This window comes from Harmonia axyridis, chromosome 7 (genome assembly GCF_914767665.1).
Source record: "Harmonia axyridis chromosome 7, icHarAxyr1.1, whole genome shotgun sequence".
Classification (NCBI taxonomy): Eukaryota; Metazoa; Arthropoda; class Insecta; order Coleoptera; family Coccinellidae; genus Harmonia; species Harmonia axyridis.
The window spans coordinates 15,897,118-16,041,151 of NC_059507.1; the positions used below are offsets into that span (position 1 = coordinate 15,897,118).

The 144,034-nt window shown below is 33.9% G+C and overlaps 6 protein-coding genes and 2 long non-coding RNA genes across 12 annotated transcripts; all 8 read left to right on the plus strand.

Annotated features, from left to right (window-relative positions):
- The first annotated feature begins 14,185 nt into the window (after window positions 1–14,185).
- On the plus strand, window positions 14,186–15,304 carry LOC123685447 (protein ABHD11-like). The gene has a single exon (XM_045625149.1). It carries the CDS (start codon window positions 14,210–14,212, stop codon window positions 15,122–15,124), a length of 915 nt encoding a protein of 304 aa, XP_045481105.1. The 5' UTR covers window positions 14,186–14,209; the 3' UTR covers window positions 15,125–15,304.
- A 15,370-nt stretch (window positions 15,305–30,674) lies between these two features.
- LOC123685450 lies at window positions 30,675–31,519 on the plus strand. The gene is made up of 3 exons (XR_006748289.1): window positions 30,675–30,813; window positions 31,126–31,323; window positions 31,381–31,519. It is a non-coding gene; the product is annotated as an uncharacterized LOC123685450 (long non-coding RNA).
- A 2,666-nt stretch (window positions 31,520–34,185) lies between these two features.
- Window positions 34,186–35,177, plus strand: LOC123685449. Its single transcript, XR_006748288.1, has 4 exons — window positions 34,186–34,320; window positions 34,374–34,607; window positions 34,812–34,983; window positions 35,037–35,177. It is a non-coding gene; the product is annotated as an uncharacterized LOC123685449 (long non-coding RNA).
- Window positions 35,178–35,255: 78 nt separating this feature from the next.
- On the plus strand, window positions 35,256–81,803 carry LOC123685448 (protein tramtrack, alpha isoform-like). Of its 3 annotated transcripts, XM_045625152.1 has the most exons (4): window positions 35,256–35,852; window positions 75,735–76,573; window positions 77,153–77,934; window positions 78,603–78,741. In XM_045625152.1, exons 2-4 carry the CDS (start codon window positions 75,740–75,742, stop codon window positions 78,607–78,609), a joined length of 1,623 nt encoding a protein of 540 aa, XP_045481108.1. In that variant the 5' UTR covers window positions 35,256–35,852; window positions 75,735–75,739; the 3' UTR covers window positions 78,610–78,741. The 3 variants fall into 3 exon arrangements, with proteins under 3 accessions (XP_045481108.1, XP_045481106.1, XP_045481107.1); XM_045625150.1 differs by lacking the exon at window positions 77,153–77,934 and having other exon boundaries at window positions 78,603–81,803; XM_045625151.1 differs by lacking the exons at window positions 35,256–35,852; window positions 77,153–77,934 and adding an exon at window positions 67,784–68,002 and having other exon boundaries at window positions 78,603–81,803.
- Window positions 81,804–92,812: 11,009 nt separating this feature from the next.
- On the plus strand, window positions 92,813–103,008 carry LOC123685451. The gene is made up of 2 exons (XM_045625153.1): window positions 92,813–92,914; window positions 102,484–103,008. Exons 1-2 carry the CDS (start codon window positions 92,901–92,903, stop codon window positions 102,830–102,832), a joined length of 363 nt encoding a protein of 120 aa, XP_045481109.1. The 5' UTR covers window positions 92,813–92,900; the 3' UTR covers window positions 102,833–103,008.
- A 20,127-nt stretch (window positions 103,009–123,135) lies between these two features.
- LOC123685453 lies at window positions 123,136–124,776 on the plus strand. Its single transcript, XM_045625154.1, has 2 exons — window positions 123,136–123,520; window positions 123,978–124,776. Exons 1-2 carry the CDS (start codon window positions 123,166–123,168, stop codon window positions 124,133–124,135), a joined length of 513 nt encoding a protein of 170 aa, XP_045481110.1. The 5' UTR covers window positions 123,136–123,165; the 3' UTR covers window positions 124,136–124,776.
- Window positions 124,777–127,596: 2,820 nt separating this feature from the next.
- On the plus strand, window positions 127,597–128,606 carry LOC123685454. Its single transcript, XM_045625155.1, has one exon. It carries the CDS (start codon window positions 127,715–127,717, stop codon window positions 128,585–128,587), a length of 873 nt encoding a protein of 290 aa, XP_045481111.1. The 5' UTR covers window positions 127,597–127,714; the 3' UTR covers window positions 128,588–128,606.
- Window positions 128,607–141,006: 12,400 nt separating this feature from the next.
- Window positions 141,007–143,508, plus strand: LOC123685455 (lysoplasmalogenase-like protein TMEM86A). Of its 3 annotated transcripts, none has more exons than XM_045625159.1 (5): window positions 141,007–141,229; window positions 141,325–141,491; window positions 141,545–141,860; window positions 142,332–142,442; window positions 142,501–143,508. In XM_045625159.1, the coding sequence occupies exons 1-5, from the start codon at window positions 141,209–141,211 to the stop codon at window positions 142,585–142,587; spliced, it is 702 nt and encodes a 233-aa protein (XP_045481115.1). In that variant the 5' UTR covers window positions 141,007–141,208; the 3' UTR covers window positions 142,588–143,508. The 3 variants fall into 3 exon arrangements, with proteins under 3 accessions (XP_045481115.1, XP_045481113.1, XP_045481114.1); XM_045625157.1 differs by having other exon boundaries at window positions 141,011–141,229; window positions 141,322–141,491; XM_045625158.1 differs by having other exon boundaries at window positions 141,012–141,229; window positions 141,322–141,491; window positions 141,545–141,857.
- The last annotated feature ends 526 nt before the right edge of the window (window positions 143,509–144,034 follow it).

Sequence of the window (144,034 nt, forward strand, 5' to 3'; positions counted from 1 at the left end):
ACATTTGTTAATTTTTTAGATTTTAGTAGATTTGCCCACATTCCTTGTGAAAAAAAATCTAGGAAGTCATGGTTGGCCAAATTTCAAGGTCCGCCACTGAATCAAATATCAACAATGGCAAAAAAAAATGAAAAAATAAATATGAATTAATGAATAACCAAATGCATAACATTAAAACTATGATAATATATTCTTCAAAAAATGACCTAGTCCGAATAATAATCAGTGAAACATTTCGCTAGCGACCTTCTTTATCGACAGCCCACGTATCCAACGCATACCGCGACCGATTCACGAATTTAAATTCGTTCATTATCGCGAGTGGAACGTGACTCCAATAGGCAAAGATAAAATTAGATAATTTAGAATTGGAAACTATTCTGCATATAGTTTTAACGGGAGTAATCGCGGCCGTTGAACCTAAAAACACACTCGCTATCTTGCCGATAACGTATTTGGCCAAGTGGCAACACCGATTTTACACGAATTCTAGTCCATCCTACTCATCACAGAAAAACATAAACACACGTGGAAAAGATCCTATATCCTACGTCTATGCCATTATTTCATACAATTCCAGCAATTTATCAGTTTTGAGCCGAAAATGGTCCTAAGTCGGATTCATTGATGATGAAGTTCATTGTCAAAAGCAATTCTGTCCGGCAGACCCACCGTTAAGACTGAAACTTTTGAAAGTACCGACTTAGAGACTCCAAATTTTGCCTAATGATTTCATAGTTTCACCGACCCGAAATTGTACATAAATTCAATGAAAAAGTTCATTGTTTTGATGAATTCAATCGTTATTTTTCAATCAATGAACAAAACCATTAATACAATGAAAAGCCGTTCATGATTATGATGATTTATTTTCATTGTATCAAGGAACAATTTTCATTAAACTAATGAATGTTCATTACCACAATGTTTGGTTCATTATGCGACCAGTTGTATTTTGTAGCATTAATGTATTACTGTTCATTGAAATTGTCCTTAGCAGTTAATGTACGACTTTATACATGTGAAAAAAATGTTCTTATATCCAATGAATATTTCATGGACACAACGAACACTAAACACGAATTCAAAATCGTGAAATTGATGAACAGGAATTTATAATATCAATGAAATGGGGTAGGAATACATTGAGGAATGAAATTTCCTTATAGGTTTTAAATTATCTGTCTACATCCAAATGCAGAATTATTATCTCGATTAATTAATAATGTTAATTATTAATTAACAGGAGAACAAATAATAACTCGAAAAATAATATTATATCATTAAATCAGAATGAAACTCATAAGATAAGATATTTTGTTTTTTCAAGATGTCTCTCTATATTTCTATCTATAAAAAAGTTTGTAGCTTTCATATTTAATTTGCTCACATCTAACAGTTTTTTTCTAGAAACGAAAAACATGACAATTTTCATTTGGAATGGGACATCTTGTGTTTTCAAATTTGTGGTGTATTACTATTTCCTCGAAAGGGTTGATAACTCGTTAAAAAATCTCAAATTGTCATAAGGGTTGATTTTGAAGGTTTTGCAATTTCATTTATGAATGAAATTTTATTATATACAGGGTGTTCCTAAATTGGAGGTATAAACGAAAATGACCGATTTTTGGATCATTAAAAAAATCTGTTTCCAAATTTGTTTAAGTTTGATTTGTTTTCAAGTTTTTTCTTTATAACATCTTCCCTTTCACATAATATTCAATTTAAACTTATTGGCATAAATATTTCAATCTATTGGAAATCTACAGGGTGACATTTTTTCCGGAACAGTGCACGCTTCTTTCCTCTAGAACTTTCTTTTTTGGTGGACCACTGGCAGTTCAGAAAAATGTGAAAAACTTTGCTTTTGGCACTACACTTTTTGATATCTTGTAGTTTTTTCGTATTAGCTGCCGCTTTCGAGAAAAAAATTTCAATCAATTCTTCAGTAATCCTCAAAAATTCCAAATTATTATAAAGATCCAGTTAGTAAGCTGTGATGAATAAATGAATTATAAGTTTTGATAGTTATTTACTTAATTTGTAGCGAATATAAATAAAGATCCGGTAAACTGGTATGATTACACAAAAAAGGTTGATGTTATAGTTATAGTCAGAGCCGGCATTAGGGATGAAACAGTGAAGAGACCGTTTCAATCTCCTCTATTTGAGGGGCAGCAATTCGGCCCAGTTTGCTGTCGCCTTCTCATATTTCAATATTGATTCTCAAAAACAGCATTAGGTTGTTATTTTCCGATGGCTTTATTCAATTCAGAAACACCCTGTATAAATAAAAAATCAAAATAATAAATGTTTAACAGGGTTAAAGTGTATTTGCTCAACATTTTCCTTGCTTTTTGGAACATTAAGGCGAACCCATTTTGTAGTTGTTGTTGATCTGACATGTATGTAGATATTATGAAAAGAAGTTCAAAAAAAAGTCAAGTTTAAAAGCAAATTCAGAAAAATTTCAACAATTCAATACCAGGGATTCGTTCAGAAACTGAACCACGTATTGATGTTCACTAGGGATTCACGGCTTGGCTTGATATTTAAGCTATGTATTTAATAATCTAAGTATGTATCTAATTATAAATAGGTGTATTTTCTTGATGTGGGTTGGTTTTAAGCGCGAATTCACCTACTATCCAAAAGTGTATCTACTTTTAAAAAACCTTTAGGGTTAAATTTTGACAGCCTAGGCTGAAAAAGTAACTAATTCGTTGCATAGTGACTGGATTAGCACATTTTGTGGTGTGTATTTGCACCGAAATTCATTTTCGAATGACTAAAAAAAAAGTTTTCGAAAAAACATCTATCTACTGCACGTTTTATATTGTGGTCATATAGAGTTGTATAAGAAGAAACTCTCAAATTTCTATGTTTCCGATAGCTGACAGTTCCATCATTATGAATCGCAGATATATCAAAATTAATAATTCTATCAAGGCAACCGTGGAAATTGCCTCGATAACTAAAAAGACCTCGACAGTTGTCTGACAGTCGCCAATCCAACCGTCAGCAGTACCATCAGTCACCTGTATACGTTCAGACACATCTGCTGATTACGAAGAACCATCATCATCATCGAACGGAATGACTATAGGTTGGTTATTTACATTTCCTCGTAAACTGGGTCAAGCCTACTGCGATAATGGGCCAGGCAGAAAAATAGATTGGATTCGGGCCAGATTTCAATTAATCCTCAGCTTGATGGTGCTCCTCGATCGAACTACCTGCTCCAACAACCCTTTGTTGTGTGCGAACGAAAGGGTTGAATGAGGTCTGAAATTTGATTTGGCCCGATTGGGGAGAATATTAAGGGTCTTACATAATTTAGAAGATGCATTTGATACGGATGAATTTTATAGATAAATTCGATTTTTTTTTGGTGGTAGGTGTGTATGCTGAGAAAATCCTAGTAATTTTATACTAAGGTTTCATGTTTCTTTACGTTGATTCTGTTTCACCGAATATACAAAGTTTTGAAAAGGACGGTTGCTTTTTGGTTTAATTTTTGAAAAATTTATTACTATGATTTTTATTTATACAGGGTCTTCCTAAATTGGCAAACTCAATAATTTATGTTGTTTTTGAGAATTAAGGCTGAAATATGACAAGGCGGTCAGCAAACTGGGCCGAATTGTCGCTCCTCAAATAGAGGCGCCGGAGACGGTTGCTTCACTGTTTCACTCTTAACGCCGGCCCTGACTATAACTATAAAGCCTTACTTTTTTGATGATTATACCCGTTTATCGAATCTCTATGTAAATTGGAAAATTCTCTTCTTAATTGGAATCAGCCTGGTTTTATGTCTGTTATGTTTATGTTTTATTATTATTATTATTATCACAAATAAATTTGCCTTTCAGTGAATTTGTTATCATTTTTACTTTATCTGGTGTTGCCGGATCCTAGAGAAATGATTTGAAACTCCTTATTTTCATTTTATTGAGGTATTGTTCAGACTAATCTGAGTAAAAATTTTAGAGTCATTATTCAACTTATATAGGATTTTGTAGAATTCTTCCTGGTCCACTCTGTTTTTACTGTCCCTTTTTTTCCTAATGGGAATTAATGATTTCCCATGTCACTTTCTGTTTGTTCTCGAATTGACTTATTAGCCTTGAATATTATTTCTTCCTAGCTTCTTCCAATGACTTTATATATGTTTAAGATATTTTTTTATATAATTTCACTTCTTCACTTTCCTTTCTCACTTGAATGCGTGTTTGTAGTGCATCTAATCGGTTCTTTATTTTCTTAACTTTGGAAATTAGATGAATTCATGCTCAAAATCAACCCACTGCACCAAGAAAATACCTCTATTGAATATACAGGGTGATCAATTAGCTCACCGAAAAACTTTACCATTATGAAAGGTCATGTAATTTCAACAAAAAAAAAACATTATGGGGAACATATGTCCGATTTCGATTGTTTAAGAGAATAAATAACTTCATAAGTTTAATTGATATCTATTGATATGATTATTGATGGCAAAAAAGTATGCATAGAAACAAGCATATACACTTGTATATTAATTATCAAAATCAAATAAAAATTATTATATTTCCACTTCTCTATTATTCAGATAAAATTTATAGCTAATTTCAATCAATGAAGAAAGAAGTAGGCTATAAACATAAATAGAATCGAGAACTATCGAATTCAACATACAAATATTGTCAACAAAAACTTTTTCCCCGCTGGATGGGTGCCACAAGGATCTATTTCTGGGCTACTATTGTTCCGTTGAGTTCTTATAAATATGATGTGGTGCCCGTTGATAATAAAAAACTAAGGCTTCATTGGAAGGCGACCGACAAATGAGTCGAACATCATAACTGACAGGTTATTTGTGCCAAAGAGAATACTACTTTTTGTCCGGTGCTGTGTGACCATAACCGTGGCTCCGGTTGCACAATCGTCGTCCCTCCAAGTGCCCACTAACCGAAACATTTGCATCGAACACCCGCATGTTGCATGACAGAGTGCATTTTATTAGGTGAAACACTGCCAAAATTCCTGAATAATTCATACGTATCGATCGATGTTTTGGAACACGCTGTGTAGTAACCCACATCCGAACGCCGAATTCCTAATAAAAATGGCATTATTTTCAAACATGGGGGAATAAAAAATGACATCGGATACTGGGCCCAGATAAGCACACACTGTTTCGTTTAATTCTTTTACAGGGGGGGTCGTGCATTCTCACGATTAAATGAATGACTAGTTCGGGACAATGCCCGTCTGGTTGCTTGATTGTCGGCTTTGTTTGGAGGTCGTTGGTGAATTTGGAGAAATTTATAGATACTTGACGCCGACATTAGGCAATTTGACTCTAGTAGAAATAATTTATTCTAACTAACTAACTTTCGGAATTGTTCATAGATTTTAATTGTTTCTACGTCATTTGAAGATGAATTCTTTGGTATTAAAATAAACTCCAGAAAAGTATTTCAAAAATATTGATAGCTCATTTATACTTTACTCTCAGTATATTGCCAAGATCATCCTTTTCGCCATTTTTCAGTTTTTATTTCTCCCCGATATTTTGATTTCTTTTGTAGATACATGTATTCAAATAAAAGCCTAGAACAGAGTCGTCGCTAGCCAAACTGCCGTCCTAGACAGAGACCCAATTTGCCGCCCTAATTAATTCTGCAGAATGCTAAAATTTGATATTGGATAATCGGGGTCCTTTAGCATTTTTGCTGCCCCAGCAAAAATACAAGTCGGTATCCATGCGGATTTGGGTTTTTGTTTATGCAAAAGAGCTAAAGGGGAGTTTTGTTGGATAGGTAAATTAGGATATAAAAAATGTATTACAAGTGTAATTATTTTTTATGGATTCTAACTAGAATTTAATAGATACAAATAAATAAATGGTCTACTCCACTATACGTATATTTTATTTATGCACTATGCATTTCGGCAAGGTAGCTTGCCACCATCAGGTGCTCGAGACAATCGAATAATATAATAATATAATGTTTATTCACTATAAACATCAAAAAACAATTACAGAGGTATTCATTTCGTAAAATATTAACCTGTGCGTAATTATAAATAAAAAGTTTTTCTAAAATATTTGAAGAAATATACATTATTTTTAATATTTAAATTAGAAGTGAATTCTTTCCATCCAGTCAATATTGCTTCGCGTTCTAGTTCATGTCACTTCCGGGTAAAAGTCCAATCGGGTGGGTTTCCAAGATCCATTCTAGGTGAACATATTTCAGGGGTGAAGGTCCAATCGGTAGGTAGGTGTCCATATTCGGGTTCATAAAATGTCGCAAAATGTAAGTCTTAATTTCATTTTCTTTTATTTATTTTTTAATCTTCCTGATTGATTATTCTGCTTATACAATCTCTTCCTTTTTCCATTAACCATTGTTTAGCCTTTCTTCTGTAATATATATAATTTTTTATTTTTTTCAGATTTTCAGGAATTTTTTGGTATATCCTTGGGGCTAGGTAAAAACAAGATCTTTGTCCTATCCTTTTTTTGCTCTTGGTGTTTGGTAGCTATATTCTTTTTTTCTTGTAGAATACAAATGCTCTGTTTTATTCAATTTGATATTTCCTTTAAAGATGTTCAGGAGTATTTGGAGTGCATATGTCTGCCTAATATCGGGAATCCCTGCTAATTGGAATAATTGATCACTTGGGAATTTCAGGCTTTTTCCATAAATTATCTTCAATATCCATTTCTGTATAGTATTCAGATGTTTCAAGTGCGTGTCATAGACTCCTCCCCATCCTATAATTCCGTAGTTGATCTGGGATTGTATTAATGCATTGAATAACATCATTAGATGTTTAGTGTCATTCAAATATTTTTTCATAAGTTTGAACTTATATAGAAGTCCTCTCAGTTTTCTTACTGTATTTATTATATGTTTATCCCATTTTAGATTAGCATCAATCATTATTCCAAGATATTTTATTGATGTTGTTTCTGGTATCCTTACAATTTCATTAATCTCAAGATCTCTCATTGATGGCAGATCTGAATCATAAGAGGAAAAAGCCATGTATTTGGTTTTCTTTAAATTTAGTGTGAGTTTATTTGCTTGAAACCATTTTCCCAAAACATCAAAATCCTCTTCTACTTTATTTTTCAACTCATGCCACGTGGGAGCCGTGTAATGAATCACAGTATCGTCAGCAAAACTGAGTATTCCACCCGTGCCTCCGGACTTCAACAAGCTGTTGATGTAGATCAGGAACAGCAGCGGGCCAATCACTGTGCCCTGTGGAACGCCGTAATTAACAATTTTTGGGGAACTTTGATTTCCGTTTATATCCACAATTTGTTGTCTCTTGTCCAGGTGAGATTCAAGTAACTTATAACTTGTACCGCGAAATCCGTATCTCCACAATTTCCCGAGAAGTCTCCCATGGCATACGGTGTCGAAGGCCTTTGCAAGGTCAACAAAGATGCATAAGCTAGGAATCTAATAAATGATTGAGGAAACGTGGAATGTAATGAACAATAAACGTGCTCAACTGAATTCTTATGAATGAATGATGAAATATATGAATTGAATTCAGGTTTCAGATTTTTTTGCTGACTTTCGACTTCATAAAATGCTTGAACAGTTCGTTTTTCTTCTTTGGTATGATTAAATAAAAAATGAACCATTATTTTATTTGGAATAGATGTTGCAGACATTCTCGATGCAAATATGTTCAAGATTAGTGGATTTGATAAAAAAATCATTTGTGAAATTCGTTGAAATTAAAAAAAAAATTATTCCATTCTTCCTGGAATCCCGATTTTTCGAGAAGGCAGATAATGCCGCCCTGCATTATTTGCACGCCCCCCTAGAGTGGTCCCTGCGGTTTCAGGTTCTTCTGCTCAGTTTTGACTTCTAAAAAAGCTTGAACGTTTTGTTTTTTTTTCTTCGAAATTATCGAGTAGAACAATCAGATGAACTATTATATTGAATTCGAATGCGCCCACTACCATCTTCATCAATTTTATATGAAAACTATTATAATATAATGGAATGTGCTATGAAATGATAAAACTTCTTATATTTCTTAAGAAGAATAAGTTGGAAATTGTGAAATCAACATTCTGATTGGAGAATTGAAAAGAAGAATAATCCAGAAGCCGCTCCAAGTGGCAATAAAATTCGGCAATGTTTAGCAAAGTGAACGCCGACTGATGAGTGCATGTTTTATTTTTAAGCGTCAATAACTTGAGAACAGCTCTATATGAGATAGTTGGTGAATTTGAAGAAATTCTTCAGATACTTGACGCCGATACTGAGAGCAATTTGACTCAGAAATAATTTTTAATCAAAATACATCCGAGATGATAAACCGGATAAGAAAAAAAATATACAGGACAATATTCTGCATGAAATAATCATTCCGAGATACGGGGTGTCAAAAGATTCTTTTGAAAATTTGCTGGCTATTAATTGCAAGGCGTGGAAATGCGGGGTACAGGGGGCAAATAGTTGAAGTTTTCATCATGTGATACGCTAATTTTGAATGCAAATCTACAGAATGTTATTTTTTCTGGAAGAGTGTTCACCCTTTATCTCGAAAATAAAGCGTTTGCTTTTATTCTTAAAATTATTCAAGGCATCTCTTATTTCTCTTCCTACCTCCAATTCTGTATAACACTGTTATAATACTGTATAAAGGTAGAACAATCGAATCGGTAATCGAAAAAATGCTATTATTTCAGGTTATTTTCATTTATAAACCTTTCTTTCTCACATTTCAGATATGAGTAGATAACCGTTGTCATTAAAATTTTTTTTTCGATTAACACCCCTCCCCCAAAAAAAAAAGATTTATGCCCTTGATCCAACGCTTTTTCATAGATATTTTTCATTATTTTACTCGAAGTTCAGCTGAAAAAAATTGTCTTGATATAATAAACACAACCAAGTGTACCCAAGTAGTGTCCTTCATCAAAAATACTTAATTACAATCCAAAATGGCAATTTTCAGTACAAAAAACGTAAAATTGCAAATTTCAAAATGGAAATTGTAAAAAGATGAGCAATTATCACCAAAATCAAGATCCATATTTAAACTCTCAACACCCGGTATTGCGGAGTATTTTGGTATTTTGAAGTTAAGAATCTACAATTCAGAGATTGGAATCACCTTGTATATCGGCACCAAATCATGGAAGGGGAATTCTGAAGAAAATTGGTCTATTTCGTATAAAAGCGATCTTTTATCGTGTATCAAAACACAAAATTTCAAACGAAGGTAACTCCAAAACCATCAAAAGGAGTTGGCTTATATGAATTCAGTAGAGATATTCGGACGCCTAATCTACCTCTAAAGATCCAGGTCTGTACCACATACCGTTCAAGTGCAAAATTCGCACTATTCCTATAATCGAATAAAATGAAATTCCTCCATCAAAGTACCACAACATCTCAAAATAGACTCATAGGCGACTAGGATATCTCTAGACGAAACCGAGAGTCCTGTTTCTCATGTACGCGTCTCCCAAATTAGCCTTCCACAATTGCCAGATGGAAATAATCGCAGAGACAGAAGGTTACAGAGTGGCACCGAATGCTAGAAACATGTCAAATCCCGCGAAGGGAAAAAACCGACGTAAAAACTCATCTGTGAGCATATGGTAAGTCTGAAGTGGTACGGAGGCGTTCTGCAGGTGCCCTCGGTTCCCATAACCCTTTTACCGACCCAGTTTTATACCTAATGAATCCCACCAGGAAGGGATGTTGGGGTTGAAGATGCAGTTCGCACAGATTGCCTCTAATATCTGATGTCTGATTGCTGGCCAGGTAGTGGAAGAAATAATGGGAGAAAAGGGTTAATTGAATTATGGAACGATTTTTGTTTGATTCGGATTGGCGTGACCCAGATTTTTGACGGATTAAAATCCACCTTGTTATTTGGCTCACCCTGTACAGAGTGTTCTACAAGCTCTGTGAAAAGCTTCGACATATGATAGCTGCACCCATTCTGATAACAGGTCCGATTCGTTTTATTTTAGAAGTTACAGGAATTTGAAATACATCGGCGTACAACTTTGCTTCTGCCGTTTTTCCCAAAATTCGAGGCTTTATTGTGAAAAACTGGTTAAACATTTATGATTGTCGGTAGCCACTACTTTCTCCCATCTTTCGAGTTGCCTACGAATACCTCGTGAAGCGATCCACGACTAGATCCAATTTTTTATTATTTCATAAGACTGGAAAAGTATGGTCTGTCAGGTCGCGTGCCATTGATCGAAACAAGTGAAGTTCCTCCTCCTTTGTAATGTTTATTTTCGTGTGGCTGAGAGACTGTCTTGTGGTCAGAAGATCCTATAGGGTTGTCTGACCGCCAGTATGTGCCAGTTCATTTAGCGTTATCCAGGGTGCACCACGAGGCTAGCTCCACACCCCAGTTTACTGTGTTTAAAGTGCCATACAATAAATAAATGTAATGTTTATACGAGCTCCTGTGAGATTCCTTTTGAGATAATTTTGAGCAGACATACAGATAAGTTTTTGCACTTGAGACAGGGGATCCTTGTCCAGGGGCATGAATTGTGTTAATTTGGGTCCATATAGGCTGTTCTACAAGCTTTATGACAAATTTTGACAGATAATAGCTGCACTCATTCTTAATTTTTTTGCTATGAACGTAGATCCGTTTCTCGTTTTGGAAGTAAAAGAATTTGAAAAAATATTTTTTCTTATTGAAGTCAATAAAATGTTCGAACTTTGAACATTCTATCAAACTTTCCTCAACAAGAAGACAATAAAAATTTTTCGAAAAGTCCATATTTGGCTTAAAAGCAAGCCCCACTACGACGAACTGAAGATTCGTTGCTGAAATTGTTTTGGCCTAATGACTTATGGATATTGCAATGCTCAAAAATGTTCATTATGATTGTTGTTGCTAACCACCTTAGTGAAACAAGCCTTGCCAGATCACATGACAAACGAAATAACATCAACTGGTATTTTCGTTAGTGGGCCTATTTTACTTTCAAACATGAACATAAATTATCAACGAAACCGAAAAAAATGTTCAGATTGAGCTCAACTGTCATCTTCCGTAAAGCTTGTTGAACACTATGTAGAGCGATAAGGGAAATGATTTGTATTTATACTTTTTCATCATCAAATATTATTCATTTGTGAAATTTGTTTCTTTTTTCGAAAGATTACATTTTTTCCACCAAATTCTTGAAAAGTCAAAAGTTACGATCATAGAAAAGTTTAATTCTGCCACATACCAATTTAACTTATATTCGATTCATCACCGTCAACAATTGTTATAATTATACTTAGGTTTAAATGTGTCATTAGTCGTTCTGTCGTAGGTAAAATCACAAACGGGTTTTTTAACGGATAAACTTTGATTTTTTACGAAAACTGATTCGATGAAAGAAATCTAGCCTGCATTGAAAATTTAAAGTTTATCCATTTCAAAGTCGGGTGCTTTTTGTCTAGATGAATTCATGAAACCATATACATAGATTAATTTCTCGAAATTGTAATCGCAAATTTAATAGTAATATAATTTTTGGTGAATAAACTTATTATTATTATTATTATTATTATATTATTATTATTATATTGTTGTGCTTAGCGACGAAAAACATGGTTCACTTTGATTTGAGCTAGAGAGGTTTTTTAATAGACATTTTGGTATTTGAATGAATGAAAAAATTAATAAATATATAGAATTTCACTAATTATCGGTTATAATTTTTGTGAAATTAAGTTTTTTCATTTAGGAGACGTCAATAAGTATTTTAGGCTTCGATAAAATCACTTACTGATGTCTTTGATCTAGCAAACAGTTGACAAGACCTACCGTTTTGGCAACAGATACTAGAAATCTCACAAAAAGTACATTTTTGTAGGCTCATATATAAAAACACGTCTAGAAAATCAAACTTCTACATTATGCCTAAATAAAGTCAAACATTTTTGGCGTTTGAGGAAAAAACAGGTGTACCTTTGCCCAATTTATCATCGTATCAACTTCACTACTTGTGAAAGAAAGATATATTATATGCACTTCCTTCCGATAAGATAGTCCTTCGGATATCTATCTATACACAAAAAAAACAGCGGTTCGGAAACCTAGAAAGTGACAGCGCGATTGCCAATTTTCAACGTCTGTAATTTTAGGGGAACCGAGGGGTTCTACCAGAAGCCTTCCCTGGTAAATGGATAGATAGACATCGGCGCAAGAGAAAGAAGAGGGCAAACTCGGTGTAATGAACGGAAGTGGAGGCTATAACAGGCTTGACTTCCGCTGCCTTGTGTAAGTCTATTATATAAATCGTCTGCCATATTCTAGACCCGCTCACTGTTTTAGTTTGACGATGCAAATTTTCTATATCCCCTCGTATACGTTTGTGACCGTTAGAACAATAGATTTTGGGTGTATCCGGAAATTGCAGTAGGGTTTTTTCTAGTTTGTGAATCCACGAAATCTTTAAGTTAATCAAACTTTAATTTAGTCATATTGCAACTCAATTTACCAGTTGAAATTGTATAGTATGTTTCCAGTTGGTTTGACTAAGTAAAAAATTAAGAAAACACTCCAATGAAATCAGGAGCTCCTGAGCGCTGTTGTGACCACAGAGGTGGGTCTAGATATAATTTAAATTTTTTTCGTTATTCATCTTGAGTTTTGTCTGCTTTTTGGATACGATACCCACACGAAAATTTGCACGAAACTTCAAATAGTTTTTCTTTATATATATTATATAACTCAATAAGGCCATAATTCTTGTACGAAGATTTTTTGAAGAAAATCCTTGCACCCGTCGATTTTTATTTTCGAAAGCTTATTACGTTATGCAATTTTTTTTATTTGATATCATATTTCTCACCCCCACTCCTTATCCCCTATTTTTTTCCAATGGGAATTTGTATATGGATTGTGATATATTAAATGAACAGCCAATTAATTTTCCATACAGCGATGTCATTTAAATGAAAATTAGTTATGCCGTTTTTTTTATTGAAAAAATAAACAATTTGTGTTTGGAAAGCCATTATTTTTGTACAAATAGTTATTTAGAAAGATCCTCCAAGCCGTTCTTTGGGCCTTTCATTTGATATATCACAATTCATGTATCTATTCCTATTTTAAAAAAAAGGTTGTGGGAGTTAGAAATATCAAATTAAAAAATTGCATAGCGTACCTTGCTTTTGAAGATAAAGATCGACGGGTGCTGAGATTTTCCTTTATAATTTTTCGTAAATCAATTATGGGCTTTTCAATTATATATTTGACACTCTGTAGACAAGCCAAATCTCAACCCGATCGAATGTTCAGTATTTAATATATAGTAATTTTTCCAATATTATTCTTGATAGGTCGATGGCCATTTGATTATATTAATAACGAACAGTTACCTGCCTATCTATCTATTCTTGAATTTTCTGTGGTTCTGATAATTTAAAAGCTTCAAATTTTGCACGGAACTTCGTTTATTATGTCAAAACCTGAAATATCAGTTCCGTCAATTTTGTTATCAAACAAATTTTGAGTATTTTTCGATATTCTTCTTGAATTTTCTATGATTCTGGTTATGCTATCAACACAAATATTGGCACGAAGTTATTCTATAGACCGGTAAAATCTCAATCCGATCGGAAATATTGAGTATATAGATTTTTTTTAATTAATATATAAAATTTGGAGTACACACATAAATATGTACACAATTTCAAGTATACTTGAATTTTCTACGATTCTATTCTGATTATGTGATATGGTTTTCATAATGAAATTAACAAATAATTTCGCACGAGGCTTTGAATTGTCATTTTATTTCAAAATGTAAATTATCATCTCTAACTAGTTTTGAAATCAACAGTAACACAAAACTTCGGACTGCTATAATTACTCATCACTTAGTCAAATTTTGTTCATTTACCAACTCAACCTCGGCATTTGAGATCCTAATCTACTCTGAAAATTTCAAATTCGAAAATTACAAACTAAATGACAATATCATACATTGACCTGCCGGGAAACGAGCGCTCATAAAATGAGAAAAGTACAGAAGAGCTTTTGCACGCTTGTTGAAATTCGTATTGATGCCATTTTTTCATATAATGAACCTTCAAACTTCAATACTTTAGGTTATACAGTTAGTTTTATATAGTTATAGAGAACGGAAAAATATTCTGCCAAAAAACCACATGAATCTCTATGAGAAATATTGACGTTGACCATGATCTGCTGTCAAATATCAAACCTCAAACGGCTCAAAACATCTAACTTGCGAAACTTCTCCATAAATCCAGACAACAAATACCAAGACCACGTCAATTTAGCCTACGCCACCTATGAGTCAACAGATTCAGAAAAGAAAGCTCCACCCTTAATATTACTCCATGGCTTACTCGGCTCAAAGTCTAACTGGTCCACCCTCTGCAAAATATACCAAACGAAGACAACACCCAACAGGAAAATCGTGGCTGTAGATGCCAGAAACCATGGGGAGAGTCCGCATCATCGTGAACACACTTATGAAGCCTTAAGCTTGGATTTGAAGGCCTTACTTAGTACTTTGGATATCGATAAAGCCAGCATTCTGGGCCATTCTATGGGTGGCGGAACTGCCATGTTTTTCTCACTAAGACACCCTGAAATCGTGGAGAAATTGATAGTATGTGATTTTTCACCGATCTCCAACAACCTAGGCGATCTGAGAGGTTATCTAGAAGCTATGGAAAGGGTCAAAATACCAAGAGGTCTCTCTATGTCAAAAGCTAGAGCTGCTGCTGAATTTCAACTCGAACAGTTGGGTATAAGGCACAGGACGAGGAGAAAATTCCTGACCACTAACGTGGTGCTCAATTCAGATGGTTCCTTTGGGTGGAGAGTAAACTTACCTGCTTTATCTAGAAGTTGTAGTAACTTAAGCAGAATTAATATCGAAGAAGGACAAACGTACGAAGGACCAACTCTCTTCGTTGGTGGAAATAATTCTGGGTATTTGAAACCAAGGGAGCTTCCCAGAATCAAGAGAATTTTTCCAAATTCCAAGTTTAAATTTATCGAAGGAGCTGGCCATTGGGTGCATTTTGATAGGAGGAAGGAGTTCGCTGAGATCACAGTGAAATTTCTCAATGGAAAAGTATGATATTCGTTATAACCATCCAAGGTCCAACATCCGATAATTCTGCAGTACTGTGGTCCCAAATTGTATGAACTGTTTCACGAAAACGAAAATACAACTGGTTGAGTAATAACGCTTTGGCCGTAATGTGTATATCAAAAATACTTGGTGATATATCTGAAATAAAAAAACAACTTATTATTATTTTTTGGCTTCATTTTGGGTGAAATCTGTGGATAGGTTTCAGAGTTATAAAATAATAATACCTCTACAGGGTGTAAGTGAATAAATGCGACAGGAGGTAATTCGTTATGGAAAAATAATTACATTCTGCTATATAATTTTTGTTCGTGAATATGTCGTATTCTGAGATACGGGGTGTTTACATCTTTCTTGAAAATTGGCTATTTATTTATTGCTCTGAAACATACGAGATATTCAAATAAAATTTGGTGGGTTGAAAGAGGTAGTTATTGCGCATTTATTGACTTTTAATTAAAAATTATATGTTCTTCATTGACACGCATATACGGAAAATGATTCCTTTTTTTGAAAAAAAGAGTGATTTACTTCCTTTTTTGATACATAAAGGGGTAACCAACCAAATTAAAAGTAATATATTATTCTGAACACCCTGTGGAGTGATTCGTTGACTGACGAGATTTGTACCTCCTCTTTTCTGAACGTTCTCCATTTTCATTTATTGCGATATAATTTAATTTTGAGAGTAATATCAGTACTTCATATGGTACCGTTGTCGAACAAGAAATTAATGTTTTGAATCGCCAAGCTATTAAAGTTTTTCAATTGATACTCTTAACCAAAAGTGTACATAAATTCCATGAAAAAGTTCATTGTATTAATGAATTCAGTCATCATTTTCCAACCGATGAACAGAAATAGTAAAACAAGTCGTTCATCATATTGATAAATCGTTTTCATTGAATCAAGCAACAAACATTATACCAATGAAATGTTCATTAAACAATGTTCGGTTCATTATTCGATCGGTTGTATTTTGTTCTATACTGTTCATTGAAATGGTCCGAAGCAGTTAATTTAATGTACGACTTTATGCATCTAATAATGAACAGTGAATGATATAGTTCTTTTATTTAATCAATATTTTATCGAAACAACGAACATTTAATATCAAAATCAGAATCGTCATATTGAGGAACCTGGATTCATAATATCAAAGAAAAAAGATACATAGAGGGTGTATATAAATAGTTGCGAAAATATTTAGGTGGTGAATCCTTGTCAAAGAATATGGTGGGTCTTTCATATGAACTTTTTTTTTGAGCCGCCCTGCTTAGTTACAACCCGCTAAAGATGCCGCTCTAAAAGTAGTTCTTGATATTTTTCTTAAAAACCAAGGAAATGAAATTAAACTGACATTTTATGCATTAAAAAAAAATTTGGTGGTGTTCGTCTATGATTCCAAGGGGTAGAAAAAGTCACCCCTCAATCTTGCTTCGCAATAACACTTTCTATATTCATATTTCACATATAATTATTTACATATTTTACACTAATTAATTTTGGATAGGCTAATCAATTCTTAACAAGTAAGGTCTCTGCAATTTTTTGCTGAAATTCACGGTTTTTGAGAAAAAAAAATTATCAATACATAACACGCCTGAGTTGTGGAGTTTGGATTTATTTTCAACCATAAATCATCCAATAGGCCGATGTAAAAACGATATTTTTATTGAGAACTGGTACAAACATAAAATAAATGAATTATGAACTTTTCACAAACTACTTTTCGGGCGCCACCTTTAGGAGGCTGTTACTAAGCATGAAGGGCTCAGAAATAAAGTTTACATGAAAGACTCACCCTATTTTTCGACAAGGAATCACCCCCTAAATTTTTTCGCAACTATTCATATATAAATATAATTACTGAAAAGAGGAAATGATGAGAAAATATGATGCAACATCTAGGTGTAACCATTTTATTTTAGTCTGTCAACGATTCACTTCACAGGGTGTTCTGAAGAAAAGATTACTTTCATTTTTCTTGTTCACTTCTATGTATAACAAAAAACAAAGGTAATTAGGACGACATTCGAACAGTTATGTTCCCAGAGAATCAAGTTATAATTCAACAAAACTGCTAAAATAAAGAGAAGTTTAATTTTTTTTTTTCATAAAAACAGCGGCTCCTACGAGAAAAATGGATGAGAGATTTTTTGTCACAAATGGAACAAGCAATATAAAATGATTTTCAATTCGAATCACATATCTCAGTGGATATAATTTTTTCTTCAAAAAATTTGAGAGCAGTGATTAAACTTCAACACTCCGTATCTCGGAAAACGAAGTATCGTCTTAGAATAGTTATACTCATAGCAAACTGTAATTATTTTTTTATGGAGAATCACCCCTGAAGTTTGTCGCACTTATTCACTAACATCCTGTATAATATAATTGAAAAACATCCTTCTGATCGAATTAAAATTCAAGAATCAATTGCAATCAGTTATAAATGCCATGTATACGCAAAAGCTCCTGATTTCATGTCAGTGTTTTTCTTCCTTTTTGAGTTAAAACGTGGAATCGTTGAAAAAAGTTAACCTATTTTTTACCTTGGAATTAGGGACTGGTCCTCAATTTATTCCCAATTTAATATGTAGCCATTAATTTGGCTGATTCTCACTATTAATTCCTTTATAAAATTCTGGGTTCTCTCATCGTTTTGTCATTATTTGGTTGACCGCTTTCACTAATCTTCACTTTATGGGGGTTTAGTCGAATAGGGGTTGTTGCAATTTGGATTTTTATGGTGTAGGCCTGAAAAGTGTACATTTCACCACCGTAAATAATGTCGGTTCTGCCGAAAAGATATAAAAAAGCTATAATTCCGATCGTTTCTGTTTATTTGGTATGTATTTGAAGGACTTTTGTAGCCTCAAAGGATTTTATTGGCTAGAAGGAACCCATTTAAATGCAAAAGTTACGGTCTTTTGTCTGGACAATGGAAACAAAGAGGTCGTTTATATTTTCTTCTTTGAAAAAATGATTTATAGATTGGGGATTTCGAGTATCAAATTTTCTACTCAAGTATCGGAATAATGTCGGAGATTTTCTTGAAGAAAGGAACGAAGTATTATAGCAAGAAATTATTTTAATTTGAACTCTCATTATAATCCATCAAGCAACAAATAGGAAAATTATACTGAAAAAATATTTAATATTGATTCAAATAAAAGTAAAAATTTGATAGAAATCAAATGACAGTTATTCTATTTTCACTTTTAATTATTCAATATAACAATTGTTTCGATACACAAAATACTGTATACAGGTGGGCAAATTTCGATGTTTTGGCACTGGAAATTTGAAACCAGAGGAGATGATACCCCATTCTCGTTCTTTTTTCTGAGAAACTAACAATAGTAGTGTTTATTTCTGGCCAACTTCGTTTTTTTTTTCGATTTATAAGCAAAAATTAGAAAAATGGTCATATTGACAAAAATGAATATCTCCGCTAATACTGATGATAGAGCTTTGAAATTGAAACATCATACAGGAACTTTTTTCCTGTAGAACTCAGTGGCGTGCTCCTGTTTTTAACAGGGTTTTTGATTAAGAACGATTCTACGTAAAAAAGTGCCATCATAATGGTAAAATTCAGAGCTCTATCCTCAGTATTAGCGGAGATATACATTTTGTTCCTTATCGCCATTTTTCCAGTTTTCGCTTATAACTCGAAAACAAAGGAAGGTGGCCAAAAATGAATACTACTATTTTTAGTTTCTCAAAAAAAGAGATCGAGAATGGGTTATCAGATTTTGTCCATCTCCTCTGGTTTAAAAGTTGTAGTGCTAAAACATCGAAATTTATCCACCTTGTTCTTGTTTCGCTACACAGTAGCTTTTTCAGATCATTTATATTTTTAAATAACTAATAATAATAATTTTTTCAAAAATGTAAAATATCTGAAAGAGCTACTTTGTGGCGAAACAATTCTTATATCAAATAATTGAAAGTGGAAATGGAATAACTGTATTTGATTACTATTAAAATGAATTTCCATCGAGTGAACACCGAATCAATGCAATATGTAAAACTATTTTCGAAAATATTTATTTAATACAATTGTTGACTTGACTTCTAAAATTCTAAATATTTCGGTGAGTAAACATATCCAATAGAGTTGAGATTTCGTCTGTATTACATATTAATTATTTACACTTCCGTGCAAAGTTTTATATTGTGTTGTGTTCACCAGAATATTCAAAAAGGATATCGAAGGAAAATCACCCAAAATTCTCTGAACAAAGAACCGACAAAATTGAGATTGCGTGTTGATATGAAGGACCAGTTTCGAGCTTATGTGAAAATTTCGAGCTGATCACATCATGACAACCATCGAAAATTCAAGAAAAATATTGAAAAAAAATTGCAAAAAGCACTAAATGAATGGTTTTCTAATGACAAGTTTATTTATGATTAAACAAAAAAACTAGTATATCAAGAAAAATCAATAGATATTAATTCTATTGTGAAGAGGAAGGTATGCCATTATTGATGGTCATCGATATCAGTCGAATGGCCTCCACGGCTACGGTTGCAGCACCATATCATTGTCATGAAAGTTTTCATTAGCATTTCACAGATTTGCGGTTGTATGGCCTCGATAACTCTTTTAACATTCTACTTTACATCGGTTTTCTAAACCTATCCTTGAGACCGGTCTCCACTCAAAATTCGAAAATTACTGATGTTGGATCATTTATTCATTTTCAAAAAGAAATAAATATAATTTCAGAGTTAAGCGTACCTATAGGTGATTTTTTTGAACGATTAACGCGCTTTTATCAGTTTTATTAACCATTCAAATCGTTCGACCAACACAATGAATATTTACAATCGCAAACCAAACAACAAATCCATACAGATCGAAGTACAGTCTGTATGTATCCAAAAGTACTGATAAAACGTCGTTCGTTGGTGGATTTTGATTTTCACAACGAGAGATGGTGCGATACAAAAGAACAAGCGAATAAAATTACACAAGATTAAAAATGTTTATAGATTGGTTGTATAAATAAACTTCGAGAGGATTCAACATATACCAGATTAGGAAGGGTCGTTAACCTGAACGTTGACGAGTTTGGGTTGGTACACGTATTTCAGTTCATCTCCCTTCATGCAAGTGTCGCGTTTGGTAGGTACAAGGGTAATTGGTTGCAAACGGATTCAATAGACGTCACTTTGAGAAAATAATAAAAATCAAATAAAATAAAACAGAATAATTTACACAAATATTTTTAAGTGAACAATAACAATTGTTGTTTCGGTGATTATCGGGTACATCCAGGGTGATTCACCTCGATGGCCTATTAAACTTTTATGGAAAACTAATCATAATTTTGTGCTGAAAATTAGCATGTTTGGTTTTGAGACAATGATCTTTCTCCCTAAAATATTTTCAGATCTTCACAACTTCCAGTTATACTGGAAACATATATTATTGCATCGTTAGATAGGTAGCTTTTTTTATGACAATTTCACCAATATGCCATATTCATTTTCAATCCTGCCAATACGCAGTATTATAAGGTGTTTGTGGTTTGGACCAAAAATGTACAGGGTGTTTATTAGAAGATCATAAACTTGGACTACACAAATTCTTCAAAAATCAAGATTTTCAAATTGAAACCTATATTTTTTATTATTTCAGTCAATTCTTCGTATAAAAAGGGGGGGTGGTCCTTAAGCGAACCCTATACCTAAAATGAATAGGTACTTCAAGAGTTATCGAGGCAGAACTTCAAATGAGGAAAACACTGAAAGAAACTAAAATTCGATGTTTCGACAACTAAATTTGATATTTCAAGAAATGTAATGAATTATTTGTAATTGACAATTTTATTGGTTTTTGGATTTCTTAACAATCTCAATGCCAATGTCAAATTTTATTATCGAAACATCGAATTTTAGTTTCTTTCTGTGTTTTTCGGAAGTCAGATTACTTCACACAGAAATTGCGGTTTTTCCTCATTTGAAGTTCTTCCTCAATAACTCTTGAAGTGTTCATTTCTGGTATAGGGTTTGCTCAATTATCCCTCTCTCTCTTTACATGTAGAATTAACTGAAATAATAAAAAATATAGAATCTAATCTCAAAATTTTGGGTTTTGATGAATTTGAGTTGTCCAAGTTCATGATATTCTGATGACCATCCTGTACATTGTTGGTTCATACTACAAACAATCTTATAATACTACGTATTGGCAGAATCGAAAATGAAAATGGTTTTTCAAAAAAAAATATTTTTTTCTGCAGAAACTTCAAAAAGTTTGAGTCCCTGTCGCCAACATTTTTGAGTTTTCACCCAAGGTATGGTATATTGCTGAAATTTTCATAAAAAAAGATATGTGCCATTTGAATTATGATAAGTTTTCCATAAACGTCTAATAGGCCATCGAAGTTAATCTCCCTGTATAAGTAGTTCTACTTTTGCCTTATCACTAACGCTATTTTTTAATGAATTTGCGAAATCTACATGCATATCAGTTCCTACCGCTACCGCTTTACAGAGGTTTCATTTTGAATAGTTATGTGGACAGCTGTCACTTTTGAATATGTGTCACCTTTTGACATTTTACAAGTAAAAACTACGTCATTACTAGCAATGGAACCATACACTCTCTAACAATGCATTGAAATCGTTAAAATTCACTTGTATGTTGCTCAAAAACAACTATTGATGTTGCTGCTGTATCCCGTTTTAATAATAATAATAATAATAATAATGTTTATTCAACATAAATTTTGCTGACGAAAACCTAGGTATGACGATTCTTCGACGTCGTATCAGTGTTCTATAATCTAATTATTATGAATCTCAATTAAAACATTCTTTTTTGAAATTTTTTTAGCATACATTATTCTCTAGGGCCATTACTTCTTAGATTGTTCTATACTGTCATCTAGCTTATCATTTTTGGACGGCCCACGTATGCAGACTTTGGGTCATGCGAGCCATGCAAATGCGAAGCCGCCCACATTCTAGAGTTTAGGGTGTAGATTTTTTTGGGTGTGCTGTGCCAGAGTAGGATCATTGGCTTCATGCACCAGTGACTCATGTTGAAAACATAAAAGTTAAGCTAAATATTAGGGACAAACTTCCAGTCGGCGAGGTTGGTAGGGGGACTGGTGAAATTGATCTCCAGCTACGTTTTTGACGGTTTTCAGCGCGAATTGGCTCGGGAAATGTACGAAGCCGAGAACAGATTAGTATGATTTTTGATGATTTGAACGGCTGACGTTAGTCTGTCCAGAATACGACGCGAATTTTACATTTAGGATCATTATTTATATCTAAAAACGTGCGCAGAAAATCATGATCAATATCAAATTTAATTTTTTTAGTAATTCTAGGTTCGGATCCGGTATCATTCAATTTGAAAAATTCATAAAGCCGAATTTTGCAGCAAATCTTTTTGTATTCAGCATCATCATAGATGGAGGTTTTCACTATAAGAGTTTTAATTTAATCAATGGCAGTTTATTTCATTGTAAAGAGGAATTTGGCAATAAAGTGACAAGAATGACAATATTATTCTATATAAGTCGATGATAAGAATTAAAATACTTTGCTTTTCAGAACTGTGTTCTAATGAACTTTTCAAATCTTTCGAATATATTATCTCCTTAGGGCCAGTTTCATAATCCATACAAAAAGACTTTGCTTGGGAAAGACCGCTCCATTAGAAAGTCTCCTCTATAGGGAGCTTGAAAGTAGCTACTTTCAAGAAACTGGAGCTCCAGTTTCTTCGATATAATCTTTAGAGAAAGCTTTTTTTTATTTGAAAGTGTCAAAATTTCATGTTTGGCTATTGAGAACAAGTGCTTTATTGCTTGCATTTGGTAATATTTATAGAAATTGAAATTTTGTTGAAGAGAAGAAGAAAAGTTGGTGAAGTATTCGTGCAAAAGCAAATGACACAACAGAACAAGGTTATGTTTCGTTATCTTAGACAAGCGCGAAGAAAAAAGATCCAATTTTTTTGCCATAGAGGGGCAAAATCGGGACCTTATGAGGAAGGACACTTAAAAAACTTTTTTTTTTCTCAAAATTGGTTTATGAAACACATTTCATTTATATAAAGGGGTTACATTTTTTCTTTGGATCGATTTTCAAGGTTTATCATCGAAAATAATGAATCAAAATGGTCCATTAGAAACCAAGGAGTTGCTTGGGTCACTCAAATGTCACTTTATTTGTGTAGAAATTTTGACTATACACTATACTATTTTTGACGAAAACCTGTAACAACATAAAATGTTCGGTTTAGATTTTAGATTATATAAAGGATTTTCCAATGGAAGGTTTCATTTTGAAGAGCCCGCTACCTAGGCAGCTATCATATTTTGATATTTGACAATAAAAAACTACGTCATTACTAAAAATGTAATTATGAATTATGAATTATTATGTATTAATGAAACTGGTGGAATAATTTTATCTTCTTTTTTCTGGATTCACGGCTTGACTTGATATTCAACTACTTGAATTGATATGTGGAAAGGCTAACGAGGGTAGTTGTTTATAAAACAAAGTAGTGTATACGTTAGCACTTCTCTGTGAGGCAGTGTCCTAATTCTTTTATACTTGAATTCATATTCAAGCTACTCAACTTGGGCTTGACTTAAAATCAACCCAAGTTCAAGTCAAGTAATACTTTTTCAATGTGAAGTCAAATAGGTACTTGATAAATAAATACTTGACTTGGTATTGAAAATCTACTTCTTGAATTGAACTTGAGTTTATTTCAAGTCAAGCCCTAGTCGAGTAGCTTGAATATTAATTCAAGCCGTGAATCTCTATTCTTATTGGAACACCCTTTATAAGAGTGTGTTTTTGTAGATCCTGGAATTAATCGAATAAAGACCTATATTAGGTATCATTTTCGTTATCTCCAACACGATCATCGACAGAAGTCCTTCAATTCCAATCGCGCCATCCAATATACAGTAAATTTCGCTATCGCATGCCAAGAAACCAAAGCACTCCGAATCCACTCCAATCGCATGCATAATTGATAATGGCCATTCTAAAACATCGACTGGACGTGAAAACAAAATTGGCCACACTCAACTAACTAAATCGAAATTGATACCAACCCACAATTCCACGAACAACTTTCACGCGCTAGCCGTTACCTCACAATAAACGGCGGCTGAATCCAAATGGCAAAAAAAAAACATTCGCAAAGAGAACGATTCCGGTTTAACCCGTTCTGGGTCATGGAAATCTCCGAAACGTATAGGGTCGGCCCGTATGGGAATGTTGCAGCTTTCACGAATAAATAATGCCAACGTTATGTGAATATCGCAAGCAAGTCTTGTGATGTTGTTTACTGCTCGTTGGGAAGGATGTATTTGAGATAGATCTGATCTTGAATGCTGTAGGTGCGTGGTTGTTTATGTGGCTGGTTCATGTTGGTCTTTGCCGACTCAAAATTAGGGTCATTATTTACAAGAAACGCCAAAAGGTGGATCAGAAAGTCGGTGTATATCTAAGGAATTTTGGCTGGACCCAGAGGACTAACGAGCGCCAATAAATTCCAAGAAATGCTGGATTTTTTGATATACGCGGCAACATCGCATCTATTATTTTTCCATGTGTGGAAATAAAGCTGGTAAAATAATTTCTTCTGGCAGATGTGCAAAAAATCAGAATCCAGCGCCTGCTTGTTAACAAGAAGATACAAATAGTGAACTGTTTCAGCAGTTACTAAATAATGGTAGTTGATCATGATTGAAAAAGTTTTTTCAGTTAAAGCCAATCGATGTTCGTAAAATCTAGTTTCAAATGAAAGTCCTGTCCATGTCCCAAACATGATGTCGGATTGTGATATACATATTTTCAAATACACAATTTTACTATGTCGTTATGAATGTATAGGTATTATATTGAATGAAATATATTTATTTGAGTGATTCCATGTTAAATATGCAAATTTAGACATGTGGAATCCGATATTTATCCTAATAGTCAAATTAATATTAATATCATTATTGATGATATATTTAGGTATTTATTTCAATTTATTTTGATTTAATATGAAACGTTGATTCACAATGGGACATAAGAAGTGCGTTCTTTTTGGAGAAACTCGCGAAATGAGTGAAATATTACTGATATGTTCTCATTTCCGCGCGTTTTTGTCAAATTTGATAGTTCATGTTGGAGACAAAATTTGCTTACTGGAAATGACATATGCTCCCTCTATCTATGTTCATTACTTTGAGGTCCTGTCAGTTCTACGTATTTCCTATTGCAAGTTGATCTTGTTAATTTATGAACTCCTGATTTACCTACTTGTGTTGAATATTTTGCATTAGATAATAACGATGATTTTTCATTTATTATTAGCTACATTCAATTATAATTGTCTCTTCAAATTACACCTGAATATTGGCTTCAAACCTAAAAATAAAATATAATAATTTAAATATTATTCAATTCAAATTATTCAACTCCAAACATAAATAAATCATGATAGTTTATTATTTCACTTGCAATATAAAATACATAGGACAAAAAGGACGTTCATTCAAAACTAGATTTAATGAATGGATTTCACCAAAAATAAGCGATTCCTTATCTTTGCAACACATTGCATAGAACAACACATTTGTAGAATCTTCAGTATCTGAAGATTGATTTGAAATAAGATTGAAACTGCGTGGTGACATAATGTAATCCCGAAATTTAATATCTAGTTTTTAGTAGTAACAACATATAAAGCATAAAACTTGTTTTAATCAAGAAAACGAAACAAGTTGTCAGCCATTACCGTTAGAATCTTAACATTGGATACATTGAAGTGTAAAAATCATAAGTGTACTTTCATACAGCGTGCCAAAAATGCAATGTAACTCGTCAATAATTCTTTTACGAAGAATTATTAAGGAAAATCCTCGCATTCGTCGATTTTTAATTTCAAAAGTAATTTATCGTATGCTTTTTTGAATTTGATATTTCTCACCCCTCTACGCCATTTTTTCAAATAGGAATATATGGATTGCATCACATCAAATGAAAGGTAATTTGATTACCTATCAATTCAGCGATGTGTATAAAAGCAGAATTGGTTGTGCCGTTTTTTATTTAAAGATTAGGAAATAATTTACAATTTGTGATTAGAGAGGAACTACAATTCTTTTACTAATAATTATTAATCCATTATTAATCCATAGATTTTTAAATCCAAAAGCAGATCCCTATCCCTTTTTTAATTTACGCTCTACACCCTTTACGCACCACATCTCCCTACTTTTTTTTTTCAAATAGGAATATATGTATTGTGATATATCAAATGAAACTCAAAGAGGTTGATTTTTTATATTTCGTAATAATTTATTCAACACTATTTGGATTCAGATTATTTTTAGAGACTAGTGCAATATTTGCAGCATTTTTTATTTCGAACAGACTTACACCAAGTTGCAGGAACGTTCATTAAAATTTAATGCCGTCATTAAAATATTAATTCTCCAATAGCAGGAGCCTATTGGCTACCTTCACCATTTAAGTGAGGATTAAAATTTTAATGCTGCATTAAATTTCAATGAACGGTCCTGCACCTGGAAACTATAAACTATGTTCTTTTTGATCCCTTGATTAATATAATAAGAATTGTACTCGGTATTAGCTGCATTATCAAATGTTCTCACCAAAACTCCTCACTGATTATTATTACCAAGAAATTAAACTCTAATGGTACGGGAAACTTTCAATCGAGCCTAACGGAAAAATTACTCACCTTACCTCAATTTCCATGATTATTAACGCCTATTTCCCTAGCTATCTAATATGGCATTGTCGAGCCTTAGGATGGTCATTACAGTCACGTCAATAAATTACAGTTTTCTACTTCCATTTGTGCACAAACCATTAGTACCCCTGGTTCTCATGTGTCCCATCGATTTTCGCACTAATTGCAATAGCAGGCCGGCAACACAACGAAAGAATTAATAACCACACATGCAATTACCCTGAATTTTACATGAGGCGCCCAGGTATCGATTCTGTAGGATGTGTTTCCTGCTTTTGTGTAATCGACAATCGATATAAATGCCTATTCTTGTAAATATTTGTATTCCGAATGTGATTTAGGGAATTGTTGTTCCGTGAGATGTGTCTTGGTCACGTGTGGTGTGGCCGATGTTGGTACCATTGTTTTGGGGTAGATAATAGAGGAGAAAGATCAGCATGCAAAATGAGTTTGGTACGAAATTGGTTTTTATAATTTCATATTGACTCGTGTCAACAACTCGTGCTAAGAATAGAATCTGTTACAGAGCGTTCCCAAACTGATGAAATACTTCTAGAGCTGAATTTTTATATGTTATTTTACTTGAATAAACTTATTCTTGAGTGCTGTTTGACATTACTACTACACGAAAAAATTAGTCGAAAAGTTATATGGTAATATTTGAGGAATCCAAAAAAACAGCAATTCTGGGGAACCACAAGTTTTGAAGCAATAAAATGTAGAATTTAAATGATTTTTGAAGTTATAAATATTCGCGTCAATTATTTGGGGATTATTCCTCTTGATTGCAGAATACGGAATCCGATCTAAATAATGATCTAATACTAATACTGATTCTATTTTCTAATATATTTGATTGGCTGCAGATATATGATTGTGTGTTTTGAACAAATTTTAATTAAAGTTCTGCATTTAGTTGTAGATGTGAGTGCCCACTCGAATGCCCTGTGATTTCAATAAAATCTTGTTCTTGTTAATTGATTCCATTTTTGGCCAATGCTGAAATGGCAGATGCTCTATGGGAATGGTACATTATTTTCAACTTTTTTGAGCTCATTTCAATATTTTTGACCGATGTTGAACATTTTGAATTCATCACTAGAAGAATATTTTTGTAACAAGCTACTCCTCCTCAATTTGTAAGTGTAGCTAAAAAAGGCTGTCACTTGGATACATTTGGATTTGTTGATCTCTTTTCCAAGAGCTCAAGGAAAAAGCAAACGGGACATAAATCTTAAGTTCCTTCATTTTTCACTAACCCTTCACTAATCAATAGGTAAATTCGTCGACCAAAATTGATAAATTTCATAAAATATTGGGTTAGTGAAATTTTTCAAGAGATCATAACCTTTTTGGTAGTTGTGAATTGAAAAATTAGCTTCCTCATTGCCACGCCGAGGCAAATCGTTGGAGCATATATGGAAAAATTTCTTTCACAATCCATCCAACCTAGATTTATCATAATAGTTGATCATTCTCAAAAACTCTTCGATCTAAAAAGCTTTGGAACTTGATTTTATTTTGGTCTGAGCCAAACGAGTTGATTTGAAAAATTAGCCTTGGGACGAATCGATTATTCTATTATAATCTTGCTTTTATGAATCTTCTGAAGTGCAGTGGTGTTCCATAAAGATTTTTTATGATATTCGGCGCTTTTATTTTTCATATTAATAGTGTAGTCTTCTTATATTTATCAATTTATCGGTAATTGTATCTCGATATGAAGCGTAATTTCTATTGACCTAGAATTCTACAAACTGATTCCACACAGAAATTTTGGGCATTTTCATTTTTAATTTCTTTTCAGGAATTATTTCCGAGATTTTCCTTTTCTTGGTGCCTCATTTTTCCATTGAATTAACGACAAATACAGTTATAATGCGATTAACAATTGACTATTTGACAAATATTCATTTCCTAAGCTATCTTGAATTTGAGAAATTCAATTCAAATTTGGATCGCAGAAAAACCAACTTGTTGGTTTTACCGGCTTGCATGTTTTATAGCTGTGAAAACATCGTCGCTAAGGGAACTTTCAAACTTAAATTGGAAGGAGTAAAATAATCATAGAGAATAACACTATATTATAAACCTAAGGACTAAAGTGGTATTTTTGATCCTGAGGCGAAAATTTCGCTGAGGAATTGAAAACCACTTTAGTCGCGCTGTTTATACCTCATTTAACGCATTGGAAAAATCATATCGAATGTTTCAATAACCAGTTGAAAAAAATGCCCTCAGTAACAAATAATTGCTTTGTCAAAAACGTCGAAGATTAGGAGTATTGCAGAAATAGGGTGCTAGTAGTATTATTACCCTTGTAACGGGATGTCAATCAATTTTGATCCCTTGGGATTAAACGTACCACTTTAGTCCCTGAGATTAGGGATTAAAACTACGAATTTGTCTGATTTAATCCCTGAAGTGTATAAATAAATAATATCTCATTGTAATCTCCTTTCCAACCAATCAGTTTGTCACAGCTACTCTGGGATACTCTGTATATGGCACCTAAGTACATTCAGTAGCTGTTGATTGATTGTTTCGGACTTCAATTGACGAAAGTTCATTTTGAAATTATGAATAAAAAAGCAAGCGGAAGTAAAATATTGTTTTTATTCATAATACATTCAGTAACTATTTCTCGGGAATAATAATTATTATTATTGACCCCTGATATAACCTCAATCTACTACGAATGTGTCCACACTTCCATTCAAAGGTATGGATCCAATGCGTGACTTTTCTATAATTTGACTTCTTTCAAAGAGTTGATTAGAAAAATTATAATTTTTCCAAGTGAATCTATCAGAATTATGAATACCTAGTTGTAGTAGTAGTACCTACATAATACTTATATGTTAGGCAATATTAATTTCTAAGTTTTCTTTCAATGATCCGGACAAGATCAATGTGATTCTAACGAATAAGTTTATGGGATTTGTTCGAAAAAAATTTCCCAAACTATTCTAACCAGTAAGATATTCCAATAAAAAGAATCACTTCGAATTTCTGTTATCATCGGTTATCGCCTGTTATATTTATTTTCACATTCTGATAATATTCGTCATGCACTGACATCAAATAAAAAAAAGATGTCCCAATCAATCCTAAAATTTCGACTTGTTTACCGCATCGTTGCAAGCCCAAAAGATAAAAAGTCAAGTTAAGAAGTAGATAAGTTACTGGATCTCTATTTTGCTGATATCCTTCCTCATTAACAAAGGAAAAATACCAATTTCTTGACTCTATAATTAGTGCGCTTCTTCTTTGATAAGTAAGATCAAAGTTGAAGACGCAAAATTAATGAAATTAATGAAACTAATATTATTGAAAACACATATCTTTTTCATGGAAACAGCCTTGTTGCTGTCAATTCTGAGGATATTCGCTAAAACTTCCTGAATTGTTATCATATTTATGAATGGCTATAATTTTTTTTTAGCAAACATATTATACTCGGAAATTTCCCCAAGGTTCACAAAACTATCGATGTTAATTACAAAGCAACCGTTCCTACAGAGAATATCGAATTCGTTAGCTAACAAATATTATCGAAGCTAGGTCATGTAAGCGTTTTGATTTACGCATATCAAATGGAAGTTTCACATGCTATCTATTTTTGTAGTTATCGCTGAAAATTTGACCTTGATAGACTTCACTAATGATAACCGTCATTTCTGTTCCGTAGTAACGGTTGGAAATTGACTGTACAATAAAATTCATTGACAATTATTCCTGTTAGTTATTCAAATCAAAAATTTAACTCAAGAGTAAATCGTTAGAAGAAGGAAAACATAATTGAAAGATACGCCTATAAATTCAAGACGAAGTCGATAAACCGATCAATAATATTAATTGGACCACTTTGAAAGCGAGAAATTTCCAATTTCAAGGTAGAATACTGCAGGTATCTAATTGAAGCAGTTCTTATTTCCGATCTTGATAATTCAGTTCAAGGAGCCGAATTTCAAATGAAAGAATCGATTATTAGTTTTATATTAGGTAAATGATATCTGTATCTATCTTGTATATCGATTGTTAGTACCTTCAAAACTACTTCTAGTTTTAACCTATGTTATGCTGAGAATTTTCAGATTATAACATTAAAGTTTTTGCATTAGGTGTCTTCCAATATAGAAAAAAAATTCTTTATTTATTTATGATATTCAAGGCTCCTAATCAAACGTTTTGGAGAAATACAGCTTTTTTGAAACTCTAGGAGAATTCATCATTCAAGACGTATTTACTCCGAAATATTACTGATTCTATAAAATATGAAACGGAACTTGATCAGCTCATTTGGACGAATATGATCAGTTCATTCTGTAGTTTACTAGAACCTGTAGGAAAAAAATTAGTTTCTTTAGGAAGATGGGCATTTTGGTATATGTTATTATCTCCAGTCTTTTTAAGCTAGGTAGGTCTCTTGACATGGTATATAAGGCTCCAAACTCCAAAATATATTGATTTTCAGAATCTTTTAGTGAATCAGGCAAACATTGAGCAATCCTATATGGAACAACGAAACGAGGAAGAAGAAGAGATTTCTAGTAAATCCGAGAGTAAATCATGGTTATCTTTTATGATACGCTTCATGATGAACTTACTTAGACTACCTTTTCAAATTTCATCAAATAAGAAACACTTCATATTCTAGAAATCACAAAATCAAAACCAAATCCTTCACAATATAAATAATTCCATCTTCCAGTTAACTGCCTAACCTTTGAGGAAATCACTTGGCTTCGAATAACAATCCCTAAGACAATCATAAAATATTCAAAAATACTTTTTGTTCCAATTATTCCATGTTATTTGGTACATCATTATATCTTCATGCAACATCAGATAAAGAAACTGTAGGTGCACCTTAAATCCATCACACTGAATTTGTATCTTCCAGTCAACTACAAACTTAGGAGGGCAATGAAGTTATCTTCCAGAGAACCTCGAACTCGAGAAGGCAATCATTGAAACACAATTTGCGAAGTAATCGTTGCATATTGATTGATGGTTTCTTGTTATTCCATTCATTTAAAAATAACTTGACTATTATCTTCACATTAGGGCAATTTACAACGATTAAGATTTAAGTTAATGAAGCTGCAAACCACGAATTCAAGAGGGCAATCACTTGGTGAAACGTACAACTTTCAAAGTAGTCCTGAAAAATAGAATCATTGTTTTCAATTTCAGTTGGTTACTAAGTTTTCACCACGAACTCCAAAGGGTGCACTTGTTATTGAAGCATAGGATCGTCAAATGATGTTCGAATATTGAAGAATATTCAATTTCTATCAACTTCGGAACTATCCAACTACCTACACAGCTCGATGTCCAAATATATCAAACTAAACTACTGCATCTTTCAATGAATCACAAATTCAATCACTTGGCTCCGAAAACTAATGTCCCAAGTAATCGTCAAAGATCGAATACTAATTTCAAGTGCATTTGGTATTCAACTCTCTTGACTAACATAATAATCCACTCTACTCTAGTTGAAATGATCGAACTGCGTCTTCTAGTAAACCACTCACTCAAAAAAAGGGCAATCACTTGTTTTGAAGCACACACTCTACTAATGATGCGTAAATAGTCAATAATGTTTAACTTATATTGACTTCGGTACTATCCAATATCTGACTCCTGACTCTATACTACTTAGGATCCGAATCCATCAAAATAATCAAGAGCATCTTCTGGTAAACTGAGAACCATCGAAGATTGGTCCCTAGTGCAGTTGGTTACAAACTTATCTTAATTGACAGGGTAATCCACCCTCGAATCCACCTTATATTATTTGAGGTTGTAATTTATCGAACTGCATCTTCTAGTAAACAGCGAACTTCAGAAGAGGGCCATCACTTGTTATTAAAACACACAATATTGACTACTGGACTGTTCAACATCCAACACTTCATTTATTAGTATCCAAGTCTAATAAACTTATCATCAGCTTCTTTTAATCAACTGAAAACTCGAGAAGGCAATCACTAGGTATTTAAATCAAAGGTCCAAAGTAGGATAATAACTTCAAGAGCAATTGGATATTAACTCATATTGACTAACAGGTAATTCACTCTTCACTAGTTGAGATTGAAATTTATCGAACTGCATTTTATAGCTTCTATTAAACCACTAGCTCAAGAAGAGAGCAATCACTTGGTATTGAAGCACACAATCTTCAAATGATGTTCAACTATTGAATAGCATTCAAATCTGTTCTATCCAATATCCGACACTACACTGCTTAGGATCCAAATGCATCAAACTAATCAATAGCATCTTCTGGTAAACCAAGAAGCCGGGATGACAATCACTACACATCGAAGCACCATTTCCAAGGTAATCGCCGAAGATTGAATATTAGTTCCTGGTGCAGTTGGTTACAAACTTATCTTGATTGACAGGGTAATCCACTTCGCATTAATTGAGGTTGCAATTCATCTAACTGCATCTTCTAGTAAACCACGAGCTTCAGAAGAGGGCAATCATTTGTAATTAAAGCACACAATTTTCAAATGATGTTTGAATCTGATTACAAGAATATTAATAACAAGACTGTCCGACTTCCAATACCTCACTTATTAGTATCCAAGTCTATCAAACTAATCAACAGGTTCTTCTGATCAACTGAAAACTCGAGAGGGCAATCACTAGGAATTTGGGCAAAAGGTCCAAAGTAATCGTCCAAGATCGGAAAATAACTTCGAGGTAATTGTATATCACCTCATCTTGACTAACAGGTAATCCATTCTTCAATAGTTGAGATTGAAATTTATCGAACTGCATTTCCTAGCTTCTAATAAACTACTAACTCAGGAAGGAGCAATCATTTGGTATTTAAGTTCACAATCTTCAATGATGTTCAACTATTCAACTTATATCGAGCTCAAGACTATACAATAACCGACACCACACTGCTTAGGATCCAAATCCATCAAACTAATCAACAGCATCTTCTGGTAAACCAAGAACCCGGGATGACCATCACTACACATCGAAACACCATTTCCAAGGTAATCGCCGAAGATTGAATATTAGTTCCTGGTGCAGTTGGTTACAAACTTATCTTGATTGACAGGGTAATCCACTTTGCATTAGTTGAGGTTGCAATTTATCTAACTGCATCTTCTAGTAAACCACGAGCTTCAGAAGAGGGCAATCATTTGTAATTAAAGCACACAATTTTCAAATGAAGTTTGAATCTGATTACAACAATATTGATAACAGGACTGTCCGACTTCCACACCTCACTTATTAGTATCCAAGTCTAATCAACAGGTTCTTCTGATCAACTGAAAACTCGAGAAGGCAATCACTAGGAATTTGGGCAAAAGGTCCAAAGTAATCGTCCAAGATCGGAAAATAACTTCGAGGCAATTGTATATTACCTCACCTTGATTAACAGGTAATCCATTCTTCAATAGTTGAGACTGAAATTTATCGAACTGCATTTTCTAGCTTCTAATAAACTACTAACTCAAGAAGGAGCAATCACTTGGTATTTAAGTACACAATCTTCAAATGATGTTCAACTATTGAACAGCATTCAACTTGTATCGAGCTCAACACTATTCAATAACCGACACCACACTGCTTAGGATCCAAATCCATCAAACTAATCAGCAGCATCTTCTGGTAAACCAAGAACCCGAGAGGACAATCACTAGATATCATCAAAATACATTTTCTAAGGTAATTGTCGAAGATTGAATATAAGTTCCTGGTGCAGTTGGTTACAAACTTATCTTGATTGACAGGGTGATAATCCACTTTGCATTAGTTGAGGTTGCAATTTATCTAACTGCATCTTCTAGTAAACCACGAACTTCAGAAGAGGGCAATCACTTGTTATTAAAGCATGATGCTTGAATCTGATAACAACAATATTGATTACAGAACTGTCCGACTTCCAACACTTCACTTATTAGTATCCAAGTCTATTAAACTAATCAACAGCTTCTTCTAATCAACTGAAAACTCGAGATGGCAATCACCAGGCATTCAAACAAAAGGTCGAAAGTAATAGTCCAATATCGGTAAATAACTACAAGGGCCTCTTGACTAGCAGGTAATCCTCTCTGTACAAGTTGAGAATGAAATTTATCGAATTGCATCCTCTAGCTTCTAGTAAACCACTAACTTAAGAAGAGCAATCACTTGTTATTAGAGCACACAATCTTCAAATAATGTTCATCTATTGAATAGCATTCAACTTATATCGACTTCAGGACTATCCAATCTCCGACACTAAACTGCTTAGGATCCAAATCCATCAAACTAATCAACAGCATCTTCTGGTAATCCAAGAACCGAAGAAGGCAATCAGTAGGCATCGAAACAAAAGTACTCATTCAAGAAGGCAAATCACTGGATCCCAAAACCACACAACCATCAAGGCAATCCCGACCGAACCGATTGTCAACATCGCGACTAACAAGCGTAGCTCTCAGAGCGAGCTTTGCGAATCCCACAGCCACGACGCAAATTGGCAAGGAGTTGGCAAATGACTGAGCCCTGCTGTGCCTCCCGACCGGCGGCTCCGCTCAACGTTGGAACCCGCCCCCCAAACACTCCACATCAGCCGGCGTTTTTGCACACGTCGCGGCCCCGCTATTCGCAATGTTGCGGTTGGTCAAGATCCAGGATCCTGGCGTGACGTAGGAGCCACTGTCAATGTCCTTAGCGTAGGTCGGCGAACGGGTCTGGATCTAGCGGTATTAGGAGTTTAATCGCGTGCGAAACGGGTCTCAAGGACGCGGGCGAATCGGGTGAGTTTTTGCGTACGTCCAGGAATCCGACACTTTCGCTTTCTATGTGGTGCGTCGCGTGGCCGCCCAAACGGCCGGAACTTGTTGCCGTTGACCGTCGGTCGTAGGAGGGGTCGATGAACTCGTTGTTGTTGTTGTTGCGTTTTGGTGCATCTGGGAGGTTTTAGAGGTGAGTGTTGTGGACCGGGGATGTTGACTGAATATGGTGTTGAAATTTGTGGTTCAATTTCAGGTGCTCTTTTCATAAGTAATTGCACAAGTGCATCAAAATTACCGATAATTTTGCATGACAGCGTGTTGTCATAAAAACTGCATGAGCCCTCCACCTTCGGTGTCGGCCTCTTTCTCCAAAAATGAAAATGACCGAATGTAGTTTTTCAAAGAAAACACGCTGGAATGCGAAATTATCCGGTCATGTTGATGCACGAGTGTAATTCGGGGGAATATTTCCCGAATAAACTGTTACATTACTTGTCAAACTGATTTAGAATGGAATTGCCATAGATTCGAACTGTGTAAGATGCATAGAAACTATGAATCTATGAACAGAACAATTATTGCAGTGCTGTTTCGCTTCCTACAATGCAATTATCGTAAGTAATATCATAAGGGCATTTAATTTTTCCGAAAAGAATTGAAAAAACACGTTGCTAAGTAATATTTTGACAAGAAGCATGAGTGCTGGTGGCAACAAAAATCCGAGTCGAAGACGAGGATTTTTGCACCTGCACGAATGCTTTTTGTCAAAAAATATTACTTTGCAATGTGTTTTTTCGATTTTTTTCACAGGAAAAATTAGATGCCCGAATGGTATTTGACAAGACTATTTCCTGAGTAACAGATTATTCTGCATGCATTACCTATGTATAGGTATTAATTTGAAAACTGAAAAACAGATACTCAATTTTATTTCATCCAAAATACTACAAATTTAATTATTTATGGTACAATTAAAATATAAATTGCAATTTTGGTACACGGTAGGGGTATTGTTTGAATTTTTTGTTGATTCATTGAAGATGTGGGGTGTAGGTACATCATTAATGTAATCTGTTGAGTGAGAAGCGGGAGGAGTGACTGCAGGATCTTCTGTTTTCTGCTTTTTAGCTGGAGGTTCTGAGGCGTCACTTCTAAGGGTGTTTATGATGTTGGAGTAGTGCTCATTATCCATTTGCAGATAAGGTTTAATTGAGTTGGCTGAACTGTGGCCAGTAATTTTAATTAATTGTTGTTCACCTACCCCTGCTTTAGCTAAGTTACTGACTGCTGTCGACCGCATAGAGTGGTTTGTTATTTTTATTCCTTTTGTATTCAATCCTGCCTTCTCTGCCGCTTCTTTAGTCCATTTCGAAAGTTCATTTTTTCCCACTGGAGTGTTTTTGTACCATCCACTTGAAAGTTCTTTGTTCCATGATGGGTTATTGGTTAAGAATAATCTATCAGTTGTTATTCTAGATGAACGTTTAACCATCCGAATTTTAAATAGGCGGACTGGACAAAAGGTTGGGTTCTTCGTGTTAGGGACCAGCCGTTTACTTTCGGCCATTTTTTTTCTCCACCCTGTGCCGTTTTATTGAAGAGAGGATTATATTCTACTCTTCCTAAAAAGTTGGATTTTTGAAAATCAGTTATTTGAAAAAATGTGTATTCTACCTGTTTTTATCCCAGAATTATCCACTTCCTCTTTAAAATAATAAACTTTGCAGTTTACTGCTTCTCCACCTCTCCAGGCAAGTTCCACTGAAGCGATATGGTTAAATTTCCGTTGGAGTCCTGCTGGAGTGTTTTCATCCCATAATGAAACCATTGCATAATACTCATCCAATTTCAATGAAGCAGAGCTGCACTTCCTTTTATTTGCACACGTCTGCAAATTCCTTCTTTTCGCATTACGAGCGAGTATGGGTCAAAAATTATTTTCCACTTCACAAAATACATTTCTTGCATTTTTTTTGCAACGGTGTTCCACATTGTCTTCACAACTAGTTCTTTGTAATTTTCACCGTTTTCCTTCTTCATATTCCACGCCCAATCTTTCAGAATTAGGTTTAGTTGTTCTAAAGTTGTGTTTTCCATAAGCTCATAGTTCTTTGCTTAGCAGAATGTCATGAACTGTTTCCATATTGAAGTATGAGTTCTGAGGGTATTATACGGTATACTTTTCTCAATCGCCAGATCAATATTAGACAAAGAATCGCTTCCAAAGCGACTCATTTTCACGATATAAGCTGACTAACTAGCACTTGACAAAAAAATCAGAAAAAATTGTTGCGCGTCGTTTTCTGGTGTCCTTGGAGATTATAATTACGTTTGTTTTCAAAGGTATTGTAATTTTTGGTGACAACAACTGTCAAGTTTTGCCGCGGGTAAACGCGAATAAACTGCTGACAGGTCCTGCCAAACAGTTTTTCCACCTAGAAACCATTTGTAATTCAAAATTCGCGTTTCTGATTGGTGCAAATTACGACGAGGGAAATAGTCAGTTGGATTTCATAACAATTTTTTTTTCTACATTCATGCAAAAAGCAAAAATTTATTGAACTATATTTAGTGGAAAAAGAAGTTCTTTATTGCACTCATCTGGCGACACGGCGGATGGAAATCGTCGACAGTAGCGGAGGGATACGTAGAGGATCACATGCAAACAAGCTCGGTGTTGCAAAACAAATATTTCAGCCTGAAGGAAATAACGATGTACAGTTACCAAGTACTAGTACGTTTACAGCAATAACAAATCAAGAAGTGGATTTAAAAAGTACTTCACTACGAAATATTCATATTGAAAATTGCACCAATTGTTCATTCACTTTCAACATTGAGGGTAAAAATAAAGTTTGAGTTAAATTGTTCGTGACGTATTAGTTCCTGTTTCAATGCAAATCGATATTAATAATAAAGTATTCAAGTTGCGCTTTTTGTTTTCCTACACCTAGTGCCGCACCTCAATAAATCATTTTTTGCTTTTTGCATGAACGTAGAAAAAATGTTGTATGCAACTCGTGCAAAAATTGTTTATTGCACTCGACGTGAAATTGTTCAACGAGGCCGTTAGGCCGAGTTGGACAACACGAGTTGCATACAACATTTTTTCTACGTTCATGCAAAAAGCAAAAAATGATTTTTGCATTCACTTTTTGCACTTGTTGCATAAATAACTATTAATTGATGCATTTCAGAGGACGTAGATCAGATTCTGTTGAAAAAATTGGTGTGCGTAACGAATTGATGTTACACAGCTATTAATTTTGAAGATATCGATCTCAAATTGGAATGATTCCGATAAACGGTTTTCGAGATTTCCTCAATTTTCCCATATTTTTTTCGGAATGTCCGAATGTCGTTGTGAACAGACAGCAGACCGTAATTTTCGAGCAATTGATGTGGGAGTTGAAGATATTGGTCCGAATCGTATTGATAGTTTTCGAACTTCCAAGGCCTGCTATTGGAAATAATTGGCAAGAATTCGTGGAATTCTTACCGAACTCCCGTCTTAGTATCAGTTAACAAATAAAACCGCTATTTTTTCCGATTTTCAAAAATATATAACATGACATAAAAAGGTTCAAATTCACACGGCAAATCAACAAAGTGCCTATCCATTAAAATCTGTGAACTTAAGATAATTAAAATGTTCGGTGGCCACCAAGGTTCCGGATTTAGTACCATTAGATTTTTTCAATATTTTCAAATTGATAAATGTTGTTCTGAAAATATGACTACAGAAAAAAAATTAACGATGTTAAATCCGGAGTCATTGGTGGCCATCGAATATGTTACTCATCTGAAGTTCACAGATTATCATAGAGGCACTTAGTTGATTTGTCATGTGAAACTGAAACTTTTGATTTTTATAGTTTAATAAGAAAATTATATATTATGATATATATTTTTGAAGAAGAAAAAAAGCGATTTCATTTGGTATACAAATTTTTATGATTCACATCAAAAAAAAAACAGTTTGTATTATAACTTCAAAATTAATGTCAATAAAAATTATTACCTACACCAGTAGATTTCACTGAAAAAGTGCCTGTAGAATATTTGTGTTTCATGTTTATAGCACCAGTAATAGAAAAGTTATGGGAAATTTTCATTTCACATCATTTTCCGAATTTCCCTTATGGCATAAAAACAATTGAATTATAAATTCACACAAGCACAACCTTATAAAGGGTGTGCTTTTCACAAAATTAATTCTCTCAAAAATCGAGCCCCTCACAATGACTTTAAGACACTCTATACATAATTTCATATAGAATATTTTTGTAGATAATAACCAAACGCATTCATCACATTTGGTCAATATGGTTCTGAAATTTCGCAGGGTGGTCAAAATTTTTCCATCAAACAACTCCGAACTTCCAAGGCCCGTTATTGGAAATAATTGGCAACAATTCGTGGAATTCTTACCCAACTCCCATCCCAGTATCAGTTAACAACAGTTTGCTCTTCTCATTTTTTGTGCGTCGTAGATAAACAACTGTCTGTAATCGTTGCGAAAGAAATTCCATCGATGTTGTTCTCTCCTCGCATCAAGCACAAGGCTCTAGTCGGTCAACACAATTTTTGCGAATCGATGTCAATGATTCCGAGACGCTTTATGCAAAACTGCATAAACAATAAACAGGAAAAGGGATTTTTTTATCTGATAACAGTCTGCATTGTTTTTGCTGATATTCAGTAGTTGTAACGACGATTGATGTTCAAGCTTGTGAAGCGCAAAGCTGTTTGAAGTGTTTTGTGGAATTTACCTACTTGGATTATGATTGTGGTTTTCTTAGTTGTAATTGGGACGGCATGAACGTTAACGATTGTCAGGTAAATTGAGAACGCCTTGATGAGTCCTGGAAAGCATAAAACTCTCTTCTCTATTTCAATATCGTAATGAGTTCATTACAGTTCTAAAAACAGTGCAGTAATGAACTCATTACAGCATTGTTTTCAGTTATATTATTCGTTTGGTGGTTTTCTGCACAGACTTCCAATCCTACTAAAATTCAACACGCGTTAATTGTCAAGATAATATAATTTGGATTTAGTGAAATAATTTGCGACATTATTTGCAATTTCTCTTAATTCTGTTGGTATTAAATCGATTTCGTCAGACATAATTGACGAATTTAATGCGTAATTATGAATTATTTCAAAATTCGAAACGAACGATTCAAATTCAATTTCCATAATCAATTTTCGTAACTATCACACCACCAACTGCCAAGATGAAATACAAATGTCACTAGGACGTATAATCTGAATTTTTCATTTAATTTCGACAATATCTCACAAATCTTGACTGAAATAGAAAAAATATCGTCTAATACTCGTTGCAAAAGGCAATTCCAACAATCATGCGTTCGAAAATTTTCGAAAAAATGCGATAACTTTCGCATTCGCGTTGGAATATGAACCCATTCTGCAACTTTTTTTAGAATATACTATTTTCACTTCATTACTCTGCAATCTGCATACCCCCTGTTAGGTAACGCCCGAAAAGTAGTTTCAATATGTGAAAAATTCATAATCCTTTTTTTTTTGGTACATTCATTTAATATTAGTGCCAGTTCTCAATAAAAATATCGTTTTGACATCCGCCTATTTTTTAAATTCAAGGTCGAAAATAATTCCAGCCTCCACAATTCAGGCATATTATCTGTTGATAATTTTTTTTCTCGAAAACCGTGATTTTCAGCAAAAAGCTTCTGGAGACCAAATTTGTAAAAATTGATCAATCTGTCTGAAATTAATTCTCTTATTGTGAAATATAAATATAGAAAAAGTTATTGCGAAACAGAATTAGGCTTTTTCTACTACTTAGAATCATGGACGAACACCACTAAAAATTTTCATTTTCGTGAATGTTTAGGTGGAAAAAATTAAAGATTATTTTTCGGGCGCCATCTTTAGGGGGCTGTAACTAAGCAGGGGGCCCCAAAAGAAGTTTATATTAAAAACCCACCCCATTTTTCTACAAGGAATCACCTCCTAAATTTTTTCGCAACTATTCATTTATATCTCCAAAAATCATTCTGTTGAAAAACTCTAATTAATTCAGAATATGGGTATACATATAGATCGTCATCAACAAACGCTCAAAAGCTTCAGCTTCCCCCATTTTTTTCAATATTTTTCTTGAATTTGGTATTGTTGTGGTGACATGATCAATATCAAATTTTGCAGGAAGCTTGAAATTGTCATTCCACATCTAAATTCAAATGTTCATCACAATCTGAATTCCTGCAACAAAATTTAATAACGATTAATTTTATTACATCCATCATTAATGACAAACCTTCTTCTTTACAATAAAATAAATATCCATTGATTTCTCTCAAAATATAACCTTTTTTTTTAATATCAAAATGAAATCTTATTGGAAAACCCTTTACGATTCTTATCACCAAAGATTAATTCAAATTTTTCTCCATCGGGAACCGTGAGATTTTGCCACTTCCAAAGAGGCATCAGACAGATTTGTCGATCCATTTCGAGTCGCTAGGGCATTTATCTTTGTGTTAACTCGGGAAGTCGATTCCCTTATCTGGGCCTTATCTGTTGCCGATTTCATACCAGAAAAAAAAACCCACGCATGAATTTCGAAAAATAAATATTGTCGTTCAGTATACGCCGTCTGTTATTTACCTAGTCATATTTATAGGCTGTAGATAACCTCAAGCATCGAGTGGAGTTTTATTGTGCAGACAATATTATTGAGATTGTTGTTGTCTGATTCATCCAATGAAGGTTTTTTTTTTGATTGATCAAAATCTTTTACAGTTCACGAAGAATTTTTTACTGGATTTATCGCACAGAATCATTAAAAAAAACAAATAATTCCAATTTCAAAACAAAAATCTTTCATGTTCTCATTACTATCATTACTATTATTCTTTCAAGATAATTGACCATAAGATTTGTGTGAAATTGAAAATTATCTAGTTTTTATTACAAAATTATTGTGTTAATGGATTCATAGAATATCTGATATTCGCCTGTCCTGTCAGTCCGACTGCCGGGTAGAATTTTTCCGTTTCCTATGTGGCTAGAGCAACTCGCACATTTATAAACCATGCTTTCTGCGTACATGCAAAAATTTTTTTTGCATATACACATACATATATTGTTATATTCATGTTTAAAATGATAATTTAAATTTTTTTCTTGAGGTCAGGCTTTTTTTGGTTGGGTTTTCATTTAATTTCTCATGATCGAATAATATCGAAATAAATGAAAAATATTTATATATAAGGTGTCCATTTAAAAATTCAAAAAAACTCAATATCTCTGAAAAGGGTGATATTTTTGAAAATCCGATACTTTTCGAAAAATCTGGGATAATAACTGCGCAAAAAAATATAGGTCTCCTATTTATTTCAATCGAAAGGTACAATATAAGAAGGGGTATCAGATAGTTTTCATTCATTTGAACTGACTCCTTTCAAGTAATTTAATCAACTAAAACAGCCAAAATTAACTGTCGTCTAAATGAAAAAATTTTATGGAAAAGAACGGATCAATTTGAGATTTTAAATTATTCAATAAAATTTCTGTAGGTAGAGTATAACAATTAGAATTGTTATTCAAAAAAATTAGATATTCAAATATTTGCACAGGTACCTTTTTTAGTTTGAATGCCGGCTTTCATTTACATTTATACCTACAGTTGAAATCAAATGTTATTGAAATTAACGTGAAATCCCAATATCGAATACTATTTATCATTTGAGCATAAACTAACTATTCATAGAAGAATAAAAAATTTAATTGTGTTGCCAATGTGGGGAGAAAAAAACTACCCAATGATCTAAAGAATTATAAATGCAGAACTTATTAAATGAGAGAGCTAAATTGAGAAAATTATATAACGACCCAACTAAAATAATCCCGATCTCAAGAAAAAAATTTAAATTATCATTTTAAACATATATACACGGTGTCCCGGAAAGAATGTGACAGAGGGATACCATGAATGGAGGTCATCATGGAGGACTAGTATCAAGAAGTTTCAATCGCCTGAGTGCCTTGGTTTGGGATATACAGGGTGATGTTCATCTCATGAGTGAAATTTCGTAGTTCAGTAACTCTTTAACTAATTGACCGAATAATTTCAAATTGTGAAGTTTTGTCACTCTTTACTAACGCATTCCTTCAATATTTTACAGATCAAGTAAATCAGATCCGGACTAGGAAAATTTCAGACTTTTCCTATTTCCGTGAACATTATGCTTTTTTTCTTATTTTCGTAACCAAAAAGAATTAATTCATAATAAAAATTCTAAATCTCTGTTTGGCACGATCATACATGGTATCAATAAACATTCCCTTAAGAGTGATTTTTTTTTTAGTTCAATAACTCTTCAATTAATCCACCGAATAATTTCTGAAGTTTTGTCTCCCTTTACAATCGCCATCCTCCAATATTTCTGAAATCGCATAAATCAGATCCGGACTAGGAAAATTTTAGACTTTTTATATTTTCGTGAATATTGGATCACCATGTTAGTTAATATCATGATTTTTTCTTGTTTTCGTAACCACAAAGATTTAATTCATAATAAATATTCGGAATCTGTGCTTGGCACCGTCATACAAGGTGAACAATAAACATTCCCTTATGAAAGAAATTTCATAGTTCAAGAAATCTTGAATTCAACGGTAGAATTATTTCGAAAATTCCAGTTTTTCACCCTCTACGAAAGCCCTAAATTTTTCTTATATTATTTAAGAAATCTTCCAATCAACAAACTGGATAAAGAATAGAACAAAAACAGCAAATAAATTGAAAATATTTGAACTTGAAAACAATAAATCTAAAACAAAATAAATAAAATATTTTCAGTTCAGCAGGAGTTCTCCAGAATAGTATCCTCCATTTCAATACATTTTTCAGCAAGTTGATGTAGTAATTTCACAGATTTCGCTATCGCTATCGTATTCGGTTGATATTTAATAATATCTCAAACATCAATAATTCTTTGTAGCAGTTGCTATTTATTCGATTTCAGAAATATTGAACGAAGGTGATAGTAAAGGGTGACAAAGCTTCAAAAATTGAAATTATTCGGTGGATCAATTGAAGAGATATTGAACCAAAAAAAATTCAATCTTAAGGAAATGTTCATTGATCACCCTGTATGACCGTGCTAAACCGAAATTTAGAATCTTTATTATGAATCAATTCTTTGTGGTTACGAAAACGAAAAAAAATCAAAATGTTCACGTACAGGGTGATCCAATATTCACGAAAATAGGAAAAGTCTGAAATTTTCCTAGTCCGGATCTGATTTATTCGATTTGGAAAAGATTAAAGGAAGGTGCTAGTGAAGGGTGACAAAACTTCAAAATTTGAAATTATTTGATCGATTATTCATAGAGTTATTGAACTGTGAAATTTCACTCATGAGATTAACATCACCCTGTATATCCCAAACCAAGAGACTCAGGCGATTGAAACTTCTTGATACTAGTCCTCCATGATGACCTTCATTCATGGTATCCGTTTGTCGCATTCTTCCCGGGACACCCTGTATAACAATATAGGTGTGTATCTGCAAAAAAAATGTTTTCATGTACACAGAAAGAATGGTTAATAAATGTGCGAGTTGCGCTAGCCACATAGGAAACTTTATATGTTTAGTTGATAGTAAGCCATTCAACAATGTGGATTGTTAATCTTCTGCTGAACGTGTGAAAAGTGAAGAGTGAAAAGAATTGAATATTTTTTTATTGTTTAATTTTTTCAACAAAATTGATGCAGTATTTATGAATTGTTGGTTTTGTGTAATAAAAAAATATTTAAACTGTGAAAACTTGCTACAAATATTTTAATTCTGTAGTAATACGTTTCGTCCTTCACGGGCAGATTATGGTCGACATAATCGTCCATCTAGGCTTACAATTGGTAAGACGATAGAAAATTCGAAGAGACTGGATTTGTTACTGATGTCTTCAGGCCCATACATCATTGATGAGCACGCTAGACCGAAAATATCGCTGATGTAAGTGAAAGTGTTTAAAAACGATCCAAATTTATCCATTTCTCGACGCGCACAACATTTGGGCCTCTCCTATGGCAAGCTATGTGCAGAGCCGTATCTAGGTACTATTGCGCCCGTGGCAAAATCCCCATTCTCGAAGATTTTTTTTCATCGATTATATTTTCTTATAGAATTTTTTGTTCATAACTTTAGTCATATATTTTGTGATTATTTTATGCTTATTACGCAAATTCTAGGGAAGGCTAGCAATATTTTCAATGTTTCCAGCAAGGGCGTAGAAATGGGTGGTAATTATCTCCCTCCAGCCTCATTTTGAGAAGAAAGTCCTAAAACATGAATCTGCAAACGCTTTGGTTTTAAGATACCGGTGTTAAAGTTTTTTTTTCTCATAGCACCTTCCCTTCACAAGATATTTAACTTGAATTGGCATAGATCTTCCGATTTAAAGTTTTCATCTTGTGATATGCTTATTTTGTATGCAAATCCACAGAGTGATATTTTTTCTGGAAGGGTACCTACTTCTTTCCACCAGAACTATTTTTTGGCGAAGCACTGGTTCCATAGAAAAATGTGAAAATAAACTCTGGTCTAGTACAACACTTTTTGGTTTGTTGTATAGTTTTGTCGTATCTGCTATCGATTTCGAAAAAAAAATTCAAACAGCTCTCTGGTAATCCTCAGGAGAATCCAAATTATTATCCAGTTAGCGTTGTTGTGAAAAGAATTTTTTTTTTCGAGAACCAATTGAGGATCTGAAAAGCAGCATCTGTCAAATTATTGGTGAGATATTGCCCGACGACGAGTGATCGAAAATTACCTCAAAAGGATCGAGTCCTGTAAGAGATCACGCAGTGGACAAATAACATATTGGCTAGGTCCAAGCATTAAATTGAAATGAAAATTTGTTCGATATTCTAAATGAAAGTGTGTTTTATTTACGTTTACTTGCGAAACCACAGAATGGACAACTCTTCACATCCAGAAGGTCAAGGCTCAATAACAGGGCCGACGTTAGGGGTGCAACAATGAAGCAACCGTTTCAGGCTCCTCTATTAGAGGGGCGGCAATGTGGCCCAGTTTGCTGGCCGCTTTTTCATATTTCATCCTTGATAAGGTTTTTCGACTCTGCTGCATTTGTCAACATGCTTTGCAATAAAAATCTCCAAACCGCCTTTACTTAGCCGTCTGGATAATAAATACCACATGGCATCTCAACCAACATAATCATAATTCCCTATTACCCCCATTAAAAGAGGGATAACATCATTAGGTATTTCACAAAAACAAAGAAGAACACTACCTTCGCTTTCGACATGTGGAAAATTCCTACGATTTTGTATTCGAAACTATTTACTGTTAAATGCCAAATGCGGAACAATATTTATAATTCCAATTAGTTTTTGAAGCAATACTGAAACTTTATATACCCTACCATCCTTTGTTTCTCATGGTGTGATTGGTAATCATTAATTTATTTTACGCACGACTGCAAGATTCTTCATCGGAAGAAGAAAGTTCTGTGTTATCATGGGAGCAGGTGGGTTTGAGGGTGTGGTTATGAGGTAAAGTGGTTATAGATGCTTTTTAACCAGAAGCGCCAAAAAATCATTTAAATTGAGGGCTTTGAGGCGCCAAAATTACTCGCACCGGCCCTAGGTGCATACAATAAAAAGACGAAAAAATATTATATGGATGTTGATAAATAATAATAATAATAATATAATAACAATAAATTTATTGAAATTAAAACCAGAACACGATAGAAAGTGTCAACAGAGAAGACACATTTTCTGCAGAAATTTAAAAAAAAGAATCGGACAAACAAAATATATATATATATATATATATATATATATATATATATATATATATATATATATATATATATATGTATATATATCGAAAAAAACAAAAAAAAATTGCTTCGAAATTCCTCAATGCGAACTTAAACTCATTTAGAAAGGATTCATAACTGTAGTTTCTAACTGGATAAGAATGTTTCCTTTCAATACAATCAACGTATTTTTCATGACAGGGATTCCATACTGCACTGCAATATGTCAGTTTATTTCAAACAAAGAGTTGCGTATGATGAAACCCAAAATCAAATCAAATATTTTATGGTTGAAACCTATCAGTTTCTTCAAAGTATTTGCTCAAATGATCATTTTCAAGTGCGTTCGATTAACTATTTCGACACCTTGCACCTAAGAAATCAACGCTGATATGAAATGGTCTAAACCGAAAAATTTCCAATAGACATTGTCGCAGAAAAGCAAATAAGGAGCTGATTTTATCTCTATTGAATTTCTGGTGCATTTCATTATGAATAATTTTATTTATCGACAAATAGACGAAATCGAATAGCGGCTCAAATATCACATTGAAAAAACTCAATTTTATTTGATCGAGAAATCGATAAGATTATTTACTGTGAATTTTCGAGCAAACTACATAAATATTAACATGAAGCAGAGGCGACACGTTTCGTATTGTGAGTATGTAATTCTTTAGTCTCTTCAGTTTATTGTCGAAAAATAGCCTCTCTAGATACCATGAATATTCCAGGACAAATTATATTCCGTATCGATTTTTGTGCTACAATAATAAGTCGAAATAGTGTAATATCTTCTGATTGTTCGCTAATATGTTTAGATTGTAATGGCTGTGCTATTTATCACTTCCTGTATCGTTTGATCTAAATGCCATACATTTATTGTGTATCGATATATTTTATCTACGTGTCATCTACGCGGACGAAATTAGGAAAACGTGGGACTCGCTACATTTTTCATGATGTTTGTGCAGTTTGTATGTCGTTTCTTTTGTGGCATACGCACGCTACTATGCGTCATTTTCGCTCATGAAATGGGTCGATACTGCGCCTCTCTTTGTGACCGCCTAATTTAACAGACAGGTGACATTATCAATGCAGATAACGAGATATCGAATAATTATATTCCTACATCGCACTGATCTTTTGCATTTAGATGTAAAATAACAATTTCAAGCTTTTTGCAAATTTTTGGGTGATAGCGTTATTAGAACCATAGAAAACCCAAGAAAAATATAGCCAATATTTTCGTCAGGACAAATCCGAAATTACGTTTTGCTGAATATATGTAAAATAATCATTCGAAATATCATGTCAAATTTTAGGAGGATCGCATCATCAGAAATCTAGATAGATTAATTAACCGACACAATGATGCCATAACAAATCTCTTTTGAGATATTTACATATACTTTTATAAAGTAGTATTATGGGGGGGCTGGGGATAATTACCCTCCCCAAGATTTTCAAAATATAACATTTTAGAAATCTCGCAAAGACGAAGAACGAAAATTTCTCCATGAAACGAAACAATAATAACCATTTTAATTTTCTTCGAATCGACACGTATGTAAAAAATCACACCCCTTTACGGTTTATGAGTTTATTATCGCTTTCAAGATTTTTATTGCACTACGAGCTCGTTTTTGTCCGAGGTTTATTATTTTCCTTTATCTATCCTCTTTCTCGGCATCGCCCTTTATTTTCCATCTGTGATTTCTGCATTCGTCATCGGTATCCACTTACCCGTTGTTTTCGGTTTTTTGTATCTTCTCGTCACAAAATTTCAATATGTAGTTATCAAAGAACTGAACTGAGTAATTCGCATCAAAAATTGTCTGGGCTGTGTTTTACAATTTATTTTGTTTGATTGAAATTTATTTGGGAAGACATCAGTTTTGAATTGACTTTATTTACAGGGTGTTCCTAAATTGGGGGTACAAATGAAAATGACAGATTTCTCGAATCATTTCAAGAAAAAGTCCTATAACATGAGACCGCAAAAGCTTCGTTTGTAAGATAGGTGTTAAAGTTTAAGTTTTTCTCTAATAGCAACTTCACTTCACAAGAAATTTAACTTGAATTGGCATGGATATTCCAATTTAAGGTTTTCAACATGTGATATACTAATTTTAAATGCAAATCTACAAGGTGATTTTTTTCTGGAAGGGTGTCCGCTTCTTTCTTCCAGAATTATTTTTTGTGAAACACTGGTAGTTTAGAAAAATTCGAATTGAAACTCTGGTTCAGTACTACACTTTTAGGTTTGTTGTAGTTTTGTCGTATCAGCAATCGATTTCGAGAAAAAAAATTCAAGCAGCTCTCTATAGTAATTCTCAAGAAAATCCAAATTATTATAAAGAACCAGTTAGGTAGCTGTGATAAATAAATTAATTATAAGTTTTGGTACTTATTTACCAACTCCGTAGCGAAGATTAATAAAGATTCGATAGACTGTTTAAGCATCACAAAAAGACTACAAGAAACACCCTGTATCTCGAAAACAAAGCGTTTACCAGTATAAGATAAAAACAATTGAATTGGTAATAAAAAAAAAATATTTCGAGTAATTTGTTTTCTCACATTATGAGTGAACAATGTAGTCAAAATTTTTTTTCAACACATCTTCATCTTCTTACATAAAACGATTGACGCGAAACAAAAATCATCTATGACAATATAAGGAAACTAGTTCCAATTTTAATTTGTGCTTATTAAGAAGTAGATTAAAAAATCAAGAGACTTGAAAATGCGCGTTTATGCGTTCTTAATTTCATTTTTAAACAGTATCATCTAAAGTTTAAACAAGTCCCTTATATAAGTGTATATAATTCAAAAGTGATTATATCTTGAATATCTGAAAATAAATAAATGATTGTGAAATTTCGCATGGTTTTTTCTTGTACCTGCGCTCTTAAACAGAAACAGACAAAACAATCGTGGAAGATAATTTTCAAACTGCCTATATAACATTGCATGAGATATCTTACGTTAGCGATCTTCTAGAACACTGAAACAAGATTATTATTTCCACCCACACTGATATTTACTGCAGGAGAACAGACCCTTATATCAGGAATTATTGATATTATCCTTTCACGGTTGTAGATGCGTGCCATACTTAATTTTCTCCGGTTTTTCTATTGTTTTCCATTCATCAGGATCGTTCAAAGGCAATCACGCACTGATCTAATTTTCTGCCACAGCAGCTGTCAATAATTCAATACGCATTCACGATTCTCGGGATTATCGGACAAGTAAGCAATTTTACCGATTTCATTTCCTGCAGTTCACGACTCAATAATGCAAATACGAAATTACTAAATTATTGAACTTCCTTCTCGAGAACGGTGAGAAGGAAATAACGGAACTAACGTTTTGATGAGAAGAAACCATGTTTCCAAATTTACCACTGAAAATTGTATTTTTATTTATACAGCCTTCGCTATATGTCAATAATTTTTTACCAAGTATGTAGCGCTAAAATCCTGGCTAGCACAATTTTCTATTCCAATATAAAATTATGAAAAAATGCGGAAGAAATAAATTGATATTTTGTCCTTTTTCTTTCCTTGTTGTGCGGGTTAAATAACAAGATGATGTTTGTATTATTTTTTTTAATCCCATCAAAATCGATTGGTACGAGTAAGTTTAAGAAAATAATTCAACTGTTTTTCGCAAAACTTGTTTCATTATTTCAATTTCTTCTTTCGGAAAACACAAAAAAGAACTTAACTTTGATGTTTCGATAACTAAGTTTGACATTTCATGAATTGTAATTAATTGTTCGTTGGGATTCTTGAGAAATCCATAAACCAATAAAATATTCAATTAGGAATAATTGATAACAATTCATGAAATGTCTAATTCAGTTATCGGAATATTAAATTTTAATTTTTTTTTGTGTTGCCGGAACTCACAGAACGGTCACAAACTACTCCACGGTTTTTCATTTAAAGTTCTTCCTCGATAACTCTTCCAGTTTCGGCCAAAAAAAAATCATCGATCATAGTTTGATAGCGCAATCCATTCACTATAACAGTTGCACAAGACTCATTTCCGAATAATCGAGGCTCAATCACAACACCAGCCTAAAAACGACACCAGTGACACGTTGGGGATGGAGAGGATTTTCAACCATCATTCCTGGATTTTCCGAGCCCCAAATTCGACAATTCTGCTCATTTACTTAAATGAAAATAGGCATAATCACTCAAGATGATTTTTCGATGGAAATCCGTATCATTTCAATGCATTTCAAAAACACCATCAGCGAAAATACGACGTTGTTGGTGTTCAATCGGCTTGAGTTCTTGTGTGAGCCTTAAAACCTATGTTTTTATGCAAAATACGGTGTAATGTCGAATGTGGAATGCCTAATTCCCAAAATTGACGAAAAATCAACAAACCTGGATTCTGGGTTTTCGTCAGTAGGGCCGCCGCCAGACATTTTATAGCGCACCAGCAAATAAAATTTCGCCACCTTGCTTCACCTAATTTATATGAATTTTCTTTAAAGGAGCTCCTCTTATTCTTTTTTTTTTCAGGCATTTTTTCAATTTCATATGAAATTGTATTTCAACTTAAAATCAACTCGTCAAATTTATCAAACGACGTTTCGTCGATTTCACTGATCGAAAAACTTCCTGTATTATTTGAAAGTACGACGCTCTATTTATAAGTCAATAGTAAAAAGAAAGGTAGTTCTTAAAGGTGCAAAAAGTCTTGTTTTATTAAATGACTTTGACGCCCCGTCAAAATGACCGGTATGCCGCTCCTGGCGGCGGCCCTGTTCGTCGAACTTTATTGCAAAGTTCTTCTTGAGCGCTGCAAATGGTTTCGATTCTCAACATAACTAAGTTGTTCTCCAACACCTCAAATGTTTCCACCAGTTTCACTCTTTCGGGTCGAGAAGGTGCTTCACGACAACCCAAAATGCTTTAGTTTTACGAACTGTGACCTCAGAATTTTCATGGATGTGGCACTATGTATCTATATTCAAAAAAACTCCCTTTGAACCTGTGTTATAACCCCACTCCAATACCTCAAATATTATTGAAAACGAAGGAAAATTCAAATTATCATAAGTATTTGCTGACAGACAGACTGACTAAAGTTGTTAATGATGGTCTGGAATCCCCAAAAAAATTTATTTCGAAAAGGATCACTAGTCATGACTAAATCATTTCAAGAAACTGGACTACTACCACCGAAAATTGTTAAGCAGCTTAACAATTTCATTTAATGTGTTCAAAATTATTCATTCAATAAAAATGAAGATCGGAAATTGTGTTTTTTGGGAAATAGCAACTTTCTAAAAACATACATAGGATATTTATCTGGTAAAACTCGTATTGACAAAAATACATGTTCGTCCCTATGTTCGAAGAACACAAATTATAAATACATAATGCTTACCATTCTCAATTTGTCAGAATTCGTTTCTCTCTCCTTCGAAATTATCTCGTTACCTCTTCTTCTCTACTCCTCAGCTTTATCAGTTCTCCCCATAAAACAAAGAGGTTCGTTGTCCCTATTCCATATATTTCGATATAGGTTATCGCCAATGACATTCCATTTTAAGTCGAAGAACGCGACATCAGAAAGTCTCCCTATCAAAAAGAACTATTTCCTAACAATCTTCCACCTTCTTCTATTTTGAATATTGCCGGTTATCTTTAGGGCATGAATCACATAAATGGATATGCACTCTGATTTGTATCAATAGGAATTGGAAAAGCAGACCACAATAAAGGAATATTCGACTATGGTTTTTTTTAGCGAGTTTCCACGTTTTCACGAAAAAATCTAAATCACAGATTACAGATTCAAATTTTCATATTTGTTTGTGTAGGAAAGAATATAAAAATTGAATATAATTAAGTATCTATTCTAGGGCGTAGATCTTTTTCTTCTAGGGGGGTAATCGAAAAAAAATTATTGACAACGTTTATTCAACGAGAATTATATCTGTAATGTGAGAAAGAATGGTTTGATAACGAAGTTTGATCCAAAAACTTCTCGCAATAATAGCATTTTTTTATTACCGATTCGATTGTTCTTACTTTATACAGGGTGTTCCTAAATTGGAAGTAAGAAGAAAAATTAGATACTTCTTGAAAAATTTAAAGAATAAAATGTCCTATACATGGGCCCGCAAACGCTTTGTTTTCGAGATTCAGGGTGTTTCTTGTAGTCCTACTTTTTGTGATGCTTATAACAGTTTATTGAATCTTCATTAACCTTCTCTACAAAATGGGTAAATAAGTACCAAAACTTATAATTATTTTTTTTCATCACAGCTTACTGGATCCTAAGACAATTTGAATTTTCCTGAGGATTACTGAAGAATTGTCTGATAAGAACAATTTACTATTTTCTAAACTGCCAGTAGTTCACCACAAAAAAATATCACCTTGAAGATTTGCAATCAAAATTAGCATATCACATGATGATAGGCGCGCATCCAAGGGGGGGGGGTGAACTGGCTGAACGTTCCCCCCCAAATGGCCCGGGTACCTCTTAAATTTTGCCGGCCTTCTAGAATTTGACATACTACGGCTCATATAATTACAAGATAATCAAAAATTTCACCTTCAATACATTTTGTGAAAACCCATTTTAATGATCTGTAAAAAAAAGACGTCCCAAAATGACTGAAGTGTCTGGGGTCCACATTTTCACTATTTTGAGTATCTAAAAGTCCCCCCCCCCCAAAAGTGGGTCCTGGATCCGCGCCTGCATGATGACAACTTTAAATTGCAATATATGACAAATTTGAGTTAAATATCTTGTGAAGGTTAAGTACTATGAGAAAAAAACCGAAAACAACGGGTAAGTCTGTACCGATGACGAATGCAAACAAAAAAATAGAAGGATTATTGGTTCATTTTATGGAACAATTTTTGTTCTTCGTCTTTGAGAGAATTCTGAAATGTAATATTTTTAAAATATTGGGGGGGTTAATTATCCCAGTACCCCCTCATTTCTACGCCCTTGTATCAATTTCACTGACTTGAGTGCAAAATATTGGTAAAATAATACATTTTTCATGAATCTTCTATATTAGTCGGAATACAAACTTGTTCTCGACAGTTTATCTATTGTAATGTGACTTACTTTAATTACTTAAAATAATGGCTATTATTTTTCGGGAATAATTGCTGTCGTTATGGACTTGTGCCATAGTCTTTTATTCTTAAAGCATATATTATGACAGTGTATCGTTCTTATTTGAATACGATTTGCGAAGATACAGAATCTTTGCAAATAATCGAGTAAATCATCCAATAACCAGAATATCTTTCATCTTGGTTTATGGATGATGTTTTTGATTCTTGAAGTAAATACTGACATGAGTTCGAAATGACTCAATATTTTCAACCGGAAAAGTCTCATCAATATTTATCGCTCATATATGAACTGCTCAGATATCTGCAAATTTTTTCAATAATTTCAATATGATTTAAATGAGGTGCAGTTTGATTTGAAAAAAAATTTCAGACATCTGAGTAGATCGATCTTATGAGGAATAAATATTGATGAAACTTTCTCAGCCAAAAATATGCAGTCATTTCAAACTCCTTGAGAGAATTAACGAAATGTTTCTGTTTTTATAAGTGGTCTCTATCACATTTTGACAAAATGAATATTTCCAAATATTTTGATGATTTATTGATTTTAGGGTTTAGTTAGAGTTAAGTAAACTTATATTCATTTTAGATACAACACGTCTCAACAAATAATGAAGACACCTTACTAGGCTGTGACAAGCAAAAAAATCAAATGGACTTCACATTTTTAAAAAATTGAAGTGTCTTTTAGGCCACCTAGAGAGTGATCAGTAAATATGCAGAAGACTTGAAAACTCAAATTAAATAAAAAAATGATCTTTCAGTCAAACCATTATACCTACCCAAACATGAGTTTAATTTGAGAATTGGACATTCTCATTAAAAAAAACGGGTGATACCGCGTGTTTCACCACTTCCGGACCAGTCTGTACAGTCAAAAATAATTTAAGATTATGTGCCGAGTGCTGTCAATTCCGTCAAAATAATCGAGCGCTATTTACACACCTTGTGTACATCTCATCTTGTTATTAAACGCTCACCAGTAAAGAACAAGCAGAAAATATTGATTGGTTTCTCTTATTTTTTTATTAGAGTACGTTAGAATAAAAAAAGTGTTACTTGTGTTCTAGCGATGAAATGAACCGTTTTTTAGATTCTTAAAATAAAGTGGCCGTTATATTTTCCCCGCGAGGTTTTTATCGAAAATGACGAATCAAAAAATGACGAAGAAGCTATGACAAATCGTCTGCTAATAAGATCTGGTTTTCACAACTAAAATAGGTTTTTAATGATCTTGCGGTATGTTCTGATTGCTAGCGTTGCACGATGTAGCATAGGTGGGTTCTGATAATTGAAATTAGTGAAATCATTTCTAGGTTTATCTCTTTTCTTGTGCGTTTTTAAAGAGCGAGACAAAACGAAGTGATGGTAGCATAAACACCATTAGTGATTAAGAATCTGGACTTAATTGTCACTGCGTAGTTCAAGGTCCATTTTGATTATTTGAATGTACAATATATTGATTAACTTGTTGTAAATCTCGACTAACAATTTTTGATTTAAAACAGAAAGGTTGATCGGGTATGTGGTAGCTCTTTATTGTTTCAGCCAAGCTTTCGGATAATATCTTATCCTTCTTCAGGGCTACTGAAAATTACAAAATGTTGTAAAAAACACACAGAAATCAATGCAATAGAACTTCAATGTGAGTCTTAAATATTGAAAATATTATAATATTCAATACAATATGTAATTTGTAAGGAAATATCCATACTTTGTTAAATCTTAATAATAGAAATACACAATGAGTCATAACTTAAAAGACATATGAATGAACAATGTCGAAAGGTCAAAAACATAGAAAAACACAAAGAAAAGAGACACAGAAAGGAATGACACTAGGGGACGAGTGACGTCACTAAATGAGGAAGTATAAGGCGTTTTATGGTGAAGGAATCATCTTATTCGACTCATAATTATCAATTGAACGATATTGCAATAAATGGAATTAATACCATTAAAATCCGAATAATATTCAAGTTTGTTTCATGACTCATGATTTCAACCACCTCCAAAAACTCTCGCTTATATTTATTTCGCTCAGATCTTAAATACCTAGCATCTCAGAATTTCATAAGATGTTCGGTTTCATATATATGTTTTGATAATCTGGTGGTTTGTCTCCCTCTTGTACAATCTCTAACATGTTCTTTTATTCGAGTCTTTAAATTTCTGCCGGTTTGGCCTATATATGGCCTATTACATTCCATGCAATCTACGAAGTAAATTATTCCAGACTTGTTGGATGTTGGTGTTTTGTCCTTCATTTAGAAAATACATATTTACCCAACTATTAGATCTTGATTGTTTGGTAAATGGTTTCTAAAAGTTCTTATGATGGAAGTTGTGATGGCAGGATGGTAAGGCATAGATAAATTTTTTTTTTTGGATAACTGGACTATCCCTATCAATGGGTGGAAGGTTATCCTGTATCACTCCTGAGTTAGATTCTGTGATGCGACCAGGGTTGTTAAACAAGCATTTATTCAGAAGTCTTGTAGGATAAGAATTTTTAATGAGGAGGTGATGTAATCTATGGAGGCTGGACTGCAATAGATGAGGGCTGACCAACTTTTCTATTTGACTTTTTAATCCTATTATGAGTTTCATTTTATGTTTAAAGTGGTGTGAAGATTTAAAGTTAAGGTAACGACCAGATGCCATTGGTTTCTCATACCAATCAGTCAACACCTTATCATCGTCACTGCGTGTTAACTGTATGTCTAGGTAACTCAGAGTGAAGTTTACTTCTCGTTCATAAGTAAATTTTATGTTCTGATCCTGAGCATTGAGGGTGTCAACAACACTGAGGAGCAAATCTGTTCGTACAATGCAAAACAAATCATCCGCATATTTTCTAACATCGATGGGCGTGTAATTTAATGATTTGAAGGCCCTATCAAGCAAATCGTCCACAACGATCTCTGCAATAATGGGAGAAACATCTCCTCCCATGGAAGCTCCTTCAATCTGTAGAAGGAAGTCCTTGGAACTGGCAATAAGTGGCCCCGAAAATAAGTTCGACACACTCCAAAAATTCCTCCTTTTTCAAGGTGTAATTTGGCTCTATAGAATCCCAATGGGAACCGATACTCTCCAATGCGGCATCAAATGTGATATTAGAAAAAAGAGACTCAATATCCAAACTGACCGTTATATGGTTATCAGGAATGTTGAAATTTTGAATGATGTTTGAGAACTCAAAGGAATCTTTAACATAATAATTGTTATTGCTCCTGTCATGAGAATTGGACAAATGTTGGCAATTAATTTAGAAAGTTTGGAATTGGGAGAATCAATGCAAGCAACAATCCCAATTCCAAACTTTCTAAGTTTATTGCCAACATTTTGTCCAATTCTCATGCGCAATTTTTCGGGGAAAGGTTCTTGACCGTGTTATTTTTCGAAGAGGTGATAACCATTGGCCACACTTTTTTTGATTCAGGACCTTAAATATGGAATTTGTATATTTATCCAGGACATACTGCCGGAAATGTGCGAATTGGCCATGGAAAATTCCATGAAGATTTTAATCGAGGCTAATATCGTTTTCCATCGTTAATGGCATACCTCATACCTTCTTCTTTGAAATGAAATAAACATCAATTGATTTTTCTTCAAACATACTCGTTTTTTCATCAAAACGAATCCTTTAAGGAAAGCTAAACGGATTTCCACTTTAGCTCTCCCTGAATCGTATGGAAAATCGAAATTTTCAAAACAATTAGGTAAATTGAATATTGATGCATATTTAGATGACGTTCAGGGACTGAAGGACCAGATTTTTCAGTAGGATAATGGCCATACCTACATTGCAAGGCATTCAAGATTACCCGAATTTTAACCTATTGATCATACCTATGTGGGACATGATGAGCAGAAGACTAAAGAAATTAGCCAATCTTTCACAAACATCAGAAGCTCTTCGGTATGAATTACACATTGCCTGGGATGCAATACCTCAAGAGAAAATCGATCACCTGGTATAATTCATGCCACGGAGGGTGAGGAGTTGTCAAACTAATAGGGGTAGTGAAGCACATTAATAAAAAATGCCTTTCATTGAAATTTTGATCCATTACTATCATTGACTAGTTGTTGAACAATTCTGCAAAGTTTGGTAGCAAAACTTCAAAACACAAGTTCATGTTGTTAATCAGAAAATAAGTAACGAATGGATCTTGGATAGTGAAACATGAATTTAGGTAAATGCCAGAAAATGCAAAAATTCGTCTTTTGAATATCTTACGACATAAGCGGGTGATGGAGATCTCTTCGGACTCTACCTTCGAATATCAACAGACAATCATCATATCCCTTCCGATAACGACAACGACGCTTACGGCGATTTCAACAACCCTAAAAGACGCCTTCGCATTGTGCATGAAAATTCTCTCAAATAGAGGGTGTTACTCTACCTGCGCAATTGCTCTTGCAAATTGCAAGTCCCACCCTCTCTTTACGGCATTGGCAGCATCAGTTCGAAGAGAGAGTGGACTTTGGCGCAGACGTAATGTATTTTCTGAATTATTTATGCAATGTCGTTTTCGGCGTAGAAGAAGGGTTGCGAACCTAGAGGAGACAGGGTTGGGGGGTTTTGGTTCATTATTTTCGACGATGAAGACGAAATTGAATAATAGATAATTATATGTATTTTCAATTATTGTTGTTGCAATTATATTTTTCATTTTATAAATATTAAATAATCACAATGTGTTATACATTTCCGTATTTATTTTATCAACTAGACTCGCTTATATTTTGTATTATTGTCATTGAATTAGATGTGTTAATTTTTTAATTTAATAACTTTCTTCATACATGTTGTGTCAAATCTCCCTCGTAGTAAATTTAAATTTGAAAAATGAGAAAAGCACAAACGTGAAATGAGAAGCTTTGTAGGCTTGTTCAATTTTGTATTAATATATTTTCTCACGTAATACTAATTTCGTACGTGTCTACAATTCTCCCTCCATTCAGTATTTTGAACATAAAACTGCAGTCAGAAGTTCCTATTCTGTTCAATAACGAGTGTAATTTTATTAGAGAAAATGAAAGTTAAAACATCTGAAATGAAAGCAGAATTATTTATATTTTACGTTGCATTATTATATAGCTACACAATGTGAAAACACCGAACTTGAGAGGCCAATCAGAGTCGAGCGTCATTTTGAATATAGATATTTCGAACTTGATTAGAGCTTCTATCGGTTAATTTAAGAAGAACGTGAAATAGTGAACACAATGTTATTTATCACTTTTTTGGAGCAATTTTTATAGGAAACGAAAAAGTATAAGAAAATATTAAGTATAAGTACATGTTTTGAAGGTTCAATTTTTACCCTTTCGATATATATCGACACCAAATTATCGAAGAAAAACTCTTCATCAAAATTAAACACTGCATCTCTCTGCCAGGAACTCGACAATCCTCGAAAATTTCGTCTTCTTGCATCTTATCATTTTTTCGCCCTCTGCAAATTAAGAAATGTACAGGGTATTTATAAGAAGATCATGAACAAGGACAATTCAAATTAATCAAAACTCAAGACTTTCAAATTAAAACCTTTATTTTTATTATTTCAGTCGATTCTACGTACAAAAATAGTGAGGGGTAATGAGCAAACCCTATACCTAAAATGAATACTTTGAGAGTTATCAAGAAAGAACTTTAAATAAGGAAAAACCGCAATTTATCTGTGTAAGAAACTAAAATTCGATGTTTCCATAACTGAATTTGAATTTTAATGAATTATTGGTAATTGAAAATTGTATTGGTTTATGGATTTCTCAACAATCCCAACGAAAAATCAGTTATAATTCATGAATTGTAAAATTCAATTATCCAAACATCGAATTTTAGTTTCTTTCTGTGTTTTTCGGAAGTCACAGACTACCTATTCCACACAGTGAGGAATTGCGGTTTTTCCTTATTCAAGTTTCTCTTAAAGAATTCATTTTAGATATAGGGTTTGCTTAAGTATCCACCCACTATTTTTGTACGTAGAATCGACTTAAATTGTCCAAGTTCATGATGTTCTTATATCCCCTTTTTTTGGTCCAAACCGCAAACAGTCTTATGATACTATACGTATTTGCAGAATCGAAAAATAAAAACATTTTTTCGAAAAAGTTTCTTCTGGATGAGGTGAGTCCTCATCGCCATCAAGTTTTTCATAAAAATCCCATTAACTCATGAACCGTTGAATTTTTACCTAAGGTATGGCATATTACCGAAATTGCCATTAAAAGAGCTATCTAATGATGCAATAATATACTGGTTGAGCTATTTGAAATAATGAAGTAGAAGTCTGTTTCCGGTATATCCGAAAGTTGCAGAGATCTGAAAACATTTTAGGGAGAAAATTCATTGTCTCAAACCCCAATATGCAAATTTTCAGCTCAAAATTATGATTAGTTTTCCATAAACGTCTAATAGGTCATCCCGGTGAATCACCCTGTATAGGAAAGGATAAGAACCACTTGGTCGAGAGTCTAGCCCAAGTTTTAAAATTCGAACCGAATCAAAATCCCTGTACGAATCAAGCCCAGGCCCTTACGATCCACCGAGCATGAAAAGCGTGGGTTTTTCGATGGCCAAGGCCAACTAGTACACCGGTTCCTGTTGCGTTTTATAGCATTTTCGGAGATGCTTCTTCTTTCCACGTAACAGTCTGAGCCAGCCCAGTGTTTACATCCGCAATAGATATGCGTTATTTGAGCGAGGCTCCATGCAGCCCTGAACTTCACTTGCTCATTTCGTATTTTAAACAGGCGTCCCGCTTTATTTTCGTCTTTTTCTACTCGCGCTCTAGCGGTCCTCATCTGTTTGGAACACTCCTTGACAGTTGACATAGGGCGTAGGTTTTCTTTGTTTCGTCCGCTTATTATTTCCGCTGATGGAGCTTTGGAAATTGTCACGGTTCACGTTTGGGATTGGGAATGTATGGTGCAGTCTGAAAATCGAAACAGATATTTTTCATTGTCCGAAGAGATTCAAATAATAGATAACTTGCCAAAAGGACCACTTTCCAAATTGGTCGAATGACGATATCTCATAAATTACTGACTCACGTCAGTGCTTTCCTCATCTTTTTTTTTGGTGCGATGACACAAGGAAATAATTATTTTGTTCCAATGGGGCCCCCCAAAATTTTTCTCAAATTTCTTCTAATTTCACCGGAACTACTCTCAACTTTTTCAAATTGAATCTTTTATTTTATTGAATTTAGAGGTATTTTCATAGGTTCATTTGGTGTACAGGGTGGACAAATTTCGATATTTTAGCACTACAACTTTTAAACAACAGGAGATAGGCAAAATTTGATACCCCATTCTCGGTCTCTTTTTCTGAGAAACTAACAAGGGTAGTATTCTTCTTTTGTTTTCGAGGTATAAGTGAAAATTGGAAAAATGGCGATATCGAAAAACATTTATTTCTCCGCTAATACTGATGATAAAGCTCTGAAATTAAAACATTATACAGGCACTTTTTTACGTAGAATCCAGGTGTTGATATAACATGTTCAAACCAAGGACAAATTTTCAAGCTGATTGCATCATAATAGATCACCAAAGATAATTCAAGAAGAACATTGTAAAAAATACCCAATATTTCTATAATTGTATGATGGTTAGAGATTTTGAGATGCCCAAATTATCTCTGGCCAAATTTCACGAAATGTTTATACAGGCAATTTTCAACAAATAAGTTCTTATGGACCATGGGCCAATTATCTTTCGTAGTAAAGTTACTTGAGATTCTTAGAATTTGTACATTTCAAATTTTATACTAAAAACATTGCATAGAAAATTTGCCTCAATATATGGTGGTCATATGGAGCTATTTCAAATTAATATTTCCTGAATTTCTCATTCAATTTGTGACAAAGAATCTTTTTTGTATGGGGTTCCGTTTTTATGGAAGAAATAGAACATCTTAACTTCAATACATTATCAATAACGACCTCATGATTATTATTGAAGAAATGGAAAATATTTAATTTTTTGCACGAAACAAGGCATGGGAGATTTTTTGTCGCAAATTGAACAAGGAATTGAAAAATACTCATTTCCCCTATACGCACTAATGATGAAAATAAAATACTGATTTGCATGTCAATAAATTCGCAATTACCTCTATAAACCCACCAAATTTCATTTGAATATCTCGATCGGTTTTGGAGCAAGAAACAGTGGCGTACCCAGACATAAGTCTTGGGCGGGGATAAAGAAAACAAATTTTCAAATTTTCCTTCTTTTGAAGGAGTTTTCCAAAGAATTTTGCTTACTCATAATAAGATTGTGATAAATAAGGTTGTTACATATAATGGATATTCCTTCTGGGGGGGATATATCCCCCTTATCCCCCCCCCCCTTGGGTACGCCACTGGCAAGAAATAAATATTCAGTTTTTAAGAAAAATTTTGATACCCCGTATCTCGGAATAATAAGCATTTGCGAACAAAAATTATTTAGCAAAATGTCATTATTTTTTCATACATGAAGTTTGTCGAACTTAGTTACTAACACTCTATATCTAAAAACAAAAGTTTCTTGCAAAATTTCGTATTGATCATTCAAACCATGAAATAATCAAGCAAAATTTCGAAAAAATAATATCTCAGTGACAACAGATCCCACCGATTAGAGATTTTGATGGGTACCTATATGTTTGTATATGGAATATTGATTCAAAGATTTTGTTTATATTGCATTTTCATAAAATTCAAGCACAACATCTAAAAAATGAAGAAGCTCTGCCGTGAACACAAGAGCTTTTGAACGGTAGTTCATTCATGTTTGAAATTGCGCTCTTGGGGATCACATATCTCAATTGGCACATAAATAACGAGCGCTCAAAAACTTCTGACTTTAGGGATCAGTCTAGTATTCTTCATTTTTTTCGATATATACTGTTACTATGCTACAAACTGGCTCTAATTATTTCATCGAAATAATACGTAAAAGTATAATATGGGTATCTCTTACAAACTTTGGATTCAAATAAGATAATATAGTTGTTCAGCAACAAATCTTTGCAAATTTTGCATAATATTTACTGATTTCGTTCAAAATTGATTAATACATTATGATATATTTACTGAACAATGCTGAAAATTTGGAGAGTGACTCACAGCAGCGGATAAAATTTTTGATCTCATAATCTTTCTGCATTTATTGTTAGATATTTACTGCGACTTGAAAAAAAAACGACCAACACATTTTTTCAGGAAGATTTTTTATTTTGACAAAATATAGGTAGATATGATATAATATATTCCAAGTAAAAAACACTGAAACATAAAGGGTTTGGCAGTGAACCCTTCAGAAACACAGAAACTTTCAGATTCTCCAAAAATTAGTCTGAATAAACTTCAACCTGCTATCCACAGTTCTTTTTTTGGGAAATTATTAACTGTTAGAATTAACTTTTTCGTCTGAATGTGGTCATGTTGAAAAGTATTTCTTCGTCAATAGTGTGTAGAATAAATGTTTACACTTAAAGACATGAAACCGTCCGAAAGAATCTTCTGGTTTTTGGAAATGAATTTTTGATAAGAAACTTCGCTCTTCAAGTTTTCCCAATCAAACTCATGGTAATCGTGCCAAAAGTAGTCGATCGTTATTTTAATCTAGTTTAGATAGCTGTGAATTCAATTTTGAAGGATATTAAATAATAATTTGGCCTGTTTTATGATACTAGATTATCACAGAAGCAGAAATAATGCTATTATTCTAAGAACCAGATTCATTCAAGATTTTTTTGGTTTATCTTGAGCATTAATAACGAGAATAAACAAACAAATTCACGAATTCTGATTTGAATAGTAAACTCAATTCTTAATCGATTAGCAATAGACGTCAGGAAAATGTTATTTACATATTTAATTACCCAGAAAAAAAGGAATAATAAAGTAATAAAAGTGTTCAATTTTTCCGATGGTCATATTTTAATATAATCTACTGATTGGGAGAAACTGCAAATTTCACAGTATGGTTTATTTTATCAAACAATATTTCAATTCGTATGAAAAAAGTGAAAAGTGTGAATTCCGAGGCCTTTGTGCGTTTGTTCAAAATCCTATTAGAATAATTTTTTACGAATTAGGTTCAATATTCAGTCAATTCCTTGAATATTTTCCAAAGTTCTAATAATTTTCGTGCAAATAGATCATATATTTTTCGAAAAAAGCTCCGCATTGCTAAACTCAAATTAGTATCAAACTCTTAAAATACTTTTCTACTATTTTTCTTTTCTAGAATTCTAAAATTTTATTTCAAGGAATAATAACCAAAATGAACAATGATTCGTGCAAATAATGACCTTTTCTCAAATTTCACAAACATTGCATCTACTCCCTTCATCTGTCCCAAATTTTATACCCAATAAATACCAAAAAATCTCGGACACCTGCAGGTATACAAGACCCGTCCGATAGCTCTACACACAAAGTCGTAAAAAAGTTATTAAACTGAGGTAAAAAAGGGTTTTTGGAAAAACATTCACGTAGCCTCAACATTGTCGGCGAACTGTCCAACAAAGAACAATCGCATTGTACGTCGCGCCTTGAATCAAGTGCATTTCTATATTCTATAAAAATGTGGCCAAAGTTCCACGCAAGCAAAGGCAAAAGCAGACGAACTTTGTAGACGATGATGCAGTCGAATTTTGTGAGACAGCATGAGGGCCAAAAAAGGATGGTCGTATGGCATATTTATCTATTTTATTTTACCATGATTGGGCTAGTGGTCTAGTACTTTTGATGTTCTTGGGTCTGATAGTAGACAGAAATCGCAGTAGACTTCATTTTTGAGAACCAGACGATAGGAAATAGACATTTTTCTGCGTCTTTCAGATCAATTTTTTTTTACTTAACGGGGATTATTAAATTTTGATTGGTAATTCATTAGATTGATTTTTATTTTGAATCTCAACTTTTTACTTACTTTTATATTCTTTTTTTATATCATAATGAGCTTTGACACGTATTTTCATAAATTGTTTTCGATAATATACGAAAAAGTCCTAATCTCCTTCTAATTAATAAGTTTTTTTCTGTATATTAATATCTCAAGTTTTAAGTTTTAGCAGGCTATCATTCTGCTCTAATCCCTGTAATTATCGAATTTTGAGCCGAAAATGGACTCTCAATCACAATTTCCTATAGATTTTCAGGATATAGAATTTTCAGGATCCAAAAACCTCGGTTGAGTCGTCAACAATTGAAAAATAATCTATCTGATCGAATTGAAATTTAGAAATCAGTTTCAAAATAGTGAAAAGGATTTTTTTGCAAAATTTCGTGCGGATAATGATTGACATTTTTCAATGATTTTTTTTTATTGGAATTTTGTGTGTATGTAAAGATTTTGTGATTTGAATATGAATCACAGAATATCTTTTGGAGAACGGATTGATTCGTTTCGAAGTTTTCAGATTAAATTTTTGTGATGTATCAAGTTTATAGCCAAAAGACGTAGCATTGATTCTCGAAATAATTGAAAATTCCAATAGAGAAATTTATTTAATCTGAAATAAATGATTTTGAAGACAAACTGTTCTTCTTCCATAATAAGTGTCGGTATATAGATAGAATCCATCAAGTTTGATATAATGTTTATAATGACCACACTAATTTTTTTATACATTTTTTATATATGTTCAGTGCATTAAGCCATTTATTTTTTTGAATACTTAGAGAAATTCAAGAAGAATCAATTTATTCAGATAAACAACCCAATATTCGTCGTATTGTAGACAAATTTGATCGAACAATTTAACAATTTCTAAAAAACTGTATCTTTCCATAATAGAATGACATAACCTACGATATAAACACAAAATTATACATAGTTTTGACATTATACACATTTTAAATTGTAAAATTGTAAATTGAGTACTTTAGGAAAGGGTGTATCAAAAAAACGTCGTATGCATTTATTGTATTCAAATTTTGATTTTTCGTTTCCTGAAGAAAATGATCCCCAAAAAGTAATGTGTTGAATTAAAAAGACATCATATGTTTTCATGATATATCCCATATAATGAAGTAAAATTCTACATGTTGAATATTGTGGAAAAAACATATGAATACGAATTTGGAGAATAGAGTAAAAACTCCCTATTTCACACTTCACTATGTTTTGTTATTTTCTGATGATGAGATTAAGATGCAAACCATGTGTTAGAATTTTGATGAAGATTCGTCCAGAAAACTCTAAAATATTGAGATGTGTAGATTTGTTGGAAGAAAAATGGGTACCCAATCATTCATCATGAACTCTTGAAGTTCGAACTGACAAACACGGCCAAAATAGAAATAATATTAATAATAATTATATTTTCCTTCGATAGATTTTTCATTTATTATTCATTCATTTGAATTTAATTCACCATCTATTAAAATCGATGTAAAACAAAATAATAAGTAACAAATTTGGTTTCATTGAGTTGGTAGAATGAACTGTTCAATTACAACTTCAGAACTCAGTTACCCAGCAAATCTCTGAAAAATACTATGCATAAATAATAAATGGACAAATATATCACAGAAAAATGTTTTAATTATTTATATTTTAATTTTTTTATTTTACTTAATACTCTCGAAAATTTCAAAAATTCATGAGGAAGAAATAGGTTATTATTTTTCTAGCAACAATCTTAAAATTAAAGATTTTTCTGAAAGGATTTCAAAATTTTATATTTTATAAATTTTTTTTTATTTTGTTTATATAATATAAATTTTATATTTCATCTTAATCTTTTCATCTAAAAAATATTAAACATACAGACGTGACGTCAAGAGTGTTTTTTTCTAAGTTTGCGAATATGTCCTCATAGTGCATGTATCTAGGATCCTAGATACACTCCCCCTCTAGCCGTTGCATGTGGCCTAGGATAGTGCGATCATCTAGCATCCACTTCGCCCCCCCCTACACCCCCTCAAACGCAACTTTCCCCACTCCCGAACCGCGACAGCCACCCCTCTCCACCTCCCCCGCTTGTTGCGTGTGTCTACACGGTCCAAAATACACCAGCAACTCAACCCCCACTGTCTACGTCCCTTGGGGTGGCCGATTACCATTTTCAGAATTCGTGCGGACGTTTTGACGAAAAGTCGTACACATTGCGTAAAAAGTGCGCACAGAGTGCGTGTGTTGTGCGTTTGTGTGTGCATTCCATGCCGATGCCTATCATTTCACCGCAAGTTTCGCCCAATGCAACTTCGTAATATGCTATAGAAAGCTGATGGACCTGTACTTTGATTGTTTTATACGGTTTTAGTTTTTTTTTGCGTTATTATTATTTTTATTTTTTCGAAAGTGTCAGATACTAAGGAGACTACGTGATTATGTGAGTATTTTTTTTAATTTTTTCGGTTTTTTGCCTTTCGCGACTTGTGCAATTGTCACTTTTTGTCCTGTTCCTAAATTTAATTCCCTTTTTTCGATTGTCATATGCCCCCTTTACTATTTTTCATTCTTTTAATTCAACAAAATCTCCTTTACATTGACTTTTCTATTTATTTAAAATGATGATCCTTAATTTAATTTTCTCAAATTTGCAATTTATATTAAATGTTACTATTCACCCTCAACTGTTTTCATTATTTGTTATTTATTTAATTCTTTCACGATCTTATAATACAATATTACTTATTTTTCTTAGTAGATTTCTTTATTAATTCAATTCAATATTCCACTTTTTTCCATTTATTTCTAACGGAGGAAGTGATACTCTTGTTTCACAAGTCAAAAGCCATTCCACGAATGCACCACCCTCGTAGGTTTCACAAACATCTGTCAAATTCCGCAGAAATTTCACAGTTCTTGTTTCCTGTAGTAGTCCCCTTCTAACTGTACCTTGTCTTGCATGAATTGTGGCTTTTCATTATTATCTATCTGTTCGATTTCCTGCACCTTAAAATGTTATTTAATTAATTGATGTTTTTTCACCCTCTGTTTTCTGTTCGGTGCGTTGTTACCCCCTTTGTTTTGATAGTTTCGTATGTGTTTTTTTTTTTAAACTTGAGACATTTGCGGAATTCTCTTTAAGTAAAATGATCTTATTTTATTATATTTGTTAAAATTGGTTAGTTTTAACATTTGCAATGATTTTAATGAATATTGGAAAAAGGGCTTAGCTTAAACTTTTGTTTTGATACTGTTCACGTGTCATTAGTTAAAAAAGTGTTTCTTTTTGAACAAAGACCACACATTTTGTTGTGTGAACTATTTTCAGATGAACCCTCTCCCCCAATGGTTTTTTATTAGCCTCTTTATGTTTACTATTCGAGAAAGTTTGGCGCGGCGCCAACTACATCTTTTCATTCACCAATAAATCCAGCTTTTCAACTCCTTATGTTCAATATCATATGCGTTTGCTTCTTTTTTTCCATGTGGTTAGGAAATTTTCCAGATCTTGCTATGGAAGGATCTGTTGACTATCGAACAGACTAAAATATACTCAATGTTTGTTTCTTGTTAGAAATTAAACAAGTGAATTCAGAATTGTTTTGGAAATTTCGAATGCAAATACATATAGGTATGCATGAATCATATGAACGCATGAATAAAATTTAAGTTTATTCAACTATTCCGATGGAAAAAATTGTTTGGAACATATAGAATAACATCGATTCTATATGAATCTTGTAAAAAATTAGCATGGACGGACTAGGATTGTGATAAGTTCAATAAAAAAACTATTTAAACTACTTGGATCGCTGTTCCTTTTGAAAAATACTCTTATTTTGCCACGTGGAAGTTATCAAAAGAGTCTCATCTTTTATGTAAGTATTTAAAAATTATTTTCCATAAGCAGGTTCAATGTCATCAAACAGGTTTTTCGAAAGAATATTCTTAGTGTTTTTTCGAGGCGCAAACATTGAATGTGTTAATGGTTCATATCAAAGTTTTATGAAAAAGCAAATAAACATATGTATTTTGTCAGGAAGTTCATTATTTAAACTTGTCTGCATACAATGCCGAATTCGACATTATTATCCCCATAGGGTGAAGAAGGGTGACACTTCCTGCACCAAACTGCATTATTAAAACGGAGCTTGGGCGTAAACAATGAGAACTCCACTCCACTGTCTACATTCACTAATTTCCAATTTGAAATTGGTCACAAATCACTGTGTGTCATCAAGGAAGTCCGGTATATTTTACGATTGCAATTTTTACATCCAGTCGACTAGTTTTGGAAAGTCATCGTTTATTTTATGGAATGATAGGAGTCTAATACATTTTTAATATAAAAAACATGATTTTTATTCGTGACAATTTGGGAATGCTATCACATTTGTAGTAACAGTGATGATCTTTGTATCAAAATCGACTTACCGAACAAGTCAAAGATCGTAGTTTGAATTTGCTGTGATTTCGGTAAGTTCTGCAAGTTTTACGATGGTTTTTTCTGAATAGTGATTAATGTTGAAGATCTAATCGGATCATATCATTGCGTCTTGAAGGCCACCAACTTTTCTGGTTACGCGATAATAGAACTTTGTGAATACAGTATTTGGTCCAATAAAAATCGACCTGTATTTACAAAAATATTCAACTTCCCTTATTATATCAATCCTACAGAATAAGCAGAAAATCCCAGAGTTTCTTTATCTTGACGAAATCGAGACAGACTTTTGCTAACAGGAAATTGGTAATATTCCTAGCGCGGACGTAATAATAGGTTCTGAACGTTGAACATGCGAATAGATTCTGATTTCTAGAGAAAACCGCCAACATTAAATTATTCAGTCTTAATCAATATTCGCCAATTGCAATCAGATGTTGAATTCCCATAGTTGTAGTTAAATATTCATTAGAGGGAGGTTCTATTCGAGGGTATAATTGAAGAAATTGAACATATGAGAACATGTCGGAAGTTCTAGGTATTCAGTGATTCAGTGTTATTGTGAGAATAATTAAACCCTTGAAATACGTTCTGAGGAAATTACAAAAATTACTTCATATTTTAATATAAAAATTGAGTTATATTTTTAGTTGGTACAATCGAAAAATACAATAGGAAGCAAGGAAAAACTAAACAAGTGTAAAAAGTATATTATATTAAAAAATAATTTTTTCTTTTATACTTCAATTTTAATCGATAATTATGGTTTTCAACTATATATAATTTCCACTTTTACCGTAAAATTGTTATAATGCACTCTGAAGACCAAAAACCTACAGTCAAAACTATAAAAATTGGACCAAACAAAAGCATATAATTGTTTTGCTTCCGTTTGTAGTGTAATTTCTCTTGGATGAATTGAAAAACTTATTTAAAGGATGATTGTATAAAATTAGCAGCTTCGCAGTAATTATGAGTGGGTACCTATTTGCGAGAATAGGCCTTGGATATTATTAATTTCGTGAATATTAAATAGTTATTCGCTTGATCTGAAGGAACTGCGGACAAACCTATTAAATGATAATGTTAAGTTCATTTGAAGGCTTTGGCCTCATTCGAAAGAATCAGTAAATAAAAACAGCCTTGATAGTTTAGTGAGATTGGAAAATTTAACTCAACTTACAGGTTCATCTGTTATGACTATGAAAAAATTTAACATTCAGTTTGTTCCTGAGCAATTACAAATACAAAGCATTCTTCATTCAATTTTAACAATACGAAGATATCTTATTGAAATGTCAAGGGCGATTATGACCAAATTTGGAAAATTCATGAAAATTAAATATTTTCCAGCGGAAAAGTTTGTTTCTGAGCAATTACAAATACAAAGCATTCTTCATTCAATTTTAACAATACGAAGATATCTTATTGAAATGTCAAGGGCGATTATGACCAAATTTGGAAAATTCATGAAAATTAAATATTTTCCAGCGGAAAAATTAACGTATATCCAATTTTTCATCGATTACTATACAAATATTATTACCAGCATTTTGACCTAGATACCTTAAAAATTCAGCACTAGCTCAAAAACAAAGCAAATAGATCAATAAATAGTTCTTCCGCTGATGGAATTGTCCGGCTACTAATTACAAATCAATACTTGCATAAAATTCATGAAATTCATATACAATTGCATTCACTTTTTTCCTTTCACAGACAACTTAATGGTTTTTCCTGTGGATTCGAATGATAATCAAGTCGTCGTGAATGTGAATTTAAAATCGCTGCGAAATTTAAAATGTAATTTATTATTTGAGCGTTAATCGGGCTTTTACAATATTCAAAATTCCATTATTTCTAAACCATTAGAGATATGATACTGCATTTAAAATTACTGCAAAAAATAAACTGAAGTTGTTGTAATAGGCTATTTGACAGTATAAAATGTTTTGTCCTATATGTCTTCATAGGTTAGATTTCCAGAACGATAGACATCAATTTGACCAAAAAAATCAAATATGCAAAAAAGCTCTAATAACTCGAATAATTCATAACTCAACAATAATAATTCATATTTCATCATGATGTCAGAGTGTCGTCAATTTGAATCTAAAATATTTCGTTACTTAGCCTCTAATGTTTTGCAGCGAATTTTGACATTTTCTACAATAAAATATGCTAGTTATTTTCCGCGTTTGAACATATTTATTGTCCCTTTAAAAGACAATTAGGGAATTTAAAACAACATTGAATTCACAACTCAAACAGGTTGCTTCTGTAAGAATATAATGAATTGAAGATAAAACGAGAGAAACTGTATTTTTTTAGTACTCTTAACAATGAAAACTCTTGAATAATAACAATATTATGGAAAAAATATATATATCGTTATATTAATAACGAAAATTAATGCTTTCGTATATAATATTAGATTTTTTATATTTCCAAGTGAAGTCACTATGGGGTGAAATTGCAATTTGCCGGTTTATTCGAATTTTTCATTTTTATTGCAATTTTTTTTGAGAATGTTTTGATAATATTTGAAACATAGGTTGAGTAGCCTATTTTGTTCATTATAATTGAATAAAATGACAATAATGTAAAATGTTTATTTTATTTTATTCATGGGTATGTAAATCTTTTTATCAATATCGACGCCACCACAAACATTTTATGAACGAATTTTAGACAAACTTCTAAAGTATATAGATTTTCAGGGTAAAAATTCATTAAGTCGTAAATTGTTTTCTAGAGTGAAAAATATGTAATATGTTGGCGAAGATTGCAGTTGAATCACCCTGCATATAATTCAAAATTAACGCAAAACCGTATTCACCCCTATCTTAAACTTGGCAACGTCTCAGTTGAACTTATTCAGACATGAAAAAAAATTATATCATTCGCAAAAGTGTCCTTTGTTCTTCTGTACCCATCCCAAAAACCGGGTGTTGTATATCGCAATGCAAGTTTTTATAAGGGTGGTATCATCCAATAAAATCCCCTATCCCGGTACGGGACGAACGGGTTGAAAGGATATTCAAACTAGTAACTAATTTCCGTTGAACTCGGACAGTTGAAAGTTCTTCTTGCTTTTGTTTGGGCCTGTTTGAGAATAACTGTGCTTTATCAAGTGTTGTACGATTCTCGCAATTCTACCTTGAAGGAGTGTAAATGGCTATCAGTGAGTTTTTCCCTCAGTTTATCAGATAATTATTTGAAATTTTAATTTAGGGATGTACAATACCTTTCACACTATGATCTTCATCAATTCTTTCAATTTCAATCTTGTTCAATCTTGAACAGTTTAAAATGAACTCACTCATGATTTTTTTTCTTGTAGTTTTTGTTTCATATCACTTGAAAATTGAAAGTTTTCCTAATCGTATCTAAATTATTTCAATGACGAATTTCAAAATTTTTTCATTATCATGGAATTACCAATTTATCCATAATTGTCATTTATCGCTTTATTATTTGATAATATTTCAATTCATTGAAATTCTGAATTTCCACATTGAAAAACAGGAGAACCTAATTTTTTTTTTGAAACTCCAAAATGATTTTATGTATTTTTTATCAGTGTGCGGAAATTTCTAGAATTTTGAATTTCATCATTGAAATAATTGAAATACGATTCAAAAACTTTCAATTTTCGAAGTGATGAAAACCATAACTATAAATTTTTTGTGGAAAAAATCAGGAATTTTATTCTAAACTGCCGTACGAAGGTTTCTTCCAAAAATCGAAAGAATCGATTAAGCGATTTCCACATTAAATCAAAATGAATCTGAACTGAAAAACTTAATGAAAAAGGTTTTTACTTCAACTGTCTTTCAATGTTCTTTATTTTATATGCACATTCTTTGTATTTTGAAATTTTTTTATCGTAGTTTTTTTTTGCGGTTTTTATATTATTCTCTTTTTATGTTTCTTGCCACCAAAAAAGCTTTTCATATGATCTTGAAAGTAACCACATTCTTTTTGTCGGCCTTTTCTAATTAGCCTTAATAATTTTTTTAATTCAATTTAATTGGAGAAAATCCGGCAGTTGCTTCAGCTTTCAAGTTCATTACCAAGTACACACAGAACATTCGGCTCAACATTCCTAATCATTTTATGTTATATGAATTTCACGTACAATTTTATTTTCCTCGGAAAAATCCCATCGGATATAGACCGAAAACTTCCTGTGTGAAAATTTGTCAAAAAATTGCCGACTGTGTCATGAAATTCCGTTATTTTCGATAATTTAACGGAAAAGTATGAACAGGAAATACAAAATGAGGAAATGCCTCAATTTTTATAGCGTTGCATTCCAACAAATTCACTAGTACCATGATGAAAATTCATTATCGCAACGGATAGCAAGCGTACTACGAGTGATAATCACGTTTTTCCTACTATTATGGTTTAACGGAATAAAAAATTTTAAATTTGGGCACACCAGCGAAAGAAGAGGCAAACCTCTCATTCGGACCAACATTCTTTATGATAAATTATATTATAAGGGAAGCAACCTACTTTCTGGAAAAGGGCAGCCAAGGAGGGGCCATGATTTTTTGAGGGGGGTCAAGATTTCCAGATTCATAATGTTGTATTATTTTTACTGCTGTAATATTTCAGAGGGGTAGCAAAATTAAGGGGTACTCTCTCTAGCGACGTCTCTGAAGGGAAGATCAAAATGTTTCCTGCGAATTCCATTTATTGCCTTTAGAAATGTTGTGTTCCTATTAATTTCGAAACAGCACGTTCAATCGAGTTGAAAGTTTGCACTATTTGAATGTAGAATAAAAATTTAAATTCTAGAAGAATATCGAAAGAAAATTACCCAACATAAACGTGACAACAAAGCCGACGGTGTTGAAATTGTGGGTGTTCATTTGAAATAACAATGTCGCACCGTGCAAAATTTCTAGTTGGCTACATACTCAGAATCAAAGAAAATTCGAGAAGAATATTGGAAAAGAAATTCCCAGTACTCGTATTACCATGATTATACTAAATTGGAGGTATAATCCAAAATGAGAGATACCCTTGATAATTTCTAGTCCTATAAACATAGGCACGAAAACGCTTTTTTCTCGAATTTCGAGATACAGGGTGTTTCTTGTAGTCCTACACCCTGTATCTCGCAAACAAAGGGTTTGCGGGACCATGTTTATAGAAATTTTTCTTAAAAATATCATTTTTCTGTTCCTCTAGCCAATACCCAACATACCGGTGATTAATGATCCGATTTGGTTTACCTTTAGCCTGTAGATATGTATAGAAAAATCACTCAATGCTTCGTGTTCATAGCGTTTAGGTAAAAGTAAAACTCAAGAAGAATAACGAAAAAATTATTCAATAATTCCGTAAAAATAGATCCAAGTTGAGATTTCACGATTGAATATAAAATAACAATTTTAAGCTTTATTCAATATTTCGTGTTGACCACACCATAACAATCATAAAAATAGAAAATTCAAGCATAATATCGAAAAAAAGAGGATTGAAGGCCACATTTCTGTGACCTCCAAGAGTGCAATTGTTTGCGGATATAGATTCTGAAGTTAATATATGTCCGAAATTCCATGATTCTGTGTAGGTACTATTTCTGTAATGAATTTTTCGTTTTAATTTTTTGCCTTCAGAATTTTAGATATACCATTTATCGACAGAAACAAACGACATACAAAAGAACACACATTGACAAATCTTCTAAAGCAACCCTTCTTATTTCCAGTCAAAATGGAACAGGTGATGCAAAAGTACTGCCTACGATGGAACAACTACCAGACGAACTTGGTCAGAGTTTTCGACGAGATGCTCAAGAACGAGAACTTTACCGACGTCACCATAGTCTGCAATGACGGCATTCGCTTCAGGTGCCACAGGATGCTCTTGGCGGCATGCTCAAAATTCTTCCAGGACCTCTTCATCAGCGTACCCGGCGATCAACATCTCGTCATGCTCCTTAAGGACGTCAAACACACGGACATGAAACACATCTTGGAGTACATGTACACCGGAGAGGTTAACGTAGCCCAAGAAGAGATATCTTCTATCATCAGAACAGCGGAAGAGTTGAAGATCAAGGGTTTGATTGGTGAAGATAAGGTTACGAAGAAGGAAGAAGAACCTGTTGAAGAAGCTCCTCCCAGCAGACCTACTTCAGGTCACATGCACAGTAACAGCAATATGCACTCACCACCTCATTCCAACAATGCCATGTACAAGAATCCTTATTCTAATATGTACTCCAAAATGCACACTACCGAGAGGAACAGCATGCCCATGTGGCACGTCCCTGGCTTGCCTCTGCCTCCAGTAGCTGAAAATCCTTCCTCCAATCACTTTTCCGTACCATCACCGCCTAATGTTATGCCAACCTACGAACAACACAACCAAGAAGTCTACCATCACAGGAGGAAGAAATTCTCCAGCGTGATGATGCCTAAAGACACACCTATCTTGAGGACAGTCTTGGGACAAGGGCAAACTGATTCTTCTCAGCCTGTCAGTTTGGTGATGAGCCACGCAGAAACTAAGGACGAGAACCAGGAACAAGAACCATTGAGAAAGGTGAGAATCATATTTTTGTAATTTTTGGTGTCAGGCTTCGTGAAAACTGAAGGTTTGAATGGAGTTTAAAAGTCAGATCAGTATTAATGTTGCAAATTCTTTGAGTTTCTCTTGAAGCTTGACACTGCAGATGCAGTTGGTAACTATATTGATAAATGTGATTATGGTAAAATCCCATTACCAAAATAAAATTCTTCAAAAGCCTATATCCTTATTTTTCGAACAGAAGGAACGTAGAAACATTTTTAAAGATTCTTCTCAATCTCATCTAGTTACTTCATATGGAAATTTCAACATCCAGGACTTTTTTGTCTTCCTCGAATCAAAACACCAATATAGACCTTATCAATATGGCGTCCGACTGTGTCAACTCTTCCATTACTAAAACAGGTGAAGTTTGTATCTCGAATCGGGTACTTATATTAAAAACCACAGTTATGCCAACAAGCAAATAATCCGCATTGTAGATGTGCACACCATTAGAAAGCTTACGGTTCGGGACTTACAATTTGTATATCTTCATTAAGATCAAATGTAATAAGAGAACAAGTGGCCTATTCTTGACCTCCTTTATTTCAGCACTTCAAGGAAGAACCACAGGAAGACAACGACTACCATAACGAAGTAGACGTCAAACCTAGAATAATCACGCCGTCTTCTTCACCTGTAACTTACCCTACTGCAGGAATAACGACATACGCTCAGGCACAGAAACCGGAAACCAATAAGAGATATAAACAGTATTCGAACAACGATCTGAACCAAGCCTTGGATGACGTGAGATCTGGCATGTCCGCTTTGTTGGCATCTAAAAGGCACAATGTGCCATCCAGGACTTTGTACGATAAGGTCAAGAAGTTGGGGATAATAAAAACCCAGAGTCCACCCAGAGTCAAACTAGGCAAGCGAAGTGCTAATGGCAATCCGGTCGAGTACAATTCCGACGATAGATCAGTGTCTCCACGTGTAAAATCTGAAAATGAGGATTATCCGATCAACAATAACTCCTCGGTCACCAAAGCATTTCTACAACACGCTGGAGAAGACGCCTTGAAGGCAATGGCATATGCTGCTTCTGTAGCGCAAGTATTGCAAATCCCCAACAATGCTTTTGGCGGTACACGAGCGGCAGCATTAAGATATCTACCGTACAACCGGCTTTCTCCAGCTAACAGTGACAATCGTAGTGGCACTCCTGATAAAGAAGAAGACTACGACGAAGACCATGTTGAGGATTTATCGATTAACAAAAGACAAGAAGGTGTGATCATGCCTCCTATGAATCAAGTATCGTCAATAGTAAACGAAGAAAATCAACGAAGTAGGAAGGAGGACCCGAGAAGAAACGTTGAAGATACAACGTAAGTTACCGACTCAAGGTTGATGCAGTTCATGCAAGAAAGAACCACCACAAATCAAAATCACAAGCATAATTTTTCGGAAATACTTTTTTTCTGAACTTATCTCATTTACACTCTGTTAAACGTGAATCATCGAAGGCCATTCTTTTCAGCTCCAGTTTAAGATTTAACAGACACCACGAATTTAGCTATCAGCTACGTGCTGCTATAAACACTGCAGTAATTATTGAAGCTAATTTCCTTTTACCAGTAAAATTAATTGACTGGATAGTATACAGGGTGTCCCGAAACTATGGTGCCAAATTAAAACAGAACATTCTCCTTGAAAAAAAAAGATTTCCTAATATTTCTTTTTTCAAATGTAGTTCGTTGCAGCAATTTTGCTGAAATGGCTTAAATAGAACCTATGATTGAATTGAGAATCTACATTTAACTTCTTCTCATATTCGAAAAATACCGTGAGATGATGCTTCTAATAACAGCTCGACCTGAACTTCATTAAATCGAATAAAAAACACATTTGTTGAAAATTGGTGTATAATTCGAGATTTATGTTAAGTCTAAATTTGTTCAATTCTTCAAATCATAGTGGTGCACCTACGAAGCGGACATTTAATAACCAAACAAACTTTAAAAAATCAGGATCATCTAACATAAATTTTTTTCAGCACATGAAAGAAGAAGTGTTAGAAGACGCACCGTCGCCTTATTCTGACCAACAGTCCACCAATGGAGAAGACGTCAAGCCCAACATATCCGCATCATCCCCTGTCTCGCATTCCTACCCCGAAATGACATTAGGCATAGCAAACTATGTACCAGCTCAAAAGCCGGAATGGAAGAGATACAAGCAATATTCCCGCGAGAATCTCAACTGCGCCATCCAAGCAGTAGCCGATGGAAACATGTCGGCCCTACAAGCTGCCAAGAAATACAACGTGCCTTCTAGGACCCTCTACGATAAGGTTAAAAAGTTAGGCATTGTGACTACCAGATCTTTCAAGAGAGGTTCCCAAGGCAATTTCCGCTATTTAGCCGGTAGACAGACAGATTCACCATATCACACCTCCGAAAACGAGGATTCCCCGACTAACAACAACTCCAGGCATTTCTTTCAACGCACTATCGACAAACGAGGAGAAGGAGCACTGAAAGCTATGGCTATGGTGGCTGCGATGCATGCCGCGGCTTCTCAGCACCAATCTCAATCCCAGAATATGAACCCTGGGTTCGATCATGGAGCCACTCCGGCTCTGTTCAGATACATGCATAAGAGATCGCCATCCACTGAAGAAGATCAGCACTCCAACGATAGGAGTTACGTTCGGCCAGGTGAAGACCCAAATCCTAACGGTGAAGCATACACTCAACAACAAATACCACATCGATCACCATCTGAATTGAGTGTTGATCATCATTCTGAAATGAGCGTGGATCAGGATGATGACCAAGTGGAAGACTTATCTGTCAAGAAGAGGCAAGAAGGAGTGATTGTGTCGCCAATGCCTAAGATCGAAGAGAACGTTAAAGAAGCGAATGAAGAAGAAAGACAAGAGATGTGCGTGGAAGAGGTGCGCCAATTGAAAATTTAACCTGCAAGATTGCTGAAATAGTTTTAACGTACCAGTGTTAAGTTTTATTCTATATAGTTTATGTTTTTGTATAATTACTACAGACTACTAAGTGGCTGACGTCTAAATACAGACCTTAATCAGTGCAATATGCTTCACGATCGTACTCAAGTTAGGTTTTAAGTTTTTAGATTAGATTTTTCTCAGAGTGCCTGTAAGAGCTTTGTACGAGACCAGCTCAAGAATATTTGCTGATGAGTTCCTGATCAGGATGTAACTTATAAGACTGATAGATTTTAATCGATTCATTCAAGACTGATAAACGAAAGCGTATATTAAATGGTCTCTGTACTTTGCGGAAACCGGAGGTGATTGTTTATCTCTCTTTCGGCCATTTTCCGAAAATTTAGTTGTACATATTTTTGCTGGAAGGCATTAAGACTTGCTGAGAGGTGCTTTATAATTCTGAGAAGGTTGCCACTTGACCGTTGAAAGACTGTTGCAATCAAATGAATTGCTACAAATAATATTACTCCAGCATATCATCTTTCAACAACTATTTTTTCACTTGTCAACGTGGCATATGGCAGAAACTCTGGATTGAAAGCTTGGGATAACTTCAAAACCCGATTCTGACTTTACACGCCTTCTGCAAAGAGTTCAACTCAATTTTATTGTACATTTTTTTGTGATTAAATTGTAATTTCTTAAGGTTCGGTTTGGGGTATGAGCTGTTTATACATAATTAGATTTTGAAATTTTGAGTGAACGTTTCGAACTGCTGAGAATTATTGCACCTGTAGGATAATTTTACAGCTGCAAATTCGGTTTAGGTTGATACGGGACCAATATGTAAAGAAATGTTCAATAAATGTGCCTAGTTCAATTCGACTAAATGAGCACCAGGATCAAATATTCCTATAGTTAATCGTTTAGCTCGAAACGAAATTCACTCTGTAAGATATGTAAAGAGTTCAGTTCACTTGAAAGATAAAGTAACCACACCTTGCCTACATTACGACAACGGAGTAGTCATCATCAAAATATTGATTGCAAGTGTGATTGATAAGGGATTCATTTCCTTATTATATCTCTTTATACATTTCAATACTTTATATCTGGTATTGATAATTTTTTTTGCAAATTGATTTCAATTCTTCTGCACTTTTGAAGAAAGTATAACCTAATATTATTTATATTCAATTGCTGTTTTAAAAGCTAATTTTTTGTTAACGATCTCAAAAATATTTCGAAGTTGAAGTTCATTTAGTTAGTAATCTGTAATTTTTTACCGAAACGCTGATTATAAAATGACTTTGGCGAGAGTGTGGTTATTTCAGCGTCTCAAGTTTAGTACCGAGTCCACAAAGAACTCGATTATTTCATAATTGATAAGTTGTTTGAAATTGCACGTTCAATGTTTATAGCACTTTGTTTTCGAGATTGTTATGGATGTTTTGAACTTGTACCACAAGTATGAATTTTAGCAATAGTTACAAATTATAGAATTGGCCATATTGAAATGCCATAGCTGTGATCAACTAGACTGACACCAGACCCACAATATTATGCTTCGTAAAAATAGACTGGTTTGGCCTAGTCACGAATCTATTCAACTGATATTTCAAGTGCAATTTATTCACATAAATGGAAGAAGCACCCGCAATTTCACCCATATATTTTCAATTATGTATCTACCAGAAGTTTTGTTCTCATTTTAAAAGACTGATTGTCATCACAATTCACTGTTGGGAGCCCAAAGAGAATTTCTAAACAAATCATATCGTGCCTTCAGAAACTTGATACTAGAGTGGTTACATTCCAACCCTAAAAAAAAATAAGGTTCTTTTGGGATATTCTTGAAAATATATGTTCCAATATCACAATTATTTTTTGAGACTGATATTTGTTACCTTAATTGTTAAAGCTTCGTTGAAAATTGTTTCACAATTACCATAGTGTTCTGTTACTGCGTTCACTGCTGATATAATAAATAATAAGTATGCTTTACATGGATCAACTACCTCAAGTTTTAAGTTATTTTGATTGAAATATTGTACATAATCATTGTCATTTATATTTTATATGGAACTGCTATTTTATTACAAATGTGTGTTCTTTTTACATTTACGTTATTTAGACTGCGTATTGTTAAATATTATTTTTTTTTAAATATAAGTACACAATATTTTAATGTTATTGTTAGATATAGTATATATATTATAGCACTGCACGAATGTATTGCATTCTTTATGAAATAAGTGAAAATCGAAAGATATATTATATATTCGAAATTAATCCATCTGTTTTATTTTGTTCAGGAATTTATTTCATCCAGCCTAGAGATTTGACATTTTTTTTCCTGTTGTTTTCAAGTTATTTGCAAAAAATGTTCATTTTAGATGTCGATAAGTAATCTTCTTCAAGAGTCTAGACACATTTGAAATTATACCCAATAAAATGATGTAAAAAACACTTTTTTACTGTCAAAAATTGGTCCGTGAAGTGGAGCCCTCTGGAAAATTCGGTGTTATTTTGAAGAACTAAAATATTTGAAATAGATTTCTATATTATAATCTTCCTGCCACTCTGTAATTTGAATTTTTCAACCATTTATTATGATAAACAAGTTCAATGAGCAATGAAGCTTTGAATAGCACACAATGCATAGGTAACAGGAAACCAAGGTTTCAAATGAAAAAACTCTGCAAACGATTAAAAAGACGGCATTACATTTCGAATGTAGAATCTTATATTATTATTAGAACTCTTTATTGCTAAATTCATATGTTTGAATCTTATATTCAATTTTTATATCTTTTCATTGATAAAATTCCAATTCTATTCATATTTCTTCGGATGAAAATCACTTTCTACTATTATATGAATAATTTTAATTCAATTGTATCTATCAATTTGATTTAATTATTCCTGAATAATGAGTTAAGTGATCATTCAAACTTTTATCGTAATGCAAAACGCAATTATTCGAATAAATATTCAATGAATATTCGAATATTCAAATGTAGTGGTAACTTAATAATAACATAAAAATTGTTGGCAATGTCATGCGACCCCTTTTCAACCACGCCACTGAATGAATTATCGTATTATTTCTGCGCCATCTATAGCTCATGATTCAGCGCCATCTATTATCGAATTACTTCCTTATTCAGGAATAATTAAAACAAATTAATGGATACAATTGAATCAAAATTATTCATATAATAATAGAAAGTGATTTTCATCCGAAGAAACATGAATAGAATTGGGATTTTATCAATGAAAAGATTTAAAAATTGAATATTAGATTCAAACAAATGAATTTAGCAATAAAGAGTTCTAATAATAATATGAGATTCTACATTCGAAATGTAATACCGTCTTTTTAATCGTTTGCAGAGTATTTTCATTTGAAACCTTGGTTTCCTGTTACCTATGCATTGTGTGCTATTCAAAGCTTCAAACTCATGCTCATTGTACTTGTTTATCATAATAAATGGTTGAAAAATTCAAATTACTGAGCGGCAGGAAGATCAAAATATAGAAATCTATTTCAAATATTTTAGTTCTTCAAAATAACACCGATTTTTCCAGAGGGCTCCACTTCACGAATCAATTTTTTTGAGTAAAATTTTTGAGTATAACTTAAGTACAACTAGATGGCGCTCAACATCAACAAAATCGAATAAAGCACTACACTGTCTTACTATCCATTCGTTATACTATGATTTTACTTATATAAAAAAGAAAGGATTTGTACTTCAAGTATTCAATTCTGAAATTTGGTAAAACGTTTTCGGCTAAACAGCCATCTTAAGCACCACACATTCGAGACCCCAGTATGCCAGTCACTTAGTCGTCAAAAATACTTTGTTTCCACCATCAAAGCGAAGTTCTCGAAAATGTTGATAGCGAAGAATACAAAAGCAATAACAACCACTTAGTTACAAACGAAAACACGAAGGAAACATAACCTATGAGAAGGATGTCCTCAGTCTGAGAATCATGCGACCAGCAGAGTATAAACAAAACAAGGAATGACAAAATATGAAACAACGTATGAACTGATTGTGTCCACGAATAAAAATAACAAAACAAAGGTATTAAGAATAAGGGAAACAAGGCACTGCAAACAGGTAGGCAGCACACAGTATATAATAATAATAGGACTTTATTGATTACAAAAGTACCTAAATACAATCTCTTGAACAGGGGGCTGTAGTTGTTGTTCATATTTCAGTTTGTGTGTTTGTTCAAACAATTATCGTCCATCGATATTTCATCCTCAATATGAATTTTTCCATTTGTCTGCAGCAAAATTTTCACATTCTCTTGTGGGCTAAAAGAGTTTCCGCTGAACGAAATGTGGTATCCAAAATCTTGCTTTGCTTTTATAGTCTTCATTATACTTTAATATATACATGTTATAATGGTTTACATCATTTGTCGTTTCGTATTTTAATAGTTCCTTTACATGATTTACCTATACAGTAATAATAATTTTTGGCTGGAGGCCTTTAGATATTCAAACATTTTGTTTTTTTCATGTTTTAAATTAGAACTAATATTTAAAGTATTTACAGGAACAAGAAGAGAAAAACATGTTTTCATTTTAGGTGTCCAAATGCAGATTTGTCTGGGTATCTCGGGTGTTCCTGTTTTAAGTGGTCTACAAACTCGTTCAATGTATGTGGCGGTGCAATCATCACACTTAAGTTTGTAGACACCATTTTTTTCAAGGGTACTCGTTCTGTCGTTGGCGTTGCTTAAAGATCTTCACAAAGTGTTGAAGTACCTCGTAGAAATTTCAATATCCGGACAAGTTTGCTTCAGAATCTTTCGTGATCCACTCCAGATTTTATTGTTATTGAAAGGTAGGGAAATTAATTTTTTGGTGAAGGCGCTATCAGCAATAGAAGGGTATGCAGAATTCAACAAGTTTCTCCGCTTTATTTTTCCTACCAAGGTGTCGATGGTTGTGGGCCTGTGGGGTTGAAGCTATTGTTGATGGGGAATTCGTATCCTTTCCTCAACACCTGAGCAGAGCAGACCTATTTGTCAAGACTTTCACTCGAAGTTAGTTGTAAAATGAAATATTCTCTATCTTGGACTATTCAACACACTTTATATGTAAATAATTTCTACTTGAATTATTTCAAAAGGTAAAAGTAATAAATACAATACAAATTACTCGGAATCAGGTTTATATTCTGAGAAATAAAAAATATACTGGTAGAATACCCACTACAATGTATAAGACATGAACATTAGACCACAGTATAGTTCCTAACTGTGACTGTGATTAGACTAACTAGGTTAATTTCGGCCATAGAAACTCAGCCGCCTCATTCTCATTTCTTGTATATTATTTATAGAAAATAATATAGTGGTAGCGAAGTGATATTGTATACATGGGTGCCCGCAGGGGGGGGGCAGGGGGGGCCATTGCCCTCCCTGAGATTTCGATTACCCTATTTTTCAGCACCCCCAATATTACTTTCTCAATCCAAGGGCAAGGAAAAAAGGAAAGTAATGGATTCACAACAATTTCCGGTTTTCAATGGAATTACTATACATATAATCCATAATCGGCAGAGGTTTTTTTTGACTTGAGAACTTTTTTAGGCGCGTTGAGCACTTCTTGGATGAAGAAAAATAATGGAACCGAACGCACTTGAATTGAAATTGTTTTTATGAGTTAGTTTTCTCTTTGTTATTTTGAATAATATTTTAGTATCAAGTTTTAAACTTTATTGTTTGCGTCATTCAGTGTATATTTTGAGATTTATTATTATTCATTTATAATTTTTTTAAACATAGTTTTATCAAGCGTATATGTATATATCTATACATTTTTTTAATTCGTTATTACTCGTTGAATTTTCTTTATTTATTAGCAGTTATGATAATTATTTCATTCCGTTCTCCATATTTTTTATATTTTATTTTTTTTGTAAATATTGTTTCATTGAATGTGATTTGTTTCGAAAAGAGTTACCGTATTCTTTTACATCACCTTATGTTGTTGACGTTATAAAATTGTTAAAGCAGGGGGAATCCATTTACAGACGAACTTTAACCAAAGGAATAAGTCTAACCCTATGTCCTACGTGAGCGACTAATGTTACGACGCGAGCGACGCCAATTTTATGTACTACGCGAGCGATGTGAGCAGCGCGACTTTTTTTGTCCTACGTTGAAATCTACAAACGCGACACGACGCGACATAAATATGGTTGGGTTGGATTGGGATTGTGCATTGCGGAAGATCAGTCCGTTGTCATACGCTTGTAGAGAAACAGTTATAATGAGGTGGTCAAGAAAACGTAAATTATTCATATGTGAAAATGTGGCTTCAAAAATGCTAATTGTAAGACTCAAAAAAATGGGAAGAAAGAGAAATCCAACAAATTAAATTTTTTTGGAACGAATGAATTCTGGAGAGTTTCACCACTTATATAAACAATTAAGGACTTCTCCAAATTTATTCCACAGTTATTGTAGATTGCGTCCTACAACATTTGACTATATAGAAACAACCAAAAAAAAAATCTAAGAAATACGTAAACCATTACTGAATTGAAATTTTTTTTTCAATCTGCATGGATACCTACGTATTACATATAAATAAGGTTTATTTATTATTACTCAATGATATATTAACCTCAACTATATTTATTTCCTTCAAATGGATATTTCTTCAGAATTAGTAATATAAGTTATGCATAAATAAATGAAGTGGAATAATAAATGATGATTATTGGTGGGATTTCAAATAAATTATTTATTTCCATGAAACTAATATTTGTTTGACCATAGATCCAATAAATGATTCATTAACTATAATGCATTTTCGATAATATCAAATAAACACTTCTCTCAGTGTATATAATACTATAGTTAATTTGTCAATCTCACTTGTTTCCCCCAGTTCATCGGCAATTCTACTCCATTCTCTATCCACCAACAGTCGATTATGATATCTTTTATCAGTCTTGTCCCAGAGTATACTGGAATTTCTAACAGCCAGTATTAAAACTTCGTTTAAATCATTCATTGTAGAGCGGTCGAAGTAAACCTGCCTGCATCAACAAGAACTACTGAAGTTTGCGCGAATTCCGCTTGGAAATATCAAATAATTTGATCGCCGACAGAGCGCGAAATTTGCCTGAAACAGTTTTACGACCGATACGACTGCACGTAGGACAGCGCTATTATATTCCAAGGTTTGATAAATCGCGTTCGGTCGCGTTGCTCTCATCGCTCGCAATAAATCGCTCACGTGAGACATTAGCGACTCACGAAACCATTAGAAATTATTATTTGAAGAATTGATGTAGTGTAATATATTAGATATATGTATTGATCCTGCTTATACGCGAGGATGATTTTTAGATTTTTATGCATTCATTGTATTGAGTATAGAATAAACCCTATACTGAAAAATTCCGGTAATTATAAACCCAATATCTAAACAAACTATAAGAAGATCAGGATCATCTAACATAAATTTTTTTCAGCACATGAAAGAGGAAGTGTTAGAAGACGCACCGTCGCCTCATTCTGACCAACAGTCCACCAATGGAGAAGACGTCAAGCCCAACATATCCGTATCATCCCCTGTTTCAGGCAAAGCAAACTATAGGCCGCTCAAAAGCCAGAATGGAAGGAATACAAGCACGAGAATCTCATCTTCGCCATACAAGCAGTACTCAGTACAAACATGTCGGTCTTAGAAGCTTCCCAGAAATACCACGTGCCTTATGCAAGCCTCTACCATAATCTTTGCTATTATGGCATTCCGACCAGAGGGTCTTGCTGATATTCCAGCGAGGATCTCAACTGCGCCATCCAAGAGGTAGCCAATGGAAACATGTTGGCCCTACAAGCTGCCAAGAAATACAACGTGCCTTATTGGGCCATCTACTATAATATTAAAAAGTTAGGCATTGTAACCACCATGTCTTGCAGATATTTCAGCAAGGATCTTAACTGCGCCATCAAAGAAGTAGCTAATGGAAAAATGTTGGCTCTACAATCTGCCAAGAAATACAAAGTGTCATCTAGATTCTACAACCCTCTCCGATAATGTAAGCAAGTTACGCACTGTGACCACCAGGTCTTGCTGATATTCCATCGAGGATCTGAACTGTGCCCTCCAAGAAGTAGCCAATGGAAACATGTTGGCCCTACAAGCTGCCAAAAAATACAACGTGCCTAATGGGACAATATACTTCTTCTTCTTCCAATGCATATCCATTAATGGATGTTTGCGATAACATTTTCCATTTGTTCTTCATTTCTGGCGGTGTGTATCAATGATTGTACATCGCGTAGTCCTGTCCATTGCCTGATGTTTCGCAGCCAAGACATTTTCTTCCGTCCGATTCCTCTCCGACCTTCGATCTTGCCTTCAATTAACAAATGCAAGAACTGATATTTCGTGTTTCGAATTATATGCCCTAGATATGCTGTTTTCCTCTTTTTGATCACTTCAAACAGTTCACGTTGTTTATTAACACGTCTAAGAACTTCCTCATTTGTCATCCTAGCCGTCCACGGCACCTTTAGTATTCTGCGGTATAGCCACATTTCGAAAGCCTCCAATTTGTTCACTGTGCTCGCCCCCAATGTCCAACCCCCCATACCATTAAGAAGCACCGACCAAACGTAGCACTTTAGGAATCTCAGTCTTAGGTTCAGGTCAAAATCGGAACAGGTAAGCACTCTTCGAAGCCTCAGGAATGCCTGTCGGGCTTGTTCTATGCGACATTTCATTTCCTTATCTGATGTCCAGTCTTCACAAAGCCAGATGCCCAAGTATTTAAATTTTTCTACTCTCCCTATGGGCCTTGTGTCGAATATCAATGTGGCGTTTTCAAACATATGAGGGTTTCTGGAGATAATCATATATTTTGTTTTCTTCGTATTTATATTTAAACCCATTGATTTGCTTCGTTCACCTACCTTGTTGACCAGTTGTTGTAGGTCGGTCATGTTATCAGCTATTAATACCGTATCGTCAGCATATCGAAGATTATTTATCCACACTCCATTAACTTTAATTCCCACCTCCATATCCTCTAGAGCTTCCTGGAATATCGCTTCCGAATATAGATTGAACAGGACTGGGGACAGCACACATCCCTGTCGCACTCCTCTCTTAATTTGTATGGTGTTAGACATATTGTTGTCAACTTCAATTTGTGCTGTTTGGTTCCAGTATAGATTCTCAATGCACCGAATGTCTTTTTGGTCTATATCAAGCCTTTTGAGGAGTTGCATTAATTTGTGGTGTTGTACACGATCAAATGCCTTCTCATAGTCTATGAAACATAGACACACATCCCTTCTCTGATCATGGCAATTCTGGACAAGCACTTGTGTGGCGACTATTGCCTCTCGTGTACCTAATCCTTGTCTAAAACCAAATTGCGAGTCACTTATATCCCTTTCACATTTCTTGTAAATTCTCTGCTGTATGATTTTAAGGAATATTTTTAAGGTATGGCTCATCAGGCTGATAAGTCTGTAGTCTTCACATTTTCTTGCATTGGTCTTCTTAGGCAGGGGAATAAAAATCGAACACAACCACTGCTTGGGATAATGACCTGTCTCATATATAGTGTTAAATACTGTGTGAAGTGCTGTGATGCCTCTTCCGTCCAGGAGCTTAAGTATTTCTGAAGGAATTTTATCTGGGCCAACCGCTTTGTTATTTTTTGAGCTACGTATTGCTCTTTCGATCTCGTCTTTAGTTATTGATGGGCCGGTTAGTGAGATGTTGGAGCCAACTGGGGCTCTGTCATCGTCAAACAATTCTTTTATATACTCTTCCCAAACATTGGTTTTCTCTTTGCTCTCAAGGACTATCTGGTTGTTTTTATTGACTGTTACAGTAGTTCTAGCTTTTCTATATATGCCGGCAGTCTCTTTAAGTTTTTTATGCAGATTGAAATTGTCGTGTTGATTTCTTATTCGTTCAATCCTTGCATTCACTTTTAAGCCATTCGTTTTTTGCTATTCTTATTTTCGATCTTATGAGCCTTTGTATGTCCCTGTACATGTTGTTATCATTTTTGATCTTGTGCTTCCGCCGTTCATCCATTAAATACAAGATCTCATCTGTCATCCATTTTTGCTTTTTGTTCTTTACTTTATATCCTAATCTGCTTTACATTGAGTTTGTTATAACGTCCATTACGTTCTTCCAAGATTCCGTTAGCCCGTCTCCAATACTCGATGTTATTACTTGAATTTGTGAGTTTATCTCATTAGCCAATTCAGATCTTATTATTGGGTCCTTCATTTTTTCTAACGCGATCTGTCGCTATGTGGTCCACTTTCTCTGACTTGACAAAGCGATTTTCATGACGGTCGTCAATAGCACATGATCAGAAGGAACATCCGCCCCAGGATATGTACAAGTTCTCTTGATGGTTGAACTGAATATTTGGTTAACGAGGATGAAATCTATTTGGTTACGAACTATATTGCCTGTTCGGTCCGCTGGAGATTGCCAGGTATATAGGCGGCGAGGGTGTAGATCAAACCATGTATTTGTTATTTTCATGGTTTCTTCTTGGCAAAATTGTAGAAGTCGATCACCTCTCTCATTTCTTTCTCCCAGTCCGTAGGCTCCAACTATTTCTTCAAATTTTCCTCTTCCTATTTTGGCATTGAAGTCGCCCATAATCAAGTTAACGTCATGTTTTTTGGTCAGTTTTAACAGTTCTTTGATTTCATTATAGAAATCTTCCACATCGTGGTCTGGCGCTTCCGACGTTGGTGCGTATACCTGTATTATGTTAACATCATTTGGCTTAGCTCTAAGTTTCAATAATGCAGTGCGGTCCGAGTATGGTACAAAATCCACGACAAATCTCAGTAGTTCCTTAGTTATAACGATTCCCACACCCCACCTGTGTTTTGGATCTTCATTTCCAGAGTAGAAGAACACTCCATTTTCCACGTTGCACCTCCCCACACCAGGCCACCAGGTTTCAGCAACGCCCAGGACATCAAGTTTGAGTCTGCTCATTTCACGTGTGAGGTTTGTCAATTTTCCAGCTTCAAATAGGCTTCTCACATTCCAAGTTCCAATCTTTAGTGGTTTCCTCAAGTTTGCTCTCGTGCTGATTACATTTAAAGCCGTTCCCCCCGGAGATCCGATTGGGGAACTATTTATACCTCCGGAAAATTTTGAATTAAATATACTCATGTTATTGTCTTGGGAAAAATAATAATAAAGGTGGTTTCCCGTTGCCTTCCTTTATGCCAAATGATAGCTTGTGAATCGGCCGCCCATTCTGGGTCAGACGCCGCCGTTTGCAGTCGCCCAATCTGGGAACAGACACTGCAGTGCTAGTTTTGGCCCGCCCCGAGTATTTGATTTCCTCGATACCACCCATATATGGGAGGCATTCCTCTATCCGCCACCTGGGGAGGCGCCCGATGGGGGACTAGCAACCCCTCACGGGGAAGACAATATACTATAATATCAAAAAGTTAGGCATTGTGGCCCTCAGGTCTTGGAGATATTCCAGCGATGATCTTAACTGTGCCATCCAAGAGGTAGCCAATGGAAACATGTTGGTCCTACAAGCAGCCAAGAAATACAACGTGCCTACTAGGACCCTCTCCTATAAAGTTAGCAAGTTAGGCATTGTGACCAACAGGTCTTTCGAGAAAAATTCCCAAGGCAATGTCCGCTATTCAGTGACTAGACGGACATATTCACCCTACCAAACCTGCGAAAATGAGAATTGCACAATTAAGAAGAAAAAAAGATGTGCCAATTGAAGATTTAACTTGCAAATTGCTGACATAGTTTCAACGTACCGATGTAAGTTTTATTCCATATAGTTTATGTTTTTGTATAATTACTACAGACTACTAAGTGCTTTATAATTCTGAGAAGGGTGCTACTTGACCGTTGAAAGACTCTTGCGAACAAAGCAATTTCTACAAATAATATCACTTCATCATATCATCTTTCAACAATTTTTATTTCACTGGTCTGTATTTGGCAGAAACTATGGATTGAAAGCTTGGGATAACTTCAAACCCCGATTCTAATCGATCTAATTCATTATACATTCTTTAGATTAAATTGTTATATCTCAAGTTTTGGTTTTGGGGTATGAGCTGGTTTTACATAATTTGATTTTCAGTGATCGTTTCGAACTGCTGAGAATCATTGCAACTTTAGGATAAATTCATATCTGCAAATTTGGTTTGAATTGATACAGTACCAAATGGTAAAAAAATGTTCGAAAAGTGTGCCTGGTTCAAAACGACTAGGGTCAAATATTGCTATAGTCAATTATTTAACTCGAAACAAAATTCACTCTGTAAGATTAGTTGAGAGAATTAAGTACACTTGAAAGATAAAGTAACCACACCTGCATACGCGATTTTAAACGTTTTGTCATCATCAAAAGGAAAAGGCAAAGTAAATGAAAGTCATAACATAATTTTTTTATTCATTTATTTCTTTATGAATTTCAATACTTTATAAATAATATACTTGATGAAATTTTTTCATGATATTTTAAAAACTGATTCAAAATTTTCTGTTATTTCGATGAAATATTTTTATTGAATTGCTGTTTTGAAAGCTAATATTTTGTTTATGTTCTTAAGAAGATTTCAAAGTTGAAGTTCATTTAGTTAGTAACCTGTAATTTGGTGACAATTTCAGCTGATCAAGTTCAGTGCTAAGTTCACAGAAAACTCGAATTATTACATAATTGATAAGTGGTTTGATATTGCATGTTCAATGTTTAAAGCGCATTGTTTTTGAGATTGTTATCGAGGTACCAAACTTGAACCTCAAGAAAGAATTTCAGCAAAGGTTACAAATTATAGAATTAACCATATTGCAATGCCATAGCTGTGATCAACTAGACTGACACCAGTCTCACAATATTATGCTTCATAAAAATAGACTGGTTTGGCCTAGTTACAAATAAATTCAACTGATATTTCGAGTGTACTTTATTCACATAAATGGAAGAAGCACCCGCAAGTTTTTCCATTATATTTTCAATTATGTTCTCACCAGCAGTTCCGTTCTAATTTTGGAATACTGATCATTACAATTCACTGTAGGGATCCCAAAGAGTATTTCTAAACAAATCATGTCATGCCTTCCGAAACTTGATACTATAGTGGTTATATTCCAACCATAAAAAAATACGGCCCATTTGGGATATTCATGAAAATATATATTCCGATATCACAATTGTTTTTCGAGACTGATGTTGGTTACCTCATAATTTTTAAAGCATCGTTGATTGAGCATACAATCGTGTGGCAGGCTTATTTATCGTGCGGTGTTTTTTGTGATTTTTCAGAGTTCTTTTCTATTTTCCTGTTGTCTGGTGACGGATGGGGGTACACGCGTGAGTTTTTGTGTGATTTTGTTGCAATTTTTGTCGTTATATCACCTCAAATTTGTTATTTGAAACAATCTTCCGATTCAGTTTAATCGGTTTTCTTGGATCGAGAATCACATTCATCTGTAATCAGTTAAGTTAACATCTGCGTTTCTGATAGGCACATCGGTATTCCCGTGACTAAGGAAGACCATACACGAAAGTTTCTTCGTATTTTCTATATTGTAGTTTGCTGAAAGTGATCACTGAATACAAGTACCCAGTTCCTTTGTGATTTTCCTCTGTAGGAATACCCTTGCTTTTCCTAGGCCCACCCGTGATCGACGGCTGCGCGGGGATTTGATCATCACCTTTCGTGCGCTCCATGTTCGGTACCGATATCTCGCATTTATACCAACTGAACACAAACAATCTACGTGGTCACAGTTTAAAACTCAAGCGTCAAAGTTTTCGTGCAAAGTGCCGCGAATATTTCATTTCTAATAGAGTGTTCAGTGTATGCGTGTATGGAATAGACTCCCCGGTGACGTCCTGAATGCACCTTCCGTAAACACCTTCAAGAACAGACTTGACGCCTGGTTTGAAAATGGGTTTCGCATCTGAACATTCGGTTTATGGTTTATGCTCTTAATTTTGTGTTTGTTACTGGTTCTTGGTTCTATTACTGTTGTCTGTATATATAGTATGTTCAACAATTTTTTCACCTTTCTTTGAGTTCATAGGCTTTTGCCTCTACTCTGTAATTTCTTTAATAATAATAATAATAAACTTGTTTCACAATTACCATAGGGATCCGTTAGTGTGGTCCAGGGACGGCTCGTCAGGGTCGGCAGGGTCGGCCGGGCCGACCCAAAAATTATCGGGAAATAGAAAATAATTCTAGATATTCAATTCATTCAAACTCAATCGGAGTTATCGATTTCGATATCCAAATTCCCTCGGTAATGAATATTTCCACTCAGAACAGGAAAATATAACTTATACCGGCCAATATTTTCTTTCGGACCCACCTAATATTCGATTTCCAAAGCATCCAGCGTTGTTATTCCTTTCATAAATTATAACAAACCACAATCGTAAATGGTTACTTTTCGTAACATCACCCCAAACAGGTTATTCTGAAATGTAACACAAATGTTACAATTATACAATTGCAACTCCAGGAATGTCACTGAAAGCATCTCATCACGTTTGGTCGGCCAAGAGCCGATGGCGGAACCAGCGCTACCGAGAGCGCTACGTAAAGGAAAAGATACTACGACATACGCCCAGAATACGACCACTCAGTAGAACGGCACAACAACTCGATGTTAGGTCGCTTCCCAATACACAGGGTCGGCCGGCCGGTTATCCTATTGCAGAGCGTCAAGCAGCAACTTTTCACAGTTTATTTCAAATATTTGATAATTAAATGAATGATTAATTATGAGACATTATGTCTTAATCAGAAAAGAACTTATTTATGCCGTTCGATAGTAGCTATTGATTTTCAGATCATGAAAATATAATTAATATATTCAAATGAATGGTTAATTATGGGATATTACGTCTTAATCAGAAAAGAACTTATTTATGTCGTTCGATAGTAGTTAGGTATTGATTTTCTGATCATGAAAATATAATAAATATATTCCTAACTTTGAAAACATCCTGATTTCAAAAGTTCTGTAATTCGCGCCTCGCATTAAGATCGGCCAGCCGTACCTCAGTAGGGGGAATAATTGCATGCACATGGCTTCGCAGTTCTCCTTCGCAGATTTCGAGGGAGAAAATTCGCGAGGAAATAAATAATTCTGCGTGCTTTTCTTGGGAAATAGACGAGACAACGGATGTTAAATGTTTTTGTCAGATGTCAGTAATTTTCCGCTTCGTTCGAGACGGTAAAATATCCGAACGATTTTGGGGTTTTTTCGATGTTAGTAAAGACCGAACCGCGAATGATATTTTCAATACCTTGTTGGATAATTTAAAGATTTCAATTTAGAGACTAAATTAGTAAGTCAAACATAAGATGGGGCAGCTGTGATGGCGGGGGAAATCAATGGGTTACAAGCGCGAATAAAAACAATTGCTCCTCAAGCACTATTCACGCACTGTTATGCACATAAATTGAATTTAGTGTTACAAGATTCGACCAAGAAAATCAATTAGTGTCGCGTGTTTTTTTTCGACTCTTTTAGGATTTTCGTCGTTTTTCACTGAATCAAGTGAACGCACTAATATTCTAGACGAAATTTGCAAAAAAAGATTACCCTCTAGCTCGGAAACTCGTTGGAGTTTCAAATCTCGCGCTGTAAAAACAATATTCGATAAGAGCGAAGAATTAATTGAAGTTTTTGATCAAATCGGCGACAATTTGGATGAATGGGATGATATTACAATACGTGAAGCTACCGGTCTGAAGAAAATGTTGAATGATTTCGAATTTTCATTCATTCTCCACTCTTTTAATTTGATTTTTACATACATTGATCCCGTTTTTTTTATAATCCAGCATAAGTTATCAGATATAACTTATTGCAACGCCAGAATCACTTCTTTATTATCGACTCTGAAAAAATTTCGCACAGAAGATGAGTATTTCATTCGCTTATATTCAGAAGTAGAAAACTCCCAGAAGTAATGCCACCGAGTACTAGACGTCGAAAACGTAAAATAGATTCCGAAATTCAGCTCACGGATATTTCCTCAATGAAACGGCTTTTTTGTGAAATTCTGGATGTAATTATAACTTAAATTGAAATAAGATTTAAAGACATTTCATCACTTCATTTTTTGGAACTAGTGAATTTTAATAAATTTGATAAATACGTTCGTAATTTTCCGGAAATACCTTTCAAATCTTTGATCGATAATTACAAATACTTTTTCGATAAGGATGAACTCAAACGTGAATTACAAATTTTGTACTCGGACAATGCTATCTTCGGCAATTCAAATACGCTGAATAGTATTACGGAATTCATTTTCTCAAATAATATTGTGTCCGATGTTCCTGAATTATATAAGTTATTTTGTATGATTTTGTCCCTGCCACCAACATCCGCGTCAGTAGAAAGAAGTTTTTCAGCGCTCAAAAGAATAAAATCTTTCAGTAGGAACACGATGTCTCAAGACCGTTTAAATAACCTGGCACTGATATCAATGGAAAGAGGTTTAGTTAAAGAACTAGCCAGATGAAACATTTTTTTCGAGAAAATAATTGATGACATCGCGACAAAGAAAGATCGTCGAATTGATTTGATCTATAAAAATGAATAAAGGGTACGCAAGCTCATACATTTTGACCAGAATACATGCGGTCATTTCCACAATATTTTTTGTGGTCTTTATAAGATTTTTTTATATTTTATACATTTATTTATATGTATTCATGAGAGGTTTTCTCTATGTTTATTCAAATGTGTGGCCGACCCACATCTCGAGGGCACGAGCCGTCACTGGTGTGGTCACTGCTGATATAATGAATAATAAGTATGCTTCACATGTTTTAACTACCTTAATTTTCAAGTTATATTAATCAAAATATGATGCAAAGTCATAATCATTTATATTTTATTCGATACAGCTATTTTATTACAAACATGTGTTCTTTTCACACTTCATTTATTCAGACTTCGTATTATTAAATGTTAATTTTTGAATATACATATATTCAATATTATTCTTAAATATAGAATTTATATCATAGCACTGCTCGAATGCATTGCATAGATATATTATATATATATATTCGAAATTATTCCATGTGTTTTATTTTGTTCAGTTATTTTTTTATCCAGCCTACAGATTAGACATAAACTAAGTTTTTTTTGACGAAATGACTGATAGATGCGTAAAGAAACCTGAAGGTCGCAAAGCGATATATTCAGGCGTTCTGAATATGTTCGAGAGAAGATATTCTTCAATTGATGCACTGAAAAACCAAATAATGTCTCTAGGTTCAATGGCCACACATCCCAGGGCTCAAGGAAATCGAATACGAAATTCCAATTCACTGCCCCAAAAGTTCAAACTGTCTTCAGTCTTGTTGCACACACTGTTCCTTTCACAGGAGAAATTATTTATGCATTTTTTATAATTTTTTTATAGACATATATTAAAACACATAACTTACATTATTGGTCTGCTGAAAATCCATATTGGATGCGAGAAGTGCCACATCAAGGTCTTCTTCTTCTTCTTCTTCCTTATTCATAAGACCATGTCTTGTCATCTTCTGTTCATCCAGCCTCTTGCGATGTTGACGTCCAACTCTCATACCATCTCTTTGGTGGTCGGCCGGGAGGGCGTTTTGAGTTTGGCTTTTCGTTCTTTGCCCACTTTGCCCATCGATCATTGCTCATTCTTTCCACGTGATCTCTTCAGTTCCTGCACCTTGACCGTACAAACCGAACAATATCCTGCACTTCCAGTTCTTCCCGTATAACACTGCTTCTTATTTGGTCCCGCAGTGTTACTCCCTTTATTGTCCTTAGGATTTTCATCTCCGTACTTCTCATCATAGATTTGGTTTTGGAAGTTTCAGCACGGGTTTCTGCTGCGTATGTTAATATTGGCCTCACAGCCGTTTTGTATATACGGACTTTACTTTCTGCTGTCATATGTTTGTTCTTCCATATTATTTCTCTTAAGCATCCAGATATTCGGGATGCACATCAAGGTCGCTGGACAAAATTCTTATCATGATCCGAGAAATCTGTCATTTTCAATTGTACCTCCAAAATACTAAATAGGAACATCGTATAGATATAGTCAATTCAAAACTGATATCTTCAGGAATAAATAGCAATTTGAATGACACAATAAATTGTACAACACAGCCCAGACAATTTTTCGATGCAAATTACTCAGTTCAGTTTTTTAATAACTAAATTATTGAAATCTTGTGACGAGAATGGTACAAAAATCTGAAAACAACGGTTAAGTGTATACCGATGACGAATGCAAAAATCATAGATGGCAAATATGAAGCCGACAAAGCGGATAGATAAAGGAAAATAATAAACCTCGGATATAGACGTGCTCGAAGTCCAAAAAAAGTACTCATCTTGAAGGCGATAATAAACTCATAAACCGTAAAAGGGAAGATATGCTAACAACGATGGAAAACGATATCAGCCAAATAGAAATTCACATCTACTCTTTCATTCTGTAATTTTCCTTTGGAGTATTCTACTAGTTCCCCATAGGCTTTATTTTTGATATTGCTGTTTGCGTATGCTGAACTTTTTATTTTCCATCGACAGGTTTTCTGCCTAAATATTTCGATGAAACCTATCAAAAATTTTTTCATTTTGCACAAAAATTTGTACGCTACGAAGTTCCGGCGGTACCTGATAAATTGCCAGCTGTCTGGGTTTCGATGGCAGCCTGGGATGGCAGTCACTGTAGACTGGCTGCCATTTGGAAGCCTGGATTCCAAACGCTCGAAAAAAAGCCTCATGAGTGGCGGGCATTGTTCTTTTCAGCGTTCAGAATCGATACATTTTCTTCAAACCAGACCTGTATTTTTTCAAGCAGGATGTACATTTCTTGCGATAAACTGGGGTAGCTCAGCAAATATGGTCACGAAACAAGATACGCTGAATTCATCAAATATTCCTTCTATATCGTTGATAAAAATATGTTATTTTTATCTTTATATCTGATTTAATAGTTTTACCGTTCTTTTTGACTACTGTTCTCTGTTCCCTATCTCTCGAACAACCTCAGCATACTTCCACTTATTCCATAACACTCCAACAATTTCTTATGAGTAAGACTGTCAAAGGCTTTTGTTTCGAGAGATCTATGAATACACCCAACAGGTTTTCGTTATAATATATTTGGTTAACTGCAAAATAGCGCTTTCGACAGAACGGCCTTTTTATATACCCATGTTAATTTGCTGATTATATTACAAGAGGTCAAGAAGCTAATCAGCCTATCAGATATGGCCTTCTCAAACAACTTAGAAAATGATGGTAAAATACTTATTGGTATGCAGCTCCCGAACAACCCGCGATCGGCCTTCTTGTATATAGGAACAATAGTAGCAAATTTGAGCTGTTTCGGGAAGATGCCGTGTTTAAATGTGTATCTACATTGTTTCCAGCAACCAGATACACTCCTTTCCAATCCTGAGACTTTAACCTTATTTTGAAAGTATTTATAGTTTCATCAGAAAACATTCTGACGATTTTAGGACAAGTAGGTTCTTTCTTATTTTCATCTTTAGGAAAAGTAAATTTCAAACCTAAGTGATCAGAAATTGAAGTGTACAGAACATTTTTTGAATAAATATCTTTAAAGTTTGTCAAAACATTGTCTATACAAGTTCTAGTGTTCATTCATCAAAAACAATTTCATAAGAATATGCTCTTATAATTGATTCATTCAATTAATGGCTTTTTCATTGTCTTTTAGGTTTATACAGAGTGTCCCGGGAAGAATGCGACAAACGAATACCATGAATTGAAGTCATCAAAGAGGACCCGTATCAAAAGGTTTCAATCGCCTTAGTGCCTTCGTTTGGGATATACAGGGTGATGTTCATCTTATGAGTGAAATTTCACTGTTGAATAACTCTTTAACTAATCTACCGAATAATTTCAAATTTTGAAGTTTTGTCACCCTTTCCTATCGCCTTCCTTCAATATTTCTGAATTCGAGTAAATCAGATCCGGACAAGGAAAATTTCTGACTTTTCCTATTTTCGTGAATATTGAATCACCTTGTATGTTGATATCATGATTTTTTTTTTCGTTTTCGTAATCACAAAGAATTAATTCATAAAAAAATTTCAAATCTCTGCTTGGCTCCATTATTCAGGGTGATCAATAAACATTTCTTCATGAAAGAAATTTCATAGTTCAAGATATCTTGAATTCATCGGTAGAATTATCTCGAAAATTGTTGCACCCTTCACGAATGGCTCATCTAAATTTTCCTCAAATTATTTAGGAAAACTTTCAATCAACAAGCTTGATAAAAAATAGAACAAAAACAGCAAATAAATTGAAAATATTTGATCCTGAAACAATTAATCAAAAATAAAATATTTTCAGTTCTGCAGATATTGTTCAAAATGATATTGCTCCATTTTTTTCATGAGGGAATGTTTATTGGTCACCTTGTATGACGCTGGCAAGCTGAGTTTTAGAATGTTGATTATGAATTAATTCGTTGTGGTTACGAAAACGAATAAAATTATTATATTGACGTACAGACTGATCCAATATTCAAGAAAATAGGAAAAGTCTAAAATTTTGTTAGTCCGGATCTGATTTATTCGATTTCAGAAATATTGAAGGAAGGCGATAGTAAAGGGCGACAAAACTTCAAAAATTGAAATTATTCGGTGGATTTGTTGAAGAGTTATTGAACTAAAAAAATTTCACTCATAAGGGAATGTTTATTGATCACCCTGTATGACCGTGCCAAGCCAAGATTTAGAATTTTTATAATGAATTGATTCCTTGTGGTTCCGAAAACGGAAAAAAATCATAATGTTCACGTACAGGGTGATCGAATATTCACGAAAATAGAAAAAGTCTGAAATTTTCCTAGTCCGGATCTGATTTACTCGAATTCAGAAATATTGAAGGAAGGCGATAGGAAAGGGTGACAAAACTTCAAAATTTGAAATTATTCGGTCGATTAGTTAGAGTTATTCAACAGTGAAATTTCACTCATAAGATGAACATCACCCTGTATATCCCAAACGAAGGCACTCGGGCGATTGAAACCTCTTGATACGGGTCCTCCTTGATGACTTCAATTCATGGTATTCGTTTGTCGCATTCTTCCCGGGACACCCCGTAAATTGCAGCTCCTCCATGCTCGCGACATCTCTACAGTAGTGGGTTGCTAGATTGAAATTTTCTAAATTATATGTTTTCAGTTGGACCTCAGTCTTCCAATACTCAGTTTGCCAGTATTCAAAGTAAAAAATCCTCAGCCTGATTCGATAGGAATTCTTTGTGTCTAGAGAAGTAAAATCTTCCCACACCTGCTGGCCATAATTCAGGTTTATAATTCATCTTTTTTATTGAATGGTGCTGTTATTACATACCATCGTAAAGCGTTTTCGGCAGTAGGTATCTCTTTCACTGTTATGTTGCTATCTTCAAAACCAGCTGCAATTATAATATATTCCTGAATTTTTTCTTCTGTGGTGGTTCGCTTTATTCGATATAAATAAATCCACACTTTTTTTCCAAGTCCAGTGAACTCGCTTGTTTTCCCAGTTCCGATTGTTTTTTTATGCTATGCTGTTTTCCTTACCAATGTTGTTTACTTCACCTGTTGTATTCTGTGTTAATTGAATATGTTTGTTTTGATTCCAATTCTTATAGACATTACTGACAGTTGGTGTTATAGTTTGTTATTTAGTTCTCTGCTTTGTTATGTCACTTTAAGTTATGCTCTGCTTATGTTGCTCCACCTGTACGTGGTCCGGATAAGTTTCTTCCTTAGCATTTTCGGGTTTCTTTGTGGAAGTAGCAGTATCGCTTTTGTTTATATTGCGTTTATTCACTGCATGATCTTCATTTCTCTGGGTTTTTTTCGAGCGTCGAAAAAACTTGTATGTAAAAAATTTTAAGTAAACTTAAAGAATTTTTTATTACAGGGTGGCCACAGAGAATAACTTCGGAGGAAACACACCCTTATGTAAAAGTAAAAATGAACTTACCATTGGTTCAAATTGTTTGTGTGAAACAGTAGAATAATTATACCGAACTCATTAGGAAAATTAATTTTGAATGATTTACTTTATTCACATTTAGGAATGGTGAAAATGAAAGTGAAGCCAGGTCTCTTTGAATATGGGAATATTAAACATGGTGAAACTAAAAGAAGCCCATCACCAGAACTTATGTTTGGAGGAGAACTGCGCATTAGATTCAATATTTTAAATCTGCCCAGAGATGTAAAAAGTTCAGAAGATTGGAAACTTGGAAAAAGGAAGAGATGGTGTAATATATTAGATATAAGTTCGAATCATGCTTATGCGCTAAGAATTATTTTTATGCATTCATTGTATTGAATATGGAATAACCTCATATTAGAACCTGTGTTTGATTTATTGGCAAATTCCAGTTAGGTACTAACAATTCAATATTGTTCAATTTCAGGTTATCTTATATTGTTTTTTTTTTATTTTTTTCATTTTATTGTTGGAGTAAAATGTAGATGTTGTCAAGAAGATGGACTTTCGAGATTAAAATTATGTCGACATAATTATCGACCCTGAAGAAAATAAAACCGATTTGGCCAATAGTAAATGTTATGTGAGACTTTAGCGACTCACGAAACTATTAGAGAGACTTGTATATATGTCAAAATGTAGTTTATATACATTCTTCGAAGAATGGATGTAGTGTAATATATTAGATATAAATTCTGATTATGCGTTTGCGCAAGGATGATTTTCAAATTTTTATGCATTCATTGTATTGAGTATGGAATAAATCTTATATTAGGACCTGTGTTCGAATTATTGGTAAATCCAGAATTTATAAACCCAATGTTTTACACAATTAAACAAAGCTCAAAGATGATCAGGATCATCTAACATACATTTTTTTCAGCATGTTATACTCGTACAACGCACTGTCGCCTTATTATGCCCAATACTGGACCAACGGAAAAGACGTCAACCCCAACCTATCAGTATCATCCCGAGGCTCGTATTACTACCCCGAAATGACATTAGGCAAAGCAAACTATGTGCCAGCTCAAAATCTGGAATTGAAGTACTACAAGCAATATTCCCGCGAGGATTCAAACTGCGCCATCCAAGCAGTAGTCAGTAGAAACATGTCGGTCTCAGAAGCTTCCAAGAAATACAACGTGCCTTATTCGACCCTCTCCTATAATATTAAAAAGTTAAGCATTGAGACGTTTTCCAAATGTTCGTGTAAGAAGTGCGCCAATTGAAGATTTAACCTGCAAATTGCTGAAATAGTTTGAACCAATGCATATTATATTCTAAATAGTTTTTGTTTAATTACTACAGACTACTAAGTGGCTCACATCTAAATACAGACCGTATTCAACAAATAAAGTCGGTTTATTATTATATCTGTCTGGCTCCCGGACTATAACCTAACAAATAAAAAGCTAACTTGAGTACGATCGAAGCAGTATTTCAATATTACAATTACAATATACATGACCAAGTTCCTCTCCAACGGTAATTAGTAGAATGCATTAGATAATAGTAATAAAAAGCCTCGTGAACGTCAGCTACGACTCGGCTGGGGGGGAGAGCGGCGGCAGCCCCCCAAACACGATGAAAAAAAAAATACATTCAGTCATTTCCTCCCAACTGAAAATTTGTCAAATTGTAGCTAACCCAATATCTAGACGAAAAAATGCAGTCAGCTGGTTATAGCATAGTGTATTATACGTCAGCTGGTGCCCCAAACATGAAGAAAAAAATTATTTTTTCAATGATTTCCTGATTTCCTCTCAAACAAAAATTTACCGGATGATAGCTTATATGCTACTATGGATAAATAAATAAATATATATATATATATATATATATATATATATATATATATATATATATATATATATATATATATATATATATATATATACCCGCAGGGTGGTCGCAAGACCATCGGGGATTGACGCCCCCGCGTACCCGAGTCGCCACAATCCTTCGAAGGTTGGCAGCCTTTGAGGGATAACTTATATTCAGCCCCTATAACGAGAAGTAGACACCAGGGCGGTAGGGAGTCTCAGGCTGGCTCTCTTCGGAACCGTCAGGATGATTGGCCTGTAGGAGGTTTGTGTGGAGCGAGCGGCGCACCCCTCCGAGAAGGAACCGCAAGGCTAATTCCTGCAACCCAGCGAAGGGATAGCTCAATTAGTTTGAGCGAGCCCCCAGCTCGCTCCGCTATTGGGCCACAGCGGGATAGGCGAACGCGATGGATGAGAATTATTTATTAATGCGCGCACATTATATTGCTCAGTATCTTGCTGCACGGTCTGACAGGACATACAGACAGCTTCTACTGGAAACTTGGAGGGATATATACCCGACCAGACCAGCCTACGTCCAGCTGCTCTCCAATCGTGTGAGATGGATTCTTGCTAACCAGAAGCTGTCTCAGGCCGAACTTGAGAGAATCAAGAATACTTGCTTTCCGACTGTTCAGCTTACTGTTGAACAGCCAGTCGAGGCTCGCAGGTCGTCGGTACGGGTGAGAAGGAGTGGTCTTTTTGTGGACAGGGTGCAGAATGATGAGGTGGAGAGAGCGTTTCTGCGTAATCTGATGAGCTACTCGGGAATGACGCCAGAATGTAGACCAAGAATACCTAAGCTCGATTACTCGAGAGCGGTCCTTGAGAGACTTCAATCGCTGAACACAACGCTCCCGAAACATCTGAATAATGTGAAAACATTGGAGCAGGTGGTAAGTGTAGTATATGCCGGAGCCGCCACTATATGCGAGATGAATGGACAAAAGCTCCAACAACGGAATGCCCATCATCATACGATGGAGTCCTCAATCCCTCCTTGGAAAGCCCGGCTGCAAAGGGAGATAACAAGGTTAAGGAAAAAAATTGGTATTGTCCATACTTACCTGAGCAACCCCGCACCGTCAACTAGAGTGGTCAAAGCGGTCCGAAAGGTGGCCTCTGAATTCCGTATTAAACGCCGGGATCCCATGTTCGGGGAAAAGATTTCGCTCAGGTGTGACACTATGAAACAAAAAATAAAAGTGTTAGGGCTTCGTATTCGGCGCTACAATGAGAAGGTAAAGCGACACAACAACAACGACTTTTTTTCAAGAACCAAAAACAGTTCTTCCGGAACCTCGAACAGAAAAAAGAACATGCGGAGGGCCATCTCGACTCTAAAACCGCCCACCAGTATTGGAGTAAGATCTGGTCCGAAAACGTTACCTACGACGATCAAGCGTACTGGATAGAAGAGGCACAGGAGACAATCCCACGAGCACAAATGCAGGACCTAAGAATTGAAGCGGCAGACATAACTGAAGCCCTGAAAGGTCTGAACAATTGGGCAGCTCCTGGTGCGGACGGACTCCACAATTACTGGTGGAAGCACCTCTCAAGTGTCCATGGACCATTGTCGGAAATCTTCCAGGCGGCACTCTCGGATCCCTCTGGTATACCTAACTTCTTTACGAAAGGGATAACGCATCTGATTAAAAAAAAGGGAGACAGTAGGAACCCTGAAAATTACAGGCCTATCACATGCTTACCCTCCGTATATAAAATCTTTACATCAATTCTAGCTAAATATATAGACGACCACCTCAGGCAGAATAACTTGATGGCTGAGGAACAGAGCGGATGCCGAATGAAGACAAAAGGAAGTAAGGAACTCTTAGTGGTCGATTATATCCTGACCAAGCAGGCCCGCAAAAGGCTGAGGAATATATCTGTAGCATGGGTTGATTATAGGAAGGCATTTGACTCCATCCCACATTCTTGGCTGCTGAGGGTGCTGAGGATGCACGGAATAGCAGATAACATCATAACTGCTTTGGAGGGCCTCATGAAGACATGGAAAACATCACTTCAGATACGAGCCGGGGATCTTTTGGATACGTCAGACGAGATCCGAATTCAACGGGGTATATTCCAAGGTGATTCGCTCAGCCCTGTCTGGTTTTGCCTCGCATTGAACCCCCTGAGCATGCTGCTCAATAACACAAAGTACGGCTATGTCATAGACAAACAACAGAATATAAGAACCAATCATAATTTGTACATGGATGACCTGAAAATATACGCCGCAAGTATGGAACAACTGAGAAGATTACTTGAGATTGTAGCAGCATTCAGCGAATCAATAAATATGCAATTGGGAATTGAAAAGTGTGCAGTGCTTGAGGTAAAAAGGGGAAAAATTCAAGAAACGCAACACCAGACCCTAATTAATAATGTCACAATACCGGCTCTAGACGATGATGGCACCTACAAGTATTTGGGAATCAACCAAGCTTTGGAGATTAGAACCTCGGAGATGAAAAAGATGTTTAAGGATAAACTATATGCCAGACTAAGACTCCTGATGAAAACAGGACTCAATTCCAAAGCATTTTTTACCGCTGTTAACATCTGGGCGATTCCTAGCATGATGTACTCGTTTGGTGTGCTGACCTGGTCGAGAACAGAGCTCCGCGAGATGGATAGAGCGGTAAGAGCTACGCTCACGAGATATGGAGTCCACCATCCGCATTCATCTAACATCAGACTATATCTTAAGAGACAACAAGGAGGAAGAGGATTACTCAACTTGGAGGCTGCACATGACAAACATATTGATTCCTTAAGGGGTTATTTTCATGAAAGTGACTCACCTTTTTTGCAGGCTATCTGCCGGGCCGACGAAAACTGTTCGGCTCTTGGACTGTCTAATCGGGCTGATCGGCTCTCCGGGCGCTCGAGTGATGAGTTGATCGAAGAATGGAAGTCCAAGGCTCTTCATGGTAGATATGCTTCTCTCCTGAAGAGTGAACATGTTAATGAGGTCGAATCACTGTCATACTTACGTGCTGGATACCTTTTACCGGAAACAGAGGGGAGGCTGATAGCAATACAGGACCAGGTGATGCCTACTAGAATGTACCTGAAACATATAGCCAAACAAGATATCCCCTCTGACCGATGCAGAGGGTGCTTTCAGGCTCCCGAGTCTATTCAGCACTTGACGTCATCATGTTCGGTTATGGCTCCCAGGGACTATATGGACAGACACAATGCGATGGCCAAGATATATCATCAACACTTGGCTCTCAAATTAGGCTTGCTTTGCAGTGAAGAGGAACATTACCGATATCAACCAAAATCACTTCTGGAAAGCAGCCGCTACAAATTATATTGGGATGCCACATTGATAACAGATGGCGCAGTGGCACACAACCGGCCTGATATCGCACTGTTTGATCTGGAGCAGAAAACTTGTGTCCTCCTTGACGTGACTATCCCGGCGGACGACAATATTCCCAGAGCATACTCGGAAAAGATCAGCAAGTACAACGATCTAGCATTTCAGCTTCGCGCTTTACATAACTTGAAGGGCATCAGTATTTTGCCACTGATCATATCGACTAATGGTTTGGTGGAAAAGCGCCTTATCGAAAATACGCGAGAGCTGGGCCTGGATCAGACCATAATTTCACTGGCACAGAAGCAAGTACTTTTGAACACTGTCCGTATCGTCAGGAAGTGTTTGCAAGGTCAATAGCGATGTGACTGCCTTGACCACTAAGTCCGGCAGCTGCATAATTACCCGGTAATCGGTGGAAAAAAAAAAAATATATATATATATATATATATATATATATATATATATATATATATATATATATAAGAAATCTTTTCTTATTCAGTCGGATAATAGACGATTTGATTTCATCAATCTGAAAAAATTTATTTTTTTAAATTCTAACGTGGAACATAATATTTACAAACTCTTCTTATATAAATTCTAAATAACTAACCTGAAAAAATCAAAAACAATGCTATTAAACCAACGAAAAATGAATTTAAATTGAGAAAACTATTTTATGACAATCTCAAAACGAATTTATAATAAGAACTGTCAATCCAAAGCTCTCTATAATTTCATATAACATAGAATTAAAAGAAACACATTGAATTCCATAAAAAAAATATGGTATATTTATTTTACATCCCCCCATCCAAGATATGTGGCAAAACCACTATATGTTGGAGATGTCACATGGGAGCAACTTTGTGATATGAAAATAATTATTGTCCTTTTTTCTATATCCAATATCTATTTCATATATGGTATCTGAAATTTTCTTTGTTATAGGAAAAGGTCCTACTCTTATTGCTTCAAGTTTTTTTTCTATTCAGTTTCGACTTATTCTCCACATATACGTAGTCTCCATTTTTGAAATCATATTGTACTCTATTTTTGTCAACCAGTTTCTTATTGTACTCGTGATAACGTAAAGAATTCTTATATGCTATTTCTTTGTCCTTTACTAAGTTACTTTTTCCAATTAGTTCCTCTGGAGCAATTGGATCTATTTTTCCACAAAGCAAATATTCTGGGCTATATCCAGTTACAGAATGGTCAGTTCTATTGTATTCATCTATACATTCATCAGCTATTTTAGTCCATGCTCTATTTTTTGTCTCACTCTGTTTGCATCTTATTCTATTTACTAACGTCTGATTCAATCGTTCATTCAAACCATTTGAAAAGGGACAATCTACTGCTGTAAATATTAATTGTATATTTAAATTTTTCATATGCTGTCTAAATTTTTCAGAATTTATTCCTGGGTATTGGTCTGTCAATAATGTCTTAATTTGATGTTTATCTTGAATTTTATTAATTAATTTGATGAAGTCCTCAGTTGTCTGATGTTTTGTAGTACTCGCAAATGCATACCGAGTAAAATGGTCGACTAAGAGATGAAGATATCTTTTTGAAGAGCGATTACCTGCAAATCCTCCAATTGTATCTAATGACATTATCTCAAATGGTTCTTTTGCTGGACCTAGTTGTGACAAAAGACCATACTTCTGACCTACTCTCGTTTTATTCTTGCAACAGATATCACATTTTTTACAAACTTCTCTTGTCAGCGAATCCATATTTCTAATGTAATAAAACTTTCGGATTTTTCTTGTTATTTTACTAGCACAAATATGACCATAATTTTTGTGGATCCTTTTGATTAAATCTATACCAAAATCATTTGATAAAATAATTTTTTTGTTATTCTTTCGCAATTTGTAAAATATATTTTCTTGCATAACGGTATTTTTCATGTTTTCAATCATTTCACGAATACTATTTTGATCATTTTTTATTTCACTCAAAGTCACTAAATTTACTGTTCTTATATATTCGTCTATATTTTCTGTATCTTCCAAAACTCGGTTTCGAGAAAGACAATCTGCTTCTACATTTCCCTTTCCCGGTTCGTATCTAATTTCGAAATCGAATTGCGAAAGGAAATGGATCATATCACCCAACTCTTCATCTGGTCTTGTGCGAAACTCTTTTTCTTCTAAAGGCTTATGGTCAGTAACAACTAAGAACTTATGTCCTAATAGCCAATATTTCCAAAATTTTATTGCTTCCTTAATAGCAAGGCATTCTAAGAAAATGGCTTTTTTATTCTTCTGGTATTTGTTCAGTTTCTTTGAAAAATATGCTACGGGTTTAATCTCACCATTAATCTGCTTCTGTTTGAGGACAGCCCCCACTCCTTGAATACTGGCATCTGTATATATAGTTATATTGGCATTAGGGTCAAAAATTGCAAGCACCGGCTCAGAGCAAAGAATATCCTTAACTTTATTGAAAGCATCTTGGCAATCCAGAGACCAGTTGAATTTCACATCTTTCCTAAGTAGATTATGTAACGGTTCTAATAATCTAGCTGAATCTTTTATATATTTATGATAAAAATTCACTTTACCCAAAAATTGCCTTATCTTTTTTCGCGTGTCTGGAGGAGGAAAGTTCCTAATTGAAATTAAATTGTCATTGAGGGGTCGGACTGTATTGTTTCCCACAATATGTCCTAAATATTTAACTTCCTTTCTAGCAAAATTGCATTTGATAAATTTCAATCTGAATCCTTCTTTACATATTGCTTCCAAAAGTTTCTCTAAATGCACTATGTGTAATTCAAATGTGATAGAAAATATTAGAATATCATCAATATAGTTCAAACAGAATAAACCAAGGTTATATTTTCTGATGATATTGCTCAAAATACGTTGAAATATCGCTGGTGATATTTTAAGACCAAAAGGCAAACATCTCCATTGCCAATGACCATTTTGTGTCACAAAAGCAGTCTTGTATCTATCTTTAACACGAACAGGAATTGACCAAAACGCCGAATTTATATCTAAAGTAGTAAAAAACTTTGCATTCCGCGTCTTGCCCAAGATTTCATCGATCAATGGGAATGGTTGTGGTTCAGGAACTACTAATTTATTAAGTTCACGGAAGTCAACACATAATCTAGTCTTAGAACCTTCGTCTCTTTTATATGCCAATGTTACTGGCGCTGCAAAAGGTGAGGATGATTCTTCGATCAGATTTGCCTTCAACAATTTCCCTATTTGAAATTCTATTTCTTTTTGATCCTCCATTGAGCATCTATATGGTTTTTTAGCAACAAATTTATGCTCCAGAAGTTTTATATGAGCTTCATTATTTTGAACTTGGCCAATGTCAAATTTATGTTTTGCAAAAATAGTATTAAATTTATTCAGTAATATTTCTACTTTATTCTTCTGATTTTTATTTAAATGTTCTAATTTTGCTTCGAAAAGCTCTGTGGGTATTCCTTCATTGAAATTTATTGAGTAATCTTGGTTATCGATATTATTATAAAGTAATTCTACTTTTTCCTCTTCATTCATCTCTAATCTCTGATAAATATTCAAATCATAATCTTGTTTCAATTGAAAATTTAAAATAGAATCTAATCCGAGTAGAATTTCATACTCGAAGTTATCATCATTAACTACAAAAAACACAATTTCTTTCTCAATATTATTGATTTTCATTTTTGTAGTAAGTTTTCCTGTAAAATTTGCCCTGCCATTGATTGTTCTGAATGTGTTTCTATCATCTTGGATGTGTAATCTCAACTTATCTGCTACTTTCGAATTCAGAAGAGTAACATTCGAGCCTGAATCATAAATTCCACAAAATTCACTATTGTTCAGAAACACCTTTAATTTAATCAATGGCAGCAGATCTAGTTTTTTTGATTATATATAGTCTCATTCAATGTATCCTGCACCCCAACATTGTTCACTGTTCTTATGTTACCAGACTTGTTGTCTTGTCTAGAATTATTATTTCTTATTTTTAGGCGACATAAAGCCTCTGGATGAAATCTGCCTGGATAACCATTCCTATCACAAAATGAGCATGGTTTCTTTTCATCTGAAGGTGTGAATGCTATAGGTTTTTTTTTTGAAGAAATTTGTTCAGTAGGTTTGTTCATTTTCGCATTTTTAGTTAAGCCTTCTAACTTTCGTAACTCACTCAATAATATCTCAAAAGTATTTACATCTGAACGGTTAATTCTTTCCTGTATAAAAATTGGCAAATTTGTTACAACCAAGTCAATTAATATATCTGTTGGGAAATTATTCCTAACATTTAACAAGAAACCTTGTTTTCGAAAAGCATAGTCAACTAAACTTCCACCTATATACCTGAATGAATATGCCTCTCTATACCTATGCCAACTTGTTTCACAAAAACTATCTAAAAAATTATTTTTCCAAGTTTCGAAACTATTGTCTAAACCTAGTAGAATTAATTTAGAAGCAAACCATCCCTTCGCTATTCCATCGAGAAACAAACGTAGAATCAGAATTTTGTCTGCATCAGCTTCTACTCCACACCGGGTACACTCCGTTTCAAATGTCCTAAACCATGAAGAGGCTAGCATATTCTTTCCATCAAAATTGTTCAGCACAAAATCATCCTTGATCTTCTTGAAATCCTTCTTGTTCTTGAAACCATTAATTTCGTCAGTCTTATTTGACACTTCTGCTACTTCTGGTTCAAATTTTGTTTTTACATATGCAGGTGAATAAGTCATTTGTAAATACTCATCTCTGAACATAACATCTCCTTCAACATCGAAATAAATCTGTTCTATTTCAGAAGGCAGTGGAATAACACATGTACGGAATGCTCCTCTAGTTTTCATTGATTTTAAAATATTCTTCACCTTCTGAATAGCAAAGAGTTCCTGATGATCACATGGATTCTGTTTGTCTTCTGGTATTTCATAATATGCCTCTGTATCTGTAGTTTGGATCCACTTGAACTTGATTACATTTTTCTTGTTATCACTAGTTGATGTTTCAACAGCAACGCAAATTCTCATAGAAGTTGTCATTATAACCAGCTTATTTCAGAAGGTACAACTCAGCTTAGTTCTTCGAATTTCTCAATAATAGCTTGAGTTTTTGATTTATAAGAAATCTTTTCTTATTCAGTCGGATAATAGACGATTTGATTTCATCAATCTGAAAAAATTTATTTTTTTAAATTCTAACGTGGAACATAATATTTACAAACTCTTCTTATATAAATTCTAAATAACTAACCTGAAAAAATCAAAAACAATGCTATTAAACCAACGAAAAATGAATTTAAATTGAGAAAACTATTTTATGACAATCTCAAAACGAATTTATAATAAGAACTGTCAATCCAAAGCTCTCTATAATTTCATATAACTACTAACATAGAATTAAAAGAAACACATTGAATTCCATAAAAAAAATATGGTATATTTATTTTACATATATATATATAGGCATATATATACAGGGTGTCCCGTAAAGACCACGTCAAATCGAGGCAGAATGTAGATCAAAGGATAACCCACCTGCTATGACAAAATTCCTTCAATAAAAGTCTTACCGTTTTCGAGATATTTTTTTTTTTCGAAAATAATGAATTTTTGCCCCTTTCAATAGTTTTGCCCTTACGGTTGGTACAATTTTCCATCTTTCTGGTTAATTTTTTCAGTTAAATATTGCTGAAGAATGATTTTAACGTTTACATTAAGAACATCCCCCGAAAATTTTAAAGGGGGGCTAAGAGAAATATTTTTGTTGGAAATTTTTGTAGTGGATTATTTTGTTCATGAAGTTTAGCCCATCGTAGTGGAAAAAAAATGTACCGAGCTACTGCTGCACATTACTCCAATAATTTGTCTATTTTATAGTGATTTCAAAGAGGTATCACACAAGTAATTTGTTATTCGAAAAAAAAAAGAAATGGCTAATTTTATCCAAATGGGTACGTTTCTTACAAAATCAAGTTTGTCAATTCTGTTAAGAAATCTTCGATGTTGCATTACTTGGTGAACAATGGCAATTGTTTACTTGCGAAAATATTACTCGCATAATTATTCACCTCAACGAAATTCAATTTTGCCGGCAAATTTTGGAAAACATCATGCAGATCCAGATTTTTTTAATAAGATCATTTGGAGCGACGAGTCTTCCGGTACCAAGGATGGGTACATGAAGACCTAAATCCTCACCGATGGATTGGAAGAGAAGGTGAAATTTTGTGGCCTCCTCGTTCACCTGACCTAAATCCTATGGACTTTTAATATTGGGGCTGCCTAAAAGACAAAGTATACGCAACAACCATACGTGATGAAGCCGAATTGCGGATGCGTTCTCTCAATTCGGCTTCATCACGTATGGGTGTTGCGTATACTTTGTGTTTTAGGCAGCCCCAATAATAAAAGTCCATAGGATTTAGGTCAGGTGAACGAGGAGGCCACAAAATTTCACCTTCTCTTCCAATCCACCGGTGGGGATAAGTTCTATTCAAATGTGCGGTATCTTCGAGTCCATAATGTGCTGGGCATCCATCATGTTGAAACCACAGACTACGGCACATCTTCCAATAAAATGGGCAGCTGGTTGGTTAAAAATTCCAAATAATTGTTTGCGTTCAGTGATGGCGGCAGTTCGATCGGGCCCAAAATTGCACCATTAAATATTCCAGTCCATAAATTGATGTTGAATCGATATTGTGATCTATCTTCTCTCACCTAATGTGGATTTATGATATTCCAGCTATGCAAATTGTGAAGATTTATGTACTTGTCGCTCCAAATGATCTTATTAAAAAAATCTGGATCTGCATGATGTTTTCCAAAATTTGCCGGAAAAATTGAATTTCGTTGAGGTAAATAATTATGCGAGTAATATTTTCGCACGTAAACAATTGCCATTGTTCACTAAGTAATGCAACATCGAAGATTTCTTAACAGAATTGACAAACTTGATTTTGTCAGAAACGTACCCATTTGGATAAAAACAGCCATATCTTTTTTTTTTCGAATAATAAATTACTTGTGTGATACCTGTCTGAAATCACTATAAAATAGACAATTTATTGGTGTAATGTGCAGCAGTAGCTCGGTACATTTTTTTTCCACTACGATGGGCTAAACTTCATGAACAAAATAATCCACTACCAAAATTTCCAACAAAAATATTTCTCTTAGCCCCCCTTTAAAATTTTCGGGGGATGTTCTTAATGTAAACGTTAAAATCATTCTTCAGCAATATTTAACTGAAAAAATTAACCAGAAAGATGGAAAATTGTACCAACCGTAAGGGCAAAACTATTGAAAGGGGCAAAAATTCATTATTTTCGAAAAAAAAAATATCTCGAAAACGGTAAGACTTTTATTATAGGAATTTTGTCATAGCAGGTGGGTTATCCTTTGATTTACATTCTGCCTCGGTTTGACGTGGTCTTTACGGGACACCCTGTATATATTTGCTCGAGTAATCCGAAAGGAACCACATTTTGTGTGAAATAAAAAAAAAATATGTCAGCTAGCTGTATCTTGGTGGAAAAACCGTCAGCTGATACTTTGAAAGTTATTACGTAAAAGTTAAGCGGATGCATCTATTGCCCTGGTCAGCTTATGCATTTAGCATAAGCTGACCAGGTTTTCCTCGAATAACTGCTAGCTGATTTATTCATTTATCACAGCAGTATATTAACAATCAGCTGAATACTTTTCATGTGGGAGAAAATGACGTATCTTCAATTATTCGGCATTACACACCATTATGATTGTTCAGATTAAATAAATATTTCGTATCAAGATTTTTGAAACGAATGAGTGCAAAATCAAATAATTCTAGATATATTTAAATAATTAATTATTTAATTAGTTTCGTTGAATTTAACTGGTACTCGATAAACAATATCTTTTATAAAAAAATAAAACAATATTTTTTATTCACTTCCACTCTCTGATTCATTATTAGAATCGCTGTCAGAGCTGTCATTGAAAATTTAATAATTTTTTTTTCATGTTTGAGGCACCAGCTGACGTATAATACACTATGCTATAGCCAGCTGATTGTATTTTTTCGTCTAGATTCTGGGTTAGCTACAATTTGACAAATTTTCAGTTGGGAGGAAATGATTGAATGTATTTTTTTTTCTTCGTGTTTGGGGGGCTGCAGCCGCTCTCCACCCCCAGCCGAGTCGTAGCTGACGTTCACGAGGCTTTTTATTACTATTATCTGATGCATCTCACCAAGTTTCTCTCGAGAAGAAATAATCAACCAAATTTGCACCTGGCTCTCGGACTATTAGATTTTTCTCAGAATGCCTGTAAGAGCTTTGTATGAGACCTGCTCAAGAATATTTGCTGATGAGTTCCTGATCAGGATTAGATTTCAATCGATTCATTAAAGATTGATGGATAATTATAATAATTTTTATTCAAAATAAACATAACAAATTACAGAGGTATTTATTTCGCGAAATATTCACCTGTGCGTAATTATAAATAAAAGTTTTTCTGAAAGCAAATATTTAATGGTCTCTCTACTTTGCAAAAACCGAAGGTGAATGTTTATCTCTCTTTCAATAATTTTTCGAAAATAAGGTTGAGCATATTTTCGCTGGAAGGCATTAAGACTTGCAGATAGGTGCTTTACAATTCTGAGAAGGTTGCTGTTTGACCGATGAAAGACTCTTGCGAACAAAGCAATTTCTACAAATAATGTCACTTCATCATATCATCTTTCAACAATTTTTTTTTCACTGGTCAATTGGCATTTGGCACAAACTCTGGATTGAAAACTTGGGATAACTTCAAAACCTAATTTTGACTTTACAGGCATTCTGCAAAAAGTTGAACTCTAATTTATTGTACATTTTTTGTGATTAAATTGTTTTTTCGGTTCGGTTTTGGGGTATGAGCTGTTTTTACATAATTTGATTTCAGTGAACGTTTCGAACTGCTGAGAATCATTGCACCTGGATAAATTCAAATCTGCATATTCGTATATCGCATATTCTTACGGGACCAACCGGTAAAAAAATGTTCAATAAATGTGCCTTGTTCAATTCGACTAAATGAGCACCAGGATCAAATATTTATTTATTTATTCATTTATTTGTTGCACAAAAATATACAATTATAACATATGTATTGTATATTGAAGTTATGAGCATTTTAGGTTCAGCTGCTTTTTTTGCACCTAAGTATACAACACTTGTATGTGCAAAATCAGTTACCTAAATTAATGAAGAATTAACCCAGTTATAAATATTTTCTCCATTCATTCGATGCGGGTAGGTCATAAAAAGTCATAAAAGCTGTTCGGTATTTGCCAAAAGCATGTTTTGTCCGTGGATGATTTTTGAAAAACCTCTTTGTTTCGAAGATACAGGGCGAACAACATTTTTCATATTTTTTAAATTAATACTAGTTTAAATAAAAATGCGTACCGCACTGTGTTTACTAAGTAGGTACAATTCATTTTTAAATTTGTTTAACAACATTCCAATTACTAAAAAAGGCCAGTTTTTTGACTAAAAATTGATAAGTGCAGATGGTAAAGGAATACAGATTAAACACGGTTTTCATTTGAATTCGTTTTGTGATGTATTAGCAATTTTTAGTCAAAAAACTGGCCGTTTTTAGTAATTGGAATGTTGTTAAACAAATTTAAAAATAAATTGTACCTACTTAGTAAACACAGTGCGGTACGCATTTTTATTTAAACTATTATTAATTTTAAAAATATGAAAAATGTTGTTCACCCTGTATCTTCGAAACAAAGAGGTTTTTCAAAAATCATCCAAGGACAAAACATGCTTAAAATAGTCCAAGGAACAACCCCCTGAATTTTTGCCGCATGTTTAGGAAACACCCTGTATATCTTAGAGGCTGTTTCGGTGTTTATGCCACGATTTTTGTATGTGAGAGACCTAAAGTGCTTTGATCTAGCAATTATTTCTTTCTTTTTCTTGTGGGAATGTGTTTTGAAGTTTATTTTATTATCAAGAGTAATTCCTAGGTACTTAACATGTTGTGTTGGTTTTATATTCTGTTGGGGCATATTTATCCCTGGTGACATGTTTGATAGTTTGTGACCAAATAGTATAAGTTTGGATTTCTCCGGGTTTGGCAGGATTCTCCATTTTTTCATCCACATCATGATTTTGTCACAAAGATCTTGTACTTTTTTTATTGCTTCCAATAGGTTTCTGTTGTGTGCGATGATTGCTGTATCATCGGCATACTGAAGGATATAGTTTTCGAGATCATGTTTTATCTCTAGGATGTCGTATACATAGATGTTGTATAATAGGGGCGATAATGGAGAGCCTTGCGGTACGCCTTGTTGGGGAGTAAATGGTAACGAGAGATATTTGTTAATCTTGACCATGATGCTTCTGCCTCTCAAAAAATCTTTTATTATTTTTTGTAGGTATATTAGAGCGTCTAGATGATGTAGCTTATACAGAAGACCCTCATGCCACACGCTATCAAATGCTTTTTGGATGTCCATGAATAGAGCTGCTGATTTGTGACCTTTCTTCATTGTGGTTTGGATGTTTGAGATAAGAGCTACTAGTGGATGGATGGTGGAGTGATTTTCTTTGAATCCAAATTGGTGATTGGGAATATTTTGAACAATTGTGTTCTGAAGACGATTATTAACTATTTTTTCAAATGTTTTTCCGATTATTGGAAGAAGGGTAATGGGCCTGTAGTTGGACACTTGGTTGTGATCTGTTTCGTGTTTGTGGATTGTTACGATGATGCCTTTCTTCCATTCCACTGGAAAGTATCCCTTAGATAGACAGTAGTCATATATTTTCCGTATTTCATCATGAATTTTTGGGCTCAGTTGGCGTAAAATTTTTCGTGTTATATTGTCATATCCGGGTATGGTGTTTTTTCCCTGTAAGGCTTCTTCATACTCTGTATCGGTTATTTCTGGGACTGTTTCTGTATTATTCTGCTTTTCAGCTGTTTTTCTGAGATTTTCTATTTTTGTTTTGAAATTTTGATCAGAGTTTATATTGTCTTTAGGCGTGAATGTTTCCTGATAGTATTCTCTGAATGCTGAGGCTATTTCTTCATCTGTGTTGTAGGTTCTTCCGTTTTTAGTTATTTGGCTCATTTTAACTTTTGGGTTGTATCTGGTCAGTTTCTTTATTTCTTGCCAGTAGTTTCTGCCTTTCATTTCATTAATCCTTTCACATGTTTCGATCCACTTGTTCGATCTATATTCAGTAATGAGTTTGTGGATTTCTTTGTTGAGGTTGTTATAAAGTTTTTTCAAGTTGGCGTCGTTGTTTACTTTCAGTTCTCGGTAAAGTTGTTTTTTCTTCTTGATTTGGTTAACTATGTGTGGTGGTAACGTATGAAGAAAATAATTTTTGGTGTGTGCACGTTTATTAAGTCTGTTAATTTACTTTGAAAATCGCTTATATATTTGTTGGATATTGGGGCTCTAGTATCAATAAAATACTCCATCTCTTCATTTACTTTTTCAATATTACATTTCTCCAGATTCAAATGTACATCTTCAGTGTTGCGAGGTAGTTGATTAGGCAACGTTAGCATGATCTCTATGGCCAAGTGGTCAGATCCCAGATCAGGAACCAGCTTAGTTTTTATATAATTTTTCAGGTTGTTGGTGCAAATAACTATATCTGGGGTACTAGGTGAGTTATTACTCATGATTAATGTAGGTGGAGTTTTAATTTGGGTGAAGTCAGAGTTATTTAAAAATTGTTGGATTTGTTTTCTCTTTCTTTTGTTACAGTTGTAGTCTCCGATAAGTAGAGCATATTTGTATTGTGCTGCCTTCCTGAATATGTTTTCTTCGATTTTCGATAGCGGGTGTATATATGAAAGGAAAACGTGCAGCTTTTCATTACCTATTGGGATTGTGCAGTGAAGGGTTTCATTGAGTGAGTTATTCATGGCTGGTGGATTGGCTTTACCTAGATTTAGTTCTCTACAACATTGGATTAAGCTACCTCCTCTGGTGTTGTTTGTTTTATTACCAAATTTTTTTATGGTCGTCCAGTCCCGATAATCTGTGTTGTGCTTCTCATTTATTTTAGCCTCGACAAATAGGTTACACATTATATCGTTATTTTCGACGTAATGGTTGATCAAGTATTTCCTTGAGTTGTAGTTATTTATGTTGGAGTATAATAATTTTATGTTATTGAATGCTTCTACTGGGGCCAGGTGTTGTGTTGTCGTTTGTGGCAAGGATTTGTGTTCCCTCTATTGGTTCGGTAGCAACTACTGAGTTTTCCTCATTTAAATCAAACATCAGTATGTATAGTCGGTTTCCTGAGAATACTGCTGTTGTATCGATGTTATGTGCTTCAATGAATCGCATTTTCAATTTGTTTGTTGATGAGTTGCTGTCGATCTGTGTTTTTGGGATTATTCAGTTTTTGTATATATGTGTCTATTATATTGTCGTGGATAGTAATTGGTGTATGAACTCTATTGTTTTTTTGTGATGGAAGGTTTGATTTGATGGGATTTTTTGTTAATAGATTTAATTTTTACATTTGGAATGCCATCAATTGGTTTTGTTGGTCTTTTTGGGCATTTTATTGACCAAGCTACTTGGTCTTTTTCACCACATGCAGTGCAGGAAATTGGTAATGTGGAAGTGCAAGAGTTGGTGTGATGGTTTCCTTTACACTTGTTGCATATAGTGACTGATTTGCAGTTGATTGTCGTGTGGGTGAATTCGTTGCATCTTGCACATGGTATTGGTATCGGTTCTGGTGGGGTACTGGGGAATACAGGGTAGTGACGACATTTGTAGAAGAGTCCTGCTGCTAGGAGACATTCAAATGCTTTAATGTTGCCAGTAATTATTCTGATTAGTTGTGTTGGTTTTCCTGAGGCTCTAGATGTGATTCGTTTACAGAATCGGTGCTCTATTTTCTGGTTCTTCAGTTCTGTACTTATTTCTTCGTCCGTTATATCCGGATCGACAGAGCTTATAACGACTGAATAACTTCACTGGGTTGAAAATCCTTGTGATGTTGAGTTCATTTCTTTGTTTTCTTCAAATGAGTTTATGGTTTCGTTGTTTTTCAGCAGTTGTAAGATTTTTACGATGTTTTCTTTATCGCCATCTGATTTAATTAGGAATCCCTTTTTAGTTTTCAATATGGTATCTTTACTTCTTGGAAAGTGATTCATCCATATATCAGTCATCTGAGTTCTGGGGAGATCTGTTGTTGTTGATACATAAAAACCATGTTGATATTTTCTGTTTATCTTGTGGAACATTTGTTGTGAATGATTATTGATTGTTTTTTTTTGAGAATTGTTGGAAGTTGTATTTGTGACTTTATTTTGTGGATTTTTTTGAGGTGGTGGTAAAAGTGGAGGATTCATTCTGATTTCAGGTGATTTAGTGTCGTTCAGTTTTTTTGTTTGTGTGGAAGATCGTTGATTTTTTTTGCGTTTTTTCTCTCCCACTGTGGTGAATGGTTGCTCATCTTCCGTGGATTCGGGGGCTGATGTGCCGCTGGCTTGCGACATTATGGGACTACAGAAGTCCTCAAATTCATCTACAGTTATTATCTTTTCTCTACTTGAAGAAATTTTGAGATTTTACGTAGTTTTCCACTAGAATTATTATCGTAAATCGCCGTATGCGCGCGTTATCACACATGTGTACACCGCGAGCGTTCAAACGAGACTGCGTGGATAGATTAAAAACGATAAAAATCGGGATTTAAAAATAGGGGTTGATCGTATAAGAGTAAAAATTGAGAGAGATATGAAATTTTTATTCTGTCATGACAATTTAAAAATAATTCTTACCAAAAAAATTGAAGTTTATAATTAACAAATAAAAAAAAGTGGTTAATCGTAGAGGGATGAAAAATTAAGAGTATAATCAGATTTTTTTTTTAAGTCGACAGAATAAAAAAAAATTTTTGCCGAAAAATTAAAGTTTATAATTCACAAAAAAAATAGGGGTTGATCGTAGAGGGGTGAAAATTGAGAGTAATATGAGATTTTTCATTTAAAGTCATGATAGAATAAAAAAAAATTTTTGCCAAAAAATTAAAGCTTATAATTAACAAATAAAAAATAAGGGTTGAACGTAGAGGGGTAAAAAATTGAGAGTCATATGAGATTTTTCATTATAAGTCATGACAAAATAAAAAAAAATTCTTGCAAAAAAAATAAAACTTTTTAATTACCAAATAAAAAATAAGGGTTGATCGTAGAAGGGTGAAAATTTAGGGTTGCATGTATTTTTGTATGATGTACCATAAAAAAATAAAAACAAAAAATTTTGTCTGAAAAATAAAAAAAAATTAAGGGGTGGACCACCCTTAACATTTAGGGGGATGAAAAATAGATGTTTCCGATTCTCCCCCCTGACTAATATCCTCGCTATGGATCACGAAAATCGGTCGAGCCGTTTCGGAGGAGTTCGATTACGCACCCCGTGACAGAAGAATTTTATATATTAGAAAGAAGATAGTATGCCACTTCGACATCTAGGTCATTAGCGGTAATACAATAATAAACAGCATAGAATGTAGAAAACTGTATGGCAATAAAACTGGAATAAAAAAGGATTTGGGATTAGAATTTCTGAATGAGGGGGTGCTAGGTTTTTCATTAAAAAAAGAACAGGAAAACATAAAACATTCGCCCTTATTTATATATCACATTTTAAAGTAAGGATTTTTCAGTCAAAATAATACCACATAATAATTATAAATAAAACCTAGGTAACACTGAGTCGGTTGAATAGTTCATTTCAGTAGTTTTTATTTTTGAATTTTTTTAAATCAAAATATTTATATCTTTCTGGATTTAATTCTAGCAAAATCATATATAATATCTTCAAAATCAATGTTGCTACTAATTTCGTGTTCAATTGAGATTATTGCCAGCCCAGAAAGTCCCTCCTGGATGCATCGCAGAGCGATGATCCCCTTAGAGCAAGCTTTTGGGATGCACGTAACTGAACTAGTGCAACAAGTCAACAATTCTCTCCAATACTGTCTTTCTTTATTTATTAATCTTTGGTGTTCATGATCTATCGTGTTCGTAATCAGCCCTTTCGAGGTATAGAGTCCATTATTTCTCCTTGGAAAATTCACCTGGAACTTGTGAACTTGTGTGAACTCAAGAATAAAGAAAGAATCGGAACTTGTCACGGATATCCGAACATAATCACTCGCAAGGAACAAATCAAGCAGCTTGTGATATCTATTGTAAAAAGAGTTTAACTGGCGTTGAAATCACCCATAAACATCACGGATTCCCCAGTGAAATTAAGAGCTCAGTGAAACGACGCAAAAATAAATCAATCAACGTGACACGATCTCAGTCTTAGTTATAAAGATTATACTTATCATTCACATTCACATGCCGATTTGAAAAATGGTAACAATTTCATATTGAGTCCTTTTGCATATTGGTGTAAAATATATCATCTTCCATCTTCCAATGTTTAATGGGATAAATCAGGGGAGATAAACCCCGAAATCAATTTTTCCAACATGAGTTCACAATTGATGGAATATTCGACATTCATGCAGCCAAGCATTGATCCAGCTCAGATTTGAGTTGTCAAATGTCACTTGATTGCGCTCTCTCTCCTGTTAGGAGTGACGTTTACATTCTCAAAATAAGACTTCATCTTTCTGAACTCGCGCAAAATCATCGGCGCCCGATTAGGAGAGGACAAGCGAACTCTTAAAGTTCTCAAATTCTGCTTAGAAACCTCACGTTCTTTCAAGATCAATCGAAGCAATTAGAATCCTGCTGCAGGTGATCTAATTTGTTAACATCCTTTGCAATACTCAAGTAAATTGAAAAGTCATTGGAATTTTCAGGTCTCTCAAAAACCTCATTCAAAATCTGCTGACCAGTCTGAGGTTATAGTGCCCAAACCTCAGATGTGTCATTCCAACATAAACTGATATGCACTGTTTAATCAGTAAATTCTTTATCTTAGAAATCAAGGAGAGATTGCTTGCAACCTCACCTTCTTTACGAAAAGGCTCACTTGAGTACTTCAACTGTATTGTGTTATTATGTGCAAACATATTCGCAATATGGTGATTTATAAATCGAATATGATGAACACCGAATGCATTTTCCCTTTCAAATAGATAATGAGTAAAAGTTCTGATCTATCAATTCTAGTTAGTCAATATAGAATGAAATCTCAGTTTGTTGCCTATATTTTCAAGAATGAAAATTATTTCACAACGCATACCCAGAACTTTCGAAATGTTCGTTACATTATCACTCGTTGAAGTAAACAAAAATGTGAACTGTGAACTCAATCTATAAATTACTATTACGTCATATCACGTGCATATAAATCACAGTTTCCATCAAGAATATGTAGTTTTTATTCACAACGAGCACAAAATGAACAAACAAAAGATTAGCATACATTCTTTTCTTTTTGTGGTTTATTTACATTTAGTTCACTGTGGAATAATTTTAGATGAAGTGAACAGTGACATTAACAAAGTGGGCGAAGGCATAGACTGTGCCTTCCAAGGAATTGGAACGTTTTTGGGGATTGAGAAAGAGAATCCATGTGAAAAAAGAACTGACCAACACCTAGGACAAAGAGAAAATCAACAAGGTTCGGAGCAAGGAGGCTATAATAAAAACGGTTTACAGCAAAGTACATTCGATCAAGTGGGAAATGCAGATTTGTCTGGTTCGAATGGTTATGGACCAATGCCTCTCAAACCAACAAAGACCAGTGAGCATAGTAAGTAAAATGAAATGATTAAATATGAATAAAAGCTCTGAAGCTGAAAATGCATGTACTTTATATTTTTGAAACCTTGTTGTATAGAAATCAATACGCAATAATGACTCTCAAATTCCTATATAACCAAAATTAGTATCCAACGATTAGATAATAATACTTATGATAAATTTGTGGTAGCATTTATTTGATCGATACAATCGGTTTTTAGAATTTCAAGATTTTCTCTCGTACCTACCCAAGCGGTTCATAAAATTCTTTCTGGACTGATGTGTAGAATAAATATTGACAGGAATTTTTATTCACGATTAACCGCTAATGAAAAACGATAAGGGTTAAAAAGGAAGAATCAATCGTCTCAGTATATAAATTTGTAGAAAAAAGATTAATATTGTATTCATTTTATATCATATCATATGATGATGAAATAATTAATTTGATTAATTGATTTTTTCAGATGACAAAAATAGACTCGATATGAGATATGCAAGTGGATCAAGTTCTATCACAGAAACAACTACTAAAAAGGATGGAAGACGAGTTATCTCTGCTCATTCTAATTGTGAACCCGGATACGTTGCAGATTCTTTAGGACGTTGCAGGGAGCAATATTAATAGAATCTCCATCATGATTGATTTATAAATATCAATTACAACATAATTCCATTGTGCAATTCATAAATCATAAAATAGAAATTGGAATACACTCCAAGAATATTCAACAAAAATATAAAATATTGCTGTCAGTGAAGCATTTCTTCTGAAAAACAAATTCATTCAGATATCACTACCTACTTCTTTCATCGACTGTTGAAAATTACAGATTTCAATTAATCAAAATTGAACATTTTTCAGAATATATTTTGGATCAAGAAAGTCCAAATATGAAAATTCATTGTTGATTATATGATTCATTTCCAAAAATATAACATCCTCGAGTAACTAAATTTTTATGAAATATAGTGAAAATCATACACAATGGTTAATTTTCACAGAATACTGTAAATTCTCATAATGAACTTTACCTACATTGAGTTTGAACGAGAGGATGTGTTTTCAAAATTCAATTTCATGATTTGTAGTAGGTTTTTTATTCAGAGTTTTTGATATTTTGACTGAAAAAATTTAAGGATCGATTCTTGACCTAGATGGATTAATACGCTATAGATAAAGATTTTGTACCTACTTCTATGTATAGAGCTATTTTAGTCTTATAATGCTTTTATATGCTCAATAAATTGCATAAGACTGATGAATACATTTTTTTATTCAATACAGTTTTTTGTTAGGATAAAAACATAGTGGACCTTTGCCACGAGCATCGCATCAAGCGTCAAAAACGAATACATGTAACTGAATAAGACCGTTCATACACTGATAAAAAGTAACCTTTGACTGAAGAAATTGTTGTTTCAAAAAAATATTATCTTCCTTCAAGCGAAACGAATATTCTATTGAAATTTTCATATAATTTGTTTGACTAACGGAGAACTATTTGTTCACATCAAATACATAATGTCTTAAAACGGAATCATATTTTAGGTGACCCAAATACATCGATATATGCGAATACATATGACAATTGATTCAAAAGAATATATTTTTGAGGTTAATAAATATTATTTGGATTCCTTGAAGAACAAAAAGAGTACTGCTATCGAGTGCATCTTTTCAAGAAAATTAAAAGTCTCGGCAGAGTATGTTGCAAGTCACATTGCACACCTGATAAATTTGTCAATAACAACCGGCATATTTCCATCTACACTAAAGATGAGCACTGTTATTCCAATACATAAACGAAATTATGTTAATGAAATAGTTGATTACAGGCCAATCGCAATTGTCAGTTCTATTTCCAAAATTATTGAAAAATTAGTTTTGAAGCGAATGTTGGATCCTTTGGATAAATTCAATATTATCACAAGTTGTCAACGGATTCAGAGCTGGTTGATCAACTGAGACCGCTGCACATAGGTCAATTTTAACCATCTACGCGGCCAAAATTGGATTTTAAAAACTAACGATAGTCATTTAAAACAAATAATCGTTGATTAGAAAACATTCCAGTTAATCCTAAATCACTCATTGTAACCACCCCAGGTACATCCTGGAGCGTGCACAGATAGTTGGAACTTGACCAATCAACCAGTGCGCTCTTCTTCGAGATCACAGAGTTTGAAACAACAACAAATTTGAATTGAAGTTTTTGCAGTGAAAGTGATGGATTTCGATAACCCTGGTAATATTCTTCATTTCTAATATAATTTACTTAGCCTCAATGCAAAATTAGTATATTTACGTAGTATGTAACAAAGAGTGTTTTCTTAAACAAATTTTGAAGTAACTTTAAGCTTCAAAAGTTAATTTGTTGCAGTCCTCCGTTAAACCCCGCGATTATTCTTTTTTTATCATGAAGTACCATCCTTTCCTTAGTACATGTCACAAAAATTTCCTGCAGAAATTTGCAGATGATAAAAATAGGGCGATTATTAACGACATAGGTTTTTTCAACAAAAATTTCAATTTTTTTATTATTTCGCTAATCATTGTTTTTCGTTATTTTAGAAACTGCCGGAACATCAAGTGTAAAAACTGTTACCCGGAGAGTTTGAAAACAATTAAACAACGATTTTAATACATGGAGAAACAATCATTGAAAAAGCTTTGCTACCAATAGGTCAATTGTCGGAGGAGGCTGCAGAAGCGCGTAATAAACATTTCCGCGTATATCGTGAGAATTTCGCTAGAAAGTTTTCTAGAGAACAATGCAACCTTGATGTATATCACAGATTACTATTGACTTCGGATCTATTGATAAGCAGTCTGAGGCCCAAGAAAACATCAATATCAAAAAGTTTTTGTCCTGAAACAATAAAAATGCTATTGCCGGCAGATTCCAACTCGAACCCGATTCAGATTGCGAGGAAGATGACTCTTTAATTGAATAACAATATTATTACTGCACAAAGATAAGTATTTTTTATGTTATTTTGCGGAGAAATTGTTTCACTCAACGTGAAAATGAAATAAATCCAACATTTGTTTTGAATATCACGGCTTTTCATTTACGGAATCTCAAGACTACTTTTTTTTTCTATTCCAATGTTTTTTTATTTACATTCTACGAGATGAACTAATTAAAAAAATCTTTAATCAGACATATAATACTGCATAGAAACGATAAATACCGAATATAAATGATAAAAGTAAGAAAAGACGACTTTTTTTTTCTATTCCAATGTTTTTTTATTTACATTTTACGAGATGAACTGATTAATAGTTATTTATACAAGAAGTGAGTTAAATGAATGTCTATTCATGAGAAGAAAGTTTATTTCTTCGAGTGAATAAACATTTTTAACTCACGTGTCGTATACAAAATTTTATCCCATTTTGATGAAATTTCAAATAATGAATACTTTTTAGAGGAAATATTAAGTATAATTCAAATTCATAACGAGATTTTTCTTCCATCGATGGTTGCTAGGGCACTATGTAATTAATTGTTTGCAAGTGTCAATGAAAATTATAGAACCGTCAAAGAATTTTTATTTCGAAAAAATGTTGAGCGGTGACGATGAGGTTGTAGTTTCTGAGTGCATTATACAAGAAGCAAATGAGGCAGAAGAAGCAGTAATTCCATTAAAATCAAAAATATTGTACGAACAGCAATATACGGCATTTTGTGCCTGGAGAAATAATAAAAAAGCCAAAGGTGTCAACGAAATAGTAATTTACGTAACAAGCCCGGAAAATAGGGTTTTTTTGGACGAATAGACAAAAGTCCAGGACGAGCGTAAGCGAGTCCTGGAAGTCTGTGAGTCCAAAAAAAAACATTTTCGGGCGTGTTGCGTACAATATTTTTTCGGCAACCATGTAAAATAACACTATCGCTGCTGCTTTCCATATTTTATTGCGATTGCGATCAAAAAACATGCAAATTTTTGACAACTAATTTCATACGAACTGTCAGCCGTTATCTCGGTTGCTATGGATTCTATGATTCTTTTCCGGCCTAGTCCGGGAAGTAAGTACTTTCCGGACTAGGCCGGGAAATGCTACTTTCTCAAAGAAAAAGCTTCCGGGAAGTGAGCACTTCCCGGACGGTTGCCGAAAAAAATAATTTTGGCGTATATTTCCGAACAATCCAAGAAAGTTAAGTCGTCGTCTTTATGATCCTACTATTCGCAACTTATGAAAATGTTGGCTCTGAAAGAAAAAATAGACATCGGCAGATTTCACCAAGTCACCGCCTTTTTGAAGCAACATTCCAGGGGATACGTACTCGTAGCAAAGAAGTCGAAGGTATTCACAAGAGAGGAGTTTGAATACTTTTTAGATGCCGCTCCTGATAAGCAATATTTATTGATAAAGGTAGTTTTTATTATGGGTGTTGCTGGAGGGTGTAGAATCGGCGAGCTGGTGACTATGACCGTAGATGACGTGGAAGATCGGGGCAGCGTATTGGTTATTCAGATTCCAGATACGAAAACTTATAAGAAAAGAGTGTTCACTGTGGTCAATGGTACTAATAAGGTTGCTGCACTCGATATATTCCGCAAGTATAGGAACTTGAGGCCAAGCAAAGTTGATCACAAGCGACTATTTATAAATTATAAAAATGAAAAATGTACCGTCCAGCCTGTTGGTGTGAATACATTTTCGAAAATGCCCGTTACTATTGCAAAGTATTTGGGCCTTTCTGATGCTGAACAATATACAGGGCACAGTTTCAGTGGTTCTTCTGCAACCCTACTCGCAAATTCTGGGGCAGATTTGACAGTTTTGAAAAGACATGGTGGATGGCGCTCAAGTTCTATTGCAGAAGGATATATTGAAGATTCACTACAAAACAAAATAAATATTTCTGAACAAATACTTGGTGGGGTCACAAAAACCAGAGTTCCTGATGCAGAAATGGATATTCCAGCAGGGCCTGAGAAGTCCTCAAACACATGTGCTATAACGACTGAGCGTGTTTCCTTTGGAGGAGGTGCAGGTTTCCAGTTCCATTTTCAAAATCTTAATAATTGTAATTTTTACTTTAATGATAGAAATGACTGTTAATGTAGAATTTTTGATAAATGTTAATAAATATACTTTTAAATGAGTTTTACGTGCATTGTGTGTGGGAAGAATAATTTCCAGAAAGTGAGTGGTGAACATTTTATTCCACTAGTGAATTAAAAAAATTTTAATTCACTCAGTGGATAAACGTCAACTTACCCTTGTTACCATGGGTTGAATATTGTCGTCTTTAAACGTCAAAATGGGATAAAAAATCTTTAATCAGACATATAATACTGTATAGAAACGATAAATACCGAATATAAATGATAAAAGTGAGAAAATATTTTTGGCCGCGTAGATCGTTAAAATTGACCTATGTGATGCGCTGCTGTTGTTGAAAATAGTTATACACTGTGTCCGTAAAGTATGGAACAAATTCATTTTTAGCTAAACCGACCATTTTAAGAAATAATCCTGAAACACTTCGATTTTTTAGTGTAATTTACCGTATTTTAAAATAATAATCTAATATACAGGGTGAATTACTTTCGAGTAATGACGTCACCGTCATTTTTTTTTAATGGAACACCCCATTTTATCTCAATTTTCCGATTACTCTACCTGAGCTGATTCCAAAAATGTATCACATGTTGATTCCAATTGGTACAGGGTGGACAAAAATAATAAATTAAATCTAAGCAATAATTAAAACATTCACGAATCGAATAGCGTTGAAAAGCATTGGAGTTAATGGCATAAATACGGAAATTTTGAAAAGATGCGCAGATTTGATTGCCCACCCATTGGCATATCTCATAAATTTGATGTTGGATCGAGGTGATTTCCGGAGATTCTTAAATTGGCGAAAATTGTTCACATCTATAAAAAGGGAGATACAGAAAAAGTTGAAAATTATAGACCTATAGCTCTACTGTCCGTCATATTTAAGATAGTTGCAAGAATTCTTTTCGATAAAATTATTTCATTCCTGACTAGTAACAATATCCTTCACAGTGCGCAACATGGATTCCTGAAAAATAGATCAACAACTACAGCCATTCACGACTTTTTGAGCAAACTATATGACAGTGTAGGTAAAAACATGAAAACTCTAGGAATATTCATGGACTTGAGTAAAGCTTTCGACCTGGTTAGTCATGAATTGCTTCTCGAAAAATTGATAGCCTATGGATTAAGAGGGCAAGTAAATAATCTGCTGAGATCCTACTTGACCAACAGAGCCCAGGTAGTGGAGATAAATGGTGTAAGATCTAAAGAAAAAATATAGAGTTTGGTGTTCCTCAGGGTTCTGTATTGGGACCCCTATTGTTTTTACTATTTGTAAATGACCTACCAGATGTAGATGAGAGAAATTCGATTGAAATGTTTGTCGATGATATCAGCTACCTATGTAGCCATAAAAATAAGGAAGAACTCATAATGTATGCTCAAAAAATGTTAGATGGATGATAGATTAATTAATTGGTTTAAAGATAATAGACTGTGCCTGAACATAGAAAAAACGATATTTATCAACTTTACCCCTCGAACTAAACTCAGCATGGAATAATTTCTGATAAAAATTGATAGTAAAAGTATACAGCAGGTTTCAGAAACTAAATTCTTGGGGGTATGGCTTGAGAACAACTTGGGGTGGTAAAGCCATACTAGTACTGTATGTAATAGCTTGACATATTCTTGCTATGCTTTGTATAGATTAAGGAAATTAACTAATGCGAATATATTAATGACCTATTATTGTACTCATTCTTATTCCAGAATAAAATATGGTATAATTTTCTGGGGATTTTCCTCTCTTATTTTAAGAGTGTTTAAACTTCAAAAGCGAGCTGTACGCATGATAGCAGGTGTTCAAAAATATACTCCATGCAGGAACATATTTATTGAGTATAGATTGCTCACAGTACCCTCTATTTATATTTTGGAAACTCTTGTATTTGTTAAATCTAATTTGGATAAATTTCAGAGGAATAGCGATTATCATAACTATTACACACGGCATTGTGAGAAATTTTGTATACCTAGGCATAATCTCAAAAAATGCGCGAGAAATATATTACTCGATAAATGTTTTTATCATGTTAATGATTTCTTGAAGAATAGTGAATTTAATTAATTGTATACCACCTATAATATAATTGTTTGATGACTCCTATATTGAATGTTCTCAATCTAAAGGATTAATAAAGATTATTATTATTATTATTATTAATACCAAAAATATTGTAGTACTAAACTGTCATTGAACACCAATCAATTAGCTCCAAAAAATCAGTTAATTCTCCCAAAAAATTCTTTTTATATAGTATATAAATGTGAATAACTTATGATTAATATACCAATAATGTCAAAAAAATATATAAATGTCAATAAAATGAAGCATCAAGCTTTGAACATTCAACATAGATAAGTAGACAGTAGTAGACAGTCAACTTAACTGGCTTTGAACCGACAAGGTATCAGCGTTCAACTGATCTTGGTTTTGAACTGTCGATCAATAGTGAACGAGGTTGGTAAAGTACCTATATCCAAAGTCACTCGGAGGAAGCTAGAATATTTCGATTGAACAAGGGTTGTCCAAGTTTCCAGAAATTCCTTTTGAGCGAGTGAATATACAGGGTGGCCATTTGAAAACGAAACAGACGAGATTACAGACGAAATAAAGTTTTTCGATAGAAATGCTCGGACAGGTCGATTTCTGTTTCGAGGGGGACAACTTAAGATGTAGGTTACGGACGCATAGCGCTTCAACCCTTGCTACTACAACCCTCACCCCCAAATTTTGAATAGAGAAGATGGGGTGAGTGATACCTCATTTGAAAGGTATTTTTATACTGATTTCAGCACAGTAATTGTTTTTTCATTTTATGCATTAGTTCTCTATGCCATACGGTAGTCGATGACTGAAAGTGGTGGATGTAACTCACGTGTTTTTCGATAAATAAGGTTAAAAAGAAAGTATAGTTAATGGTGTTGAATACGAGATATCTAAGTTGGTAGCAGAGCGAATAACTCTTAATTTTTGACAACAGTATTTTTGTCGATATCATTGTGAAATAATTGAAATAAATCCCATATAATAAAATAGACAACAACCAAGAATATGACGTTCCCATCAATACAGAAGCTCAAATTGAAGACACACCAAGAAGAGGCAGTGAATAATACAGATTTGGCTACTTTAATAAAACAGCAAGTAAATGAAACTCTTGCCAATGGAGGGTTAGACTTTAACTGGGACTTCGTTCATTGAATCTACTAGATTTCCTAACTGAAGAATATGGAAGTTTGTCTCACAGTATGCCTTTTGGTAATAGAGTTCTTTATGATGCTCAAGCAATGCAATATTTAATATCAACACTATCCAAGGGGATTGCAAAAAGTCTGTTGAAAAGTAAAATCTGCTAATAGTAAATATAAGCAGATTCTAGAAATGTTTTCTGGTCAAAAACATTAAGAATTTATTGTTATTGAAGAAAACTATAATAAGTTGCATTTTCGTGATTATGACTGTCCTATAAAATTCGTGACAGAATTTCAAAACAGTATCGAAGAATACAGAAAACTGGGAACAGTATTTGAAGATCTATTGATTGCTAGATTCTTGGCAAAATTAAAATTGAGAATTGATATGAATCTGGAAATCTATATTCTAATTATTATAATATGATGAGAAGCTTGCCAGAACACCTGAGAAACTTCAGTACTCGCATCCGAAAAAAGGAAAAATGAGAGTGAAGAAAGTTAAACATGGAAGAGAAGTAAACACACAACCCCAATGAAGGAAATGAAGCATAATGAAAATCAGAACCAAAGAAGAAATATTGATTTCAAGAAAAGAATAAGCATGACTGATTTATACCCCAAAAAAGAAATAGAAAAATGGATACCTATAGAATTGGAAAAAAAAAACCAAGGTGAGAAGTGTGGTACCTACTTCCACACTCAAAATGTATGTCCCTATCCAGGGTAACTCTCCTATAGGTTATAGGTATGTAAAGAAAGTGAGTATGAGAAGGATTTATAATGTATGATAGTGACTCGAACAGTAGAATTGTTAGAATCGGAGGGGGAATTGTGGCATGAAAGGTGTGCTCACATTTCCTCTACGTACTTGAATAAATTACGGAATGTGTCAACAGGTATGACGGAATTTATTTACAAAAAAAAAAAAAAAAGCAATGGAAAAATCTTCCACATGCTCTCTATCGAAATTAACTAGGAAAACGATAAACAAAGCCAGAAATGGGTCAAATAGATCATGTGAAATAATTCACACAGATTTAATTGGTCCAATCACACCAGCCACATTTGTTAACAAGAATAAATATATTCTAACCTTTCTTGATAACTATACTTGATTTTTGCAAACTTTTGTATTAAAATCCAAAATACAAGTACCTGAGTGTTTAGAGCAAAGTTTAAGAACTTTAAAATCAATGTTTTCTGAGAAATATTCATTTAAACTTATAAGATGTCACAATGGAATAGAATTCGCAGGCAATGTGACTACATTAATACTTGATAAGTACAATATTAAATTACAAACAGCTGAACCATATACTCAGAACATAATGGTACAATTGAAAGATTGAATCGCACTTTAGAAGAACGCATTCGAGCTTTACTTGTAAGTTCAGGATTTTCACTATCTTTTTGGGGCCTAGCTACTCAATGCGCAACTTATTTGTAAAACAAAACCCCTTTTAACAAGAGCAATTTACTTACTTCATTAAAGCACTGTTTATGTTGATGTATTTCATTGCCCAAAATTACCCTTATATAATAATAATCTTTATTCTCTGACCTCAAATCAATAATGTTAACATAACTATTTTAGATATTATTGGATGCAATATGTAACTGTTTTTTTATTAGGGCTGAAACTTATAAGTAATTGTCTTTTCAGAGAAATCTACCACTTGTTTGTGTATTCGAAGCGATCTGAAACTCTGTTTCGAGAAAGCTACTACTTGATCAATAATGTTAACATAACTATTTTAGATATTATTGGATGCAATATGAAACTGTTTTTTATGAGGGCTGAAACTTATAAGTAAGTAAGTAGGTGAGTTTATTGATAAATAGGAATAATAATAATTATAAGTAAAGAAATCTACCACTTGTTTGTGTATTCGAAACGATCTGAAACTCTGTTTCGAGAAAGCTACCACTTGATTGACTATTCGAGCTATCTGAAACTCTGTTTCGAGAAAGCTACTACTTGATTGACTATTCCAGCTATCTGAAACTCTGTTTCGAGAAAGCTACCACTTGATTGACTATTCGAGCTATCTAAACTTTGTTTCGAGAAAGCTACCACTTGATTGACTATTCGAGCTATCTGAAACTCTGTTTCGAGAAAGCTACTACTTGATTGACTATTCGAGCTATCTGAAACGACTATTCGAGCTATCTGAAACTCTGTTTCGAGAAAGCTACCACTTGATTAACTATTCGAGCTATCTGAAACTCTGTTTCGAGAAAGCAACTACTTGATTGACTATTCGAGCTATCTGAAACTCTGTTTCGAGAAAGCTACCACTTGACTGACTATTCGAGCTATCTGAAACTCTGTTTCGAGAAAGCTACCACTTGACTGACTATTCGAGCTATCTGAAACTCTGTTTCGAGAAAGCTACCACTTGATTGACTATTCGAGCTATCTGAAACTCTGTTTCGAGAAAGCTACCACTTGATTGACTATTCGAGCTATCTGAAACTCTGTTTCGAGAAAGCTACTACTTGATTAACTATTCGAGCTATCTGAAACTCTGTTTCGAGAAAGCTACTACTTGATTGACTATTCGAGCTATCTGAAACTCTGTTTCGAGAAAGCTACCACTTGACTGACTATTCGAGCTATCTGAAACTCTGTTTCGAGAAAGCTACCACTTGATTGACTATTCGAGCTATCTGAAACTCTGTTTCGAGAAAGCTACCACTTGATTGACTATTCGAGCTATCTGAAACTCTGTTTCGAGAAAGCTACCACTTGACTGACTATTCGAGCTATCTGAAACTCTGTTTCGAGAAAGCTACCACTTGATTGACTATTCGAGCTATCTGAAACTCTGTTTCGAGAAAGCTACTACTTGATTGACTATTCGAGCTATCTGAAACTCTGTTTCGAGAAAGCTACTACTTGATTGACTATTCGAGCTATCTGAAACTCTGTTTCGAGAAAGCTACTACTTGATTGATTATTCGAAGCGATCTGAAACTCTGTTTCTAGAAAGCTACCATTTGTTTGATTCGTCTTAAAGACCTGAAAATATAACTCGAAAGATACTACTTGATTGATTATTCGAAGCGATCTGAAACTCTGTTTCTATAAAGCTACCATTTGTTTGATTCGTCTTAAAGACCTGAAAATATAACTCGAAAGATACCACTTGATTGATTATTCGAAGCTATCTGAAACTCTGTTTCTAGAAAGCTAATACTTGATTGATTGTTCGAAGCGATCTGAAACTATGTTTCTAGAATTATTAATTATTAAGAACAAAATGAAACTGTAATCTATTATAGCTGAAACTTATAAGGTTTTTGTCTATTCAAATAAAGAACCAACTCGATTTGCAGCGAAATAGTATTCTGAAGCGAAAATTCGGATTGAAAAAAAAAAAAACGATTTTAATGAATTTTCTCACTTTTACCTTGTCGGCATGGGAGGGGGTGTTAGAGTTCACCCTGTGTAACTCTTTTTTAAACATGCCTACAACAAATTAAATCGATTAGTCCATCTAGCGGCAGCTAGATGAACTAGATTATAGAGGACAATTGGTTCATCTAGCGGTGATTAGACGAACTAGCGTATGAAGGACGATGAGTCCTTCTAGCGGCCTATAGACAAACTCCTATAGAGGACAATTAGTCCATCTGGTGGTCAAGGGAGAAAAAGGGACGGTTGACGGCCGTTACGTGTTTCCATACGGTAGTCGATGACTGAAAGTGGTGGATGTAACTCACGTGTTTTTCGATAAATAAGGTTAAAAAGAAAGTATAGTTAATGGTGTTGAATACGAGATATCTAAGTAGAACATTAATAACTAACAAATCAACGGAAAAAAGATCGAAATGACAAAGTATGAGATTGCGGTGCCGCCACGAACTAAAACTAATATTTTCAATTTGGTCGAATGTCATTGCATTCATAAATTGACGAGCAGGGGGGTGAAACCGCTAGTGCTAGCATTGGCAACAGATGTGACGTCACATACACTCAAAATACACGGTATACATCATGCATACATATCACGATGTAAAAATTTTATTATCATAATAAGCCAATCAGCGTTCGAGTTTTTCAATATGATTTTATAACCAACAATAAATTGTATTTGTAATTCTTGTATGGTGGCAATGAACAGATAAAGTAGTTTTTATTGTCACTTATTTATTACAAGTTCTGTTTCAGGTAAGGTCAGGTAATCCTTGAGAAAATAAATTTAGAACAAAATAAGACCGGGTTTTTCCTCATATTGTATTTCAATGCTCTAATATATCTGAGATCCTTACTTGTGATTATAATAATCCTTCAGAACCAACTATATTAAAGTTATATTCTGTTCCTCGGCATTTACTGAAGTATCAAATTTATAATCATCAGCTCTATGATTGTAGAACTTCCCCAAATGTTTCTTGTATGGAAAATATTAATGATTCTAACAATAACCATCTACGTGATCCAGAATTATCATATCAAATTAAAATGAATTGCCTACTAATTGATCGCTATTTATAATCTTTTTTTTTTTCATATCCACCTACAACCTCCAAATGAGCTGAAAATGAAGTAACAAAGAGGACCTGTGATAATTAAAGTGAATTCCGAAATGAGCACTGTAACGCAGGAAGATAGATTAAACCAACTGAAGATTTTTATCTTTCATGTATGTGTAGAAATTTGAATATTGCTTCAGAAATGTATCAATTCAGTTGTTCATCAGATATAATTTCATAAAGTAGGTATAAATAGGTATTTTTTTTTCAGTCAGGTATAGTGTAAATCTCCCAATATAATGTATATTATGTATTGATTTTTATAAATAATTATTATTTTAAGCAAATATGTAAATTTCCTTTGATAAATAAAACTTTTCGATGATATTTTTCTGTTTTAATTCGAAATTATAACAACATAACCTAAAATAAATACTAAAAATATTCCAACAATTTCAATGAATTGTCATACCTTCATATTCAAATTTTCCCGCCATATTACACTTAATGATGGCGGACAAAATATCGGCCATATTGTTGCCTTGATTTAACACGGCGTTAGCACTTCTTATATATTTAGTATTCTGTGTTGACGAGTGCATACACCATGTTTCTAGACATCTTAGTCTATGCAAAGAACTGACATAACAGCTGATGTTCTGTACCGTTCGTTTATTTGAGATAAATCTTGATTATCTGTAAAATATGTGGTCACGTGACTAAAAAATCTGTCCGGATGCCGAACGGGCTAACCATAGACAAGGAAAGGAATTGTCATTAGGGATGTGTGGTTCGTTCAATTTCGACGACCCGGGTCGAACCAGATCAATAGCTCTGACGACCCGGTTCAAAAGACCCGTTCAATTGACCCAATGGTTCTTTTCAGCTCACTAGCTCAGATCGAACCATGCACGATTTGCGCATGATTCAAAGATCCGTAGATCTGGTTCTTTCGTTCCTTCTTTTCTTTACCTGGTCAAGTTAAGGTTAAGAATGTTTTTGTTAAGTTAAGATCACCTTTGTATTTGTGGATCGGTATGTTTTTAATAGGATCGAGAATTCGTGATAATGATATATTCGAGACATGATAATAAACATAAAGGAGATAATCCATTATCAAGAAGTTATAAGTTACCGAATTGGCCGAATATAATGAATTGAGTTAATTGAGTTGAGATCTGATCCATGTAATGATTATGAAAAAATTTCATAAACCAATTTATGTCTCGTTCAAATTGAATGATTGCGGACTATTCGAGGTTTTAGCTACTAATAAATCATGAATGTATAGTTTTAACTAAACCTACATTCATGTTTCTGAAAAATTTTTATCGAAAAATAATAAACAATATACATTAACACATTTTCAAGATATCATAATTGGTAATAATCATGAGAGGGTGCCATTACAGACAATTACTATCTATAATTTTTGTTCAAAACCGAGTGCCCACTGCCGAGCCGATGATTCATCTGCGAAATTGATGTATTTTATTACTACCAGATGTTTCTTTGCGGTCAACCCATCCGAAATAGTCTACCTAGACTAGAATAACGAACCATTCCATCATTGTTTAAGGAGGAGATAGTTAGTTACTTCGGTTCAAATATCATTGGAGGATATTGGGCAATATCGTTAGAGGGCGCCACTCCGGAAGAGGCCCAACATGATGGGTTGCCTATGTGCAATGTTGAAAATTCAGACGAGTATAAATTTTTGGGTATGGTGAACAACAGATGTCTCTAGTGCGTTTCTTGTTCAATCTTTATTCATCTTTCTGTCGTCGAGCAGGCATCGGAAGAAATTCTCTTGGCCGCAATAAATTTTTATTACCCTTGCCGCATGCCGGCTAGCTGCATGAAATGGGTAGAGTAGAGCTATTGTTCGAATCGTATTTTTGGTCATAATATTGTTTTAAAAGCTTCGTCGTCCTACCTTCAAACAGAAATAAAAAAAAAATTTGGCACGGGAAAAAAATTAGACATTCTATCTCTGTTGACAGGTAACAAAATATAACTTTCTCGAAATTACTTTTTTTCCCGGGAAAAAAGTAGTAACTTTTTTGCCGGATAAATTTCGTGAAAAGTTATATTTCTTTCACTATAAAATCGTCGTTTTTCCTGTCACAGAAAAAAATTGTGTATTATACAAGGGAAAAAGTATTAGATTTTAGCACGAAGTTATGTTGTCTCCCGACGCGGAGCGGAGGGTGCCAACAAACCGAGAGTTATTTTTTGTATAACTATATATGAATCATTGATATATCTATATATATAATATCAAAAAGCCCAATTACCATATAATGGTGTAGGGTGTTACATTTCAAATTAATTAATTTTCATTATATAATTTCAATTCGGAGCTCCGTAATCAAACTCGATATACTTGGAAATAACGAGCGAGAAATTATTTTCAACAGTGTATACCATATTTGTTATGTGTACACTGAACGAGAAAATCATTGATACGAAATACTTATTTCCTCTTTTACCGATTAAAAAAACAAAGCAAGTAGTAATCGAAAGTTTAATGTTTGCTGATTATATATCCCCCCAAGAAATTATTCCATAATTTTATCAGATATTTCAATTTCTTTGAAAGAAGGATTTTTTCAATATTTTGTTGTATTCACATAATAAAATACCCATATTTCAGACGATTACAAAAATATTGTTTGTATATTAAATTCGTTTTGCCAGAACTCAATCGAGAGCATTCTAATCCGCATTCTCATAAGCCATTGAAAACAAACTCATTTCACACGAATACAAAAAAACTATGTATTTCCCCTTTGATCAAATTCGAGGTATTCTGAAGAAACTGAAAATACTTTTAATCAGATCAATACAAGCAATATCCGAAATTCCCGCAAAACAACATCAAACCCTACGAAGGTTTACCTCCCCCAAAATAGAGATTTCTGTTTTCCTTCAACAAGCCGTTCATCTTCACCAGAAACAAATGATGTTTCTGCAGATAGCTCTTACATTGCAGATCTGGTAGATCTTCCATCTATTGATGAGTTTGAGGACGGAAAAAGGAAGAAAAGTATGGAAGAAGAAATCAAATCGTTGAAAGAAAAACTACAAAAATCGAGGAAAAAAAACAACAATCTGAAAACCCAAGTGACTGAAGCTAAAAAAAGAATAAAGAAACTCCAGGTTTCAAGAAAAATGCAGCCAGATACAACACTTTTGCCAGAATTTTCAAGAGCTATAGTTGCAATGCAATTCAAATCTCAAAAACGGAAATTGTGGACGACTGATGAGAAGAAAACGGCTCTTAGCATATATTATAAGGGACCTGCTACGTATAAATTTTTGTGTAGGAAAAACGTTGTTTTACCAGCCATTTCTACATTGAAGAAATTCCGTTCCTTTAGTTATAAGAACTTTTAATGTTGACGTCTTTTGTTATCCTGTATAAGAATTTGAAAAATAAATTTTGTTAAAATTTCATAGCTTGGTGTACTTCAACTTCATTGATTGGAAACCTTCCGAGGAATCTGGAATATTATTCAATGCTTAACGCCGATCTGAGAGGGGAAACTTATATGGAATTTTATAATTTTATTTTTCATGAAAAATCTCTTTGCAAACCAAAATTCGATATAATTTGAATCAAATATTCAGCTGAAAAAGTCTTATATGTATATTCATAAATTAAACATTCACGTCCTATCACAAAACAAATGAGATTTTCACAAAAAAGAGAATAGTTTTTTTAATTCAAATTTTCTTTTTCTTTTGGCAGTATTCCAATATTTTAGTTACCTATTTGAGGTAGATAACCTTGACATGAAACTATTCACTGATAACAATTTTACATAATCAATTAATTAAATTTAAAATTCTCTTTTCGAAAAACTAAAAAATAATCTTATATGTACTTATTTTTCTCCAATCACAGTATTTCTTTTTAAACGCAAATCAGATCATACATTCCCTTCACGATTTTCATTTCAGATAATCCGGTCCAGAGATATCGTGATCACCGCAAAATTGTTTTTTTTTTGCGGAGCTCTAGGAGATCGGCGATAGCAACATTCGCGAAGATTATTGTGACAAATAAAAAATATGTTAATATAAGGTTATTATAATATGTACACCAATTTTCAAATTAATAAATTGAATAGTCTGCGCGAAAAAAATTCTTGAAAATACGTCTTTTTGAAGCCTTCTAACTGTATGTAAGCCCTCAATAGAATGAGCGAAATCCGATAACATAAACAAACCCCGTTACGACCAAAGCAATAAAATCCCAAGCTCGAAACTTGGGTCATAAACTCAGTACTCAGTCTATTCAACATCGAAGTGTTTCTACTTTACTTGGCTCCGATTATTTACTCTTCACGTCAAGTTTTATACCCAATGTAGAAACCTCTTTACCGACAAATGATTATAGAAATAGCCGCCTAGAGGGCGCATTAGGATGGACCCAAAAATTCTGAGTTTGCCACATACGCACATCCAATGCCCTTTGCAGGGCGAGTAACCAACTATCTTCTCCTTAAACAATGATTCCATGGATCTTTCGATCTTTCGGACCTAAAAGATCCACAGATTGAATGAACTGAACGTGAAAGTTTGACTCATCTGGATCGGTTCGAACGAACGAATCATTTTCAGCGAGACGACCCGATCGAACCATTCGTTTTGAAGACCCGGGTCTTTTGATCCGTTCGTTCGTGAACGACACATCCCTAATTGTCATTCATTTCTCTATGGCGCTAACTCAAGTAGATTTTGAACTTTGAAGGTCGAAAATTTTGACCTCATCCAAAACAATGAAAATATCAGAGAGTGGTCATTCGAATTGATCCCTTGTTCCATGAATTCATTAATCAACTTCTCAAGTATTCTATTTATCTATTTTTGAAAATGGTTCATTTTGAGAAAAGCTTCAGGTTGTAAGAATATGGTCAATCCATAATGCATTCTGTTAGAAATGAGGTAGGATTTTATTTTTGAACTTTTTGTTTGTTATTCAGTAATTTCAAATAGAAAATATTTTCAAGCGATTTGGTTTTTTTTTTCAATTTTAGATGATGAATATAGGGCCTAAACTGGTACCCTTCTTCAAAACTCTTGCCATTTATTTTGTGATATTTCCATCTTCAGACAGTCCTTCAATATTCGGAGCAGTTTTAAAGTGTCTCCCTATAATCAGTTTAATGCTTTTTATTCTGCTTCAAGGAATTAATTTAGGTAATAGGTAGGTTTGATATGAAAAATACAACAGATTTTCTTCAATTCATTTGGTTTTAGATATAAATATTCAAGAAGGATTCTCACAGGGTTGGTTTTCTGTTGTTTGGGGGATGCACTTCTTGTGTGGCCAAATTATTTCACAGCAGGCATGATTGCCTTCGCTATAGGACATGTGAATTATATTATTGCTTTTGGTTTCAAACCTTTGAATTTTACAGTTGGAGTGATCGTTTTGGCATTGGATATAGCAGGAATCATTTATCTTTTTCCTGGTATTCAAGGAATTGTTTTGAGTTTTGGAGTTCCAGTATATATAATTATCCTAGGAATCATGATGTGGAGAGCTCTAGCTCAACTTAACAGTATGAAGGTAGAATGTATATTGGAATGAAACAATATATTTTATGTATTTATTGAATGATGAAACTAGTGAATATATGAAATTAATTTCCAGAAAATGAAAAACTTATCAAAACTATAAATAAAGTAAAGTGAACTTAGTAGGTACAAAGAGTATAAGGTATTTGTAGTGGAAATAAATTATAAAGTATCAAAAATAATTCATTCAGATATCAAAGTAATTTCATCCGAGTGTTCGATTAATTGGAAGTATTGGTTTCAACTTGACTCCAAATTATTCTTCACACATCTATACAGTGTGTCTGGGAAGAATGCGAAGAACTGGTACCATGAATGAAGGTCATATATATATCATATCATTCATGATATCCGTTTGTCACATTCTTCCCGGAACACCCTGTATAACTCGAATCTGCTATTCTATATCTAAAAAAATATTAGCCTTTAAGGAATAGAAAATAGTTTGATGTATTTTATCTTTTAGGATATCAAAAATTGGAACAAATTATGCTCCAGCTTAGGTGGCACCTTATTTGTGTTGTCTGATTTGATATTAGGCATAAACGTATTTAGATATAAGGTGAATTATGCTCAAGTGAGTAAAGATTTGCCAACGAAATTATTATTTTAATAAACTAATGATTTTATTTCAGACTCTGATCATGTCTTCTTACTATACTGCTCAGCTAGGTATAGCATTAAGTGTTGTAGATTCTAGTCATGGTTGTGAAATAAGTTAGATAGAAAAAATAATGACAATTCTTTGTAGTTACCACATTCCAAAAAATTTATCAATTAGCATTTAAATAACTTTTATAATTCTAATATAAATCAGACAATTGATGAATGGTTTCTAAAGATTTTTTTTAATTTGAAATTATTGATCAAATAGTGAATCAGTTAATAATGTTATTATCTTTTTTTTAGTTTTTCAAGATATGTATGTTTTTCTTTAAAATTAACGTGCTAAATTTTTCCCTGAATTTCTTCCGCCTTGATAATTGAAAAATATTTCAATGAAAACTCAAAATATATGAACCTCTTCATTATAAAGGATGTGGATATCATAATGTAACCTTCTAGCTATTATAGTCACCCTTCAATATACCAGGTGGCCCACCCCAGACCTTATTTGGAGGTAGTAAATGAAGATATTTTGAAAATCTTTTTTTGTGATATGTATATGGTAGTCAAAAACAAAATTTAAAATTATTTTTATATATTGTTTGAAAACAAAGATATAGATCAAAATAATACTTTTTCATTGTAATACCCTGTATATGAATTCAAAAATGTGATTGTAAGCTCAAATAATGATCAGTTTTTTCAGATTACTTTATCCTTAGAAAGACCATTTACGAGAAAATGGCGAAAAATTGAAAATATGGAGTGGAGTTGGTAATTAAGGAAGAAATCAGTTACGAACCGATTCAGACAATGTTTTTTTGAGTAAACTTATTGGCTACTTCTATACAGAAAAAAAATTTCAACTCTGGATTATACAGAGTGATCATAATTAATCAAACATTAACTACAAATAATGGCCAAAAACTTCCATATTTCAAATGGCACACCCAGTATTTCTTATTGAATGTAAAAATTAATTTTGAATCTATTTTTATTTGGTTTTCCTGCACATAAATCTTATAGTATTTCAGCAATTTTTGATTTTCAATTCGAAACTTGTAAACCAACTATTAATACCATTATAAGTAGTGATACTCATCGCAGAAAAGCATTCCATAATATTGACTATCTTCAGTTGCAGTTAAGAGAAGAAAGCTCGAATACCTGGGGCATTTTATAAGAAATAAAGAGAGATACTCCCTACTGTAGAATATAATTCAAGGGAAAATATGTAGGATGTAAGAGGGGGCCTGGAAAACGAAGAATATCATGGTTTGCGGAACCTGGTTTGGGAAAAGCTTAGCAGAACTGTCCAAGCTGCTAGCAACAAAATTATGGTTGCCAACATTAGAATTGGATAGGTATAGGTACTAGCAAAAAAAGAAAGTATAATAGTTGCAATTTGTTAAATTTGTTTTAAAAAGTATAAAGTATTCTGAGGAAGAAAGACAAGACATGATTTTCGTTTTGGGAGAATGCTTAAAAATTACCTCACTAGAATTAAGGATTTATTCTCAAAAATTTTCAGAAAGACGTCATCCTGATAGGCGTGTATTTGAA

What these genes read in the sequence shown, in the direction of transcription:
- LOC123685447 (XM_045625149.1), top strand. Translation starts at nt 14,210, where the DNA reads ATGATCTGCTGTCAAATATCAAACCTCAAACGGCTCAAAACATCTAAC.
- LOC123685448 (XM_045625150.1), top strand. Translation starts at nt 75,740, where the DNA reads ATGGAACAGGTGATGCAAAAGTACTGCCTACGATGGAACAACTACCAG. An exon ending in AACAAGAACCATTGAGAAAG is followed by an intron (nt 76,574 to 78,602) that starts GTGAGAATCATA and finishes AATTTTTTTCAG; the next exon opens with CACATGAAAGAAGAAGTGTT.
- LOC123685453 (XM_045625154.1), top strand. Translation starts at nt 123,166, where the DNA reads ATGAACAAACAAAAGATTAGCATACATTCTTTTCTTTTTGTGGTTTAT. An exon ending in AACAAAGACCAGTGAGCATA is followed by an intron (nt 123,521 to 123,977) that starts GTAAGTAAAATG and finishes TGATTTTTTCAG; the next exon opens with ATGACAAAAATAGACTCGAT.
- LOC123685454 (XM_045625155.1), top strand. Translation starts at nt 127,715, where the DNA reads ATGAAAATGTTGGCTCTGAAAGAAAAAATAGACATCGGCAGATTTCAC.
- LOC123685455 (XM_045625157.1), top strand. Translation starts at nt 141,209, where the DNA reads ATGCATTCTGTTAGAAATGAG. An exon ending in TGCATTCTGTTAGAAATGAG is followed by an intron (nt 141,230 to 141,321) that starts GTAGGATTTTAT and finishes TTTCAATTTTAG; the next exon opens with ATGATGAATATAGGGCCTAA. An exon ending in ATAAGGTGAATTATGCTCAA is followed by an intron (nt 142,443 to 142,500) that starts GTGAGTAAAGAT and finishes ATTTTATTTCAG; the next exon opens with ACTCTGATCATGTCTTCTTA.